The sequence below is a fragment of the Parambassis ranga genome, chromosome 21, assembly GCF_900634625.1.
Source record: "Parambassis ranga chromosome 21, fParRan2.1, whole genome shotgun sequence".
NCBI lineage: Eukaryota > Metazoa > Chordata > Actinopteri > Ambassidae > Parambassis > Parambassis ranga.
This window is the reverse complement of record NC_041041.1, coordinates 1981976-2097024: the sequence shown is the minus strand read 5'-3', so window position 1 is coordinate 2097024 and position 115049 is coordinate 1981976. Positions and strand designations below refer to the sequence as shown.

Genomic DNA, 115049 nt, shown 5'->3' with positions numbered 1-115049 from the left:
GTTTGCGTCCTCCGCCTCATGATGGCGCTTGGGTACCAGCGGAAAACGGAACCGTGAAGAGATTTTTTTTCACGGAGAACACACACACACACACACACACACACACACACACACTCTGCCTTTCTCTTGTCCTCATCCTCCTCCTCCGCTGCTGCTTCTGTGGGCTGCATCGGAAACAAAGCCGGAAAAAGCGGTGTGAGGGTGAGACAGGGAGACAGACAGGGGGAGAGGAGAGGGAGAGGAGAGGGAGGCAGGCAGGCAGCTACCGCGCTCCAACCATCCGACGGGGCTCGCTCCAGTCTCGTTACGCAAATTACCGGCAGAGTGGCGCGGCAGTGGGTCCGCTAATGGAGCGTGCGTGCCGCTGGCTTCCGCGCCCTGCCTCTCCCCCGCCTCCGCCTCCCGACTGCACATAATGGGTTATCGGCTAGAGGGAGGCATCCACCGGGGAAGCGCTATTACTCTCTCTCTCTCTCTCACACACACACACACACACACACACACACACACACACACACACACACACACACACAACGGAGTCCAGAGCGCACAGACACGTCCGTGCGCAGCCTATCTAATTATAAAAAGTCTACAGTGTCAGCCCGCGCTGTTTTTAATTAAAACACAAAGCGCTGTGTTTTTGTTGAAAGAAGGGAATTCAGGTTTAGCCCTCTTGTTGACTGTAATGTGACACGTTCCAGTGATGGCTCAGCAGGTTGAGTCCTTCCTGTCAGAGGATCACCTTTATGGGAAAGTCTCAACATCTATCTGAACATCTCCTAAAACCTGTTAGTGTCAGTGAGGGCGGTCTAGATACAGGAGGAGTGTGTAAGTCCAAATTAATTCCCGTTCAGCTTGGTTCCTTAATGAAAAGTCTCTCCACAGAAAATCACGTGTAGGCACAATGATGGATTCTATTATCCTGGGTCCTTGGAACCTTGAATGATCTTTCAGGTACAACATTAAATTGAAAAAAGTATTTTCCACCAACTAATTTTGCTTCATGTTTACTACGATTTCAGCAGTCTAGATCTGTTTATGAGATATAACTGAAGAAAGAGGACTGACGTGAAGTCTGCTTTAGGTTTTGAACAGTGCATCATGGGACATCTGCTCTTTTGAATTTCTAAGAAACGAAGGCTGATGTCTCAGCTGTGTCAATTAAGTTTAGGCTTAATAAATGAATAATAATAATGTTTTGTTTCAGTTGTCAGATCAGCGGCATTTCAAACCCTTTGAGATTCAGCGCTAACTTTGCGATCGATCGCGTCATGATGCGTTTTAAAGGAGATACTTGTGCCATTTTAGAGTCGTATCTGCCAGTGAGCTACATCTCATGTTGCTCATCACAAGAATAATTTGTTTTTGTGAAGATTACCAGCTTCAAACCATAACATTAAGTGGCACACGAGGCTCAGTATAAAAGAAATGTGTTTTCAAATGGCAGCGTAATCAGATTAAAAATCTTATTAAATCCCTGACAGGAATTACTTTGACTGCTTTAATGTGATCTTATTATGAATTTCATTTTCAAAACTTGCAGAGGGAGCACTTAGGCTTCACACACACACACACAGAGACCTCTCCCCCTGCTCTCCACAGTGATGCCTCATGTATAAAGTCATATAGCAGGCCTTTCCCCGCTCCACCTGACTGTTTGTGATGTGTGCGGTTGTTGCTCTTGCTGCCGTTGTTGTTCTAATTGCTGTTGTTGCTTCGCCTGCAGCTTCGCCGCTGAACTCACACGCCCCTGCCTCACACTTAGTTTTCAGCAACATGCAGTTGTGATGACAAGTACTAGAGTTCCCACTCAAGCTGCCTGTTCCTATACGCAGCTCAGCTCAGCTCAGCGCACCGCTCCTCACCTCCCCTCCACCTCCCCCACTTTCTCCTCCCTGCCTCACTCTTTGAAGCCTCCAGGATGATGATGACACCCGCCGTAATCGGTGGATGCTCGGCTTCTGACATGACACACAATCGAGAAACCCCTCCCGAACTGATCCGGGTTTCGCTGTTGCATTCAGGCGCAGTGCGTCCTCTGACAAGTGGAAAGGCCTTTCACGGGAGAATAGAGGAAACCGGCGAGGTGGGGCTCATGATTGACAGCCCTGTTGAGAAAGCAAAGCCAGCTCCTGTTTCTATCTGATCTCAGCTCAGCAGTGGTGCACATTTGCTCTGCTGACCTGCTTTTTTTTCTCTAACTGGATCTGGGATCAGATAATCTTCAGAGGGAGGGGAGGTTAAGATTAGTTCATTTGTGTGGAGCTTTGCTTCAATGGCAGGTTTGACGTGGGACCAAGCTTCAACAGCGAGAGAGAAGACACATTTATCCAGATACTTAAATACAAAACCAAGGCGCTTAATTTTGTGCTATTTTACAACTCATTCATTATTATTGGAAACAACTTTAGTCTGGCTTGAATTAAAAAACACAGACCATTTGCCAGTGACATTGCATTTGTAGTCCCATTTAACCCCTTGCTAGCAACCACCTTTTTAAAGCGTATTTAAAAAATCATCAGTGAGATACTTGGTAGTGTGTTTTATGTCAGAAAATTAAAATAAAGCATGAAAATCTCTTGAGCTTGTGTTACACACAGATCAAAAATATCATTGACTTCAGGGTGAATGAACACATGCACCCTGTAGATCCCCCACTCAACAGTAAAATGCTGCATTACAGTAACATAAACCAACATTTCCTAATGTTGAAGTACGTCTCCTTTTGATCTGATAATAATATTTGTTTACATAAAGCACATTTCAAGTACAAATGCACAATTAACTTGCTAAACCTTTCTCCACCTCCACTAATTATGAGATGAAACTGTAGCTTGGGACTCTTATCAGGTCATTTGTACGCTGTATTGTTACTAAAACCCTGATACTTCTTCCACTGCTTGCTTGAGAGGGGGAGGTGGTGGAGATGGGGGGGGGGTGTGGTACCAGCAGAGTTAGAGATAAATGAAAAGAGACGAGACCGACGTGCCAGGACGGCACCGGAAGTAGGTGGGGACACAGAGAGAAACCCACTCAGCAGGTTTTACCGTCCGTGTTCACATTCTCTTCATTCCTGCTAAGCAACGCTGATTCATCTGTTATGTATCTAGAACAAACCGGCTCACATACACATCTTCCTCTTTTTACATGCGGTATCATGTAGGCCACCTTTCTCCCTCACTTACATCATTTCTGAGAGGCTACATCCCATAATGCAGTGCTCTTGGTTTGGGACTCAGCACCAGAATCGTGCTCGTGTTGATGCTGCACAGTGGGAAAACATGTTTGTACAGTTTCACCTTGACCAGACATGTTTACCAATGCTCAGATTTCAGACTGAGTCCTCCCACAAACCACTGCACATAATAATAAATACTAATGCTGGGCTATTTCTGTAGCAGGGGCTGTGTGGGAGTCCCCCTGTTTACCGGCAGCTGAAGGGTAGAGAGGAAAATCAGCTCTCTGCCATCGCTGCTGGATACTGGCTGGTGCAACAGTTTGTGTTTTCAGTGTAATTTGAACAGCCTGTCAGCGCTGCCCACCAGTTTATATGCTAAACTTACACTGAGGGGAAAAGGATTAAAGTGTGGCTAGTGTGAAACGGCACGTTTTCAACACATGCTGCACTCCCATGAGGGTCCTATAAGCAAAAATGGATTTGTTGAAGATACTTCTTGATGCGTCCCTAACGTTAAATACACAGTTCCTCCTCCTTTTTTTTCATAATATCCAGAAAAATATTGACTAACTAGAGGAAAATATTGTACTTTCAAACACTAAAATATGAGAAAGCCATCAGGATTAATCACAAGGTCCTTTAATTCTGGTCTTCTTGTCACATTTTAGAGCTTAATGACCAGTTAGTGGTGTCAACAAAGGGAGAGTTCCCCTCTAAACTTAAAGTGGTTCCCTTCACATGTATTCCAATTCAGTTTAGTTGCATACTTGTGTAAAATTTCACAGCTGTCTAATGTCCCCAAAGCCATGAAAATGTCAGGAAGAGAAGCAGAGGAGGGATCCCTGTGTTAGGCTCATGCCACAGTGATGACAGTACTGTTAGAAGGAGAGAACCAGCTGTCAAGCAACTTGTTTCAGTCTGTGCATTAAATTAGTGTAACCTCAGTTCGAGCTGAAGCTTCACAGCTCCACCACGTGTTGCTATGTTTTCTCTCACTGAGAGACAACAACTGGGGGCTTTGTTCATTGGTGTGAGCGTCGACGTGTCCCGCCCCCCGAAACGCACTCAGCCATGTGATTGGCTTCCCTCTAAACCCGAGCAGTGGGCCGATGGCTTAGTGGATGAATATTCATGAGGCCAGCCAGCTCGGCCCGGCCGGCCTCACCCTGCCTGCCTGCCTGCCTGCCTCAGCTGTGTGGCTCATCGGAACAGAATGTGAGGTGATGTAATGTCAGTCGCTTCTTTCACCGGAAGAGAGCTCTGAGTAAAGATCCAGATACTGGACAGCACACTGCGCGCACGGTAAGTTTGGGGGTGTTTCTGTGCGTAAATACGCGCGCTGAGACTGTGCCAGTATCCAGAGTTAAAATGAGGTCTGAATAGTAGATTTTCCGGTTTTCATGAGCTCTGCAGAGATGCGGGCAGTCTGAGGTCTACCTGTCAACTTGAAGCCACTCCTGTTGCTGAATTTGCGCCAACTCCTCTCCTCTCTGTCGTGTGCTATTTCAGGTCACTTGGCTCCGCTTACACTTGAGGGAGAACTGGACAAACAGGTTGTGGCACCGCCTTGAAAGCACGGAGCTACCTATATAAAGAGACACCCGTCCTCACAATTTGGAAAGAAAGAGAAGGGCGCAGACACTTGAAGGGGGAAACAGAAGAACCTCGCCTGATTTACAGAACAGCCAATCCCCGCTGCAGCATTACAGACAGACAGAGCCGCTGGTTTAAGCCGATCAGCCCGGAATTAAAGCCGAGGAGCATCTCTCACAACAAGCAGGAACCAGGGACAAGGAGTTTTTATTCATCTTTTGCTGTTGAGGAGAGAGAAACTCGTCAAGATGATGATGCAGCTCCCAGAAACCACCCAGCAGAAGAACTCCCTCCTGAACGCCATGAACCGCTTCATCGGCGCTGTGAACAACATGGACCAGACCGTCATGGTTCCCAGTCTGCTGCGGGACGTCCCGCTGGACGAGGACAGGGAGCTGAGCTGCGTGAAGTCGGACTTGGAAGAGGGGGACATGTACAGCTACTACCAGCTGCTGAAATCGATCCGCAGGGACATCGAGTGGGGGGTCAGGTGCGCCACGGCCGACGAGAGGCGCATGGAGAGCATGAAGATCACCCGCACCAACTCGTCCGCATCCACGTCCTCCTCCGCATCTTCCACATCCTCCGATGACGACGATGAAGAGGACGAGGATCTGGAGAAGCAGTTCCAGTTTCACCTGACCGGGCTACACGGGGTGCTGTCCAAGCTCACACAGCAGGCCAACTGCCTCACCAAGCGCTACAAGCAGGAGGTCGGGATCGGAGGATGGGGCCAGTAAGCTGCACAGAAACCCTGAAAAGAACTTGTTTTTTGTTTTTTTACGACTCTCTGTCATTGGGCCTCGTTGCTGCTACTGCTGCTGCTGCTGATACCACTGATGAAATGAACAGACAGATGTTTGAATGGTGGAGAAGAAAGCAGCGTCCAGAGGCCGCCGTGGTGTTGGTTTACCCTGTGACTGTAAGATGTGTTGATCCTGAAGAGAGCATCTGTGTGCCCATCACTGAACTCCACTGTTTTGCACTCCGCAGTGTTGCACACATGATGCATTCATTTCACTTGATACACAGATGAAACATATTTAAACCTTTTATTTAACGTATATTTATTACTTTTTAAGAGCCGAGTATTATTTCAACCTTGGAGAAAGGAGTTTGAACCGCCCCTCTGAGGAGTGACGGATACTGACAAAGGACTTGGCAGACTTGTTGCTGCTGATGATGTCAGTGTGTTCAGATGGACCATTGCTCCTTTCACTTTAGAGTCCTTTTGAATATATTTTGCTGGGAAGGAGGCAGATGCTTCACTTGTAGCTGCCTATGATCTCCGGCTGTCCTACATGATCAATGAACTGGAATCAACTGATAATTCTTCTGCACAAGAATAATGAGGCTTTCCATGAGATCCATTGTTGTTATTGTCTTTCAGCTTTTCAGTTTGCCTTGTTGTCAAAATATGCAAAAGTCTGCACTGTTTTTGTACCAATAACGTTTGTTACTGAAATAAACTTTTGTATAAATGTACTGCACTTGTTTTGTCTTGTTTACGTGACCTAAATTATTTATTTTATGAAATTTATTTCATAGGTTTGTTTTTCTCATCCTCCTTCGTGCACTGTTAGCACAAGGAATATCCAACGTATAAGTGATCCTTTCCCTTTGATCACAGAGAGAAGCCTGTAGGTAATGATTAAATATTCATGTAATGGCTATATAGAGAAAAATTATGTGTTATAAATGTTTGAGAATCTCAATAAACTTGAGAATTATCAAGTTCTAAAGAGTGAAGAGAGGCTTAAGAGACGGAAAACACCCCAATATTTAAAAAAAATAATTTATGTTTCAATTGAAAGAGAACGGCAGGCTGGGTCACTGTGGTATTATGTTTCTAAAAAAACAGTGTCTGGGAGGAGGAGGGGCCTAAGAAGACAAAAACAATGACAGATCATCTGTTGATGTTCTTGGGTACATGTATGTGCCATCAACACGGTGACATATATTCATGAGCCTTGCCGGTGATTATGAAGTGGGCAGTGTGCAGTGATAATAAAAGAAACGCCGGCAGATTCCACCGGTGTTTGAAAGGGAGAGGTGCCAGCAGTGACAACAAGTCAGAGTCTAAAGATAAGATGGTGGGAAAAGGTTTGTTATTATTACACACAAGACTTTTTCTTTCATTTCTCCACCTGCATCATACTTAAAAACATGCAATCCCTCTAGTTTGCTGTTAAATCTTTGTGCTATTAATGTGCATGTATTAGCTGTTTTATGTAATAATGTACCAGGTAACAAAAAAAGAAACAACAGAATTCCTTCATTGTTGTTTGACTATAACTCACAGTGACAGCCTCAAAGGCCACCAGGTTCAGCCCGAGTTTCGGTGTCACAATAGGTCACAATAGGTGAACAGACGGCACACACACCCACTGTCTCTCATGCACAACACACATGTGTGCACACTTTGTGCACAGTATGTGCAAAAATCTGTTTAAAAAAAACAATAACTGGGGTATAAATCAATCACTTTGATATATTTATCTCATTTCTCATTTCATTTCAAGGTCTTATAATAGTGTTTTCAGAGTGGTAGCCTAATATTTATTTACATATGGGAGTACAAAGTCTTAAAATTATACGTAGATGTGTTAAGAAAAATCTTCTTTGATATTGTGTGCACCTTAAATTGTTAATTTATATGTTTAACATGCCAGAAAGGACAGAGACGCTGAGAGCCGGCCTGCGCGCAGTGGTCCTTTTTGTCCCTTTGTGCACACGGTAGAAACCGGAAGTGCAAGGAAAGCTACAGCAAAACAAAAACATAACTGAAGAGAAATTATCTGAATAACGGTCGTCACTTAAAAATGGATAATCAAAATGTAAAGACAGCGAACAACGACACACGCTGCGTGTTTTTTAATACAGACTCAGAAGACTACCGATGCGTAAGTAGCTAACGTCATCAGTTTGTCGGCTAATTAGCTAGTTAGCTACATGACGTTTGACGGTTAGCTACACGAGGGTTTTGCTGGCAGTGGTAAATGATGTATTTTACCTGATTTTGTGCGTAATAATTGGGGAATTGATTAGAGTGATGATGAATGGAGCCCTGATACCTGCACGGTATGTGCTGCTGACATGTAACGATACAACCGAGCTGTCAGTCATTTTAACATGTTGGGTGCATAAATTAATTAGCTTGGATGAAATCTAACGTTATATTGATGCTTATTAACTTTCCACAGGCGGCCCTAACAGTTGTTTCAGTTGCTAACGGAGTGATAATTCTGCTCCATTGTGCCTGACGAGCCAAGTAAAGAAGCTAACTGACCTGAGCATCATCATCAGCCTTATGTCATTTCAGATCTGAGCCTAAGTTTAGAGGAAGAGTGATTATTATGGTCAGAATTTAAGAGATAAGCCAAGAAGTCAGAGTGCAGCAGATTGTTATGATGACAAAAACCAGTTCGGCAAGTGAAGATAATTATGAAAGAGAAACAAAAATAAAAATAAAAACAGCAGTAACTGAGTTTATTTAGTGTTTATCCTTTATTCTTTTATACTCTAATGTATTTAGTAGTTATAGTTATTTTGACTCAACTTTACATACTCTATCAGCAAAGTATAGTAAATTTACCATAAAATGCATGCATGCTGTCAATCTGTCGTCCAATTTGGCTAAATAACAACAAGGACAGTAATGTATTTAAGTTTCGAGGCCTTTGATTGTAACAGTGTGCAGCCTGGCTGTGACTGACTGGCATCAGCTGTGTTGTTTGACGAGGGTAACGTAGTAAACAGAAGTTGCCACTCCTATGAATTCCTCAGAAAGATTTGTCTCTGATCGACTGTGCTGCTGCACCTGTTGTTAAGTCTGCTCCAATTTTTCCTGCACCATTTTAATTTTTGTTTGTTTGTTGTTTTGCTGGCTTCCTGTCTTTGCTTGTGTCCAGATTAAGACCTAAGTCCACTGGCAAAGCCTTCACTTTCCTGTCACTCCTCGTCACTGCTTGCTCTTGTTGTTTCGTCCATTGCAACAGGAACCCTTTGCAACCAAGTGTAACACCACCCAGAGACAGAAAACTGCTACTAGTGGGTTGAATCAGCACCTCTGTAGAAAGTAAAGCACAAAAAGTCCCTGTGGATTTGTATAGAAAAATGATTGATGCACCCTTCAACACTTCCCTTATCTCCAGAGTAACCTAATCAAGAAGTACCCCAGTTGGATACTCTGTTGTATCTTGATGCTAAATCAAGGTTGACATATGCCGGGCAGATTAGAAACCAGAGACAGGATCAGCAGCACCGTCTCTGGTGCACTGAATGTGTTAATGTGTGTAGGTGTTGCCTTGCGTGCCGTGCCAGCAGCATCTTGCTCCGGGTTCTCTTCTGTTCTCTTGGCTCAGCTGTATTAAAGGAGGAATGCTGCAGTAATGCTGTCTCGCCTGGATGCAGAGTCTCCCTTCTGCTGACAAGTGATCGCTCATAACTGCACGCAGTTGATCACTGTGTCTCTTCTACTGTCCAATTAACCTAGATAGAGTTGGCCCACTTTGACCTAGCCAGATATCCAAGTTTGATGAGTTTTGTGACAAGTTGTTGAGTCAGAATATTCATATGTTCATTCATTTTCTATTTTTTCACATTAGTGGGAGGAAAACTAGTGCATGTGGTGTTTCAGTCACTCCTGTGTGACTCTGACATGACAGCAGCATCCTGGCTGTGTCAGATGACCAACATCAGTCACTTATTTAAGTGCTGATTCAAGATTATGAACAGATTTGGCAGATTAGTCAATAGTTAAAGATCGAGGGGCGATAGCATAAGGCGGTTTTTAACTGAAGTTAGTGATTCAACCTTTGCCTTTTTCTGAATAGCAATAAAAGTCAAAAATGATAATTTAGTAGAGATGATACAGATGTTTGCGTATCGTGAGGAGTAGAATCACTTCAAAAATGGCACAATAAACTTTTCAAACAGCAGGATGACTCATGCATTATTTATGAAGGGATTTGTAACAAAGTGTGTAGTCTGAGCCTTTTTAACATTCCTGCAGTGCCACGTTGGGAGCCATTATTTAAATGTAATTAAAACAGTAATAAACAGGTACAAGGCCTCGGAGAAAAAAAAGTCAGTATGCCTCTTAGTAAATTAATTCTTTTCTGTCTCTGCGCTCTGATACCTTACACCACTACCAAAACTATGCTTATATATATAATCTGAATCCTCATCCATGTGTTCGTGTCACTTTTTTTTGTCAATATGTGTCCTGCTTTCCGTTTACAGCAGTGTTTTTGCAGAGGTGACAATAGGTTGTTAGGCTGATCGGCTGTTGTCGCTGTGGCTGCTGTGAGGATGCATGTGCAGGATGTGTGCCGAAGGCCAGAACAGTAATGAAGCACCTCTCTGTTTTGCATGTATGGCTGCTGCTGGTCCTTTCATTTCCCCTGAAGCTTACAGGACTGGCTCACACATTTTCATTCTCATCATTCCGCTCCTTTTAAGTACCTCTCTGAGTTCTCTGAGATTGGTTTCAGGTTGCAAGCAGCTCCTAACGAAATATGTGGAGTTTCAGGTTCTGACCTTGTTAAGACATCACCTCTGTGTTTATAACATGTTAGAATGATGGGTAAAATACATTCAGCACCACCTGAGCTAAACCTTTTACATCATTTCTTTGCCTTGTGTGCTGACCAGACTAACGTGTTGATGAGCGTTGACAGGAGTCGTGCTGTAATGTGGCTCTTTGTGTCTTACAGGTGGTGATTTTAACAGTAAAACGAGCCACAGGAACCTTTTCCTTAGTAGGATGGTAAATATCGCTTTGAATTAAATGCTTTTCCTTTTTACAGTTAAAATCATATTGATCATTGTGCCTGTTTTTATTTGTTACCTGAAGTTCCTGAATCAGTGTTTTGTTTGTTTACTGTCCACCTCAGGTGCACTCATGCAGGTTTTCGTGGTACTAACATGGCAGCATTTTTCAGAACGTACTGCAGCTGTTCTGTGGATTTTATCTCTTCATCGGCTGTTTTGTCGCTTCTTGGAATCCAACGCTGATTCCAAATGATCTGGCCTGGTTCGAAGAACCTCGTAAAAATTAAGGATCATGTCAGATGGGCCTCCTGCAGAGGCTGAGACTAAATTTAGGAAATTTATTTGTCCAACATTGGCTAAAGTCTGACTAATAATCAATCATTTGAATTGCACTGATTGTGTTTTTTTGTCCATGATTCAGTCCTTTAATATTGTGTTTGTAGTTCTTTAAGTGGCAAACTTGCATGTTTTCCTGGTCAAAGGTCTAACTGAAATAATATCAGCCATTATAGAACAATTTGTGTGTGTCTTTGTGTGTGTGTGTGTGCCTGTGTGTCTGTGTGTGTGTGCGCCTGTGTGTCTGTCTGTGTGTGTGTGTGTGCGCCTGTGTGTGTGTCTGTGTGTGTGTGCGCCTGTGTGTCTGTGTCTGTGTGTGCCAGTGTGCGTGTGTGTGTGCCTGTGTGTGTCTGTGTGTGTGTCTGTGTGTGTTTGTGTGTGCGTGTGTCTGTGTGTGCGCCTGTGTCTGTGTGTGTGTTTGTGTGTGCGTGTGTGCGCCTGTGTCTGTGTGTGTGCCTGTGTGTGTGTTTGTGCCTGTGTGTGTGTGCCTGTGTCTGTGTGTGTCTGTGTGTGTGCCTGTGTGTGTGTCTGTCTGTGTGCCTGTGTGTGTGTCTGTGTGTGTGCCTGTGTGTGTGTGTCTGTCTGTGTGTCTTTGTGTGTGTCTGTGTGTGTGCCTGTGTGTGTGTCTGTCTGTGTGTCTGTGTGTGTGTGTGTGTGTGTGTGTCTGTGTGTGTGCCTGTGTGTGTGTCTGTGTGTGTGTCTGTGTGTGTGCCTGTGTGTGTCTGTGTGTGTGCCTGTGTGTGTCTGTGTGTGTGTCTGTGCCTGTGCCTGTGTGTGTGTCTGTGTGTGTCTGTGTGTGTGCCTGTGTGTGTGTGTGTGGGGGCTGTGATGATGTATGCTGCAGTAATTGGCCTGTAATGCTCGAACTGTTATCATTAAAATGACACCTCCTCTTCTTTCTCGCTCTCCTCAGCGTCTTCATGCTGTTTGTGATCTGGCTGCTTCGGAGGTATCACTCCTTGGCTCAGGTAGGTTCGTGCTAATGTGCAGTCGGTGCGTTTTGATGCTTCTTCTTCTTCACGTTGCTGTTTGCTTCATTGCCACCGGAAATTTGTTCAATTAGCCATGTCAAATCTTGGCATAATTGAACCCAATTAAAATTCACAGATTAATGAATTGTGGAGTTAATTGATGTACGGTCATTTTGTGATACAGCTGCCATCTTGTTCTTCCTCCCTTCTTTTTCTCTACTCGTATCCCAATAGGATTTTTTTTTTTTTTGCTAGCGTGTGTTTCCTTCTGGAATTTTCTGAGCCGGCTCTTTGTTTTTGTGTGCTGGAGGCCGGTCCTGCCGGTCTGTCAGGTTCAGCAGCACCTTATTCTCCTAATCTGAAGTAAATGACAGCTTAATGTTGGGCTCTGATGGATCCTATTACCTCAAGTCCGGGTCGCAGCGGAGTGACCCCCCGTCCTCCTGCTCTACCTCCCCCATCTTCCTCCTCCTCCTCCTCCTCCTCCTCCTCCTCCTCCTCTTATACCACATAAAACCCTCTCCATGCGTTCATCCACTCACAAAGGTTATCTGTCAGTCAATAGTCTTTAGTGCTCTCAAGGCCCTCCTTTGCTCTTTTTCTGTCTCCTGCTCCCCCTCTTCTTCTTCTTCTTCTTCTTCCTCCTCACCCCCGCCTCCTCCTCCTCTTCTTCAGCCTTGGCAGGGTCATTGCTGGATGCACATTGATAAAGGCTGTTTGTATGCAGCCGCCTCTATAGGCAAAGCCTGACTTACGCCTATTGTGCATCGCAGCTCCCCCTCTCAAAATTCTGCAGTGCTCGGATTATTGATTCATTTAATATACAATGAGTTGAGTGGAAATAAGGGGCTATCTTCGTCTGTGATATTTTCACAGAGTTGCCACCAGGGATTGCGTGTGCCAAGCTGTCAGCCACAGCAGTGATCACTGGAGCTATAATTTGCCCTTCTCTCTTAGTGAATATAAATGCTCTGGCATTTTTAGTAGGGCTGTTTTGTTAACGCATCCTTCTTCACGTCTTTTTATTTTTTTTTTTAATCTTCACTGTACAGAAGATGATTCTCAGCCTGACTGTAGCCGCCTTCTTCGACAGTTTAGCGTACGTCATGGTGAGTTACCGTCCTTTGTTTCACTAAACACACACAGTGTTGTTTTTTGGGGGTCATAAAAACGTTCTCGTGTGCTGCTTCTCCTTCCCTCCCCAGGGTGAGTCCCATCCAGAAGGATCTCTCTGTGACTTCCAAGCCTGGTGGCTAACTTACTTTGGTAAGACAACACTTAATGAATGGCTCCCTGGCACAATTACACACAACAATAGGATCCAACAAAAGACCTCGGAGACACAGCTCATACATCACCCTGGTTGATATCATAGCTTTGCCATTCCTGGTTTTGGCTTGAGAACAAAATGTGCCCAGACACATGAGATCCAGAAGAGGCGTAGGCTAAGAAAGGGAACCCCCAAGGAGACTACAGTGTGTAATTGTTACAGGGAGTGATTGATTATTATGTGGCTCAAGGTAGTAAACAGTTCAATATGCTACATTTCATCTACATTTCTGCATAAATATGACCCAAAACATCCACTGGTATGATCCAGAATCCATCGTTCCAAACAACAAACAGGCCCAAACCATGATACCACCACCACCACCACCACACTCTCCCTAAATTTCTCATTTAAACCAAACTATTCTGTGTTGGTCTCATTCGTCTACAAAATAAGGGCGGACTGTGATAGATCACTGGAACACAGGGCAACACCAACACCTGATTCTCATCCTATTGATTAAAAACACCTCTGGACCAAGCGGCAACCTTCGGGGCTCAAAGTGGAAGCCCATGCGGAAGTGTCAAAACTTGTAGTTCACGCCGCAACCACTGGGGGCTGGCTCCAAAAGTGAGTCATTTCCCATTGACTCATGTTAAAATGGCCGACTTCACAGCAGAAATGTTTACAGCCTGGAACAAAAACCACTCTGGTCTCAGATGATAGGTTCTCTTCTAGTGTCAGTTGTACGGGGGTGAATTTTTTTACAACTCACTTCAATTGTATTCGGACTTAAAATTACGCATAATTATGGGCGTTGCCGCTTGAGTGACAGACGGTTGACGTATCACAGTGCGAGTTTCCTTCTTCCACGATCGCCCGCCACCCTAAAGTCCCCCTCTTTCTCCATATTTGAGAGTTTTGCCGGGACGTGATGCTGCCAACATGGCGGCGGTCATCACGTCCCGTAGCCTCCCACCGAGCCTCAAAACGGGTGACGTCACGGAAGCTCTGTCCATAGTTTTTACTGTCAATGCTCTGGACACATTAACAGCAGTGTGGCCTTCACGTTAGCTGCTAATCCTCGAGGTTCACATACTTTTACCACTCACAGATGGATCATTTTCCTGAATACATTATGAACCAGGGCTGATAGCTCTGACTCCTTGTCTACTTTCAGGATTTGTGTGAAACTCTGTGGAAGTTGTGAGTCATGTTTTTGCAGAAATTTAGAGGACTAAAGGCGTCACAGACGTTCAAACACCTCTGAGTTAGCTGATGTTCATTTCCTTTCCCAGTGCTGTGTTGCAATTACAAAAATTTAGAACACACACAGCACAGTTTGTGGTGATTCTCTGTCACTCATCTCCACCTGTGCTGATTTTCTAAAAAAAAAAAAAAAAGGGAGGTTATTTGTTGATTGTTCTGAGGTTAAGCTTGTTCATGTTTTAGGAGATTTCACACGCCCATACCAGGAACACCACGCCCGTAACGATGGTGTAACATATGCAAGGGAAGCACTGTGCTGTGCAGGCAGAGGGCTCGGTGCAGCCAGGATGCCGCCCTCAAACCAGTATTTCATCACCGTGCCCTGTATGAGGAGATGATTTTCCTCCAATGACAGCACAGGCACTTGTACGGGTTCTTAATTCAAGGGAAGTGGAGCGGTTTTTTTTTTTTTTTAGAGGACAGATCCAGAATTGTCGGTTGTCTGTGCATTACTGACATGTGTTGCAATTACATCTACTTTAGCCTTGATTAGCATAAGGATTCTTAGTTAGGACTGGCTGCTAATACGACACTTCAGCAGGCTCGTTTTATTGGTCTCGCTGGCAGACACACACACACACACACACACACACACACACTTGAATGGATACAGGCTAATGGGCAGTGAGTTAGTGCTGCAGTGTTGGTGCATGTCACCTCAGTTTATCATGAGGATCCTCACGCCGAGGACAAACGGCAGCACATAAACACCGGCTGAGCGGGCACTTTGTTCCGTTGCACAGCGTCAAGTCTGGTGGGAGCCAGCACAGCACAGCTCTGCTTTTAACACCCACCAATAAAATTTTATGAAATGTGTTTGAAATGGAGGAAGATGGTCGCAGGGGCAGCACCAGGACAGGTGGTGGTGTCGAACTCGAGCGAAGCTTCCTGCTTATGTAAGACGCATCTGCAGCCACAGTGGTGGTGGTAGCACTGATTTACCGGCGTGGTGACAGACAGGCGGCCGTCTTCTTTCTTAGCCGCTGCACGTTATTGCCAAATGTTTCTGAAAAACTAGAGAAGTACGTGCTGTGCGTGGAGTATGTGGAAATGCATGAGTGAGCTGATCGGCCTTGCCAACAATAACACACACACACACACAATGGCTGAATATGCGGGCAAAAGAGGGAAGTTGGCTTTCCAGGCTCTGTAATATTCTTTCTTCATTTCTCCTGTTCAGTCTTTTTACACCCGCTCCCGCCTTCTCCGCCACTCCACCCTCCCTCGCGCCTCGCCTTCCTCCTCTCCCCCTCCCTCCAGCTCCCACTCTTGTGTTATCTCCCTCTGCTTTTCCACAGTTCATCATTATCTCTCTTTGAGCTCCCACCTCTCATCCATCACCCTAAGCTACAGGTTTCCCTCATATTACTGCAGAATGGGCCTTCATTTATCAAAAAGTGGAACACGTGCACACACACACACACACACACTCTCATGCATACGTGTATGTTTGGACATGCACCTGCAGGTGCCTGCTGCGTGGCGACGAGCTGTGTTGTAATTTGACCTTGGTGGTTTTTTCCCTCTGTGTGTGTCTGCAGATTGGAGTGCCTTGGCCTGGGTTTGCCTCATCACTCTGAATCTATACTTCAATCTGGTCAGAGAAATAAGCACCAACAGATATGAGATGTGAGTACACACGATTAATACAGTACGTTGTGGTTTTTTTCTTATTGTAATGTTGTTTTAATATTGTCTCACATCAGGAATTCAACACCAGATATTGATAGATTTTTATTTTTAAATGTGTCATCATTTACCCACTAATTGGTTCATTGATCAGCTGTTTCATCTCTGATCATTGTGCTGAAGCAGGTTCTTATTTTCTTACATGTCTTCCTTTAAATGTATATTTACATCTTATTTTGTTGTGGTTGCTTCCTCCTTCGTGTGTGTGTGTGGTGTGTGTGTGTGGTGTGTGGTGTGTGTGTGTGTGTGTGTGTGTGGTGTGTGTGTGTGTTTGGTCTGCCAGAGGATGCGTCTCCCCACAGAGCGCTGACAGAGCCCCTCCTCCTCCTCCTTCTCCTTTTCTGTTCCAGCCAGCCGACACTCTAATTGAAAAGGGAGTGAGTGTCAGCCGTTAAGTGTGTGTGTGTGTGTCTCTGTGTGTGTGTCTCTGTGAGTGTGTGTGTGTGTGTGCCTGCGCACCCATCTTCACGCTTTGTGGCTCCATGTTTCTGTCGCTCAAACTCCCATGAGCGCTTTCCGCAGCGCAAGTGTGAATTTGTGTATATATGTGTGTGTGTGTGTGTGTGTGTGTATTTTCGACGCAAAGCTTTGTGACAGAAACACACAATCATAAAAAAAAAAAAAATCTATCCACGCTGTGGGTGGGAAAAAAAAGAGGTAACGCTGGTTGTTACGTCAAGCTGATTGTTCACGGTTGTTTTCCTGTAGATGTGTTTAGGCAGGCACAAACCATCCTACCCCTCTGTGTGTAAGAGCCATTAAAGAGAGGTGCGTCACCCCTCCAGACCCACCACCACCACCACCACCCCCCATGGGAGTTTTCCTGCATTGATTAGCAATAAGCCAGACAATATAATGGTGGTATAACTCATAAGGAGACAGTTTTATATGTGTGCAGAAGAGGGGCAGGCTAGGAGGCCAAAATCCACTCACTTCCCCATCAGCTGCACACCTCTGTGTTTTTGTGGATGGTCACAGATGATGTGATGAAGAGCAGCACGTTTAATAGGTTAGAGCGAAGCAAAGACAAGGTGTCAGCAGGCCTGTCATGTATTGACTCTGCATAGATAAGCTGTATGTGTTTAGGCAGGCGGGCATGTGGCTTTGCATGCATGCGCAATTACCCCTCAACCCACCCCCCTCCTTACCCAGCCAGCCTCCCACCATCTTCCTCACACACACACACACACACACACACACTGACAGCACAGCGTGATGGTTTATGAATGAACAAATCGCCAGAGGAGATGGCGAACGCAGGCTGGATGATCTAAGAATGATTGAAGTGGATGCAAGAGAGGATGGGAAGCGTGTTTGTGTGTGTGTTCATATATGTTTATGAGTGTTTGAAGTAAGATTTCAGGCAAAGTGAATGTGTTGTGCGCTGAGGGAGGAGAGAGGTAGCCACGAAGCTGAAGATGAAGTGGGTGGGTGGATGGGGGGATAAAGAAGTGGTGTGAGGCAGTGAGAAATGAGATTGAGCCTCGGGAGAGATTTCTATATGAGCTTGTATATGTGTGTGTGTGTGTGTCTGCACGTGTGCAGGTGTGTGAAATGCAGAGCGCGTAGCAGTCCTGCTGTGCCTCATTAAGCCCATGTTGCGCGCGGCTCCGGACCTCGTCATCTCCCTCTTGAAGCACCGCGAGTGTGCGGCGTAGGAGTGTGTGTGTGTGTGTGTGTGTGTGCTTGCAGTGTGTGTTGCAGTGTCTGTGTGTGTGTGTGTGTGTGTGAGCTCCCGACATTGATTTCCTGACAACCCCCCGTGCACCAATCGTCAAGCCATGGACTGGCAGCACTGATTTCACCATTTGTATCTCTCCTCCTTCCACCGCTGCATGCTTTCCTCTCTTCCTCTTCCTCTCTGTCGCTCTCCCTCATTTTTTATTTCTTTCTCTTTTCTAGCCCTCCTCTTGTTTTCCTTCTCTCTCACTCTGCCTCTCATGTTCGATCTTAACTCAAACTCTCTCTGGATCCATATATTTACCGTGTCTCTCTCCCTCCTGCTACTCTGCTCTATTTAAACCAGCAGCCCCCCCCCCCCCCAGTCACCTCCTACACGCTCTCACTGCTGTCCATCACAGGGTGGTTGAGAGAACAGAGTGTACAGTGTCCCCACAGTGAAAAAGAGTGTGTGTGTGTGTGTGTGTGTGTGTGTGTGTGTGTGTGTGTGTGTGTGTGTGTGTGTGGCACAACTCGAGTGGGATTGAGTGTGTGTCAACCGTGTCACCGCTGCTCGATTGACCGTACTTGGAACAAGTCAGGGCAGGACTTCCACTCTATTGACCAGGCGACGCTGTACGCTCTATAAAGTATCGACTCCCACACAGACGCCCAAGACACTGGAGCACACACCTCATCTGTCTGACCCACACACACACACACACACACACACACACACCTTACAGTGCTGTCGCTGATGCGATCGTTTTTCAGTGATAGCCGGTGTGAGCCTCCTTAACCTTTCAGCCAGTTCTGTCCTCACATTTCTGTGAGACTTAAGAATTACTTTATTAATCCCCGTAGGGAAATTGGGTTGTAGTACCACCATCAAAGAACAATAAATACAATATATACCGAAAAAAACTGGAGGGATTGTCCATGATTGTCAGCAGTTTTGACGGCATTCTGTCTCTCACCACCTCCTCCAGGTTGGCGAGTTTAAACCCAACAACAGACCCCGGCCTTTTTAATAAGTTTTAAGTCTGCTGGCGTCCTTTGCGTCCTTTGCTTTAATGCCAGCTCCCCAGGAGCTGGAATCAAACTTGTTAAAAAAAAACTGGTTCAACTCATTAGCTCGGTCCACGTTCCCTTCAGCTGCACGTCTTCCTTTCCTCAGAATGTGCGTCCTGTGTGTGGTTTTTGATGCAGATGTCTGAAAATCATCTTTTCCCCCACAGTTGGGGTAATTATGGTTTATATTACCATGAGTAATTGGCTGCCCGGCTGTATAGACATTTGTCTGCACCTGAAAAATGACCCCTGATGTGACTGCCAACAAAGAGATGGAGTGAAGAAGAGAAGAATTGATTTATTTATAGGGGCCTTTTTTTTTCCTCAGGGGCAGAGCTGCCCACTCTCTGTGCTCATAATGAAATAAATGTGTGCCTTTTATCAGGTTGTACCATCTGATGGCATGGGGGGTCCCTCTGGTCATGGCCTCTTTGCCGCTGCTGAAGGGTTACTACGGTCCCGCAGGAGCCTGGTGGTGAGTACAGCCAAACCCATCCCGCCCCGGTGTCATTTGTTTTGTTTTGTCAGCTGGTGACAGTGTATTTTCTGCTAAATGTCTTTCCACTGGCCTCATTCCAGCTCTGGAGAGGCCTCCTTTACCTTCATTTATGTGATAAAAATTGGCAATTATCAGCACATCTGATCACAGTAGAACGCCTCCTCTTATTGTGCAGTTGTTGTGGTGAATAGGAAAGGCATTTATTTGTTTGGAGGGCTGAGGAAAAGGGGGAAGAGGCTGAGGAGAGGAGGCGGCAGAGTGAGAATTGGGACAGAGCCTTAATCTCCGGGCTCGGCTCTCTCTTTCCACTCTCGGCTTATTAATAGCTACAGCTGCACAGCTTTTCCCCTCCACAGTCACACAAGTCTCTCTTCCGCTCACGCTCTCCCTTTCCTTTGTAACCCCCTCATCGCTCTCTCTCTCTCTCTCTCTCTCTCTCTCTCTTCCCCCAGCTGGATCACAGACGATCACGTAGCCTGGAGATTTGGGATGTAAGTAGACCCTTTCAGCGCCGCCATCAAAGCTTCCCCCACTGGGGGAGAGGGGGAGGAAGGGCAGGAGGAGGGCTGTCTCTGCGGGGAAATGTGAAGGGTTACATGTCAGGGGAGCCTGCGGGGTTTTTTCCCTCTTGGTTCAAGGCCAAGAAATGTGTGTGTGTGTGTCTGTGTGAGAGTGTGTGTGTGTGTGTGTGGGGTGCGTGGACGCGTCTGCTGCTGCCTTGTCAGATTTAGAGGAGTTGCTACACTGTGTATTTAAGTGTTTAGGGCGGCTATGAAGGATTATGCCTGTCTATTTCTTTCTGCAACTGGCCCTAAGTCTGCAAGGGCTCTGCCAATCCCCCCAGTGCACACACTTGCACACACACACAGCAGCACATCGCTGTGAGCTAAGGTAATCGTGGTGCCACTCGCAGCATCAGCAGGGAATCAATCTTTTTAAACAAATAAGCACACACACACACATCTGTGGAGATACACAGCTATCAGCTGTGCTAAACGAGCCCGTGTCTCTTTTATCAGTGCTCTCCTCTGCTCCCCAGCTCTTTCTGGCTTTCCACACTGTCATGGCCCAGGGGGACGAGGCGCTCAGAGGATCAGGGAATCTTCATTAGCTCTAATTACATCAAACCAGACGAGAGATTACGGGCCAAGGCAGCATCCGTCACAGAAAGAAAACACGACACACACACACAGCCGGCTGACAGCTTGGAGGAGGGCAGAGGTTGTAGTGTTAAAGGTGAGAAAAGGTGGTGGGAGGGAAGACAGACGGGGTACAGTTATAGAGAGACTGGGAATTACTCGGCAGGAGGAGGAAAGAGGAACAGAATGGCAGGATGGGAAGGAGAGGAGCGTCAGAGAAATAGATTGTCCTCATCTCTGCCCACGCCCCGTAGTGTGTCTTCATCAGAGTTCAGCGAAGCGCGCAGACAGAGCAGAGCCGAGCAGGCAGGCAGGGGAGGTGGAGGAGGTGGAGGAGGAGGAGGAGGGTGTGAATGGGGATGAAAGAGGAAGGAGAATGAAAAGCAGAGGACAGCGCTGCGTGATGGAGGTGCAGAGTTTCAGGGGGTTGAGTCAGCAGTTGGAAGCACTCAAGCTTAGCTGAGTCACCGCTCTTGGAGGTCCCCACTGGTGTATATCATGGGCCCAGTCAGACATTCCACAGAGAAAATGCCATTCACAAATAGAGCTTAGAATTACCAGGACATTTCAGCAGCATTACTTTGAGAGGTAGTCGTGTTGTGTCGAGTTGATCCATCTACAGTACCATCTGACTATGTGCATGGGAAACACATGCACATGGTCTGTAGGCGTTCATGGTTCCCAGAGGATCTGGAGGCTGACATTATGGTTATCTGGCCTGGAAAGTTTTACTGCGTGCCCTTCAGGACGAACGGCATCACCTAATATCAATAGTAATAGATAATAAGTCAAAGCATGAGTAGTCTCACAGAGCCGCCACAAACCGGTCTTCAGATTCCTCCGTTTGACTTTTTCTTTAGTGCGTTTAGTCTGATATAAGCATCGTCCTACACAAACCCTTTTTCCTTTCCAAGTCTCCACCTCTCTTCATGTCTCAGGCTGTCCTGTCTTGTGTAAGTTGTTCAGCAGGTAGATCACGATCTCTCACTCTGCAGCAGGACCTTGTAGGTCAGAGTTGACTGAACACTAGCCTGCATACCACGGTGCTTCAAGGGTGTGAACCTGTTAGAACGAGCAGAATGCCATCTGTCATTTCTTCAGAATCTGCTATAACTTCGCAAACTTTCAACACAAACACGTCCTTTAAGACTTTTTCATCAATTCTTCACCTCACAGTGTGGCTGAAGGGAAGGCCACAGCCGAGTGATTGAGTTTGTGCACGTCTCTGATGATCTTTATTTCTGCCACTCGCAGGCCTCTTGCTCATTGTTGTCCTCTGTGGTTATCTGTATTTCTATCCATCCTTCCTTCCTTCGTCGATCTATCGGGTGCGGCGTCAGTCGGCGGCTCCTTTCATTCCGGCTCTGACCTTACCCCTCTGCCTGTCTTTTAATCTCCGAGACCTTATTTCTGGTTGTGTGCCACAGTCGGCCGTCATCCATCCACCTTAGCATCCTCACCTCTATTCATCTCCTCACTTTTATCATCCTCTGCCCACTCTGAATCTTCTCCCTCTCTGCCTGACTCTCTCTCTCTCTCTCTCTCTCTCTCTCTCTCTCTCTGTCTCTGGGTAGTGCTCAGCTGTAGAGCACAGCGGACTCTAATGGCAGATCATTATCATGCTAATTAGAGCACTTTGTAGCTGCCGCCCGTCATTCTCTCCTCCTCACAGCCCCCCACACTATCGTTAAAAAGGCCACCCCCCCCCCCTCCTTCCCCTCTCCGCCAACCCTCCCACCCCCCAGCTCGTCTTTCCATCATTAACGGGACGTGCGCTGGCGTAATTGGACGCTGTTTATTCCGGGGAGAGGGTTATTAAATCACACCGAGGTGACGCTCGCGCAGGTCTCCCTCTGAAACGCCTTTCATCATCGTCCCATGCCATTATTGAACCTGCTTGGACGCACGCGTACAATCACACACGTGTTCAAAGAGAGAGAGAGCGAGAGAGGGAGAGAGAGAGAATCCTTTGTATGTTGATGTTCTCTACACCAAATAAAGGCCCATGATGTATAAAGCAGCCTTTCCTCTTTCCTGCACTGAAATGAACGCCTACCCCCACACAGTCCCCTGCTAATAAAAAGTTTAATTTGATAATGCTCACTGAGTTTCTCTCGATCCTTGGGCAGGAACACAAGCATGGGCACGCTTAAATTAGGCCAAGGACCTAGTGTTTGCCGTTTGAGAAACTTCTAACAGATGCAGATTCTAGCACACATGCCAAGGACTTCCTAGGCACCATGCTGGGCATTTCTTCCCCATCCATGTTGTCCCCATATTTATGACAAAAATGTCAGCTAAACCTCCAGGTTAGGATTTGTGCTATTATTACAGGCCCTTTTTCCAGTCTGTTCATCACTTATAGGCAGCTTTGGCCAGGTGCTCAGTGGGACTTGGGTGTCGCACGGCACGGTCATGACTGACTGCTCCGGCAGCGGTGGCCAGGAACCTGTCGATCAGAGCGAGACAAAGACCTGTTTCGTGATTACAGGGAGAGGTTGAAACTCCTCCGAGCTTACATCACCTCCTGAGAGGTTGCATAACACAAGGCTGCCATGCCAACAAAACCATCAACCCCATTTTCCCTCGCCTGACTCGCTGTCTTTCATCCCCTCTGAAATACCTGACATATTATTCTCCCACGTCATCCTTGATTGGCAGCCCCTTCATCCCATAGGAATGCTATATGTTTCCGGTAGCACGACTTTGCTGGCATTATCTTTTGTTTAGTCTACTTCTAAACTCACTGAAACTGTGTGCGGTGAGGTCCAGAGCTGCTTAGACAGGTCTTTCTGTGTGCATACTGTGTGTCCTCCGTTTAGAACAAGGCTGTCCACTGTCAGCCTCTGCAGCGAGTTCCATGCACAATACAGGCGTCTTTTAAGTCAATATGGCCAAATACACAGTTTATTTTAGTCATCTTTCTTTCTTTAATCTCTGTTAGCTCTGTTTTCCAGCTCCTGGAACAAATATATGCATATAAAGCTCAACATTTTGCAGAAAACAACAACCTATTGAGCCTGAAAGTGAAGCAATGAGAGTAAAAAAAAAGGAGCACAGACAGGTGTTATCACTGCATCTGACCCCCCGTCCCCTGGTCGTATTGTTTTCGGAGTCGTGCCTCAATACTAGTATGTTAATATTAATTACAGCTAGCTTTAAATATGCAGTTTATTCTCATATATACTGCTGATTAATCTCAGAATGAGGGGTGTAAAATTTCCGGTTGTTTTCATGGACGATCATCTCGGATCTAAACGATTTGAATTAAAACATCATCTGCTTTACACAGGTCTACGTACCAAATCACATTCAAGAACAATGGCCTGCTCACATTACAGTCCTGCAGAGAGAATCTGATTAAATAAGTCTGAGTGGTCTAATGTGTAATGTGTTTGGACATTCCTAATATCAACATATTAGCCGCCCAGAAAGCCATTATGTCCTGTCACTGTATTAATTCCTTTAGGCTGTATGACGCCGTACACGTGCATTAGAAATGAGATGAAATTTACATTTTTGTAATAATATTCTTGTCAGAGCTTTTAGGTCAAGAACCGCCGCCGCAGACACAAACAGAAGCAGACCGGATTTTAAGATTCCGCTCTGATGATGTGTGTCTGTGTCTTCGCAGATGGTACGTGCCTCTTTTCAGCCTCATCTTCCTGATGATCTGCTGCTACGCCAGGATCATCTGTGTGGCCAATGCCAGAGTGAGTGCTCACCATTACCACTATCACTCCAGGACAACGTCACACCAAGAGCTCAGATAGGACTACTTTCTTGTCCGTGCTCACTGGACTAGAAATTTAGAGATGAAATCCATGAACTGATGATGCAAACGATGCGTTTCTGCTGAGCAGGTGCAGCTTACCTTTGGCCTGTATTTTTTTTTTTTTTATCAGTGATGATATTATTGTTCTTCCTCTTGTGCCCTGGAGTTGCATAAAAGAAACAACAAGGCCGTCTGACGCAGTTTGTAAACAAGCCAGGTTGACTGAGGTGGAGGTAAAACTGAACAAGCAGGTCAGAACAGAACCAGGAATTCAGATTGTAACATGTTTACGCCGCGGTGCAGGTGATAGTCGTATAATATGATCTGTCTGACCTTTAATAGTGAAGAAGTGAAGCATTGTGCACTATTCACTTCTTTTCAAATGTGCTTTCTGATTTTAAAGTTGTTATTGACCTGCTTGTGGGCAAACAGCTGATTTGAAGGCGTCACGTCTGCATGCATGAATTTCAAATGTTTAAAATTGCTGCTGTAATCAATCAAGTTTGATTGCTAATATTGAACAGTTTTAGTACTTGTGCTGTGCATTGTAGCACGTAGCCTTGCATGGCTTCTCATTGTTAGCGTGCAGTAGGAGCCTGGAGGTGGAATTCCACCAGGTTCACATAGCTGCCATTCTCCTGAGCTGACAACACCGCACACAGTGACTGTAGGGGCCACTGGAACGTGTGTGTTTGTGCCTTTTTTTAATGCAACACATCAAATACAAAACAAGAGTGAGAGGCAATCAGGCCAAAGCTTCATCAGACTTACAATGAAGTGCCATCGTGAATGTTTGCATTCTTTGTTTGGGCGGCAGAGTGCCCGATGAAGAGGCAGAGATTTTGCAGATAGCCAGGCTGCAGAGAGGCGACGGGCGAGACCGACGGCAGGTAGCTGAGGGGCAGGGAGAGGAAGACAGGCTACACAGCTCTTTATCATGATGCTGATAAAGAGAATGAATGAATGTAGCTGGTATTCAACATGCATCTCATAACTCATTCAGCTCACAGCATTCAGCTGTCTCTCGCTCTTCCTCTCGTCTCTGTATCTCTGTTTTCCAGCTTTTCCATCTCTTCCCCTCTTTTCCTTTTTTTTTTTTTTTTGCAGCCGTCCGTGTCGCTCTGTCTCTATTCCCACTCATTTTCTGTTACCCCCTCTCTTCCCGTCTCCCCCTTTCACTCTGCCGTTTTGCTTTCTCTATCATATTTATGAAGAGCTCAAGCCTTATCTCTTTTCAGCTGCAGGCTGTCTCACTTGAAAGAATTTCAAAAGCTTTGAAAGCAGGGTAGGTGGCGACGCAACGGAGAAAGGGATAAAGAAGAGGGGGCTGAGTGAAGAGAGGTGGGATGTTAGCTGGACGGAGAAGTTTTTCCACTTTCTCCAGAGACGGATGAGAGAGAAAGAAAGAGAGAGAGAGAGGCAGGGGTGAAGTGATTTTATAGATCATCGGTTTGCTGCGTCCGAGTCCTTTACGGCAGGATTATTTAGAAAAACATGGACACATTCTGAGTGACTGTGTGAGCTCATACTAACTAGAGGGATTTGAAAGCTAATGAGTCATTTCAGAAGGCCACACAGAGAGGTGTGTTTGTTTTATGGATGTGATTTGTGCATGCCCACTCCCTTCCTTCTAAGCCCCACGCCTCAACACGTAACTAGCCGAACTGCTCCTTTCAGTGCCGTGGCTTAAGAGAGCCGGGTGCGTGCGCCGGAGACCTGGCCGAAGCCTAATGATATTGCCACTTATTATCAGTGTTTGTTGATTTTGATGGAAAGCAGTGCGCTGCTGGACAGCAGAGGGCTGATGTGGAACAAGTTCAATGTAATGACCAAATTGCTGTCCATTTTTTTTCCCCCCTGCGCAGCACAAACACACCACGGTCACACACACACACACACACTGATTTATAATGATGATCACGTCAGCGCAGCGAAACCATGGCAACATTGAGTTAATAAATAGCAGAACAGAAGAGCTGTTAGTGCATATTGTTCGTGCTGCCTTTTCGTGCATGCGTATGAAGCTCACACAAGGCCTCCAGAGAGTTGTCTCTGATCTCTTGGGTTACATAAACCTTCTGGCTTTCTAAGCCCCCACCCCCCACCCACACCCACACTCCTATCCCACCATCAGACATCCAAGTCTGTGTGCGTGCATGTGTGTTCCTACGTGTGCCTGTTGACATTTTCCCTGCAATCCCCGGAGAGGGGACACAGAGGAAGAGCGAAAAGTATTCCCACGTTCATTCCAGGGATCTCGGATCTGCCATGTTTGCTCCATTTTTTTTTTGTCTGTCACTTTTTTTTTTTCCCCTTCTTAAATTTCCTCCCCGGTCTCTAAGCCCCTCGCCTTGTTTTTCTTATTCCTCCTCATATTGTGTGCACTGGAGCTGATCAGTTTTTGTGAGATGCTGGGAGCTGTTTAAGTGCTCCCTTCTGCCTCTAAGCTCTGGTGTGAATTGGGTAATTTTGCAGGGGTGGATGAGGAGGTGGAGGGGGTTTTGCATTGGTGGTGATTGCCAATGTGATGATTTTCCAGCTTGTCACTGCAGGCGCTGATCTCGACACACAATGCTGCTCCTCCCTTGGAAAAATCCATCTGATTAAAATGATGAAATCACTTCAGATTTTTTCCCCAAAGTGATTTCCTTGACTTACTCCCATTTTTTTGTGTGTGTTTTTTTTTCTTGCTAGATGCAGTCATGGTTGGGAACCTTCAACCCAGAGAGGGAGAGACGTAAGGTAAAGGTCTGACCATCGCATTTCTTAACACACACACACACACACACACACACACGGTGTGTGAGGATTAGTGTGTCTGCAGGATTAGCTCTTGCCGTCACGCTGGGTAGGTGTCAAACACAGCAGGGAGCAATTTGACCTCCTGACTCCTGTGCGTGCGCTTGTGCGTGTTTACATAATTGTGTGTATGCATGTAGCTTTAAACCTTAATAAATTATCCGGAAACAAAAGAGCAAACACGAGGATCTAGATGAAGAAGTGGAGTAATGGAGACATACAACATTCCCAGGGCTAGAGGGGCCCTCCTCTAATTAAAGTTGGGTTCTGGTTGAGTAAACCTTGTTCCAGTTATCTTGTGTGGTGCAATCATAGACTTGATGCCACCCAAAAGTTTCTGAAGAGCGTTTTGAGTCCATGTGGGAGACGGCATCATATAAAGTCCCAGTTAATAGAAATACAGGCAAAGAGGTGGAGCTGAGGTGGAGGCAGGAAGCTTGTGGTGTGAGCTAACACCCGCTGTCACTCAAAGCAGACATGCCCTTTATTAATTCAATGAAGATGAGGGAGTTATATTCAAATTCTGCCCCCTAGAGCTGTGGGATTGGCTCGGGTTTGGAGCCCAGAGAGGCTGCATGGGATGCTCCAGGTTTTGACACTTTTTAGACATTGGCCTCATTTCAGGTTTCTGTGGTCGCTGCTGGGGTGCGGTCTGTCCTGCTGGTCCAGGGATGCCTCTCAATTTCCCCTCCGCACACACAGAGCAGCGTGATGCGATGATAGTCCTGAACAGGTTGTGTAAGAGGAGAAATTGTCGTCTATTTGGGCAGAAGGGTTGTAACAGAGACACATAGTAGGATCCAGTGTATTTGGTGCTTGACCCACAAATAGTCCGTGCTGAGTCCTAAACTATATGTCAGTGCAGCTGAAGTGCCGCTTCTTCTATCACACCATGTACAGAAAGTGTACTTATTGTGCACCGTCCCTTCCTCTGCGTCCACCATTCAGTCCATCAGGGTCCAGCAGAGACCCCCAGACCTCCTTGCTTCTGACAGCTTCCTCCAGCACCTTCTGGGGGGATCCCAGTAGCTACCAGGCCAGCTGGGAGGTGTAATCCCTCCAGCAGGTCCTGGGTTAGTCATGGGGTCTCCACCCAGATGGATGTTACCTAGTGGTGTTGCGAACAGAGCAAGCCTGTTGTGCACAGTATGTTAAGCAGTCCAATAGCAGTCCTGTGTTGCCTCACACCACTGCCTCCTCCTCCGCAGCTGCTCCGCTCCTCCACCCTGCAGGGTGAGGTGTGAAGGGCAGGTTAGGGTTAAGGTTATGTAGATGCTGCCCCTAAGTGGCAGACATAATTACTGCACGCTGAACTGGCGTAACCCTCATCGCTGTGTGTGCATGAATGTGTGGTGCACACACACACACACACACACACACACACACACACACACACTATTCATGTGGGCTAATTGCTGTGTGTAGCACAGAGTGTAAATAAGTCAGCAGTGGTTTTTATCACACTCCTTTTCCTCATATTTCCTCATTTCCATCTGTTTTTCTCTCTTCCTTTCTCTTCACACTCTCTCTCTCTCTCTCTCTTTCCTCCCCCTGTCCCTGTCTTTCTCTCTCTCCTTCTCACCCCTCCCTGCATTTCCTCTCTCACTCTTGTACTCATACCCAGCATGAATAAAGCAGCAAGCCAGGTTCATGGACATGAATATTTATGAGAGTTTATGCACGCGCTGCGATGCTTTAAAACAACAACAACAGCCTCCCAGATTGTGCTTGCCAAGCCAGTGAGCTCTGCTTCATGTGCGTATGAGAGTGTGTGTGTGTGTTTGTGTGTGTGTGTGTAGCAGCAGGTGTAAACTGGAGAAAGCGATTCCTGCTGGGTGTCTGAAGACCGCTGGCTCTGGTGATTTCCATTCACTTCGCCACATCTCCCTCCTTCTTCGCCTCACATGTTGTCTGTTACTGTGTCATTCATACAGACACACACACACACTCCTGGTTTTTTTGGCGCTCACACACGTAGTTTCCAGAATCTGCCGGTCTTGATCTTTTTTTCCCCTCTCCCTGACTCAGCCCGGCTCTCCCCTCCTCCCTCTCTATGTGTGTGTGTGCGTGTCTGGCTGGAGCGATGACGTACATAACCAGTGTTGGCAGAAATCAGGGCCGTAAGTCACATGATTGTGACCCATCTGTGTGTCTCTTGAGCAATTTTGTTTGTGGTTATGCATGGGTACACACACACACACACACACAAGAGGACCACAAGGTCTTGCAGCAGCAGCATAGGTCAAGGAGAGGATATTTAGAAGAGGGGCTTTTTTTGAGTCACACACACCTTTGAGCACATTTACACAACTGCACACACAGCAGCTCAGTCCCATCAGGCAGCAACAAAACGGACTGAGCAAACAGCAAGCTGCTTGTTCGTTATCTTCCCTGTTTACCTATCCACACAAGGTTTGCCTTAAGTAACAGTATGTCCACGTCTTGTGTGTCTCTCTGCACGTGTGTGCTCCAGCCTCAGCAATGCCTCCGCACATTTATCCACCTACTTTTTGATTTTTATATGTCGGCAACAGAAGAAGTTGCTAAGCTCCGAGGAGAGTTGAGTTTTTCCTCTCAAGTGCTCTTAAGCAGAGCGAGTGGCTTTGACAAACTCTTCTTTTGTCAGGATTCTTCAGCTGCAGACGATCAGCAGAACTCCGCAGTGCTTATGGATGATTGAAAACTTCTTTGTGTGCTTCTGCTGGAAACATTTTGTTTGTGGGTTTTAGAATTATACAAACACCTGGAAAATATATGAATTTTTTAATTGTTAGTTTATTCAAGCTCCTTTCACTTTTGATCAGACCTTATCCTGCCAGTGCACACTCACCTTAATGACTGATTGACCCTGCAGGAATCATAAGACCTGACAAAAACGTTAGCATTTCAGCACTTCCTGTGCTTTTTTAAATATGTATTAGTATAAGGTCTTTGTTGTTCAAGCAGCAACTAGCCTGGTCAGCCATGCTAATTCTTTCTTTATTCTATCAGTTTCCTCTGGACACATTTTGATAGACGTACAACCGATAAGAGAAACGAAGCATGTGAGATGGATAGAGTGACACCCAGACTAGTATCCACAAAAGACATCCAAACCAACGTGCAGTAGAGAAGGTACACTGATGGTGAATGACATTTTCACACCCATTTTTTATTCAAGTGTAAGTGAACAGGCTAAACAACAACCTGCAGACAGAGCTGAATAATGGAGGTGTCAAAAACAACTGCAGTTCCCTCCGTGGCCTCTTGGTGGCTGGCTCCTAAAGTGAGTGAACCTGCAGTGATCAAGTGTACTGCAGGATTAAACAGCCACCTGCAAACACTTTTTTTATCTATCCATAAGTTCTGTGGAGAATTTTTATATAATCTTGATAGTGAGACTTCGCTTTGATTGACAGATACAGGCAGCTTCTCCTGCTTCTAACTCTTTATATTTGGATTAACTGGGACTTTAGAAACCACCAACATGGCTTCCAACTGAGATTCAAAGGGCTTTAAAGAGACTGATGGGTGACATCATAGACACTTCATTCATAGCCTGTGGTCATATCAATGAGATCAAGCCCTGTGATTGATCTTTGTTGTAATGCAGAAATGTCTTGTGTGTCTTCTTTTGCTGATGAAATGTTCAATCCCTCCAACAAACTCCACGGAAAGTCCTTGAACGTGCTTTAGTGAAAACCTGCTGTTGTTATTTTTAGAGCTTTTTTCTGAGACGAGTGAGGGTGAGTGCTGTGGGTGGCGGAGGGGATGGGTTGCTCCCGATAACTGTCTGTAATCTAGCGTGTGTCATTAACGTTGGGACCGCTGCGCCCGCTCCACATAATTACGGTTTCATTCCCCTCTGCTTCCCGAGCAGCGCAGGGGCCTCTGACACCGGAGGACTGTGATTAAAAACACGAGGCACTCTACCCGCACTCTTCCTCCTCCTCCACCATCCTACATCCTGTCGTTCTCGCACTGAAATTCCTCAAATGCCTGTCTCTACAACTCACCTAAATTTGATCTGAGATTACTTGGCTCCACGTGGTCTCACACAGCCACATATATCCTATAAAGCATCCTTCATCCTCCTCTTTCTTGCCCCCTTTTTCCTCTTTCACAACAAGACATTCCTCCTCGTACACACACAGACACACACAGACACACACGTGCTTGAAATGACAATAGGCAGATTTTGACAGCACCGGTGATGTCAGAGCTTCCCGCAATAATAGACACTAATCGGGCTGAGCTTAATGTTTGCCTTTAGGTTATGTTGTTATCGACGGTGATGTGGAAATACGACCAGTCTCTGCTCAGTGGATCACATACAGCAAGCATTTGTTACACGGCTTGTATACAGTAACCCCCCCCACACACACACACACACACAAGATAAAATAGCACCATATTTTCATTTGAATTGTTTAAAATGCCTGCGTTAGAGCGTGCACGCCTTAGGGTCTTTCTGGTGAGTAATTAATTTTCAGCATGTGGGGGTAGAGACCAGAGCTCGTGGGCCTTCCTCCTGGCTCTGTCTGTGTGAGTGTGAGGAGAGAGAGAGAAAGGGAGGGAGGCTTAGTTTGCGCTGGCTCGGCTACAGCGTCCTAGCCTGGAGGAGGAAGAGGAGGAGGAAGAGGAGGAGGAGGAGGGAGGGGAGAAAAAAAAACAGCACAGCGCAGAAAATCGATCCAGGGGCCGCGCTTCTCAGCCTCTTCCGGACGCAAGAGTCCTCCTCTCCCGGGAATTAGATAACGGCTTGTAAAAGCTCTCCACCACCAGGCTCTCCCCCTCCTCGACTTTTAGCTGCTGCTGCTGCTGCTGCTGCTGCTGCAGCTCTCTGTCTTCCTGCCTCCCTGCCTGCCTGACTGCTCGTCCAAGAGATATTGAATTCATCCCCTTCACATTACTGCAAGCCTCTAGTTTAATTGGAATCCCTGTTTCTTCTCATAACTGTGTGGATATTGCGTATTATCAGCAGGTTAATATTTTATTAGCTTTTAATTGGCCTTTGTTGTTTGCCTCTGTGCTCTGATCTTCCAGTTAAGACACTGACTGCAGCGTGTGTGTGTGTGTGTGAGATGATATAACCAGTGTTAATGTGAGCATTCAGCTTCACTCTTTATCCTCCAGGTTTCACTGGCTGAGGAGATCAAACCGCTGAAGTGGTATCCCTCCGTTTACCTGCTGGTTTCCATCTTTCCCCTCATCAACAGGTAACACACACACACACACACACACACACCTGTATGACACATGAACTTTGTGCCCTGTTGCTTTATTTGCATGTGGGCTTCACATATTATCTCCTCTCAACCCTCCCACACACCCCACTCACCCATCCTCCTCTCTTGCTCTCTCTTATCTGAACTTTCAGGAAGCTTTTTTTCTCTCTGTGCACACTGAAGGTGTGTGTGTGTGTGTGTGTGAGACAGAGAGTGTATGCGTGAAAGAGCGAGAGTGATGGAGGTATGGAGCATTTTATTGGCTTTTATAAAACCCAGGCTTCATCGGCTGAGGGTTGGTGGGAGGAGGCGGGTGGTCCAGTAAATGATAACCCCGGCGCTGTTATTACTCCTTCTCTGCCTTCCCTTCCTCCCCCTCTCCCCCTCTCTCTCCCTCTCCCCTTCCCTCTTTTTCATTTGCTACTGCTCCCTCACCCCCTTCTCTCCCTCCACACGGAAACTGGTGTGATTGACAGGTCAGGGTTACTAAGTGATTAGCTGCAGCGGCTCTGCTTGTCGCCACGGCGATGTAGGCGGAGACACAGGTCAATTACAGGGTCAACGTCTTTCAAAGGCTCCGCTCACACACACTGCCCATCCCCCCACCACCCTTATACCCTTCCCTTCTCCTGATTCACCTCTCCATCCACTCCAGGCCTCCTCCTCCTCCTCCTCCTCCTCCTCCCTCCCGTGCCCCGGCTGTCGGCTGATGAAGATGACAAACTGCATCCTGTGCTAACCCCAAACCTCCCCTCACTCCCTCCCCTCCATTTCATCCCATTTGTCCCTCCATGCCACACTCTCTTCCTCTCTCTCCTCCTTCCTTTACGCTCAAAAATCGTTGTTATTGCTGCCTTAATTTCACTCACATATCCTCTCCATCTTTCTGCTTCCATGTTTTTATGTCACCCTCTTTCCTCCCCCACCCTCCCTCATTTTCCTCCTCCACTTCCCCCCCCCCCCAGCCACACAAAGACCTCTCTCTCTTCCTCTCTTGAGCAAACACGGTCTCGCTCAGCTCCGCGCTGCCTTTCTCCAGAGAATGAACGTGGAGAAAACGGGAATGAATTGCTCTCCCGTCGTCGTCGTCCTCCTCCTCCTCCTCCCCCGTTAGGCAGCGCTGGCTGTATATATCTCCGGCTCCTATTAATTTGTTAGCCTCCCCTCCCTCCCTCTCTCCTCCCCCCTACCCCCCTCTTCCCCTGCTTACTCACCTCCCTCCCCCTGGCTCATATCCTCCTCCGCCTCCTCCTCCATCCCTCCCTCTTTCCTTTCCTCCCCTCTGCTGAGTGCTGGAGTGTGTAAAGTGTTTGTCACGGTGCCGTGCCGATGTCGCTGTGCTCTGCTTCCGCACGGCAGACAGCCCTGGTGTGTGTTTTGCTGTGTGTGTGTGTGTGTGTAGGTGGGTGGTTGGTTTCGTGTCAAGGCGAATGTGCTGTCTGTGCTTGTTGCTGCCTGTGTGTGTGTGTGTGTGTGTGCGCACTTGTTTGTCCGCTTTAGCTGGAGTGTGTGCTTCTTTGTGTCTGCCTGCCTATGAGCACTGCCGTTTGTTTGTGTGTGTGTGTGTGTGCGCATTTTTATTTTGTGTGCGCCTGCCTCGTATGTGTGTGTGTGTCTGAGTGGGGGATTATTTCTATCTGAGCTCCAAAGCCTCCTAAACAGGGCTTAGAGAGACGGCCCAGGGCAGCAGCTAAAGCCGTCGGGTAGAGCTCTCTCATTCTCGCTCCCTCGCTCGCTCTGCACCCCTCTCTGCTGCTCTCTCTGCCATTTCTCCTGCCCTGATCCATTGCGTTAATACACAGACACTCCCACACACACACACACACAAACACACTCTTGTTTTGGCCCTCATCTGCTGCCACGCACACACACACACAGTCACACGCCACACGCAATTTTAATCTGTTCCAAATGCACACTGGTAAATGTGTTAATTCGACACCAGCTGTTGCGAATTGAAATGGGAAAACGCTCCTACTTTTTCTCGCCCGCGCTTGCACACACACACACTTACACACACGCACACATGCATGGACAAGTCATTATACATCATTTTACCATACACACCTCTCTCTCGCACTCACTCATTCACTTGCCCTCATTTGGCAACACAAAAGTAGCACCAGACACTCGCACCTTCTCCTTTCTCTCTCCTACTTTAGTCTCTCTCTGCTCTTTGTGTGTGTGTGTGTGAGCGAGCGAGCGTTGCCCGGGCACGACTAGAGTTTTCACAGTCTGCTTCTCACATCGCCTCCCCTGTGTGCTTTATAGTGTGGGTGTGTGTTTGTTTACAAGGCTTGTCTAGATTCCTACTGTGCGCGCTTGTACGCTTGTTTGCATAAATAAGCCCTCTCTTCGGAACCTAGCTGCCGATTTCTGTGGCTCGTCGTGGTTTGATGTGCAAGTGCTCCTCCTGGACAGCCTGCTCGTCTTTTACGAGGACTTTTTTGCTCTCCAAAAACACAACGCCCCTTTTCCCCTTTTGACACCAACTGGGGAAAAACACAGCGTTCCAGTTCAAGGCCTTTTCCTTCTTCTTCTTCTTCTTTTTTTTTTTAAGGCTTTGTCTAGAAGCCCTGAGTCCGGTCTTCAGAGCGGCTTGCCTTTGAGCAGTCAGGGTTATGCGCCTTGAGGAGAGGTGCTTCAGCACGGATAGATTGGCCCTGGCGGCAGGGCTTGAACCGGTGATGTGTCTGTAACCTTGAGTTCACCCTGTCGCTCCAGGAGGTAGCCTGCATCCCTCTAGTTATTCTTGGTTTCCCTCGATGCTGTGTGTGGGTTTCCTTGTGTGTATGGGCCTATATGTGCTTGCAGGGGATTTTTTAGTATGGGCTCCCTACAGCGTCTAAAACCCCTCCCTCATTCAGCCCCTTTCTCTGGAGGAGATCTGATTTCCCTGCTCCAGGCGAGCAGCGAGAACAAGACAGTGTGTGTGCGTGTCTCTGTGTGTGCGTCAGTGTGTAGCTGTGTGCTTTTGTGTGCGTGTGCACACGCGCAGCCCGGGCCAGGCAGACCTTCCCCATCTCCGCTCTGCGCTTTGAAAAACGAGGGAGGAAATCTCAGAGCAGCAGTTATTATTCATCCCTCAAAGAGAACGGGGAGAAGGCGGAGGAGGAGGAGGAGGAGGAGGGATGGATGGAGGGAGGAAGAAAGAGAGAGCCAAACGGGAGGGATGAAGGCGGGGTGGGGGGGATACATTAACTCTTATCTCACTGTATTCGGCATTCTGCATCCCAGGATGCGCTCTGTCTCTCTCCTGCTTTCTCTTTCCTTTCTGCGCTGCCTTCCTTCCGTTCCTACGCCTCTCGGAATATCTCACATTCAGCAAGCATGGATGTGTGTTTGTGTGTGTGTGTGTGTGTACGTAGGCTGCTGTGTGGTTCGTACTTTTTACACCCTACTGTCTTTTGCGGCGTATTTTGTTTGCTTGAACAAGTGCGCTGATGCTGAAAAGGCAGCATGCAAGGTTCGAACTCGAACTTGTCTTGATTTGTCTGCGATCCGTCTTTATTTATCTACCTCTTCACTTTCAATTTACAGCGTGAGAGTGGCAGCATTGGCCTGTTTGCTAAAATAAGTTTCAAACTTTATTTAGCTTGCAGACATTTCCAGATTTGCTCCTTTTTGCATCACTTTGATCTGCAGTTTTTTGCAAGAGTGACATGACAGGCTCTGCAGGGATTGCCACCAACATCAGGATTAGCTCTGTGTGAATGTAAAGTTTGCACATTTAAAAAAAAAAAAAAAATGCTGATCTTCAGATGTGACGTTCATATTATTTTGTCATTTTGCCTTTGATTTATTGACACACAGATAACATAACTCTTCTGACTGCTGCGCTGTCTGTGGTTTCAGATGTCATGCTCTTTGAACACCCTGATTGCCTGTGTGATAGCATAGCCACATGTGGCTGTGTGGCCCAGATAATATTGGGTGGATATGTGACCATGGCTACACTCTGTGTGTGTGTGTGTGTGTGTGTGTGTGTGTGTGTGAGGCAGTGATCAGTGTGTAACTGGGGACACAGACCCACGTAGCCATTCGTCTCCCATTGAGCAGCAGTGATGCGCCGCTATTCATCCCCATTTAGCGAGACAGAGAGCTGGCCTACAAGGCTGTGTGAAGCGCACACACACAAACACACACACAGGGCAGGCACCAAGGATGGACACACACACACATGCACAGGACAGGCACCAAGGATGGACACACACATACACACACACACACTCTAAGGCAGCAGTGGGGATATAATTACAAACACACTGACATAAATAGATTTTTGTGCGTATAAATAGATCATATAGACACAATATACAGGTGTATGTTCACCCCTCTTTGCCTAAAACAGTTTCACTATATACTGACCTGTAAGTCTATATATCGACAAACCCTTATATAGACACATACAGGCACATATAGGCGTATATTCAGATACATGTATGCATACGCAAATGCTAAAGGAGATACTAGATAACCACCCGATGCGCACACACACACACTCACTGGTGCATGCACACACATACACCCACACACACACACACACACACCATGTTCCCCCTCCCTCTGCTCTTTCAGGCACGTCTTTAAATATTCATCACTCTGGCTGCTCTGAGAGTGCCGTAAACGCTGCCTCACACTCCAGGGAATCGCTAAAGCCTACTCTATCATCTGCTCTCCCTCCCTCCTCTCTCTCTCTCTCTCTCTCTCGCTCACACAAACACACACACACACACACACTCATGCACACAGACTTCTCGCCACAACCACTCACAAGGATAAACTCACGTGCACTAACACTCGAAGGCACAGCCTGTGGCATCAGCGGACACACAGCCGCATGCAGGTACATGAATCAGGCACAGGGGAACACATACGCCGCGCTGTACGATAAACAGATTTTGTGCGTGTGTGTGTGTGTCTGCAGGCTCCCAGCACACAGGGCTGAGCAGTGTTGTGTTCCAGGAAACAGGATGTCTCTTTGTTTGGGTTTTATTCTGCTGGTGAACGTTAGCCGCTTTAGTCCCCTGGGTCTTTGTCTGTTACCGTGTGTGTCTGTGTGCATCCCATGCAGGTGCTTGGTGTGTGTGTGTGTGTGTGTGTTTCGCCATGATTCCAGACATATTCACTGAAATCTTCACACAGAAGGTTGACAAAAAGATGCACATGTGTGCGTGCACGATGCATGTGTGTATAATGGGAGTCATCCCTGTAGGAGTCACCCCATGTTGAACTCATGATCACACACATGCTCCGTGCAGACTGGGGCTCATTTAGGTGTTGGCACGCTCACATCCAGTCCTGCAGATTCTTCACAAACATGCAAGTTCTCCACACACTTCAGAGGCTCGTCACATGTCGTCGTCCTACAATGAGAAGCCTGTCCTGTGTGTGTGTGTGTGTGTGTGTGTGTGTTTTCTGGCCGGAAGGCTTCCACACATGTGCAGCAGACAGCAGGGCAGCTTGAACCGCCACTGAACAGACAAGACGAGTTTCATTCAAGCCCATCACTGACTTGATGACTTCTTAAAAACTCAATGATGAGTGAATGGTCCTAATTAATGATTATATTGTAATTATTTATAACTTTGATGCCTAGAACTGTCGAGAGTTAATGAGATCTGATTATGTTTGAAGGATTTGGATTCAATAAGTGGATTCTACTTAATACAAATTCAATAAAAGTCCGTCATGCCCCAAAGCGTCGTAAAGCATAATTAGACTTAAATAAACTCTGGCAGTTCCTGGTTCATTTTCTGAATGACTGTTTGTGTCTGGTCGTCACTTTTCATTTTGGCCTGAATTTAAAGCTGCAGTGTGGAACTTTTGTCTCCCCCTTCTGGCAGTACGACTAATCACACAAACGACAATGGAGCTATAACATTTACTCCACCTAAATAATGGATTACTGCCTGGCAACTGTGGATTTCTTGGTGTGTTTGGTCTGAACACGAGACTGGGACTTTCCAGAGATGCTAGTGGTGTGTAGTGTTTGTCCTCTTTTGTTTTTTTATAAGGCTGTAATCTTTCATCTTTTTATGGAGCATCATAAAGTCTTCTTGGACACTTCCTTGAGTTTTCCTCCTCGGCCCGTAGTTGTTGTACCGACTCCGTCTCCGTGGTTGTTTGGCTCTTTAGTTGTGCTGCTGCCTGACAGGAAGCGAAGGTCACCACGGACACCAGATTTAAAGGGACAAAAATCCACAAATTATATATTTATATTGGTGGAAGATGCAGAGTTTTCAGTTATCCTTCTCTCCGCTGTAATGTAACTAAATGGCACTCGGCTTGTGGTGTCCGACTTTCCAGGAAATCACAGTTGACTGGAAATCAAAACCTGACTGTAAACACGGCATGCAGTTTGACGTAGGAACTTATTTTTCTACTAAACTCAGGCCGTGTGCACCTCCCCCTGACAAATGGACATTTGTCTGTCACAGACATGATGCATGGACTCCACAGACCTCTTCAGGAGTCCTGTGGTATCTGCACCAAGTCATTAGCAGCAGATCCTGTAAGCCTGTAAGCTGTGAGGTGGGACCTCTATGGATCGGATTTGTTTGTCCTGCACATCCCACAGATGCTGGGGCAGATTTTGGAGGCCACTTTGAACTGGTTGTTGTGTCCTCAAATCATTGCTGAACCACTGTGGCTTTGGTACTGGGAGTGTTATCCTGCTGGAGGAGGCCATCAGGGCACACTTGGTCTGCAGCAATGCTAAGCTAGATGCTACATGGCAAAGTAACATCATTCTGATGGCTCTGAAATGCAGCCAGCCGTCCACTGGATCAGATGTCAAAAAAAATATCTTCAGACCAGGCCGCCTTCTTCTGTCGCTCTGTGCTCCAGTCCTGATGTGTCCTTTGTTTGAGCTTTCAGCAGTGGACAGAGGTCAGCGTGGACGCCCTGACTGTTCTGCAGCTACAGACTGTGCTGCTCTGTGTGTCCTGACACCTTTCTGTCAGAACCAGCAGGAACATTTTCAGCAGTTTGAGCTGCAGCAGCTTGTCTGTTGGATCAGACCACTCTTCACATCAGGGGTGGGTGATTATTTTTTGTGAAGGCTACATAGGCTTCCATAAGAAAAGCAAAGGGCCATGTTTTTTTCCCATAAATAATGGTATAAATTGGAGACCACTGGCACAGTGTCTATTTTTTTTTATCATTGTCAGAGTCATTTGCTGTCATTTACTGGTCCTCTCCACTGTGTGTGTCCATCCAGCATTTTTAAAAGTGTGGACAATGGGATGACCGTAGTACTGCAGCGGGGAAGAGACAAGCAGGGGTGGGAAGATGTTCCCGGTGATGCTGTGCTCAACAGCTGACTTTTGCCGCTTTTGTTTATGTTTGGGTGGAGTTACAAATGAAGGGGCCGTAGTTTGCCCAGGTCCATGAGCCTGGGTGGCCCCTGACCCTGCCTCTGCCTGGTTCGACTGTTTTTCTTTTGATAGGCAGGGACCACTCTGCAGGCTGGGGACACCCCTCAGAGCTGCAGACTGGGGACGTTCTGACCCAGTCGCTCTTGTCAGAGTCCCTCTGCTGTCCGTTTTTTCCTAACATCAGTTTTGAGGATAAAATGCTCGCTTGCTGTCTGATAAACCCCACCCACTGACAGCTGCCATGATAACCAGGTAATCAGTGTTATTACCTTCACCTGTCAGTGCTCAGAATGTTGTGGCTGATCGGTGCACCTTTGTCCCACCTACGATTTCTTAGGAATCCAGCTCCATTTGGCAGAATTATTCCTTTTAGTGAGAGAAAAGTTCAGATTTGCTGTCAGCAGCTGCACTGCAGGCAGCGTCAGGACCTTGTTTGGGCACTGTGAAGCATGTGATTTGTCTGGAGGGTGGAGAAAAAAAAAAGAATAAGTAAGGCTGTCACAGAGAGGAGGAAGTGCAATCGAGTTCAGGATGACTTCTCTGTCTGGCTGACCTCCACTCCTGGGAAGGAGTTCTCGTCTGAGCCGCCGTTAAAGTGTGTTTCACCACACAGCTCCGAGGATTGTTCGGCACAACAATTAGAGGCAGACGAAAAGGTGAAGTCTGGAGAGGAGGGAGGAGGTGAACTGATGGGTGGAAAGGGGTATATAGACTGGCAGGGTGGAATATGGGAGGAGATAGGGAGAGGCGGCGAATCTGGAGGGTGAGAGAGAGAGACGGGTTCAAAGAGTGACTGACAGCATAATAGATGGAAGGTCTGAATAAGTGAGCGCGGCGCGCAGACGCTGCGTGAGTGCTAATGATTGACTGCATGCTTACAGGTGGTGGCAGACTGAGGACTGAAGCCACATATGTGTGTGTGTGTGTGAGAGAGAGAGAGAGAGCGTGTGTGTGTGTGTGTGTTTATTGTTGTTGACCATTTGCTCCTGATATTGTATACACAATATCATCCCTGTTGTGAGATTCGCTCGACTACGCCACACACACCAACCCTGACAGACACACACACAGCAGCTCAGCCAGGCATCGCCTGCAGCCACACTCTCCTTCCCACCACTGCCTCCCTCATTCATCTTTCATTAGCCTGGCTCACACAGGAGAAACAGCCAACCACCACCACCCCCCCTGCTTCTCCGCACGCCTCCACCCGTCTCTCCATCTCTCTCTTCTCTCTATCTAACCTCCTCGCCTTTTTTCCCCTCCTGTCTTATCTTGGTTTCTCTCGCACGTAATCTCTTTTGTTTGTCTCGCTCATGTCTTGCAATCTGTCTTTTTGGATATCTCTCCTCCTCTTCCTCCTCCTCCTCCTCCTCTTCTTCTTCTTCCTCCACTTTCTCTTCCTGGCTCGTTGCCGTCACTGCTTTTTAGTCTTTTTCATTCAGCCTCACTCCTTCACCCCTTTGCCCTCATCTCTCTTCCTCCTCCTCCTCCTCCTCCTCCATCGCTCTCGGCCCTCGTTCCCCTTCACAGCCTCACTCTTCCACATTTTCACCTCTTTATCGTGCTCTCCTTCCCTCTTCCACTCTCCCCCTCTCCTTCCTGTGCAGCGCTGTTTCTCTGACACTCGCCCCCCCCACCTTCCTGTCTCTCTTTCTCTCCATCTCGCCTGCTCTCTTTCTTCCTTTCATTTTGCTCTCCGTCTCTCCCTCGATGGAGGGGAAAGGCTCTTCGCCTCTAATTGCGGCTGTTCCGTTGCCATGGCGCGTGTTGCTCGGCGCTGCGAGGTGCTGTCTGTGTGTGTCTGTGTGTGTGTATGTGTGTGTGGCAGGCAGATGATTGCTTGCTGCCAGCTCTCGTTTCCCGGACGCCGATCGCGTTTCTTTGCGGCAGCAGGGAAAAAAAATGAGACGCCAGAAATAGCCCCCCTTCACACAGACCCACTCACTCTCACCGCTGCGCTGTCAGAAAAATACACACACACACACACACACACACACAGACACACACACAAACACACATCCACTGCATTGCCTCTCCTTCTGACATCCTCAGTGCATATGACCTAGGTTACACTGTATGTAGACGCCTTTTCACACACGTGCAGGCCTGTGATGTGTGTTTATCTTTATCTGCATGTGTCCGACTTCCTCTGTATGTGTGTGTGTGTGTGTGTTTCCTGTGCCTCTAAGGAGGTTGTGTGGGGACTCCTGATTTATTTCACCTTTAATGGGAAGTGAAATGAATGTGAGCAGCAGCTGGTCTGGTCCTCTGAGATACCGTGGAAGGCTAACCCAGAAAACAGGCAGCGTTGCTCTGAAACGGTCCTTACTCTGACGAGCGCCAGGACATGCCGCTCCACGCTCCACTAGCTGCACTGTTGGTTTTATTTTAAGCTGCGTTTAGACATCGAGTTGACAGCAGGTAGGCTCTCGTTGCAGGTTTATCTTCTAACATCTGGCCAACCTGACTTGCGGTTTTCTCCCTGTCACAACTTTTCAGAGGGTTGTTGGAAGGTAAATGGAGACAGATTAATAGCAAATAAACCTTGCAACCTCACGCTGCAAAAGAGGATAAGAGGGGATTATAACCAGATTTGTGGACGAATCTCCATAATCATCTTCTGTGCTGCTCTCCCGTGGTTCTCACTGGGGTTTTTTAAGGGAAGAAAACAGCTTATTTCTGTACTTGCTCTGTCTGACAAAGTTGTCGTGCCACTAACCTGTAAGTTAAAGAAGATTTATGGGAGATAAATCAAGACATTGATCAAATTCAAAATGAGCTTGTTACCTTTGATCATGTTACTCTTTCAGGCTTCGTGCCAGTTGTAGCTTGCTATCATAATTGGCGTAATTGTTAGAGCTGAGCGTAATCCAGAGTAGAATATGCACCTGTGAATCAGTGAATCTAAGAAGGCAATACATACAGCTGTGTGGCCCCATGGAGGGCTGTGAACACTGACTGTCCTCAAGTTACAGTCAAGGGTTGGTGAGGTTGGCACGTCGTAACAGCATTAGGTTATTAGAGATTATGGTCGGTGTGGTGACGACACATGAGATGGAAAAATAAATAAACTGCAAACGGCTGGCTTCAAAAGCAGGTCAGTGTCTACAGGTGGTTTTTGGTGCCATGACAACAGTATGTGTCGTTCAGTTGTTTAAATTTATGCGTAAATATGTGTGTGATTGCAGCCTTTTCGGCTTGTGCTACTCTGCATGGTCAGAGTCATATACCCCGTTCACACTGGGGAAATGAATCCAGCTAGAGCGGGAGTTGGGCCGTATCTGGATATATCCTGATAGTCAGAGTCTAATACCCCGTTCAGTGTGAACACCTCGAATCCAGCTACATCCAGTTTGATTTCATTTGAGCCAATCCGGCTAGATCCACCTCTCGTAGGTGGATCTAGCCGGATCCACCTGAACGGACTCTGTATATTACGAGGCGCCACCTAGTGGTTTGGAGGACAGCAAACGCGCTGGATGAAGCCGGATTGAGTGCAGACACAAGTGTGTGCTAGCCAGATTTGAAAATAGGTCTGAACGCATCCAGCTTAAAGGCTGTCTGGGCTCAATCCTACTCTAGCTGGAATGACTTTCTCCAGTGTGAACGGGACCTTAGAGCAGATTATATGAAGCAGAGGAGGCAGGAAGCATCAACCTGCTGCTCAATGAGTAGGGTGAGTCCCAGAGACTTCATGAGCCAGGTATCAGATCGCTCTGCTCCTTTTCAGACAGCAAATCATGTCACAGGAGGGGCGGGAGCTGTAACTGTGGGAGCTGAGAGCCAAACCAATCATCTTCAATCCCTGAACCGAACCAAATACACAGTCAATGTCATTTTTAAACGACCAGGGCAAAGAGAGTCGATTCGGGCCTCCCAAACTCCTCAGCAGCCCTCAGCCTGTTGTCTTGATAAGATCTGACTTTCCACCTTTAAGCTTACATACATGCACATAGTCATTTAGGCATTGTAATAAAATGTGTTTTGTGGAAAATGAAACCTGTAGTTTATCGTGCTTCCCATGACAAATACTAGAGCTGCTAATTGCTTCTTTTTGGCACCGAGGTTTTCTTACATTGCGCTTAAATGTGTTGAAATTGATTTATCTGCTGGCTTTCCAGTGCTTTAACCATCTGCTACTGAAGGAAACTGTCTTAAAGGACAAACCTGCTGCTATAGTTGATGTTTCTCTGCATGCCATCAAATCCCATTACAAGATCTGAACCTGCTATGGATTGCATTCTGCAGCGGCCCCTGCCAAAGCGTGGTTTTCTTCCTGTTCTTTGTCCATCGGCTCGTGCGTGTTCCCTAAAGCTGATGCTGCTGCCACCCAGACTTGTCTGCTCATGTTTGTGTGCGAGCTGCTGAGTGCAGTGATGTCAGAGTATTGACGGCGCTGCTGTGAAGTGATTAATGTGGGGAACAGTTCAGCATTGGTGCCGCTGCCAAAAATTTCAACTGAAAACACTTCTCATCCTCCGACTGTCACGTCAAGGCTGGCGAGCCTCACCTAGCTCCTCGTAACCACAACACAGCAGCAGCGCTTTGGTTTGGGTTTATCTTCCTCCCCTGTGGGACTCAAACAGCGAGGGGGCCGGGGGTGACTTTCCCGACCCGGAGGTCAACCACGGTGGTCACTTAGTTCATGCTGCATGGCCAACCCCCGAAGAACACAACACATGCAGGAAATGCCATGAGCTGTGCACGATTTGATTCTCTGGCTAATAGATCAATAAAAGACATTAGCGGCGGGCTAACCCAGCGAGCAGCGCTAATACAGGGTTAATCCAGGGTTAATGGCTGAGCAGCATCATTCTCAGAGGCAGCCATTAGTTCTCAGCCACACTATACAATATCAGGTTCCTCTTCCAGTCCTGCCCCAGGTTTCCAGGCACAGGGAGGGAAATTGAAAAGAAAGGAATGGAGGATCGCCCTCCTGAGTCAAGATGAAAATGAGATATCCAGATAGATGAAACTGAATGCGAATAAATGGAAGCGATATCTGGGGGAGGCCAGGCGGCGCGCAGGAAACGTGCACGGAATGAAAAAGAAGACGGGACGGTCAAATTGTGGCGAGGAAGAGCAGGGAGCTCAGAGGAGAGAGGAGAGGGTGAGAAGGAGAGGAAGGGAGTTGAGCGCTACACATCTCCCTGTCCTTGTAAAGTGCTGCGTGCTGTCGGAGCGGCAGCCAAGAATGTGTCAGCCCAGCCGTCTCACGCTGCCTAATGGGCTCTTAAACGCTGATATAAAGCTCACTCGCTCTTTCACCCTCCCCTTTTCCTCCCTCTCTCTCTCTCTCTCTCTCTCTCTCTCTCTCTGCCTCTGCCGCTCACTCTCATTACCTCTCGTTCTCACCCTGTCCCTCACTCTGTCACTCACTTGTCCTCTGCCTCTCTTTCACTCTCCTTCTGTCGCTCCGTCAACCTCTCGCTCTCTGTCGTTCCTCTCCGACTTCTCCCTCACTTACTCCATCCTCACCACCTGAAGCTCTGTTGCAGGTTGTCTCTTTATTTACAACTTTTTTTTTATGGATGAACTCAACACGTCTCTGTCTCTCCTCCACCAGACTCCACAATGCCTTCTACCCTCTGGGTCCGTCCTTCGTCCTCACCCTGTTGCACGTCTTGTCTGCACCACTTCACGGCTTGGCCAATGCCTTTGTCTTCGGCCTGGATAGGGATTGGTGGAGCCTACTGAGCCCAACTGGCATGCAGGTAAAAAAGCTGCACACACACACACACCTCGTTATGGAAACGTGCAGGCTATTTTTACCTGATGGTCACACGCCTCAAAATCATGTTTCCATAAAAGTCATGACCCCCATGATGTTGGTAGCATTCCCATTATGGTTCTCTTCACATCCCGAGGACCAACATTACAAACATGTAAATAAAAGGTGAAGGTTTGTGTTGTGAATTCACACCACACAAAAAAGACACACTAAAACTTAGGGCTGTAATCGACCAAAGAAACTCTCGGTCAACTGAAGCCCTCAAATGTACAGAAACAGAATGACGTTCGGATTATAGCGTGGTCCGGGTATATCTGAAGGATGCTGCCGTTGCTCCGAGCGGGTGCTCCTACAGTTATAAAACAATTCTTAGACTAAAACAGTTCATATACTCAAAACAGACGGGGCAACCTAACGCAGACGTTAGCTTTCGTTTGTAGTCGAACTGTGATAGATCGATACTTTATTGATCGAGGGGAAATCCAGGAAACTTTGCATGCGACTTTTTTCCGTTATCTATTTTCATGAAATGCTGCCACACTGCAGATGTCTCTGACCTGATAGAGGGCTGACTTTAAATGAACCTCTATAAAATTAAATAAATATTCAGCAAACCACCGGTTCTCGGCCTTCTGGTACTCGTCAGTCTGTCGGTCTGTCTCTGGGGGGTTGGGCTAATCCAAAGTAGTGAAACGGTGAAAACACCCCCATTAGCACTTGGTAATTTCCTCCTGATCAAATTAATGCTGCAAAAAAATCGACCAATCAGGATTTTGGTCGAGCCAGAACTTATCGACTAACAAATCGACCAGTGGACGGGGAGGTTACAGCCCTACTAAAACTCCATTTAAGCATCATTCCTTTGGCTTTGGGCTGGTCCAAAATGTGAGCATGTTTCCTGCTCCTGATTTCAGCAAAACACTCACATGTATGTACATATATATTTGACACGTTTTGTCTGGCTGCTCTTTCAGTCAGTAAACAGACTGACCCACATCATCACCCGCAGAGCTCACAGTAAAAAGCTGTTGCTCCAACAGATGCATGCAGTCAGCAATGTCACAGATTCCTGCTCTGAAAGGGTCTTTTTAAACCTCTGAATGCCATCTGTCCTGTGCTGCGTACCTTTGTTTACTTCTTTTAGGGTCACAGGTGACTGAAGCCCGTCCCAGCATGCTTTGGGTGAAAGGCATGTGACTGAATGGCTGAATTATTTCTCTCCAAGCCTGTACGCTTCAAGTGCTGTAGAATGTTTGAAGTTTTGTGGCCATGAAGGAGGATGTGTGTCGTCAGCTGGGCTGTGTGCGTCGCATTTTAAATAACTCTCACATAACAACTCTGCTAATATTGATCATCCCTTGATTTAGGATCCATACAGTTCTGTAAATGTAGTCGGTGTAATCGGGGGTTTTATTAAGTGTTTAAAAGAAATGCATGTATTCAGGGAAACTGGCTCAGTGGGAGGCGAAGCGTTCGATATTTACAACCAGACAGATTCACAGAAATCACAGCGCGCCCTCGTTGGATCATTTCTTGTCACTGACTTGCGTACGATCCATTGAATCTGATTGGGTTGTTCATATGATTATCAGTGAATTGCTACATCAACAGGTCTTGGACCAGACGTGCAGGGACAGAAAGTGTTCAGCCAAAGTTTCCGAGTTGTTGTTGTTGTTGTGTTTTTAGGTATCAAGGTGCTCACAGCGCTTGTGAGCAGCTTAAGGCTGTTACATACTCCGTGAGAACAGAGAAGCTGGTTCTGGCTCCTGGTTTGAGAGGTCTCACAGCACCTCGTCTGAGCAGAATGTTTTCTTAGTGGTGTCCGAGAACTGTGTGATTGGTCTGAATTTTGGAGTGAATGCAGAAGTGGAAAAGCTTGTCCACAGTGCAGAATCCACACTTCCCAACAACACTGTCTGACAGACCTATGGCCATGAAATCACAAATACTACCAACTAACTGACTTGCAACAAGGTCGGCATGCAGCCAGGGTCGGGCATCGAACCAGGATGGACAGCCGCTCTCACCACCGCAGCTGATACCGATGTTTAATATTCAAGTGAAAAGAATAGAACGCTTTAAATCTCTCTGCCTGGTGAAGTCATCGTTGAGTCACTGACAGATATTAACAAGCTTGTGGAGACTCAGGATTATGAAGTCGGCCGCTGTTTTTTTCCGCAGAGGCTCATATTGACGATGTATGACAGATGTGAACTGTCTTTTTTTAAATCTGATCTGAGTCCATCTTCACCGGAGCCATCAACCACTTCAGAAAAACATCGGATTTAACAAATGTTTTCTACAGTTTTGTGCTGATTTAGCAGCTTTTCCTTTTAGAAAAGTGGAACGTCTCAGGTGCTTCAAATTTCTTTTTAAATTCTTTAATATGTTTAAATTAATTTCTTGGATATCTACAAATGTCGGGGTATAGTGGGAGAGTACACAGCAGGACGATGGTTTTAGGCCGTGATAAAGGAATGATGCAGGATTTGTACCTACAAAGCGGCTGCAGCAGCATCACCATCAATGTTTAAACTGTCATCACTGCTGCAAGTCTGGAAGCTCTGTACATAGGGAACTTGTCCGGCCCGGCTGCTGTGGAGGTGATCAAATCCTCCGCTGATTTCTTTGTCATATATTTAATCTTCTTCATCGATTTATTGCTTGAATAAATGACTGATTATTGCTAATTTCCTTAGTCATCAGTCTTTTGTTGATGCAGTGATTCTAATAAGTGAAAAGTCATTAATCAATAATCAGTAGTTGCAGCTCTGAAAATGAAATCTTGTCATCATAAAGCTCTTGATTTTTTTTTTGCTACGTGTTTTTAACCCTTTCCCTGGTGGGATAATTGCTCCAGAATTTGTAATTAAGACTGTTTAAGTTTGCACATTTAGCAGAGCCATCTGTCACAGGTGTTCACACATTACCTGCACATGAAATAATAGCTGGATATGACACAGGAAAACGCTCCTAACATTACAAATCAGACTCTTTATTTTCTCAGATTTAGCATTTATGGAAATGTAATGAAGCCAAGGTGATATTTTTACTATTTGGACCACAAACCCCCCCATCGGCTGCATTTCAGTAAACAACACGATCAATATAGTTCTCCACAGATTTGTCTCAATCGGCAAACATTGACGGTGTCTGCAGAGCCGATATTGAACCACGAGCAAAAAAAAACTGTGGCCTGTAGTTCCCGTCACACACACACATGCATATTGTCACCTGCTCAGTATCACCAGCCACGCTGATACCGGGTCATGAGCACGATGTGGAAGAGTGGAATGTGCGGTATGACCTTCAACCCAAATGTCAGTGTTGCACTGTGGTGAGTGGAGAGAGAGAGAGGAAGACAAGAGGAGGGAAATGGAATCTCAATGTGTTCGTAAATCACAGAGAAAATGCTGTTTGTGTGTGTCAGGGAGAGAAGAAGAAGAAGGTGAGGAAGAAGACGACAGAGAGAGAGAGAGGGAGGGAGACAGGCGGCGTGTGCGTTCGTGCGCTATCGTGACTAACAGCCGGTTGTTATTCATCTTGGCATGCGGCTCTCAGCAGCCCCCACACATCAGGTGTGAGATTGGCGGGGGAGAGGAGGGGTGAGGCAGAGAAGGAGGTGGGGAGGGTGGGTTGTAACAGCGTCAAAACATTCCTCTCTCAGAGCGACGAGTCTGTGCTTTCACACACACACAGTAACCCCGGCGGCTCGCGCTCGCTCGCTGATTCTCTCCCTCTGTGCTTGCCTGTGGTGCATTTGCATGATTTCAGAGATAGGCTCTGATTTTTTAAGCTGACTTACATTATGTACGTATCATTTCTCCTCTCACCTCTCTGTCCTTGTTTCTACACATGGGGGAAAAAAATCAGTTAGAGATCAGTGTGTCTGCTCCCGACAGAGGCAGACTGCGGTTTCACATCACGGGCGAGCCTGTCGTGAGGATTTGGGTTTGGTCTGTTTGATCTTTTGCACCTGTAGCCTGGTTCCTGACTTCTTAATAACCGCCCTCAGCTCTGGTTGGCATGTTAGCCTGGAGTTTCTCTCTGACTTCTCAGCCAGCTCCACATTGGCTTCTACATTTTTGTTGTAAACAGAAAATATTCAGTCGACCGCTTCACTTTTCGTTGACTAATGATCACCTGTGGCACCATATCCAGATCAGAACAGTGCTCGAGAGTCTGTGAAACCTTCAAAACCTTCTATATTTCTGCATAAATATGACCCAAAACATCAGACATCAGATGTGGAGCTTAAACTAAACTGTTTTTTGTTTGTTTTAATGGAGCAATGATCTTTTAGCCCGTTCACACTGGGGGGGAAAAATGTGGATTCGGCCGCATCCTGATCAATCCAGATGTGTTTTTTCTGAGTGTGAACACCTCAAATCCGGCTGTATCCAGTTTGATTTCAGTCCGGCTAGATCCACCCAAGAGAGGTGGATCTAGCCGGATTGGCTCAAATGTGGCTCAGGTGTGAACGCAAATGTGGCGAGCGAATCCGGCTAGCGACATGCTACTTCCGGTTCACGGGGTGCGACACGGGACAAAAAAACCGCATGATGCGTGCGCACACGCGGTCCTACCGCATATTACGAGGCGCCACCTACTGGTTTGGAGGACAGCAAACATGCTGGATGAAGCCGGATTGAGTGCGGACACAAGTGTGTGCTAGCCAGATTAGAAAATAGGTCTGAACTCATCCAGCTTAAAGGCTGTCTGGGCTCAATCCTACTCTAGCTGGAATGACTTTCTCCAGTGTGAACGGGGCCTTTGAATGATACCAGTGAATTCTCAGTTGGCTGCTGAATTCAACCATGCAGGAGACCATTGATAAGATCAGTAACATGATAACAGATTGACAGATGCCAGTGTGTGGTACATTGTCACAGAAGGTGTTTGTTCAAGCAGCTCCAGTGATTCAGGCGTCAGATCGCTGATGTTAAACTTCGTCAGATTCGTGTCATTCTTAAGTGTTTGAGGTGAATCCTGAATCCTTTCGTCAGCGGTCTGTAGCCAGGAAGGAGACCTGGGTCCTCTACTCTCTACTCTCTACTCTCTAAAGCCAAATCTGTAAGGTCTGCCTGTGTTTTCTGAGTGCTGCTTGGTGGATGACCTGGAGAAGGGTCGTGCTGTTACACGGCCGCCTGCCTGAACTCATCCCCCCCCCTCAGACTGCTCGCTGCCTCTTCCTCGGGATGAAGAGTGAGATCTGCAGCTGACATTTTGACGGTGACGTCGTTGCTTCTGTGGACCACTTTCTTAAAGACCAGTGGGCTTAACTGTGTGTTATGCTTCGTTCTGCGGGCAGAATACGGGCCTGAAAGCAGAACCCTTTATCCACTGATCGAATGGAGAATCAGATTAAAGCAGAAGTCTAAATCAAAGCCAGCCGTGAGATTCCTGAAGGCTCCCACCACTCCTCCATTCTCCCTGGAATGAATACAAGGCCTCAGCTTCTGTATTCTGTGTGTATTCGAGTAACCAGATTATTAAATTGTACATAAGCACATCATTTAATTTCCTCTGTAGCCCGTTTTCTTTGATTAACCTGCTGCTTTGTTGCATGTGAACATACTTGTGTCTCTCTGCCTCACATGTCTGTCTTTATCGAGTTGGCTGCTCTCTCTCTCTCTCCACAGCAGCCGTCTTTGACTCGTGTCTCCCTCCCTCTCTCCCCCTCCGTCTCTCTCTCTCTCTCTCTCTCTCTCTCTCTCTCTGTCTCTCCCCTGTCTCCTTTGTTCCCACTACCCTGTTACAGCATCTCTGGCATTTATCTCCCTTGCATTATTTTTTTCTTCTTCTCCTTTGTGTAGCATCTCTCTCCCACCTGTGTACTCTCCGTCTGATTCCCTCTCCCCGTCTTCCTCTCGCTGTTTCCCTGATATTGATCTGCATTCTAGCCATACAGCTGAACCGCCTGTGGCTCTGCAATGAGCTCACATCTCACTTCTTCTTCTCCTTCTTCTCCTTCTCCTTCTTCTTCTTCTTCTTCTGTATGTATGTGAGGGTGCAGCGGGGAAAACAGCTGCTCCCAGTCCTCTTATGTCTCTATATCACTGCAGACAGCGGTTAATTTGATATAAACGGTGTGTGTGGCAGTGCTGAGGGTCTGTGGAAGCATAGTCGAATATTTTGGTCAGTTAAAAATGTGCATCACAGCCGTCGTGAACGTCTTTGTGCACTCCCACTTCTTGTTGTGCTGTATCCACTCCTGCAAGCAGCTCAGGTGGACGGATCACATCGCTCCAAACTCTTTCATGATGGACAAAAAGAATGCTGTTTGGCTTGTGTGGGAAAGGGCACGATTAGTGTTTACTCCAAGGTTAAATGGCTTTACAGTAGTTGCAGGAGTTTATTGGCTTCAGGTAAACACACACACTCACGTGGGGTTGATCAGTGATCAGCTGAGTCCATCGTGTTTCTTTTGCCGTCCCTCTTAAAACATTTAGATTTAAACTGGCACTTAGAGGCCATGATGTGCCTGTTTTTTGTGCAGTGGTTTCTTTCAGCTGTTAAACACAGTGAAGCTGAAACTGCAGTGAAACACTGATGTTGTGCAGCTTTGTCATTTATATTTGCCCAACTTTTGATCATCTGGAGGCTGCATGGAGAAGGCGTCGTCCGTTTGATCGAAGTCGTTTCATAAAACCATTCACTACGTTTAACTCACACACACACACACAGCTGCTTCCGTCCAGCTACGTTTGAGTCAGATCACGAACGATTGCTGACGTGAAGCGTGGTTTAAAAACAGTCCAGTCGCCCTGAGAATGTCCGGCCTCTTTGGGGAGCTGCTCTGGAGGTGGCAGCCTGGTCGGTTCACACTGGGGAAAAAATGTGGCTTAAGCATCCAGATCAATCCAGATGTGTTTTTTTCAGGAGTGTGAACACCTCTGATCCGGCAGTATCCAGTTTGATTTCAATCCTAGGCTAGATCCACCTCTCGTGGGTGGATCTAGCCGGATTGGCTCAAATGTGGCTCAGGTGTGAACGCAAATGTGGCGAGCGAATCCGGCTAGCGACATGCTACTTCCGGTTAGTGATGTGCTACTTCCGGTTCACGGGGCGCGACACGGGACAAAAAACCGCATGAGGCATGCGCACACGCGGTCCTACCGTGGCGTGAACGGACTCTGTATATTACGAGGCGCCACCTAGTGGTTTGGAGGACAGCAAACATGCTGGATGAAGCTAGATTGAGTGCGGACACAAGTGTAGCCAATCATCAGCCACATTTGAGCCGGATTGGCACATCTGGATAGGCCCGAATCCCGCTTTAGCCAGATTTTTTTCCCCCAGTGTGAACGGGGTAATACAGACTCAGCTCAGACAGCTTAGTCATTTTCTTTTGTTTGTGATATACAGACGCACAATAAAGTAGCTCATGTTCAAATTATGTAGCGCCTCACATTTTCCCAGTTATTATCACCTTTAATTATCAACTTAAGTGGAAAATGAAAACAACTGTGCCTCATTTTCCACAGACAATAATGACACATGCTGATGACAGGTTGCATCCAGGCTTTTTCCCCAATGTCACAGAAGACGTCGGGGTTCGGTAACACAATGCACAGCATCCTCGCTTTGTATGTGGGACTGTGGGGTGAAGCACACAGCCGGTCATCAGCCTGGGGCGGTGTGTAAATCACCACCTCAGTATATGAATGCATGGCCTGAAACGTTGTGGTTGTGTGCACTAATTCCACAGTCTGTGTGTGTTTTGCTTTCTAGCTGGCTCTGCAGTCACGGTTCTGTGACAGGACTCGGATCGGAGAGTACTACCCCGGGGCGGTGCGCTACACACAGGCTGACCTGGTGGACCTCAGCGATGACGACGACGATGACACCAACGTGCTCTTCTACTCTCCTGACATGACCCTGAAAGACAGAGGGCCCTGAGAGAGAGGTGGTGGGGGGGTGGTGGTGGTGAGGGAGGAGGAGGAGGAGGAGGAGGAGGGTCACAGCAACGGATTAGAAACCGAGAGGGAGGAAAAAGGTAGAGGGAGGGAATGGAAGGGAAGATTGGGGGGACAGTCAGGCAGATAGAAGCCGGAGATGAGCTGTCAGGTTCCATTATTAATCCCCATCCTTTACTATTTAATATCCTAAAGACACACACACCACACATACTGAGCAGCGCTCCGGCTCCCTGCAACGCTGCCATCAGAGAGAGAGAGAGAGAGAGTGAGAGAGCAGGGCTGCAGCGCTCCACAGATCCTCCCAATGTTAAAGGCATCTGCTGCATCCCAGAAGTCTCTGAACGATTCCCCTCTGCGCTCCTTCAGATTGACTCTGTGCATTCTGCAGCGTGTTGGCATGCCTGAAAAACGAAAGGAGAAAAAAAGACATAAAGGACTGCTGAAAGGCAATCATAACAAGGTGTTCCTTTAGTATTCACAGCAATTACCTTTTCACTTCTCTGCAGGAGATGAGTTGAAAAGCAGGTCTTTAAAAAAAGCACCCCGTGTGTCAGATGTGAAGGCATCTACAGCAGGTCTACCCGGAGACTGATCCCTGTATTCTTGCCAACAGGGGGGGGGGGGTGTACAGAAGGGCAAATAAGCCCCGGAGCACCAGCGCCTCCTTCCTCAGACAGTATTTCTCTCTTTGCAGATGACACCATATTCTTTGTTTTTTGTATTTATGACAGATCAATGCACTGTATGTATTTAAGTGTGCTCTATTTTTGTACGTGCCTTGGACCGGAACATGAAGTTCCCATCCTGCTGCTCTCAGCCCGATTCTGCAGCCTTATGAACAAAACACACACACACACACATGCTGTAGTAACAGCATTTGATGACTCATAATCCTATGGCCTCTGTCAGTCGCAGTGTTGAGGGAAAGCTGACATGAGCCTTTTGGTTTTCCGGTTTCTTCACCCTGGGTGTCGGCTGTCAGCTGAACTAATGAACCGACACTTGACCCTTTTTACCTGTTGAGTTTCTGAACTTTCCTGCCAGGCGTCAGTCAGTGACACCACAGTGCAACTTTAGTTTGCAGTTCACTACACTGAATCTCACACACACACACACACCTGCACTGCGCCCCTGTTTTTTTGGCACTGTTGCAGCTCTTACTTGACTGTGCACTCCATCAAATAAATGAGCAGCAGAGACATTTCATAACAAAGCTGAGACTGGGCGTGTTTATTTCATTTTCACATTGACGCCATCCCTCATCCCCTCTTCTCACAGCGCTGCTTCCTGTGATGTGTTCGGCCATGTGTGTGTGTGTGTGTGGATGTACATCTTTTAGACCTGGGCTGCTTAAATAATGGATATTAATTATTGGTCGGACCCTTCTGGCCCCTGCCTGTCTCCAAATATGGTTAACTGGATGTTGATGAATGGAATTGCGCGCGCCATGTCCTCCAGAAAACCAGACTTCTCCCTCTCCGCGCAGCCCCGCACCCCCTTCATATAAAGATCCCGTGAAGTAAGCGAATCTCCCTGTCACGCAAGAAGAATTATTATTCTCCCCTCATATCGTCGCATGCGCCGTAATTGGATACAATTTAACACCCGCGGCCCACGGGCATGTCGGCAGGCGCGCTGCCTACTATTAGCTCGCCTCGCCTCGCCACCCTATCATTTGTCAGATCGCTGTGTTTGTGTGTGAGAGAGAGAGAGAGGGAGAGCCTGTGGACTAGTGTGTGTTTGTGCGTGTGCGTGTAGCTCGAGAAACCGGAGCCATTGTTGGAGTCCGGCCATGACCTAGCTGTGACGCACAGAGCGAGCAGAGAGGGAGCGGCGGCAGCGCAGCAGCAGCAGCAGCCCGGACTCTGGAAAACAAGCCGGAGCTCTGTCACCTCAGAGCGGGCGGCGCAGGCAGGCGGGCGGGCCTGGTGGCTGTCTGTGGCTCCTCTGCGCTGCTGCTGCTGTTTATTAGAGCCCAGGCAGTATTTACAGGCTGAGACGTGGGGGGAGGGTGCAGCCCTTCCTAACCCAAAGCACACCCGCTGCTTACAGTAAAAATAAGGCTGGGGAAGGTTAATGGGCAGATCACAGCCTGCACGGCTGCTGTCCGGGATGTAGAAAGAACTGATTTGGCTGCTATGGAGCAATCAGGAGTGATCCATGAGTTTGGATTAGCATTAGTAAACAGATGCTTTCATAAGAATTTCTAGACAGCAGAGATTATTTGTCGATCACATGTTTGTTTTGGTAGATGATCAACTGAACACACGAGGAGGGACCACGACCCAAAGACCTGGAACCAGACTCACAGCGTGGCTGCTGACGGTCACTGTGGGCTGGGCAGGGTTTGGGTTTTTTTTTGTTTTTTTTGCCTCTGGGCCACATAAAGAGTGATCCTCAGATCCACCCGGCAGCTGACAGTCTACAATGCAAACTATGCAAACAATTTAAAGACACAATACCAGAGCAGCAGCCAAGTACACACACACACACACACACACACACACACACACACACACACACACACACACACGGCAACACTACCTTCTCTTGTTGTTGACACATACATGTTAAATCCCTGCAATAAAACGAGGTGCTAAAGGGTTAAATACAAAACAAAAAGCAGAGTGTGTGTGTGTGTGTGTGTGTGTGTGCAGTCCTCACTCTTGACACTGACCTTGAGCAGCAGTCTGAGCCTGTCAGCTGATCTGATGGGGCCTTTTATTTCACAACAGTTGGTTCAAATAATCAAAAGTCAGTCTGCTGTATTTGGAGCCAACATGTTCCGTGTGTGTCCACCGCCCTGTGAGGAGGCTCGCAGCAGAGCCCTCCTTTATTTTGAGCTGGAAAGGTCATTTCACCACCAAACAGCAGCTCTCTCAGTCACACATTGACAGAAAGGGACGCTCACATTTACGCAGGGACTAATATTTGACCGTCGTGTCCTCCTGTAGCTGGGTCCAGAAATACTTTGGATGGATTGTTTACAGTGAGTGCTCCTTTTAGTTCGGACTGTTTTCTGATATTTAGTCCAAAGATATAAGCGGACTGAACCTGTGCGTAATGGTGGAATAACCCACTAAACATGGAGAAACACCAGAGTCCTGCCTGTGTATTTATAGCTGTGTTTAATGTGTCTGTGCTTCCCGGCGCCGCTGCTGCTGCTGCTGCTGAGCACAGAGCCGGAGAGATCTGCGCTTCCAGCGCTGCGATCCGGCCCTGCAAGGGTTAAATTAATCTCTCTCTCTCTCTCTCTCTCTCTCTCTCTCTCTCTCTCTCTCGCTCTCTCAGCACACACACACAGGCTGCCACCGCCCCAGATAACAGAGGGGCGCCTCTCCCCAGCCAGCCAGCCTCCGCTAATCGCAGTGGCAGGAGGGGGGAGTGGAGTGCCGGCGGCCTCTCACTGCGCTGGGCTTTTTATTGACGCTGCCTGCCTGTGTGTGTGTCATCTGTGTGTCTGTGTGTGTGTCATCTGTGTGTCTGTGTGTGTGCGCGCAAGGCTGTGCATGCTTGTGTGTGCGTGTCAGAGCGAGAGAGCTATAAAGGAGTGTGTGTGTGTGTGTGTGTGTGTGCGCTCCCCGCCAGCAGCGGAAAGCAGGGAGAGGCGGGGAACTGGGAGGGTGGGTGGCGAGGTTATGAGCGGAACTCGACAGAGGCCGACAGACGAGAGAGAAGGAGGGGGGAGGATGAGGGAGGGAGGGAGGAGGAGGGGGGAGATCTTTCTTGTGCTGCGCTGAGAGCCGCCACCGCTCCTCTCTGCTCTCAGATAAGGCTCGTTTGAAGGTTTTCATCTTTATTCTGTAAAAAAAACCGACGCGGCTGCTCAGTGTTTCTGCGCGTGTTTTCGCCATTTCTGATCCCCAAGGTCGGAATAAGACAAGTGTGACTGATCGCTCTGGGCCCACACTCATTGATCACATCGATGAATTTAGCAGCGTATTGATCGGGGCTTAATCTATAGGTTCATGTCTCTCAGTGCTCCAATAATTAGACTCTCTCTCTCCCTCTCCCTCTCTCTCTCCCTCTCTCTCTCTCTTCCTCTCCCTCTCTCTCCCTCTCTTCCTCTCTCTCTCTCTCTCTCTCTCTCCCTCTCTCTCCCTCTCTTCCTCCCCCCCTCTCTCTCTCTCTCTCTCTCGAACAGCAGCGGCAGCAGCAGCGCTGTTTGGCTCGGAGCCACGCTCGCCCTGCCGCGCCAGGCTGTAATTATCCCCGGTGAGGCCGCGCTAACACAGCGTGGCGCGCCTGTGGGGAACCGGTTAGCCCTACAACACTGGTGGGGGTGCGTGCCAGAGTGTGTGTGTGTGTGTGCGTGTGTGTGATTACGTGTGACACGGAGGAAGTGAGTGATGCCGCTGTGTCGTATCAGAGCCATCTCAGGTCCTTACACGAACCGTGCAGATGTGAATTATTGATTAGAAGGCGGATTTAAAGGAATTGACACAAAAATAAGAAGTCATTGATTATCACGAAAACACACCAACAATAATAATCAGACACACATTTTTTCATGCTCGTGTGTTGCACGCATAGATCTATTGATTGCACACGTGCACATGCCTGAGCTTGTGTGTGTGTGTGTGTGTGAGAGTTGCAGTAAGCGATCCATAACGATCTGCAGGTGGATTGTGCTGATTAGTACCGGCTGCTGTGGACTGAGCTGCGTGCAAAGAGCTTCCTGCAATCTGAGCCCGTGGACTGTGTGTGTGTGTGTGTGTCACTTGTGTGTTGACTGTCAGCCTCTTCAGAATGTGTGTCAGAGATTGTGTGTGTGTGTGTTTATACCTGTTTTTTAAGCATATATGTGCACATTCACAGTGTGTGTGTCTGTGTGTGTGTGTGTGTTTGTTTGCCAGGCCGCTGCTTCAGTGTCTGATTGCAACAGCAGATGGCTGGATCACTGTGACCTCCCAGGGTGCGGCACTTTCTACCCTATGATGCATCTGTGTGTGTGTGTGCGTGCTGTGGTTGTCACAACACACACACACACACACACACACCTATGTAGGAGGACGGAATCACAGGTTTTGTGTGCACTTTTTTTCGTCACCATTATCCACTATGAGTGTTTTCAAAGGCACACGCTGTTCTCTGGCTGCCTTTTTCAAACCACAAAGTTCACACACGGCCATAAAAGTGCAGCCATAAAAAGGAGGGCTGCACACACACACACACACACACACACTCCAGACCTGTTTTTGTGTCTCCCTCTCAGCGAAGGTGTTTTTTTTCTGTGTGTTTTTGTCTCAAGTGCCAGAAATTTGGTCGCCCTGCGGTTTCTCTGAGCAATCTTCATCCTGATCCGGTTTTGTAGTGAGTGATGGAGAGAGCTGTGCGCCTTCAACACCCTCAGAGTCAGAGCAGGAGGGAAGGACTGAGGAAAACCCAAATGTGTGTGTGAGGTTTGTGCGTCTGTGCAACACCCTTGTGACCTTTCAGTGTGATTATAGGTTGTGTGTGACATTAGCATGATTCCTAGGCATTATATGTGGCTGCTGTTATCCTTATCTGTCTGTCTGTCTCTGTGTGTGTGTGTGTGTCTGTGTGTGTGAGAGGAGCTGGCTGACAGTCCTGATAACGCAGCACATCGAATCTCTCTTACAGGCCAAACAGCCTCTGCTTTGGTAAAGGGGCAGTAGCAGGGTTGCCAGTTTGGATCCTACCTGCTAAAATCTGGGCAGCAGAAGTGACTGGGACATATGGTGCAACGTGGCCGAATGTGTCAAGCATGACACTCACATTGCCAAGGCTAAAGATGGAGGCATACGTCCCGGGGAAATGAGTGTTGGCATGTTTCTGCTGACGATAACAAACATGTTAGTGGAACCCAGTGAGGGAGCTCAGGTATGCTGGAGGATGAACACATCACATGTATGTCTCCTCTTATGGTGAATGTCATCTAAATGGTATCACTGTTTTGTTTCCTCTGCTCCAGACAAATCCATTATTCACAGAACACCATCGTATCACAGTGAGTGAATATGAAATTGAATGTTCTTCAGTGTATTTTCCAGTCGGGCTGTTCGTCTCAGGGACGACTGGCTCATGTCAAAAAACCCACATTCATCCGCCGTCACACGTGTTACATGTTAACGCGTCTGTCAGCAAGGCGTCCTGACTCAACGGCATGGAGACAGTGGGTGGGAGACAGGGGGATTATATAGAGGGAAGTCACACTGTGTGAACTTCCTGTCCCATAGGGGGCGCTCTGCAGGCCAGAGCGTCCAGCAAGACACACCGAGCAGCCGCAGCAGAGCCCCTATAGATACACAGTATATATATATCTGAGGACTCCATCAAAGGAGGATCTTCTATCACCATGAGTCCTAATTAGCAGAATGCTAACGTAGTATGGTAAACCCCCAGATACTCACACTCCTCCATCTGGGACAGATTCTCCTCCTTCACCTGGAGGGAGCTTTTTTTCCAGGAAAGACCCACCGTCTCAGATCTGGAGCTTCTGATCCTCATTCCAGCCACAGACTGCTGCGGTGAGCGCCGTGGGTCCAACATGACCTGCAAAACAACAAGCAGACCTGTGACCTCGTGAAAATCCCACACAGGTCTGACATGCTGCTGAGGCAGCTCACACTCTGAGCTCACAGGGACCTTATAGCCCTGCATACTCTGAAAGCACCACAGGACCCCTCCAGGGATCTGGCTCTGAGCCTTCTCCAGGTTTGTAAAAAAAGCTCCAAACTCCACATTTACCAGGAAGGCTGAGGAGTGTAGTCCCCTCACACAGCCTCAGGTCCCAGAGAGTAAGGTCTGTGGTTACTTTCTGCTGAGGCCGGTCCCTTTGTGGTGGGTTCCTGTCCAGCTCATGGGCCTGGATGACGTCAGTTTGGCACATCTGCAGCTTTAGGGCCTTGTCGGCACCTTTTCTTTTGAGTATTTGTACATATTTGTTGTGGATTATTCTTCTTTGTTTGTTTATTTCATCATTTTCAGACCTGTGACATTTCCTTCCAGGTGGTCTTGTCATCATTTGATTGTGTTCAGATTCTTCTTTTCTTCTTCTTCCACAGCAGCTCCCCCTGCGCCGATGGACAGGCCTCATCCAGATGAACTGTCTTCATGCAGAGCTGATTTCATTCTGCAGCTTCACGGTCACAGCGTGGACTCACCTCTGAAAACACACAGGCACATATGCAAACGACCCAAGTGTCTGGTTGTATTTTGTGTGCTCATAAAAAGAAGTTTAACTGGAAGGCTGCCCCACTTCTCACCAGATGTTGGCTGAGATGCATAATGTGATAGTTTGTTGACCTGAAGAGGAGGAAGAAGAAGAAGAAGAAGTGATTAAACATTTCCGTCTGAGTGGAATCTGAGAAATGTTCTTTCAGAGTGACGCTGCTGTCGGTGTGATGGTACAGGCCGGGCTGTGGTTGTAGTGGGCAGCAGGGGTGGAGGGTGGAGGGTGGAGCTGATGATCAAACAGGCTCCTCACTTCAACCTGGATTTATTTAAGAAAGCATGATGGAGGTTTGACTCTGAAGCTGCTGCCTTCACAGAGGAAAGAAGCCTCTGACTCCAAACCTTTATGGACAGTTTGGCCTCCAAGATGAGTTTAAATGCATCCATGTGTGTGTGTGTGTGTGCGCGCTTTGTGTTTATTTGTGTATGACCGTCTGGTTTAACTCCCACTTTCAGCAGCTGCGGCAAAAGCAGCCAGACCTTCCACTGCCAAGTCCCCCTCTCTTCCTACTCCTACTCTGCTTCTGTCTGTCTGACTGTGTGTGTGTCTGTCTGTGTGTGTGTCTGTGTGTGTCTGTCTGTGTGTGTGTCTGTCTGCGCCTTTCTTTCCCTCATCTCTCTCCTACACACACACACACACACACACGCAGGCACGTGATGCACACACCTCAGGCTTCATATTCATAGCCTCCTCCTCCTCCTCCTCTACTTGACATGGGAGCCTTAACAGATGTGGCCCAGCCTTGAGCTTCCTCTCCCCCTCTCTCTCTCTCTCTCCCCCATCTCTCCCCCATCTCTCTCTCTCTCTCTCTCTCTCTCAGATTTACCTTATCTTTAGGATTGGAACAAAAAGCTAAACTGACATTTAATCATTTACATATATCCACACAAACTGTGGAGACGGTCGATATGAAACCTCTGGCTGGATTCAGGCAGCTGTGGGGAGACGGCGGGCTGCTGTTAATGAGATGAAACTTCAAAACCTTCATTTAAATAATACAAATAAAAAAGATGCATTTATTATTCACAAAGAAACTGGAGTCAAATCAACAACTTGGCCATTAAAGCAGATTTTAATCTGCTGTTTGTGGAAAAATAAAACTCTTTGGTTCCGTTTTTTTCACACTCTGATCTTTCTGTAGACAAATATCTGCTTTCCTTTTTGTTCTTACTTCATTTTCCGCTGAATATCTGCGCTCAAATCTGCGCCGATCCTTGTTTTGGAGTTTCAGCGGAGCTTCAGTGTGTGTGTGTGTGTGTGTCTGTGTGTGTGTCTCCGTTTGAGCGTGCGCGCGCAGCCAGTGCCGTGCGCTGGAGGCTTATGGTAATTGCGGTCTCCCGACTGGCCTTCTGGGTAGAGTCTGCGCGAGTGGGAGTGGAGCGAGTCGCTCGGTCTCGGCAGCGTTCATCCATTCTGTGCGGCACTCCCCGTACAGCTCCGTGCGTCCTCGGTGCGAACCGCGGAGGGCTCCGACCGGGCTGTTCCTCTGCGAGATTCTACGAAGAAAACGTGGGACTGAGAAGCTTCGCGGAGTAACCTTCAGCAAACCTTCCGACCGAGAGACGCGGACTGCGCTGCTGGAGAGGACGCGGAGTGACGGAGAGCGGGAGAGAAAGGGGCTTTTTCCGAGGACGGCGTGCTCCGCTGAAACCCAACATGGCGCTGCTGCGAGGTACGGCCGAGCTGAATTAATTTCTCCGCGAATCCGCCGACCTCGCCACCTGTATCCTTCGGGGCCGTGCGGCGCAGTGCTCTCCGGCTGAACGGACCTTAGCGGATTCTCTTTTTTGTGGATTTGTGGCTTTTGTTTCTTCTGCGCCGCAGGATCTTTTTTTTGTTGCTTTATTGCAACAGAAGTGACATTTCAGCAGCAAAAAGTCCGTTTGAATCAGAAGGGAATGGATGAGAGTCGCCTGTAGACAATAGAATAAAGACCCGAGCTTCATACCTGAGACTTGTGTTGTTTTGTGACAAGTGGATAACCTGTTAGACACTTTTAGTTGTTTTTTTTTCTTTGGCCGGGATCGCCTGTCTCCAGCAGACGGGACCGTGACCGGGCTGGTCTACGTGCGCACGGATCGCTGCCCTCCGAGTTAACTTGGCAAAACAGGAAAAAGGCGTGAGTTGGGGCGCAGCAGGATTCGGCTGGAATTTGCACCAATTAACCAGGTGAGAAAATCAATGACGAATCGAAATGTGTTTTCCTGAGCGTGTGTCGCTGTGAAATCCCCCCTGTGCGCGGGGGGAACGCGTGCTGCGCTCTGGTTCTAAATGTTCTCTGAAGGGGCCGGGGTGGCTGGAGTGATGCTGGGGCTTTCATGTGTGTTTAATCAGCAGCTGTCTGGTGGTTCTGGGGCTGGATGTGGACGCGGTAGTCCGGTGCTGTGCGCAGAGACTGGGAGAGAGACCACTTCTAAGAATAGCGCATAGGGTGGTCTTTGTGCGTTTCGGCGGGGCAGTGGCATGTGGCTGATAAATAACACGCACGCACACACACACATAATGACCCCACCGTGAGTTTGGCCTTTTGAACAACTGTCCTGTCAGCCGGGCGGAGGTGGGAAGGACGTCCCAGAGATTAGCGAACTTGAAAGTGGCGCCGTCCTCGACGGTGAATATTCAGGCTTTTCGCACCCTGTTGTGTGACGGAGGAGTGTGAGCGCCTGTGGGGCGAAGAGGGGTGGGAGTGTGTATGTACGCGTGTGCGTGCGCGCACACGGAGCTTCTGCGCTAAACAAGGTTACGGAATCCAGCAGCCTCGCCCTGCCAAAGGCGAAGCGGAGCGGTGCTGCTGCTCCGCTTCGTACACGGTTCAGTTCAGTTGGAGGGCATCCCCGCGGCGTGTGCGCGTTGTTGTGACAGCTGAGTGTGGACGTGGGGGAGATGTGATGGGAGGGGGGTGGGGGGGTGACTTTGTTTGGGCCACAGTGGACGTTGATCAGTTGTCTCATCAGTCCAAAAGATGGTGGGGGTGGGGGGTGAGGACGGGACGCGGGAATGCACCGCTCACCTTCCTGTCTAGTTGATGGAAACCGCTTTGGCACGGTGCCCTCTCTCTCTCTCTCTCTCTCTCTCTCTCACACACACACACACACACACACACAGAGTCTTGCAGGTGTTCTCGGATATGACTTTGCTTTAATAGCTGGATGTCTTCCACGCAGCCTTTGCAGTGCGGTGGAATATCCTGTGCGCACGAAGGATCGGGGGACGCAGCGCCAGTTTGGAGCCCGGAGCTCTGCTGCGCTCTGGTCTCAGCTCAGGCTCTTTATAATAAACAAACACTGAACTGAGTATGATCACTGCCACAATCATTTATTCGTACAAGTTTACCAACTTTAAATATTTGAACCCTTCCCTCCCTGCGTGGATCACAGCAGCCATTGAACTGCTTCTAATGAAGTTGCTGTGATTGAATCTGAATGTCCTATAGCTGCTCTTTAAAGCCTCCCTCTGTGGGCTACTTGGACCGAGGCATCGTAAAATGGCTTCAGTCTCTGCGCCCCAGTCTCTGCGCCCCCCCCCCCTGTCCGGGGACCCGCACAGGCACTAATTAGGGGACGCTCTCTTAGGGCGATCGATGAGCTTCATATTGGCTGGCTCCAGCTCATTGACGAGCTTATTGAGGAGGAGCAGCTACTGAAGGAGCACTTCAGCCCGGGCGGATAAAAAGAATCGCTCATAACGCGACGTTCTGCACCAGCAGGTTGTGTGGGGGTGGGTGGGTGACAGGAACCTCGGGTTGGGACCTTTAGAAGGAACACAGAAGGGGATTAGCTGGTGGGGGTGCGGGCTACTTCGGCGTACTTTGAAGGACACGTGAAGAGACTCTGATGGACGTAGCTGGGTTTTTCGGGACAGGTTTGGTCAGTCTGGTCTTTGGGTTCCATGCTGACGGTCCTGCCTTCAGACATCAACCCGTGTGTTCTCAGCCTTCCTCAAACTTCGGTGACTGCGCAGCCTCTCAGTCCGCGGTGCTTGTTGTTGAAGCCTAAAAACCAATACTTCAACATTTTGTGTGGGCCGAGTTTATTTATAGTTCGCCCCGTCGGCCTGTTTTGCGCATCATTTTCCGCTGCGCGCTGTGAAGTCAGTGTGGGACTGATCTGTTTTCCAGGTGCTGGAACACAGGCGGGGAGGGCTGCTTACCATTAGCCTGCTGATTCCCCTCACACACACACACACACACTCCCTGTTCACACGAGAGGACTTCACACTTCTTCCACAAACAGTGTTTTATTGCTCAGGCCCATTAGCCTAGCTGTCAAAATGCGGTTCAACTGAACCCCCACCCCTCCCCCCGAGCAGAGTAGGCTTTCATTCGGAGCTGATTTTATTCATTAAAAACATGGAAACATTTTTTTTTATTTATGACTCGTGTCCAGATAAACATCGGAGGGTCTGACTCTGAGGAGGTTTTATCCAGAGGAAGCGGCGTTCAGGGTGCGCGTCGGTGCGCAAAGTTCACCTGAAGGCAGCGGCCCCCCGGACCTGCTGGGGGGGTTTCATTGTCATGCTGAGTGACGTGTCAGCGTGGGGCTCTGCGTTTGAAAGAATTGAAAACAAGCACAACGCCTCCATTTTAAACCCATTAACGTCCCGTTTGTCCCTTTCTCTCTAATCTACAATCAATAGGGTCCACGCGGGGAATATTACGCACAGAGAGGGAGGACGTCAATACGATCACGGGGCCACTTTTTCTTATCAGTCGTGATGTGTGTGTGTGTGTGTGTGTGTGTGTGGGTCGTCATAAGAAACCTCCGGGTTCTGTTTTCTATCCAGACAGGAGCACGAGGGCTGTCTTTGTGTTGTCGCGCTCGTGTTTTTTGTCTCTCACGCCGCCTCTCGTCGCTGCCGGCGCTGCGCTCGCTGCCGAGCTGGAGCTGCGTGTGAACAAAAGCGGAGGCGCGGCGCAGAGCCGAGCAGGGATCGGTTTTCCAGGCGCTGCGCAGCTCCCGGAGGAGACGTCACGGTTTGATTGAAGCTATGCTCCGTGCTGGCCTCCCGGGACCTCGCGATGAAACGGGAGAGCCCCCACCACCTCCCTCCCTCCCCTCTCCCCTCTCCACCCGCCTCTCTCTCTCTTTTCTCTCAGCGCTTCACAAAGCTTTTTGTTTCGACGAGGTCTGGAGCGCACGGGTCACTTCCCCGCAGAGATGTGTCGGCCCCCAGCGCTGTTTCACCCGCGCAGAGCGGTCAGGACGGAGCCACATGGCGCTGGTCTGCAGCACACACACTGCACACACACCGTAAAACTCATATTACTGATGTCCTTTTATTATATGTGGTTTTTAATAATAGTGGATCACGATCAAAACTCCACATTTGGACGGGTTTTGCTATTAAACCACACACATACACACACACACTGATATGAAAAGATGAGTAAAACCTGTGAGTGTGTGTGTGTAGCTGTCTGACCTCACACTGGCCTATCGGAAGATTGATTCAGCAGCAGAGTAATGATGACACACCTCGGCTCCCTCCTCTCCGCGGCTCTGCAGGCACAGTCTTGATCAAGCCTCCTCGTTTGTTTTTAGACATCGGTGCCTCGGGCATCTCTGACGAAATCCCACAGACTCTTGGCAGCGCGGCGAGTAATGGCGATACACCAATAGCCTTCAAAGCAGGAATGTGTTATCTGCTGTCTGCATGGAACATCGCTGAGTCCTCGCTGGCTACAAAGCTTTTTGACCTCGTGTTGGGAATCCTCGCAGGCTCCAAGCAGCCGAGTGGAGTTGGTTTTTAGTGGGTTGTCTTTGTACAGGGGTCAGCGTCATTTCTGCGCGTAACACGATGATTTATTCAGGTGTGAACTGACTTTGATTTGGTTTCGTTTGTGCGTCTTTACGCACCAGAAAAACAATCATCCTCCTCTGGTTATTCATCCTCCTGTCCTGCTTGTGTGAAGCACTTTCTAATTATTATTATTATTATTATTATTATGTGGGCTGTTCATCAGACACGTCAACACATGAAAGCAGCGAGTACACGTTAAGAGCTCCGGTAAACGGGCTGACTCGTGCATGCGCATCTCTATTACAATCGGGTCCTTTGGTGGCATAAAGGGCCATTTAGTCCTCATTTGGCCCGGGATGAATAGAGCTGGTTCAGCAGCAGCAGCCGCCGCCCGGGCCCTAGTGACAGCACGGGGGGGGGGCACACAATGTCGCCGTTGTTGACGGCCGTGTTGCCGAAGGGGGAACTGAACCGTGCACCGACTTGCATGCGGCTGTGCAGCGGCCCGGGAGGACGCAGGGGCCCCTTGTTTACAACTCGGTCGCTAATAATGTGACAGCTGAAGAGACGCCGCCATCTCCTTCCAGCTCTGCGCTCCACCAGCACCACACACACACACACTGATCTGCTCCACTTCGCCTTGGAGCCTCTGTTCCCCCCGCGTGTTTTACAGATCTGTTACGGCTGAGAAGCTGCGTGTCAACTTTCCGTGGACTGCGCTGAGTCTCCGTTAAGATGATCAATTGGACCATTTGGCACGCGTCGGCCTGATAATCAATAACAATTAAAATTGGGCTGGCGTCCTCTCCCCAGCTCTCCTCATTGTGATGCTGGGTGTTGTGCGGCCTGAGGCGGTGTGTGGTTAGTACCCAGGCTGTGCAGTTTTTTTGGGGTCTCCGTGTGTTTTCTCAGATTTGTTCCCGCTGACTTCTGTTTTGTTCATCGGCAGTATGCGCAAAATTCCTTTCGTTTTGGACGCAAACACACACACACACACACACACACACACACACACACACACACACACTCGACAGCGTCACGGTGTGTGTGTGTGTGTGTGCGCGCGCCCGTATTTAATCCGTGTTTATCCCCACCCCACCCCCGTTGCTGCGGAGATTATCCTGCGTCACACTGCATTTTTTTAGAGCTGATCGGAGCTCTGCGCTTCAGAGAGCCTGGCAAAGCTCCAGGGACAAAGCCGAGAGGGCGCCTATACACTCCCGCTCCACAGCCAGACCCACATTCCCGGTGCCTCCGTTACTCTTGTAAACGTGAAACAGTGACCAGATCATAAACACGGGACAGTGTCTGTTCAACCTGAGCTCCTTTATGTGCCTCTCTAGTGGAGCAGTTATGAACCTTCAAAGCGGGATGAAGCCGCCGCACACATGCACACAGACACTCACACATATCTGTATGCAGGCGGCCGCTGCGCTGCGCGGGGAATACAGGCCTCAGCTCTGCAGGAAATGATGAGCGGTGCCGGGGTTTGTTCTGGTGCGCACACCGCGGGTCACTGAGAGTTCAAGTCTCTGTCATCAGAAACGGGAAACAAAGAGAAAGAGGGAGTTTGTTTCTCTCCATTCTTCTTCATCATCAGCCGGTGCTGTTTACGGCTCTTCCTCCCTGATGTGCAGGACTAAAACCAGGTTCAGCTGAAAAACACCCGGTGGTTTTCTGTTTAATGGTGCGCGTCAGGGCTGCGCTCCAGCGGTCTGGTTTATAAACGCAGCGCCGACCGCTGCACCGATCCCCCTTCCCCCTGCCTGCTGCTGCTGCTGCTGCTGCTGCTGCTGCCGACCACTGTGATGGATTGGACGGCCGTCGGGAGTTGTTTGTTGCGCAAACTATTCTTAGCAGCGGGGTTGGGCGTCAACACACACACGCACACAGCCTTCTCCTTCTTTCCTGTCTCCTGCCTCCTCTTCCTCTCCGTCCTTCCACTCTTGACAGAATTTCTTCCCACAAAAAAAAAACATCAGACACCATTTGGATTCCAGCAAAGCCGCTTGATAGTCTCTTGGCCTAAATTTAATCTGCTCCCACACGTTATTGATGAGCACTATTTCCTCCAAAGTGGGCATATAAAAGCTTTATTGTGCACCCTTCTCCCATTTTAGCACGTTGGCAGTAATAATAATCATAATTTGGTGCAAAGACAGATGAACCCTGTCATGTATCCAGTTCTAATCCAGGTGCTTCCTGCTCCTTTTCGCTGGTTTTTTTGGAGAGGACAGGTGCCGCTGTGAAAATGAGACGTAATAATGTCACCAGAGTTTTGTGTTACTGCGCCGATCAAGGACAGATCATTTCCCTCATAAGTTCTTCCCCAGCTGTCTCTGTAATAATAATAATGTGGTCAAATATTTCAGAGTTGGCGCTGAGATCGTGTTTAGGTTGGATGTCTGCGTCTGAATGAGGTTGAATCCGTCCTTATCGTGTGCGTTCTCACTGTTTGTGGGCTCCAGGAAACGCAGGAAGCGGGAGTGATGAGAAGCCTCTGCGCAAAAAGTTGGTAAAAACGCGCACACGTGTCCGCACACACGTTCGTTGCACTCTTACCCACGCACACGCACACCGTTTCAGTTCCGTCAGCTGCGGATGTTGTTGAAGTGTGTCTGCTTGGTTGCAGAGTGGGACTGTGTGTGTGTGTGTGTGTAGTGGGGGGGATGGGACTGGGAGAAGCCGTGTCAGAGGGGCCCACGGCGGGCTGATTAATGTGCCCCGGGTCACGGCAATAAAAGTGGCGTGCCAGCGGCGCAGCAGCTCGGCGCAGAGGCGTTTCTCTGCAATGATCGAGGAGTTTCTCTGCTGCTCTCAGCAGCACCGCGAAGCTTCACGTTTTCTATTTAAAACCAACACACACACACACACACACACACACACACACACACACACACACACACACACACACACACACGCGGGCTCCCACCTCATTCCTGTAGCTGCTGCTTTGCATGCTCACAAACAGCAATCAGTCATCACCGGAGCTCAAAATGTTTTCTGTTAATTAAACTCTGAGAGAAGCTGCATTCTCACCTTTTGGTTTTTGGTCTGTTTTTAAAAAAGCCTGTTGAAATGTTTCATGTTCCTTCAACAAGCATCATACATGTTGTTCAGTCTCTCTTTTCCTATTCAGGGCCACGTGTGTGTGGGATTTTTCATGATCAGCCAAACTTAGCTCTGATAACAAATCTTATTTTCATATTTCCCTGATGTAAACCAAGCCCGTCGTGCTTTAAAAAAATGGAACATTTAGACATTAAAAGACAGTTGACACACAAAGGGGTGTTTGTGTGCTTAAAAACATATTTAAATTATACAGTTGTCACTTCTGTTGTCTTTTTATTTGTAGTGTTGTGTGTGTTGATCTGTGGCTCCGTGTCGGAGGGTGGTAAATGGCCTCCCACCGAAGTGGTCTGCGATGCATAATCTTCCCTCGCTCTGCTGGCGGAGGCAGCTGAGAGAGCAGGTCAAAGAGGGCGCAGGGAAAAAAAACTGCGAGGAACGTGACGTGGTGGCGGCAGTGAGGAGGGGGATCGGGGGGATCGGAGGGAGGGAGGGAGGGAGGATGGAAGCCCACACAGTGCTTTCATCTCTGCTGTGGACGGTGCCATTAGGCTTCTCTTTGTGTTTTCACTCTGCTCCTCCTCTCATTTCACTTGCACATCTCTGAACTCTGTTTCTACACAGCAGTGACACCTTCCTGTGTGTGTGTGTGTTGATGTGGCAGAGCCAAGACACTGACTGCTAACTGTTTGCTCGTCTCCACAGGGCAACATCTGTTCGTGATGTCGATGCTGAGGCACAAACCAACCTGGAACTAAGACAAGGGAACCACATCACACAAAACATGGCAAGTCCTCGTGCTCACACCTGCTGTAATCTGCCACATTATCTACAAAACAGTAATCTGGAGTAAATGATTGATTTCTTTTTTTCTGCAGGTGGATGCTCGGTTGACGCCCCTGGCTGCCATGGGGTTGGACCGAGGCGCTCTGATACATGATGGTCTTCGTCTCCACAGTGGAGTCGTGTACCCAGGGATCAGACCACTGCCAGCAGAGAAGAGCCGAGAGACCCCGGCCCTTCCGCTCACTTATAACAGGGATGGCCTCCCGGAACTCCTCTACAAGCCTGATGGGCCTCTGGACAGTCGTAAACCCACAAATGGATACTTGAGCCTCTACAAGGGCGCCCATCCAAGCCTCCACAAGCCTGTGCTGGTTCCTGGAGCCGACGGCCTGGGCTTGGAGCGAAGAGTGGGACCTGGAGAAAAGGCATCTGAACTGGGCTTGGCAAGCGCCGGTGGCAGCTACCTCCGCATGCCGTGGCTCAGCCCTTACCCCGAAGCAAGCATGTATCCCTTCATGGACACGTCCAAGTACGCAGCTCTGAACATGTACAAAGCCTCTCTGCTCAGCCAGCCCAGCCCTTATCTTCCCCAGCACCTGGCCTATCCTCTGTGTGCAGCCCAGGGGGGCAGTGTTACCCCTGCTGCAGCTGCCTCTGCTGCTGAGAGACTGTATTATATGCCTCCCTATCCACCGCCTCCCATCTCTTCTCCCCTGGTGGCACCCCCTATGAGGATTCCTACAGTCACTGTGGCCCCTACATCACTGGTGCACTGTCAAGACAAGGGGCTTGGTGTGGCATCTCCTTTTGCACAGCAGCTTCACCAACATTCTCCTCATCATCAGCACCACCCGGCTGTTTTAGAGAGGGACCGGTCCCCGAGCCGGAGCAGCAGGCCGAGCAGACCTCCCTCTAGGAAGGCCTCTAACAACAACAATAACACTAGTAGTACGAGCACTAGTGGCACCAGTGGTGGGAATAATAACAGTCTGCCTGCTGACTCCGCTCATGTGTCCTCTCGCCTCCCCCAGCCTCCCCCTCCTTCTGCTCTGCATGATAATTCACTGGATTTACAAAGGCCAGTGGCCAGGATAGGACAACCGTCCACCTCCTCCACTTCTTCAATATCTGCCTCGTCCTCCTCCTCGTCCACCATTCCTCATCCCTTCTCTGTCAGCAGCATGGCGTCAGAGCAGCCCTCCCCTGCCCGACCCAGCCCCCACAAACCCAGGCTTGAGCACAGAGGTGTAGGGGTTGAGAGAAAACCCAGCAGGTCTCCTTCCAAAGGCAACTTTGAGAGGCCCGCTCACCAACACCAAGTAACCAAAGACTCGGCAGAGAAACCCTTGGATTTGTCTGGGAGAATGCTGGAGTTTGGACTGCCTCCCAATGGGTTCCCAGTTAAGATGGACACTATGGGATCAGGTGCACGTTATGGACTCCCCCCGAGCCGAGAGCTCCTAAAGGAAAACCTGTCCCTCTCTCCTTCCTCCCACCCTCACTCTGTGGTCAGTAGCACTTCTTCAAAGGTCTCAGAGAGGCCGGAGATGATCAGCACTTTACACTCCTCCTGGGTCGTACCCAGCCCGTCTCCTTCCCACGCACAGCACACACCCGGACTGCCCCCCTCTCCGAGGCCAAACGCAGACCTGGGCCTTTCACAAGCCAAAGGCTCCTCCCCCTCGGTCATAAAAAACAAGAGCTTGGAGCGTGTTCTCCCTCAGCAGCGCAGCTCTTCCTGTCCGCGGATAGGAGAGCCCAACCATAATGTTCCCTCCTCCCAACACTCTGGCTCCTCTCTGGTCAGCTCCAGGGCTTTTTCTCCCAAACCTAGTGGTGAGTGGGTTAAACACAGCCCCAGCCAATCAGAGCATCCGGCCCACCACAGAGAGGGACCAGAAAAATCCTCCCAGCCCACTAAGAGAGGAGAAACAACTCCAGATGTCTCCTCATACAAGAAGCCCTGTTTGGAGAACGGTCACCCTGCTGGCCCCCTTTATCTCCCTCAGAGTGACACTTATCTGAACCACAGCTTGGCTTACGCCAACAGATATCTGCACTACCCCATCCCTGACGGCATGGCGCTACACCCCGTGCCAATCGCAGGGAAAGGTCCAGTCTACCCTCACCCACTCATGCTGGGCAACAACAGCCTTTATCCAACCCACTTGGCAAAGCACCCTTTACCCTACCACAACCTCCCAGCTGGTCCAGGAGGAGAATACCTCGCTTATAACTCACAGGAGATGGCCCATCCTTTGATGCAGACGCACTCTGACAACAAGCTGCCAGAAAGGGCAGATGCAACATTGAAGCCCCGGGGACAGGAGAAATCCCGGGGAGCTGTCGAAGAATGCGGGAGCCACAGAGATCACGGCAGCGGCAAAGAAATAAGTGAAGGAAACCAAATTAAGCCTGATAGGGAAACAGGAGCCCAAGGACAGAGTGGCAGTCAAAGCAAAACCCCCTGTGCAGCATCCAGAGAAAAGATTGTCTGCATTGACCTTGTACACTCAGACACAGATATTGAGTCTGCCCCAACAGTGCACAAACAGCCCTCAGCTGAGGCCAGCACCAAGGTTAACCAAAATGAATGTTGTCATAGTAACCAAAATCTGACAAAGACTGACTATGAGCCAAAACACCACCTTTCCCATCCCTATCCAATCCTCTCTGGACAGAACCCCGGCCTGAAGCCCAGCCACGCTGACAGGCAGCCGGAGACTCCCTTTGGGAAAGCAAAGGTTCTCCAGGACACAGGCTGTCCCAGGGTGACATCCGGCACGTCCCCTGACTCTCCCGGGCATGTTTCCGAAGAAGAGGAGAGCTCAGAGGAGCGGAGCCCGAGCCCGGACCCTGGAGACCAGGACCAGAGCACACTGCGCTGTGCCCGGACATCGGGTGAGCGCAGCTCTGGTAAGGACAAAGGGGACAGGGACGGCCGAGCTCCCCAGCTGACACAGCACAGCACAGAGGCGGGAATTATTTTCGACAATGTGAGCATGAAGGACAGTGAGAAGGAGGACAGTGTTGTCGATCTTGGGGAGTCACAAGGAGAGGGAGATGAGGAGGAGGAGGAAGAGGGGAGCCACGCGTCATCTAAAAGCTGTCGTAGGTCCAGTCTGGCCAAAAGGATCGCCAACTCCTCAGGCTACGTTGGCGACCGCTTTAAATGCGTCACCACTGAGCTGTATGCTGACTCCAGCAAGCTGAGCCGCGAACAGAGAGCTCTGCAGGTAAGACATCAACATTTTCTGTGTTAATGTACAGAACATGAGTACATGTGAGCTGGAGAGAGGTCACTTCAAACATCCACACAGGGTAAAAACCCACAGGGCCCCACTGTCTGTACTCCCTGCATGAATTTGGCACACTTGCATTTACAACACAGGAGAGCGATGCAGTGTAAGTGCTGTCATGCTACTGTCCTGGCCATAGGTCCCATCTCCCCTTCAGTTTATCATTGTCTGAGTGTATTGGTGCAAGGCCAGCCGAGGCCCTCTTCCAGGGACGGGCAGTTCAAAGGTTAACCGGGGCTGCAGTCTCTGTATGTTGATTAGCAAGCAGCCATTGTAAAGGTTATTTCTGTGTGTGTGTGTGTGTGTCCTTGTGTGTGCTGAAGCATGCGTTAGTGCTGACTGTGCTGTAGAGAGATACACGGTAGTTTCAGAGCATGACTGTGGCACCCTCACAGTTCACACCGCCTTTGGCTATGCTTAACCCCGAGGTTAGAGGCAGCGGAGGCCTCGCACTCTGCTTAAACACCAACAGCTGTCCTGTTTGGGGTTCCTCTGACGCTGTCTGCATGCACCCATCCGCCAGTCACTGTGCCCCCCACCCACCCAAACCCAGCTCCCACTGACGGCCTGTGCTGCCTGCCCGGTTACTGTCCGAGGTCGTAATTCTCTTCACCCCATTGGCTCAGAGACCTTCTCTCCTAACACACGTCACATGACACGTATCAACACATATCCACACACACACACACACACACATTGACCTGCTATCGCTGGGCTTCTTTATACACTCAGTGTTCAGCATAGACACACAAAGAAACCCTCTGCTGCACTGTGCACTGGCTCAGAGGCAGATATGTTAAATGGTTGCACATGTCTGTCTGTGTTGTGAATGCACCCTAGAAAATGTGGTTTTGTCTGTGTCATGCTTGTCAATGTGCAGCTGCAGCACAAAGCTATCAAACACTGAGTAAAAAAAAAATTATCATTTGGGAAAAAAAAAACTAAAATGATCAATCATGAGTCATAAAATCACATTTTCATAGAGGATTTGATGGTTTTGGTGCAGTGCTGATTGACCTGTTGAGTCACTTTTAATTTGTGTTATTTTGTGAGATTGTGGCTGCCTTTTGTGTGTGTTTTTTTAAAAAAAAACATGTGGACCAACAACATTTAAAGGAAAAAAAGATGAAATGTTGGACAGATAAATTGAGCCCCCCCATTCTAATTGCTTAGATGGAAGTCTTATCACGAGAGGGGAGTAATATAAGTCAACCTGCAGCTAACTGGGAGGTCAGTTCTTTACATTTCTTATCACATCTGCCTCTGATGGGCTCTGTCTCCTTTTGTACTCTGTATCGCTGCACCCCCCTTCTTCTTCTTCTTCTTCTTCTTCTCCCCCCCCCCCCCCCACTCCCTCCTCTTCCTCCTTTTCATCTCCTCTCTGCCTCAGGGCTTAGATGTATATGTTTCCAAGCCATGTTTATGTTTCAGGAAGGGAGATGCCAGGACTTAAGCCCCAGAGCGCATGGACTCACAATGGCTGCAGTAGTCTAACCTGTGTCTTGATGCCATGCTTGTGATCTATCTGTCTTCCTTTTTGTTGTTGTTGTTGTTGTTGTTGTTGTTGTTGTGTGTGTGGGTTTAATTTCTTTGGCATTTTCTTTTTTTTATTTTAAGACAAATGTGATTTCTGATGCAATTTTTGCTTCTGTAGCTGTTGAGGCCAGATTGAGGCTTAGAGAGGTGTGTGTGTCTGTGTGTGTGTCGGCGTGGGCAGACGATGAGTGGTTTTCATGGGTTTTCTCTGCATTTTTGTGTGTGTGTGTGTCTGTATGTGCGTGTGTGTGTGTGTGTGCGCACAGCGGGCAATGATGCGGTTCTCCGAGCTGGAGCTGAAGGAGAAGGAGGGCGGCGGTGTGTGTGTGTCTGCCTCGGCAGCGGCAGCAGGACGGGAGCTGGCAGACGGCCAGCGCAGAGAACGAGCGCTGGAGCACTGCCAACACACCACCAGGCAGGGCGAGAGGGAGGGTGAGTAACCCAGCACCACACACACTTGTCAGACACACACACACACACACGTTTGCAGACACTCTGCAAATGAAGGGGACGCACACAAACAATGGGTTTGCGCGTACACACTGGACTCACATGCACTTGCAGCAAATGCTGAGGCAAGACCGGGTCACTCTAAAAAAAGACACACAAACTCAGCGCGCACACTCTTACACAAGCTCGGCACCGCAAGCCAATGAGAGACGGAGAGGGGGGAGTTTTATTTTCAAGAAGCCTTTTGTGCTTATCTGCGCAGAGAGACGATGGAGAGGGAGGGCGGGAGGAGAGGGAGGGGCAGAGATTGCGTGAGTGAGAGAGAGAGAGAGAGAGTGAAAGCAGAGGGGGGAGAGTTAGTGGGTGAGAGCGGATGGGAGAGCGCAACGGAAAGAGGGGGGGAGGAAGGAGCGGGGTAGTTACATTGGCCGGGAGCCCAGCTGTGTGTTGGAGCGAGGCCGCGGCTGACGTGTGAGCCTAATTATGGCACGGAGAGAGACAGGGAGAGGGAGTCGAGGGGAAGGAGAGGGGGGAGTCGGAGTCACGCTCCGTGTGAGAAGGGCGTGGTGCGGTCATGCCGTGGGGGATGAGAGAGAGAGGGGGGAGAGAGACGTGGGAGGTGGAGGGACTGGGAGTCGCCGTGCGCGGCGGGTGCACAGGATGTTTTCCTGCCTCTCGCTCGCTGGAAGTGCGAGCGGCTGCACTGAACCGCCAGGCCGCTGGCTCGCCTCACATCAGATTAAAAAGTCTTTACCCCATCAAAGTTTTACAGCCCGTCTTTAAAGCAGAATAAAAGCTGGCTGGTGTTTAACTGGCGTTCTCCCTCTGTCAGCCTGGTCTCACACCCGCCACTCTTTCCCCGGCGCTGTCTGTCTGCGTCCTCTTTTTATCTTCCGCTGCTTATTTTCCGCCCCGTCTGTCTCCCGTCTGTGCTCAGGTGTCCGGCCGGCGTACACCAACAACAGAGTTCCAGTTCTCCAGAGGTGCGGGGTCCAGAGGGAGCCTTTGTCCCCCGGTCACAGGGCCCAAGATGGGGCCAGAGGTGTCTGTCAAGGAGGGCTAAAGGACGTGGCCAGGAAGGCGGTGCGGGAGTCTGAAGAAGGCCACTGTATGCCACCCACTTTGACACCATCACAAGGGTTCCCTGAGGAGAAGGCCGCCCCCGGATTTGGAGTCACCAGGAAACGCCCACTGATCCTCAAAGCTGAGCCAGAGGACACGGAGAAGGAGAACGAAGACAGGCTGTCCCACCCAGAGAAGAGAGCCAAGCTCTGTCCGGGTGAGACTTCCATAAAACACACTGCTTTAAATCATCACCTCTAAAATTCGGCCCACTTCCTCCCCTTTCCTTCTGTGTGACGCTGAGCCCTCCATCATCCCCTCATTTCTTTCCGTTTCTTTTGTCGCTTCCTCCTTCCCAATCAATTCCACCTTAAAACGCCGCTCCATCACAGCCTCTTCCTCCCCCTTTCCTGCTCTCTGTCCCATGTTTCGCTCTGTGTGGCAGCCAGCTCTGAGAAGTGTTTAATCCTGCCTTTGAGCGTGAGCGCGAGAGGGAAGTGAGAAAGAGGGACAGCCGTTCTCTCTCTCTTCTTTCAGCTCTGCCGTTCCTCCGCTGTGCTCACCCACCCTCTTCAAAGCTGCTCTTTTCATCTCCTTTTCTTTTTTCCCCTCATCTGTTTGGGTTTCCTTTTTCTCTGGCATGTGGTATCGTGCTTGCTCTCCTCTAGCACTGGCAGACGAGTCAAATACCCGTCCCCTGTGAATATCGGGGGGCGGGGGGAGATCCTTCCCTCTGTCTTTAGTGCTTTGTTTCCCCTGCTGATTTTTGACTTCTCTCCTCAGTCCGCCTGTTTTACATCCCGCTCGCCGCCTCTCCTGCCCGGCTGTTTAATGTAATGCTCAGATGAGGTTTTACCAGCCTTGAAAATGCAGCGATTGGCCTTTGTCCTTTGTGTGCACAGTATTTTTTTTGTGCCCTTTGGTAAAAAAAATCTCAGCTGTTAAGTTTTATGTGAAGGAATTTTTTTGAAGTGAAGAATTTTCTCATCTAATCTTTTAACTGAAAACTATAAAAACAAATGTTGCATTTCAAGGACCTGACGGCGCTCTAAGCAAAAAAAAAAAAAAAGCTGTAAACACAAAAAGCAAACCTCGGTGTCTTCTGTCTGCAGACGAGTGTGAGCAGACCAGTGCGGACGAGGACGAGGATGAAGAGGTGCGCAAGCTCAAGGTCTGCATCGAGCTGAAGGGCCTGCGGCTCAGCAAGCCTGCCGCCGCCGCCGCCGGTGCCGTTTCGCCCGACGTCCCGCAGATCAAACAGGAGAGGGCGTGGCCCCAGCCCCGACTGGTGACCCCGGCGCAGTGCCCCCGTGAACGCAAGTTTAGGCCCGGCGAGCCCGAGGACAGAGCTGCGGCGCAGAGGACCGAGATCAACAGGAAGTGGGGGTGCGAGAAGCTTCCCAATGGTAAGAATGAATGGCAGGTCGTGCACGCCGCCACCGCCGCCTCTTTTCTGAGTTCAGCTGGGGTAACGGAAATCTATCTTTGGCTCACGTTTCACTTTCTTGTTGAGCAGACCGTCTTTAGGGGATTTCCCGAGAGCTGTCGGGGAGGGGGGGAGGGGTGTGCAGAGGAAATGAGGTAGGGGATTCTTCCTCCTGCTTAGGAAAGGCTGGGGAATCCAAAAAAAAAAGGAACTGAGGACCAAAACTTAAAATACAAAGCCCCGCTCCACCACCACCACCACCACCACCACCCCTCCCTCCTGTGGTGTTTTTTGTTCAGCTGGTCTGCGGCGGCTCTGTGAGGCCGATGAAAGAGCAAATGCGGGGAAGTGGCTTGTGGAGATATGCGTAGGCAGGTGTAGTGTGACTAATGTGTGATCAATGTTTTTTTTTTTCTCATTTTCCCCTCTCAAGACCAGTCACACAGAAAAGGGGGGAGGCGGGAGGCGGGGTCCTTATTAAAACCAGGACTTTCCCTTATTCATGTGCCCAAACAGAGGAAGAGGAGGGAATGAAAGGAGGAGAGAGATTAAAGGAAGTGAATAACACAGGAGAAATTTAGAGTTTGTTTGGTGGTTGGACCCCGATCATTTTCTGTATTTCTGCATGAATATGACCCAAATAGACAAAGAGAACCATAAAAAAATATCAAAATGTGATTTATTCATTTATGAAAATGATCCGATATCACATGTCTGTGTGTGAACCTCCGGCTAATATGAAGAACATCCATTCAGAGGGCTGCTGGGAAAATGAACAGTGCAGCATGGTGGTGGTAGTATGATGGTTTTGGGGCCTGTTCTGCTGCATCTGGACCAGGACAGCTTGTCCTCATTGATGGATCAATGAATCCTGAATGACAGCAGTGAATTCTAAAGGAACATGTCAGGACATCTGTCTGTGAGCTGGATCTGAAGAGAAAGAGCAGCAAGACAACGAGCCCAAACACACAAGTGGTTCTACAAAAGAACGGTTCCAGAAGAACAGAGTTCATGTTCTGAAGTCAAAGTCCTGACCTTCATCCACCTGAGATGTTGTGGAAGGACCTGAAACAAGCAGCTGATGTGAGGAAACCCAGCAACATGTCAGAACTGAAGCTGCTCTGTACTGAGGAATGGACTCAGACTCCCTGAAAGCAAAGGTGAAACATGTTTTTCTGGAAGTCTGCTGACGGTTGGACTCATATTTATGCAGAAAATGTAGAAGTCACCACAGTGTTTTCTACAGAAAACATTTTTTTCCCCCTTTTTGCATCATCTTAACGTCACCCTGGCAACAGTGGTGTTTAACAACAGGTCGTCCCTCGGGGTGTCTGTCAGGGCTGCCGTGTCTTTTTTTTTTTTTTTTTCCCAGAATTCCTCTGATCATATAAGCAACATTCATCAAGGCGTTTTCTGCAGGAATCACATAGGAAGCACAGCTGTAGAATTTTACTTTGCCTCTCTTCGCACATTATCAACATTTATTCTAGATTGTAACACCAATCGGACTCGGGCTACATTTAAAGAAAAAAAAATTATATTTTTGCACCAATCCTCTGGAAAACTGTGTTTTCAATAAGCTATTAAAACGGTGTTTTGTCAGGTTTTTATTTTATGTGTCAATGTGTGATATAGGAGACTGAAAGCAGACATTTGTTTAAGGAGATTACTCCTCGCCGTGTCCTTGCTGCAGTGAATAAGTGCGCACAAGTCACTATAGGGGTGTTTATGTGAGCCTGCACCGTGTGTGTGTGTGTGTGTGTGTTTTATTTTTTTTCCGGCGTGCTGTGCTTCCAGACAGCTCTGTGTGCTCATTAATAAACCAACAGAGGGTGAGAGATGGCCTTGCAATACCTTCCTATCCTCCCCTTCCACTGAGCGCGCTCACACTCTGCCTCCCTCTTTCTTTTTTTTCCCCTCTCTAGGAGTAGCTGCTGCTTCCCTTCCCCCCAGCCAGCTGAAGGACAGAGCGCACCCGCCGAACCTCTTCTCAGGTGACCGAGGCCTCAAGGAGCCCAGGAGGGGCCCCCCCTCTCCGGCCCCTGAGCCGTCCGTGGGAGGCACCCCTCCCCTCAAGCCCCGTCGCCATAGTGACACGGACAAACCCAAGGGCAAGCGGCCGTGCAAGACCAAACACACCAGCCAGAGGGAGCGAGAGCGGGAGAGGAGGAAAGAGGCCACACCTAACAGCCCGGGCCAGCGCTGCGCCGCCGCTGATCTGGGAGCAGCCGAACATGACAAGGTGAGTGCTGATAGGGCGTCTGGCCGCGGTGCAGGCGTCTGGATGTTTGCAGCAGCGGAGTCTGTTTCAGTATGCCTGTCGGCGCCTCTGATTATGCAGCTGGGAGAGGGAGGGAGGGACAGAGGAAGGAAGTATGTTTACAATGTTTAGAGGGCTGCTGGAGCTTTGACCTCCCCGTGCCCTTAGCGACTCCCTGCGGAGCCTCCGCCTGCGTGTGTGTTTGTCTCTGGCCTTAATTGTCGAATGTGTGCGTGTCATCTGCGCTGTTTTTTTGTTGTGTTGTTGTGTGTGTGTGTGTGTGTAGGTGTCTGTGTGTTTGTGAGCATTCCTGACAACAAAAACCCCTGAGCAATTACACATCAGCACAGGGCTACACACACACACACACACACACACACACACACACTTCTTGTTCACAGTGAGGAATGTGGCAGCAAAAGAGTTCAAAAGAGGAGGGTGAAAAAAAAAATGAGCGTGGGGGGAAAAATGGAGGGGAAAAAAAGGCGGCTAGTCGTTTTCCGCCCGTGCTGCTCTCCTCCCCTGCTCCTCCTCAGCCTGACAGCTGCTCCGACATGGAATTCCACTGAGAGGGCACGCACTCCTCGCACGCACACACACACACACACACACACACACTGTGTGTCGTTGCACTCTGTTGGTTTAGCAGTTAGGAAAAGTGGCGTGCCAACCTGCAGTGTCGGCCTGGTGTGAAAGCTGTGTGTGTTTTTCAGCGGTGCATGGTCGCCATACAAAAACAATCAATGACAACAACAGGACGAGTCTTGTGAGGATAAGATGGATGATGAGTAGATGTGCGTCTCGTCCATGTGCCCTTGAGTGTGTGCATGTGCGTCCCGTCTGCTATGTGGCAGCGGCTCTAACACTCTCTCACTCTCTCTCCTCAGCCGAGTGAGCAGCAGCAGCAGCAGCAGCGCGTCGCTCCGAGGAAGAGAGCCGCCTCTCCTAATCATTATCCCTGCTCGCCAGTCAAGCCCTGCTCCCCCGCCGCGCCCTGTCCGCCCCCCCTGCTGCAGCCTCAGGCGAACGGCAGAGCGGGCGGTGTTCCTCCAGAGGCGGCGGCGGCGGGGATGCACCGGACCCCCCCTGCCGAGCCCACCGCCGTGCGTCCGATCCCGCCGGAGGCTCGCCGGCTGATTGTGAACAAGAACGCCGGGGAGACTTTGCTCCAGAGAGCGGCGCGGCTGGGCTATGAGGTAATAGGCTTCACTCAAAGTCATCCTCCCTCCTTATCGCCTCTCTCGCTCTCTTCAGACTTCTTCACTCTAAAATTGAGCTCATTTTCTCCTGCGACTTTGTTCCTGTCTGTGACGACTTTGTGTCAGAATTCTTCAGATTCCTCCCTGTCCTGCTCTTCCTCTTTGTATCATCTCACCCTCACTCTACTCTTCTTCTTCACATACTCCCATCTTTTTTTTTTGCACTCCTTCCTGTCTCTCTCTCATTCTCTCTCTCTCTCTTTCTCTCTCTCAGGTTTCTACTCACTCCCTCCCCCCTCTTTCCTCTCAGCGCTCTTTCTCTTCCTCTCTTTGTGACTCAGATTGTCGTTGGCACCCCTCCTCCTCTTCCTCCTCCTCCTCCTCCTCCCCACACACACACACACATGCTGCTGCCTCCCCTCCTTTCGCCTCGCTCCGCTCTCACATCTCATTAATTTTCCGTGAGGCGTGTGAAGTGTGACACACACACACACACAGACACACACACAGACGTGCGTGCGCAGGCAGGCAGCAGCATGAGGGATCGGTGGGATCATTATACGCAGACTGATGCTCGCGATGCCTCTCTCTAGCATCGGGAGTTTTTTTTCCCCCCCTCTTTTTTTTGTGTGTAGCTGCCGTTCGCGTCTTAAACCAGATCCTCTCACATACAAGGAAGGTTGTGTGTTTTCCTCTGAATCTCTCAGCTGCCTTTGCTCTGAACGCTTTTAATTAAAGTTGGAAGGCCGTTGTCTCATTCCACTCGTCTCTTGTGTTTCTGCTCGTGCTCCTAAACGTTTCCCCCTCCCCCCTTCTTTCTGTCAGATTTCACAAATTGATTTATTGATCTAAATGGTGTGGATTGTGTGTGTGTGTGTGTGTGTCCAGTCTGTCAATCTGCTGTCTACGTGTGTGTGTGTGGTTTCTTCATAGAGCTAATATAGGTGTCTTTTGTTGCTCGTTCACAAGTTGCTTTATAATTGTGTGTGTGTGTGTGCGCGCCTGCCGAACACGTTTATAATGATGAGGTGTGTGTGTGTCAGTCAGTGATTATGTGTGTGAGTCTGAATGGGAGAGTGTGAATGAGAGGTAAGCACTGGGAGTATAATCGCGTTCTAATGGCCCTCTAATGTGCCGTGGTGACTGTGGTTAGCAGTGGCGGCGGCTGTTTTTCTCCCTGCCTCACACACACACACACACACACACACACAGAGACACACACTCTCACACACACGCGCGGTGCAGCGCAGCAGCAGGGTTCAGTCAGCCGTGCTGGAGAGAAGCTGGCTCGTCTCTCTGATTTATGCGTCTCTCTCTCGAACGTTTTTTTTTTTTTTTTTTTTTTTTTTTTTTTTTAATTCCCCCTTCGCATTTTTCCCTTCCTGCGCTCCGCGTGTGGAGAGGAGAGAGGGAGGAGGGAGGAGAAAACCTGAGACTACACAAACAAGGCGCTGACCGCTGCGCAAACAACACCCCCCCCCCCCACCTCCTCGCCATCCCTCCCACCCTTTCTTTCTCCCCCTCTCTCTCTCCCTCTCTCCCTCTCTCAGGAAGCTCGTCTCTCACTGCCTGTGTGTGATAAGCCTGGGGCAGGCCTCTGGGGCTCCCACACACACTCACACACACACACACACACAAGGACGTGTGCAGAGAGACACACCAATTTATGCATACTCCTCAAACGCACACACACACACACACACTCTTGCATACAAGCCTGTAGATGCACAGAGCGCTTGTCTCACGCTGGTGTTTTTAGCGCCGCAAGCTCTGGGCTTATCACACACAGGCAGAAAGATGTGAGGGCCTGTGAGACAGAGGCACACACACACACACACACACAAACACACACGGCTGCTGATTATGAGCACGCACAGACACACACACACACGCGTTCTGACCCAATAAGCACAAGCACAGGCATCCTGACGTGTTCCTCTCCATATGCTGCACAGAGAGACGAGTCTCCGCTCTCGCTGCTGTCGCACCCCCACGCAGACCTGCACATGCAAATTCACAATCACCTCGTGCGTGCACGCACGCACACATCCTACGTGCTGACTACAAACAACGGCTGTAAGCGCACACTCATAGGTATAAGCCTGTGCATGCAGAATCACCTCATGCACACATGCATGTAATTTAGCACACATGCACTGTTCCCGGTGCCCGGCCGACACCGCGCATATTTCATGTTCATTTAGTTTTGCAATCCGTGCCTCTGCACATGAAAGCCCTCTCTCTCTCTCTCTCTCTCTCTCTCTCTCTCTCTCGCTCGCTCTCACTCTCTCTCTCTTCCTCTTTATTCTCTCGCTCTCCCTCGTCTGCCTCGCTCTCTCTGAACATTTGAAATGGTAATGAGGAGAGATTCTGCGGATGTCTTCATCCCTCTCTCTCTCTCTCTCTCTCTCTCTCTCTCATGCTGGGGCTCGGGGCCCCTTCAGCTCTGCCCATTGAAAGCTCAGATAAAGGTGCAATCTGTCATTTATTCTCCTCCCATGAATCACTTCTCTCGGTTTCCTCCTCAAATCCACGTATGATCCGAGAGCAGAGAGAGGAACTGGAGGGCATTTTAAGAGCGCGGCATCGATGAAAGCACAACTTCAAACCAAAAGCGCTGTGATCAGTCAACTTGTTTGGGGAGGTTTGGGGGTAAATTATGTTTTCAAGCTTTTCACCTTTGACCTGACAGTGCAGCCAGTCAAATTTCATACATGATGCTGTGCTTGGATGGAGGCCTGATGAGCACCTAGCTGTGTGCATCAGGTCGATAGTCAGTCTTTGAAACGATTATTAGTTTGTTGTTTTAGGCATGAGCTTAGTGCACCGCTTGACTGCAGAGACTAAACTAGAGTTCAGAAGTATGGGCTTGGTGTCTGTGAAGGTTTTGAAACGTTGTTTTAACGGTCGCCATGTTAGCACCGTCACAGTCTGCCTAAACTCCACATACAGGCAAAGAGGGAGGAGCTGTGGCAGTCACAGAGGCAGGAAGTGATTTGGCACCTGTTACTCACGTTAAGGATCATTTAAGTCCAGATATACATGTTAACATGGTCACACGGGTGTGTTTACCGCTTGCTTTTACTGAGGCAGGACCGACCCGCACATATTTACCTAATAATCCACAATAATATTTATCATCACTAATTTTATGACCATGTTGTTGTCCTCCTAGTGGCCACACACTTCACATCCTCTGTGGAGTTCTAATTGTTTATTAGCCTTTTATTATTTATTAGCTCCAATTTGACACGATTAGCTCATATACAAAATGAACAAAAAGACATTTTAACACAACAGCATAACTTTAGCAGTGTAATTACAGAGCGGCACGTACACCAGTGCACAAACTGGCTTAAGGCTTTTTTTTTTTTTTTTAACAGTGGGGACGCTGTGCGTGGGGTGAATGCTCTCTAATTGGCTCTTCGAGTTTCCATTACAGCCACGAATTCAAGCAGGCCAATTAGATTAAACAGTTAGTGTTGAGCTGTTTTCCAAGACTTGGTGTTTGTTTTATCTTCTGAAATGAGGTCCTACAGGGGTGGTTCCTGTGCCCTAAACAGCCTGGCAGTGCTGCAGTGGAAAAGGGGCATATAGCATGCTAACTAGGAAATGTAAAGGTTGTTCATTGCTGACAGTTCTAACAGAGACCTGCTGCATGCAGCTGGTGGAGGCGAACATACACACTGATATAAAAACAGGTCAATATTCTCTTTTCGGTCTTTGTGCCTTTTTTGTTGTTGGTTAATTGGATGTGTGTGCCTCAGTGTGAGATTAATTAACTCTATCTGAGATCATCAGAGGCTTCATACTGAGGATTCCTCTGTTACCACAGCACAGCCGTTCAACAAGAGGCAGGCTCACACACACACACACACACACACACACCTTCAAACACACTCAATCATTCACGCGATTCACTTGTCTGAGCACGCACCAACTTTTACTGCTTAGACTGTGGACTTCATCACGCAGGGGAAGCCACTCATGCATCATCTGCACATGTGATACACACACACACACATCTGCTGTGTGCGAGGAAGGCGCTGCTGCAAGGGGTTAAATGTCTGAGTGATGCATTGATTGCAGGCAAGCGCAGGGAAGCATTCTAGAGAGGGAGATTAGAGGAGGGAGAGAGAGAGGGAGGGAGAGAGGGAGGGAGGGGGGGGGTGTCTCATTTTACTGCGGAGGAGTGTGTGTGTGTGTGTGTGTGTGTGTGTGTGTGTGTCTGTATGTGTGTGTCTGGCGGGAAGCCGGGGCTCTCGTGCTAAGCTCCTCGCTCTCTCCCAGCGATATTAAACACGGCTCCGGAGGTTTAGCGCTGCGCCTCCTCCACACAGCCACACATAAACTCACACACACACACACACACACACACACACACACACACACACTCACACACTTAGGCAAGCTGCATATCAACACTCTCTACCCGTCAGTCTCCCTAACACTTGCTCTCATTCACTCACATGCACACACACACACTCGGAGCGAGTGGAATCCCCCAGAGGGGAGCTTCAGCACAGCGCTCCTGAATCTCTCTCCAGCAGACAAACAGAGTGTTGGCAGTGAGAGAAAACCAGTTGGAGCATCTCCTCCACCCTCCTCCACCCACACCCTTCATTTTTCTTCTTCTTTTGCACTTTTCCTCGCATTCGCTCCATTTTTTCTCTTCCCCTTGTTTTTTTCCTTCTCCTCCGATCAGTCTCTGTATCACCCTCCCTGGTTTCGCACTACAACCCCTCCACCCACCACCCTCCACCCCACTCCACCCTTTCATCTCTCGTTATTATCAGCTGCAGCCCAGAGGACGGCCCCAGCAGATTTCATCCACAGATTCATTTATCTGTCATCTGTCGGGGTGTTGCCTCTCGTCCCTCCGTCCTCTCTAACCCCTCCGTCAGTTTGTTTTCTCTCCTTCCTGCCTCCATCCATCCGTCCTCTGCTGAAAGGGAGAGCGAGATAAACACTTGGACTCGATGGCAGCCTAGAATTAGCATAGAAATGGAAGTTTGGAGTCATTTCCCAGGTTCAGATGAGCAGCTCTCCTTGGCACAGGACAGAGTGTGAGAGTGTCTGGATATATGAATCACACACACACACACACACGCATATATAAAAGATAAAAATGTCCGTATTTTCTGTTTGTTTTTCTGCTGCATATCCACAAACTCACCCGCGCCTCGCCTGACTCGGACAGGCCTTGTATCAACACACACCAGGCTGCTTTCTGTCTCCGTCTCCTCGCTGTTTAATAGCAGCAGACGCTGCTCCAGTCCAATAAAACCCAGTCTGACTACTTAGTGCTGGACGCCCAACTGTCACAGCCCCTCGACCAGAGGAAGCGCTTCCAGCTCTTGAGCGCTTCTATCAAATCTCTTTGTTCCGCTTCCATTATGCTGTGTTCAGAGCCCAGCCATTGTAACCGGCTGCCACAGTGGCGTCCAGGCACAAGCATGGCACACACACACACACACACACACACACTGCACATGCACGAGCAGAATCTGGCAGGCTAAATACAGTTGAGTCACACTTAGTCTCCTCGATGTGTTTGGCGCCAGCTCTGGTATTATGGATCATTTGTGTGTGTGTGTGTGTGTGTGTGTGTGTGTGTGTGTGTGTCCGGTGCAGGAACACACTCAGTTCTTCCTTCCCCTAATGTCTCCCCCACAGGAACTGTAAAGTCAAGGACTGTTTGCGTATGTGTCTGCTCTGTCTGACCTGTGTGTTTTGCTCTGGTTTGTCACCACGCACACACACTCGCTCTAAACCCTGCTCTCTCTCTCCCTCTCTGTGTGTGTTTTTAGGAGGTGGTACTTTACTGTCTGGAGAACAGAGTGTGTGAGGTGAATCACAGAGACTACGCCGGTTACTGTGCTCTCCATGAGGCCTGTGCCCGCGGCTGGCTCAGCATTGTCCAACACCTGCTGGATTATGGAGCTGACATCAACTGCAGCGCGCAGGACGGCACCAGGTGAGCACGCACAAACGCTCACAATGCAAGCAGCGCTTTGTTTCTGCACGTCCCAGCCGAGGCTCAGCCATCAATTAACTGACCTCATCTTCCTCATAAGTACATTTAATCTGCACTCTTATGATATAAGAGCAGTGATTTAGGAGATTAGGGGCAGGTTTTCACTGCTGTTATTAAACTTTACAGTAGGGGGTCTGTTCCTGGAAACTGTGCGCAGGTCTTAAAGGAAGGTTGTGAAGCTTTGATTTAAACATTAGCAGCTTTGCAGCATATGTAATATTACTATTAATATGCAGGTGAGAACTAGGTCAGAGTTCAGGGGAAATTCTCACAAGTAGAAAATCTTTCATGTCTCACTGAGCTGCAAACACTGCCGTGAAAACACATCATCACCCAGGTAACACTCCTCTCTCTCTCTGTGTGTGTGTGCACGTAGACCCATTCACGACGCCGTGGAGAACGACCGCCTGGACGTCGTGCGAGTCCTGCTGTCTTACGGCGCCGACCCGACCTTGGCCACCTATTCTGGCCGCGGCCTCCTCAAGATGACGCACAGCGACAGCATGGAGCGCTTCCTCACCGGTAAAGACGACCTCTGTTTTATAAATAAGACAACACAACAGTTTGTTTACATGCAGCTGTGCATCCTTCAGCCAAAAATGTGTGCCCGTCCAGCAAAGCTGGTGGTTTGTTTACAGCACAAATCTGCCCATAAACGGACAAACTGTACGATCATAATGGAGACAAGCTCGTCCTCTGCACTGTGTACATGTGCAAAGATGTACAAGAACGCTCCTAAAACCTGACTAAATCCAGCAGAGCCCACGTCCTCAATCCCAGGCCTGCACTGAAAATTCCAGACATGTGTTGTGTGTGTGTGTGTGTGTGTGTGTGTGTGTGTGACCCGTTCCAGTTCAGTGTGGACATTTGTGATTATTGTGAAGTTTAAAAATTGGCAAAGATACACATCAGTGCAGGGTCTCGCTGGTTTGAAATGGTTAAATGTTTGGAATGCAAAAGCCAGTAAATTTGAATATTAATGAGCCTTTGTCCTCAAATCATAAACTGACACATGCTCAGAAAGGCTTTGGAGCTGAAGGTATTTTTTCGACACACCAGAGAGCGCACATGAAAGCGGGCTGAGGGTAAACTGTTGAAAAGATCGGTCACCAACCTGACTCCCAGAAGCCCCCCGTCTTGGCTCATTCGCTGTTTGCTGTTCTCTCACTGCTCTGACCTCTGAGCAACCTGCTGCTGTCAGCCCCCCTCTCTGTAAATCCTCCTCCTCCGCCTCCCAGCGACAGCTCGATGTGTCCGTCTCTGTCATCCCATTTCCCCTCCAGCGCCCTCCCTCCCTCCCTTCTCTCCCACCCGTCCTCTCCCTCGACCACCTGTTAGACAGGGAGTCTCAGCCGCCGGGGTGCGTGCTGCTGCCTCTGAGCTCCTCTATCTGGTTACTTAGCAACGGCGACTGTGTTTGCTCAGCGTACGTGCGGAAATGGGCTTCGCTCTGGCGAGAGACTCTGCTTTTGTGTGTGCGTGCGTGCGAGTCCTTTTTCACAAGGCTGCGGCGGCGTAGTCTGACGTGGGCTGTGTTTGGGGCGTGCATGTTGTGAGAGCCCGTCTGAATGTTTGTAGTTAAGTTGAGTCAACATGAGCCTGTGTACAAGAGGAGGAGGAGGAAATGAAAGCATGCACAGGCGCACACTTCCTCTGTAGCCAGCTGCTTAATATTACCTGAGCACAACTAGTTAAAACCGAGAGACACAGCAGGCAAGGGAGAACAGAGGTGAGGACAGGAGAATGATCCACAGCCGGCTGAATCTTGAAAGGAGCGCAGATAGATGGATCGATGACGGCGAGAGAGAGAGAGATGGAGCGCCGGAGAGAATGAGCGAGAGCGAGCGATTGCTGCCCTCCCTCCACCTGGTCCCACTCATCTGGAGGCCGTTAATCCCTCCAAACACACGCCAGACGCCCCACGCCTCAGCACTGGCACAAAGCCCAGCTCTCACTCTGTGTGTGTGTGTGTGTGTGCTGAATACACACTTTGCTCTCGCTGTGTGTGCTTATCCAGCTCCCTCTGCTTGTTTGTTTCCAGCTCTGTGTATATATGTGTGTGTGTGTGTGTGTGAGCGCTCGGTGGCTGTGTGTGGTTCTTGTTTGATTCCTGGCAGCCGCCTGCTCTGAACGGAGCCAGCTCTGACCCAGCGGAGACAGTCGCTCTCCTCCCCCGTGGTACAGCCGCTGGCCCCTGACCATCGGCCCCCGGCCCCCTCCCCCTCCTCCCCCAAAACATTTGCTCTGTTTGTTTCTCTTTTCTCTCTTGACACCCCCCTCCTCACCCCTCCTCACCCATCCTCCTCCTCCTCTTCTATTTTACTGTGCTCTTTATCCATTTTTCTGCTCTGGTCTCCAAGGGCAATTGTATTTGCCTCGTTGTCTGTCCCTGGGGCTCCGGCTCTTGAATAACAGCCTTCGCTCCTCTCCTCTCTCCATAGATTATTTTGCTGACCTTCAGGGCCGCTCGGATGACGACCCGGGGCTTTATTGGGAGTTCTATGGCAGCGCTGTGTGTGGTGAGTACTCATCAGCACTCTGTGTGTGTCCTTTTAGTGCTTACAAAGTCTTTGTTTTTCTAAACCTCATCAGAGTCTAAAAATGTTCCACGTGTGCTCTTTTTGTGCATTTCAGAGGCCAGCGAGGAGGGCGGCGTCTACGACATCCTGGCAGACCCCCCGGGCCCGGAGGATGAAGACGAGGATGATAAAAGAGAGGTGTTTGAGTTCGAGTTCTCTGACCGACCTCTGCTGCCTTGCTACAACATCCAGGTGTCCCTCTCCCAGGGGTAAGCTTTGATCTCCAGAGCAGACGTACGGCTGTAAATATTTCTCCGTTGGGCCTTTCTTCTGATTGATTCTCTTCTTTTCAGGCCAAGAAACTGGCTTCTACTGTCTGATGTGCTCCGTCGGCTGCGGATGTCTGCTCGCGGTTTCCGACAGGCCTTCCCCCACATGGAGGTGGTTACAGTGGCGGAGGCAGAGTTTTACAGGCAAGCGTCCCTGTCGCAGCTCTTCTCTTGCCCGGAGGAGCTTGAGGGCTTCCACCCTGACAGCAAGGAGCTGCTGGACTTGGTGGAGGACAGCGCAGAGCTGGCCGCCCTGCTCGGTTCCACACTGGAGTGTCTGGACGACCGCTGGGACCACCCGGGCGAGAAACTTAAGGACAAAATCAAGGCTGTTGGCAAGCTGGGCTCATCCTGACCCCCCCTTGGACCCACTGAACCTTGATCCGTACCGACTGCAGTGGCTTTAGAACCAAGCAGGGGTCGTGATGATATGCCTTAGTTCCTGCGATTCGGCCCGACTCTGGACCAGCACTGGTGCACTGTACAGACTGACTGACCTACTGGCTGAAACCGTTTCCCTCCGTTCACTCTGGATCAATACATTTGTGACCCAACAGACTTAATAATGGTCTTATTTTTATAAATTAATATATGTACAAATAAATAGATCTATATAAATACATATATATGAAATATCATGAGATTTTTTTCTCGGATGTTGCTCACGACTCCTCTGGATGATTTTGTATGGCGTCAGAGTGGAGTTGTGTCGTGGACAGTTGGACGGCGTGTGAGCACGCGGCACATCGTGCATGTGTGTAGCTGTACAGAATAGTACTGAGGCTGTGCTATTGAATGTGGTATTTGTGTTTATAGGAAGCACATGACGTTTTTTTTTTTCCCTCTCCTCAGACTTTAGTGCTCGCTTGAGCCTCAGGGGCTATTTTGTTGTATTTTTTTATGTTTATGTCAGTTTTCTGCTTCCTGTCTAGCTTGTAATTTAACATGCAAACTACAGAATTGTTTGTATAATAATAAAGTTTTAAGATGATGTTGATATTCACCCTTCGGCACAGAGGTTGTACATAACAGGGAGGCTACTGCAGTAAAGTAAATTTTTGGTGTGTCCATTTTTGTTTTAACTTTGTAATTAAAATATCTCATAATTTGTATTTATATTTTACAAAGAAGTTGCTTTAAAATAAATATACAAACTGCAAGATGAACCACGTCTCTGGCTATTGTTCTTAAATTAATTCTTCCTGTCTAATTACCCCTCCTGTCTGTGTGTGTGTGTGTGTGTGTGTGTGTGTGTGTGTGTGTGTGTGTGTGTGTGTGTGTGTGTGTGTGTGTGTGTGTGTGTGACACACACACAGTCCTATATTGCCATCTCTTGGAAAATGTCAGCATTGTAGGTGTCACATTTATGGTTCTAGCCTTGAGAGAAAATAACTGCCAGCTCCTTTATGCTGCTGTGTGTAGAAAACCTGGTGGCCTGCAGCGCCCTCTAGTGGACCCAACTGCAATCAACACTTTTGTGATACATAGAGGAAAAACTCATCTCTCATCTGCTCTGCGTCTGCAGTGAACACAAAGATATGCAAGTCCTGCTCCACTGGAGACTTCCCTATTATTTATTATTATATAATTTTGTATTATATATATTTATATTATTTCTGCTGTGGACCACTGCCTCAGGTGTCAAAATCTGTGACATAAACACACCATGTGTAAGTATTTTTATATACTAAGAGGTATAATGTGCCCAAGATGGTGCAGTGGTTACATGTTGATGAAGATTCTCAGTCATCCAGGTCATCATACGTAGAGAAGGTTGAAGCAAGGCGTCTGGACTTGTAGAGTTTTCTAGAAGACGTTTCGCTGCTCATCCAAGCAGCTTCATCAGTTCTAACTGTTTGGTGGGGAAACATGGTTTATATGTGGTTACAGACCTCAGTGGGTGGGTCTGGGTAAAACTTTAAAAAACTTACAAACAATAGCACTAAATGTTTCCATACTTACCTGTGATGTTCTGGCTGACTGGGCCAGGTGTGTCTAACGACTGGCTAACGACTATGAAACTGCCGGAGGGGGACTGGTTGACAGCCCTTTGTTCTTACTGTGAGTATGTGCAAACTTCCTGGGAATGGATGGAATCACTGCATTGTATGTGGTGGAAAGATGATGTCTGAGGCCACCACCTCTGTTAAGGGAAGGTTTTTCCAGCTTAACATAGATGGCTTCCTTGACTCCTCTTTCATACCACCTTTCCTCTCTGTCTAAAATGTGAACGTTGTTGTCCTCAAAGGAGTGTCCTTTGTCTTTGAGGTGGAGGTGAACAGCTGAGTCTTGTCCTGAGGAGGTGGCTCTCCTGTGCTGAGCCATTCTTCTGTGGAGTGGTTGTTTAGTTTCTCCAATGTACAGATCAGAGCATTCCTCACTGCACTGGACTGCATATATCACATTGCTGTGTTTCTCCCTGGGAATCTTTGTGTTTCTCCCTGAAACACAGCAATGTGATATATGCAGTCCAGTGCAGTGTGTTTAAAGTTTTACCCAGACCCACCCACATAGGTCTGTAACCACATATAAACCATGTTTCCCCACCAAACAGTTAGAACTGATGAAGCTGCTTGGATGAGCAGCGAAACGTCTTCTAGAAAACTCTACAAGTCCAGCTGCCTTGCTTCAATCTTCTCGTGCAGTGGTTAGCACTGCTGCTTCACAGCATGAAGGTTCCTGGTCTGAATCTGAACCAGGGCCTTTCTGTGGAGACGTGCATGACATTAATGGGGCCCATAGATATAAGTGTGCCTGGTTGTTGGTCTCTCTGTGCTACCCCCCACCCCACCCCCTCCCTTCTCGCCCATTGACCCTGTGACCCTGCAGAACAGGACACGGCAGGATCTGTAAAATGTATGGATGGACCCAGACTGCATCCTGCATGTTAAACAGTATCGGAGTATGGACGCTGGAGTGCAGCCTAACATCACCATCAGACTCTTTCGGTGTTTAAAGGTGACAGAAGTAGCAGGATTACAGTAGTTGTTTTGTTCAGCAGCAAAGTTTTATGTGAGTGAAGTGTCTGCAGGCGGAGCGAAGACGGTCCATGCCCATTTCACAGGGAGGTAAAGGTGTCCGGTGTCAAAAAGTAGCATCTATATCTCAGATGTGAGTTTCTCAGCCCAGACACTGAAGTCAGGGAGTCATATCCTGAGGCCGAGGGTGGGAAGAGCTCCAATCAGACTCACCTGAACAGCAGCGTGTAGCTGCACTCACCTCTGTGAGTCTCTGAGCATGGTACGCTCGCTTTCCTTCTCATTTCCAGTAACAGCTCTGGAAATGGTGGCAAGGAGACCTGAAACATTCTTGTGTGTGCAGCTTGGTGTGTTTTATTGTATTTATTACATTATAAATGTGTCTCGTTGATAATTCTGCTGTACATTGAGTGTTGTGGTAAAGAAATTAAATTCAATCTGAACTGGGCTGTAAATGAGTTTTTTTGTTGCTTTTTGTTTCTCTGTAACAACCAACAAGAGGAAAAACGCAGAACAAATATTGAAAACAAAGCTTACAGTTATTGCATTGTTTCTCTGCTTTTTAGTATTGATTCCAAATTTGTTTGATTTAATATGCAAACTGTTGACAATTAATTGAATAAACATGGAAAAAACGATGTTTCTTTTAGAACATAATGTAAGCTAATAACTCATTAACTTAAATTTCCTAAAATTCTAGAATATTAACTGGATGACACGTGTGCGCATCCAGCCCTTTATTATTATTATAAATATCTGGAATAAATCCTAATCAACACTCGGCTAACGCTAGCTGCTAGCAGCGTTAGCAGTGTCGCAAACTATCCCATCCTGCTTTGCGGCACCGTGACGTACCGTCAGCTGATCGCTGCTGTAGCAAGGAGAAAGATGTCGCTGACGAACTGGCGAAGGATGGAGGCTGCTTTTGCCGTCGCGCTTGTCCTCTGCTCGCTTGTCACGACAGGTAAGAAACGTGCATCAACAGACGGCGGTTTTCCAACATTGTGCAGGCTTCGTTATTTATTTCATTATTACAGGAAAGCCTTGTGTTCGCGCTGCGCTTGCTAATAGCAGGCTGCTAACCAAGCCAGGAACACCGTTAGCATCGCCGTTTAACTTCCTATACTCCTGTTTCAGATGTTACTGATGTAGAATGAATACGAATGAGGATGAGTGTTATAATCTGTAAATAAAACCAGTGTTTTTTACTGTAACTGAGCGGTTTGGCTCTCGGCAACCTGCCTGAAGAGCGTAATGTTAGCTTTATGCTAACACGGTTTTAGCGCATTAGCTCAACAAAAGTTACCATCTGTAAAGATAATGTGATTTGTTTTCAGCACCTGGACCATAAATAAAGTAGTTAATATGACGTATAATCAAATAGAATTGTGTATTATCTGCTTCCTAGTAGCCGGTAAACTGAAGCCCGTGCTGTCATGTGACTCTGGTAGTTCCTCTTCACCGCTCATCGTCACGAGTGTCTCCATCCACCCTCTGTCCGGTGGTGCAGAAATGGTTAAATGTGCTGCTAGTTAAAATGCAGTTAGCACGTCACTGAGGAGTCATTGTAGCATTAAAATGCCTCTGTGTAGTGATGATTTCAAGGTCAGCATGTAATAATTACTGAATAACTTTTGTGGTGTATTGAAGGAGAGCATTTTGAGAAAATGTTTTTCATTTAATGTTTTCATACTGTACATTTAAATGAACATTGACACTCTTCTCGATTTCCCCAAAGGCGTCCATGGGGACAGCTTGACAATCCTGCAAGCTCCAGAATTCGTGTCCTTTCAGAAAGGGGACTGGCCTGTCTCTGGAGAAAAGATCCCTGACCTGGTGGCTCTGACCATGGGCTTCTCTGTCCAAGAGGTGCTTTGTTACCCAATAATTGTGGATTACATTTATATATAAGATTCTTATGCTAGTCTGATATTTACATTGTGTGTCCGTTTGCACAGGATCTGTCCTGGCCAGGCCTCCAGGCTGGTCCATTATTTCAGCGCCCCCGGGCAAACGTGCTGGTGGTGGTGAGAGGAGTTGATAACCTGGCACTGCCTCAGAGTGTGGCGTCCTACCCCTTGGAGAACGTGAGTCAGACCACTGTTGTCCTTTAAAAATGATGATTATTATTGTGAGTAAGTCGGGGTTAATGTCTTTTTTTTCTGCAGCCGGTGCCCTTCACCCTGGACAATGTTGCTGAGACTGTGCACTCTTTGTTTGCTGAGGACACCCCTGTTGTACTACAGCTGGCCCCCAGCGAGGAGGTAATAAAACACACTAAGGGTGAATTAGGAAGACTTCATGTCTTATTTGAATAACCCATGTGTTGTCTCTCTCAGAGGCTCTATATGCTTGGCAAGGCCAATGCTGTGTTTGAGGACCTACCAGTCACCCTTCAGCAGATCCGTGCCCGTCTGTCCCAGGACGGCTCTGTGCTGGCTTCTCTGCCTCTGAACTCTCTCAGCAGGAATGCAGAGGTCAGTTTCCAGCTGGCCTTTAACATGTGATTCTAATAAAAGTCTATAATTACCAGACATCCTCTGTATATTAAAAGAAAAGATCATATTCTACATTCATTTTTTGCCCCTTAGGCTGATTTGCTCTTCCTGTCTGAAGTCCAAGTTCTGCATGATATCACAGCTCTGGTAAGACATGTGGGAACCATTAGTTTCCTTTATAAAGAGCGTACTCTGCCTGCTTTGACTCTGTGATGTGTGTGTGTGTGTGTTTTCCTTACATTCTCTTAGCTGCAGAGACACAGGCATTTGGCGAAGGACCACTCCCCTGACCTCTACTCACTGGAGCTGTCAGGCCTGGAGGAGCTGAGCCGGCTTTATGGCCAAGACTCCCCTCAGTACCGTGATGCCACGGCCATACTGGCTTCTGTCCTTCAGAAGGTAAGTAGCAGATCTGAAGAAGTGATCAATAAGTACATGAACTTATCCTGGTTTTAACCATGTGTACACTTTCTTTATAGTTTGGAGCAGATGTGTATGGTCTCTATGGCAACAGTGCTGTGGTGGAGGTTGTCACAGTGAAGACATTTGAAGCTCCTCTGACCAGGAAGTCCCGTTCAATACTGGAGTCCAAACAGATCGTAAGTCTGAGTAAACCTACGGGCTCAGTTTGATTACTGATCACTGCCATCAGAGCGATACTGTCCGTCTTAATCACAAAAAGAATCCATACAAATCTTCTAAAATGATTGCACCAACATTTTATTCTGTCATTTTAAATTGGTGTACCTAACTGTGACACCTGGGTGTCAGTGTTTGCTTTGTTTGATGAAGCTGGAAGCTTTGTTTGGTATTGAAAGTTAAGCTACTGTTTGTCTTTGCTGTTCAGTTTTATTATTGATTAATGTGAATGCAGCATTTATTGCCCTTATGGGCTGAGCTCCACCACATGGAGATGAGATGTTGTTAATAATTTGGTGAAGGTTATTAATGAGGTCAGTTGCAGCACGGACAGCAGAATGGGGTTACTGTGTCGTCAGCTGCAGATGTTATGGCAGCTTTCAGGTCACTGAGACTGAAGACCAGATAAACAAGCAGAATCATTTAAAGACCATTGAATAATCGCAAAAATAATCAGCAAGTATCCGAGTACCAGAATACTTGTTGCAGCCCTAATCCATAACATTCACATTAAAACAAAGCATAGGTCTGGCTTTGGTAACAGAAACAAAAAAACCCTGAATGCTTCATTAAGGAAGGATTTATTATTGTACATGAGGGATTAGATTTAAATGCATAGCAAACTGACAATTCAGTGCTTAACTTCAACTTGTTGAGTAAATTTATGTAATGAATACAATAGAAAATACTTTATTCATTCAATTTCACAAGTGGTACACTGCTGTTTTTCAGAGTAACCCTGGTAGCCCTTACAACCTGGCCTACAAGTACAACTTCCAATACGCTGTCATCTTCAACATTGTGCTGTGGCTGATGATCGCTCTGGCCCTCGCTGTCATCGTCATCGCTTACAACTTGTGGAACATGGACCCGGGATATGACAGCATCATCTACAGGATGACCAATCAGAAGATCAGGATGGACTAAGCCCACCCCCACACTCCCGTCCTCGTTTACTATCCCCTCTAGTGAATGTTTGTGTTTTGTGTGAGGTCTTGTTTAGTGAAAAGTCTGTGGCAGGAGGAAGAACACAATACTGAATCCCCTTTATTTACAACACTGGCATGACAGCAGGTTAGAAAATGGCTCTGAAGCTGTCCACAGCGATCTCATTCTGCACTGCTGTACACAGACTCTCCCTTCGTCCAGGCTCACAGCTCACACCATTCCTCTAACTCCTCACTATGTTTCAGTTGTTTCTCCTGGTGATTGCAATTGGTTTTTTTATTGTGAAGAAATATTGTAATGTTATGAAAGAATGGGTTTTTTTTGTCGTGTTTGTCTTGCTGTGAAAAGTTAAATTCAATTTATGTGTATATATTGAATAATATACAAATGCAACTGTACAAGAAACTGCTGTGCTCTTATTGTGAAAAGATGTGTCCATGCTTCTGTTCCAGATGACGGAGATACTTGATCATAATGTCGGTTGTTAGGATAAGGATAAATGAAGCTCTGTAAAATCGTGATGATTATCTGACAATAAATTATTATATGGATCACCTTGTTTTTGTTTACTTTAGCATAATGTTCACACACACACAGTTCATATTCATCAGAAGTTGCCAGGTTTTTTCTGGAGAAACAATTTTGCATAAATCTTATTATCTGGGATAAAAAAGGATTTTTGAAAATTTATTTAAACATATCTTTGTATTGTATTAGTGTATATTTCTGTCCTGAGATTTAAACTTTACTTACAAAGTCATCGTAACAAGTTTTGCAACATTTTGTCACATGTTTTTGTTTTATAACAGCTCAGCCAATCAGGATGTAGATCGTCCCATCTAAGCCCCGCTTCCCGGAAGTACGTGCGGTATATAACCCAGTTGTTTTTAAAAACTTCGAGGCTTTTTTTTTTACAGGAAGCAGCAGAGTTGGAAAGTCTCAACTGCAGCGGACAGTGTTTACTCAACCATCAACCATCAGGGCAGAAGAAAAATGGTCTGACTGCTGATAAAAGGTAGGATTTGTGTTTAATCGATGGATGGGATAAGATAAGAGCGATGTTTACATTACTTCCGCCTTAACCCACCTATTGTTAATTTATTTTTAAGCTTATCTATCTATTTATCTGTCTGTTTGTCTTGTGGACGCAGGTTATAGAAGCTTATGCATCAATTAAGTACATTACATAAACAGTTAAATTGATATCTACATTAGTACTATATTGTAACAGCATAGAGTCCATCATCCTGATGTTTTGTAAGTGAGCAGTTCAGTAAGAGTCTTTTTAGTTGTGGGTACTTTTGTGTGTGTGTGTTGTCTTTGTGTACTGATTCTATAATTCTGCTTACACAATGTAATCTGGCCACAGCATGTGAGGATGGTTCGTTTCACACAACAAGACATCGAGTCATGGGAGGATGACTGTGCTGATATTTTCCTTCATGACATTCCAGCAGACTGTTCTGTGCTCTGACCACAGATAAACCTCTGGGAGGACTTCTTGTCAGTGGACTTACTAGACAGGATTAGACTAATGTAAATATGAAGCCAGCCTGCTGATGGGGCATTACATGTTGTGTTTCATGCTGTTTCATTCACATTCCAGCTGGAGCCTACGTGGTCAGGAAGATCCGGGCTGCCAGCGCTGATGGCGAGAAGCAGGAAGAGCCCATCGTTACACCATGCAGTGCTGCCGGTAAGAAACAAGGAACAGAGCGGAAGCACGTGGTCTTTGTCTTTATGGCATGAAATGCCTGTTTTTACTGTAAATTACTGACTCACACTTGTTTCTCTTTTTTTGCTTAGCTGCACGAAAATCAGGGCTGCTGTCGAAAGGAAGCGCCTCCGCTGCTGCACTGAGCCCAGAGCCTGATGAAGGCCTCATTGGAGCAGCGGCATCTGGGGCGTCCTCGGAGACAGCTGTGCAAAACTGTGGCTCCTGACGCTAAAGATGGACACTGGGAACGGCGGCGGTTTACTGTTGTCATTAAAATGATACTCAAAGCCAAAAATGAAATTTCCGGTACGTTCCAGTGTCCAGTGTCCCCCTCAGGATGTCACATGTGGGCCTTTTTCACAGCAGACAGTTTGACTTATTTTTTTTTTTACATGTAGATCTACTCAGCACTGCCATATGTTCATGTAGTAGAGACATTTGTGAGTGCAGTAAGTCAACATGATCTCTGTGAGAGGGGCCTAAAATAGATGTACTGCAGTGTTTGAAGGTCAATTCACCAACCTCTCTTCAGGGGCTGAGCGGGCCTGATGTTTTCTGCTGTTACATCCATAAATAAATAAACACATACAAATAAATGATGTTGGTGTGACGTTAATGTATCCACATATAGTTAGAGACAGAATATTTCTTAATAGAGCAAAGACACACATTCTTACCATAATATTTCCCTCGCCCCAAAACTACCCGGGTTAATATTGTTAGGAACTGTCCTCTTTCACTGTTATCAGTGATACTATGTGGTCTGTGCTTTAACTGAGTGACCACCTGGAGACAGAGCACACAGACTGAGGTCTGCTAGAGACCACCTGGAGACAGAGCACACAGACTGAAGCCTGCTAGAGACCACCTGGAGACAGAGCACACAGACTGAAGTCCTTTGGTCAGATGAAGCTGAACTAGAGCTCTGTGCTCACAGAGATGTTGTCTTCATGTGGAGACAGAAAGGAGAGGCTAGAACCCAAAGAACAGGCTTCATACAGTCAGACATGGTGGTGGCAGTATGATGCAGTGAGTCTGGTGGAAGAATCATGAAAAAAGAACAGTTTGAATATCTGAAAGAAACCCTGAAGCGGTCTGCAGTCAGACTGGGTCCTGGTCGTGGTTTCCTCTCTAACATACTTGGTATATTCATTAAGTTAACAGCATACTGCTTCAATAACTCCTGTTCAGTGGCTGAGGAGCACCTGCCTGCCCGGAAGTACACTCTTGCTTTGTTCCTCTTCCGGTGTTGACCGGATGTTGCTAAGGTACACAGAAGCAGCTGAAGCGCCTGTGTAGAACAGAACGGACCCGGGAAGAATGCGTGCCTTCTGTGTTTGCGGGGTGCTGGAGGAGGCTTTGGGTGGAAAATAACGGTCTCTGTTTCCCCTCCCCAATCAAACTGCTTGTAACTACAACCGGAAGCCCCGGCTTAGGGTAAGCTTTAGCTTTCTACGTGTGGCTAGCATCACGGACAAGATATAGCATGACGGCTAGCTGTGTCGGCTAGCGGCAGCTAATTAGATTTTTGACTTTTACTGTCGTGTTCAGACAAAAAAAACAACAACTTTAGACTTCAGCGACGAGGTCGTTGCGGGGTTGTGTGCGTGACTATAATGATAGTTTTAAAAAGCAGCAGCTGTTCGTGTGTTTAAAGCAAACACCAGCTTCAGTGACAAAAGAAACACACTCACCGGTGTCAGTGAAGCGGCAGAACGGGTCACTTCTGGTCCGCTGCAAGTCTTGCATGCATCCAGCGGAGTAGTTGGCTTTATGTGGAATATTTCAGTATTAAAATAGTATTAAATATGAAGTTGTTTTACGTGGTTGGACCTCTTAATGGTGGCCGATGAGGGGGAAAAACATTTTGCCCACAACAACCAGGAACCAGTACTACAGCCCTTAAAAAGTCACGTTCCTCTGATCTAACTGTGTTTTTTGTTTTGTAAACTTGCTCAGTAGCACTCTCCTTTTGTCCTTTTTGTTATATTGGGGAATAAACTAGGATGCTAGAAGAAGGAAAGAAGAAGAAGGAAGAAATACAAATAGAATGCTTCTAATATTAAGATTATACAACACAATATTTACAAATCTTATAAACACGTACACACATCTAGTAGCAGGATATATACATATACACACAAAATGAAGATAAAAACACAGTTAATGTGACTGAGGAGTTTGAAATCCACCTGTGATGATGCTTTAGTCCGAGTTAGTGAGCACAGATGAGTTACAGCATCTGATGGCGGACGGCAGGAAGGACTTACTGTCCCGGTCCTTAGAGCAGCGGGGCAGCAGGAGTCTGTTGCTGAAGCTGCTTCTCAGTCATACTAACTTAATCTGTCACTGCCCACACTGCATCGTGTCCACAGTCAACACACTCAGCGTGGCACAGCTAAAGCTGTTGTTTGATTGGTTCTTGTAAGCTGTGGTGGAAGATAACAGGGATTTAGCTGAATAAATATCTGTTGGTTGAAATTATTTGACTGCTGTGACATTGTCATAAACACCTCTATTAAAATGTGTATTCTCTGTTTCTGTTTCTTTCAGTGTTCTTGCTGTGCCTTACCAAATCGTGGACCATGATGGAGCGAAGAAGCGCCTTAACTCTTCCTTTTACTGTCGATAAAGATAAACTGGTACATGCTAATGATGTTTCTTTTGGGAGCCTTTGGTGTGAATTGCATGTCATGCTGGCACGACAATGTAGCAACTGCTTGCTTTTATGGCTGCCATCAACACCCGTGCTGTTCACCAGCTTAAGTAGAATTGCTGCACGGGTTCTAATCTGTGCCTGCTGCTGCACAGACCTGCTCTTGTCATCACTGCTTTGATAACTTGTGATGATAAATGTAGTAACTGCACCGAAGACGGCGATGAAGCTTGAAGTGTAAGGGGCTGCAAATTCAAACATCAGAGCTGTAATAAACACTGTAAGAGTAGAGCACATGACAACAGACACACCCCAAAGCAAGTGTGTGTTTGTCAGTTTATTTGAATTGGTAGGAAAATGACCAGGATGTTAAAGTAATGCAACTATTTACATTCGGCTACAGCCTCATCTCTTAGTGTCCCTGGAAACACTTACTAACAGCGTGTTACTTGTTTGTGTTGCAAGTTATTCCTCCACGGTGTGTGTGCGCCTACTTGCAGCGCCTTTACTGTCAAATTGTTTTTAATAATTCATTTGCATGCATTTTCTTTGGTTTCAGTGTGTGGCGCTCTGTTAGCATCTGCAAATCTGTTTAACTAAATTCACAAGTAACTATAAGAGTATTCTTTTCAGTCAGACCAGTGTTTTTTGTGTTTTTTACCTTGACTCAACATGTTTCGACTGCTTCCTGCAGTCTTCCTTTAGAAGTCACATGATGTTACCGGTGACGTGTCTGCCAGCTGATTTTATGCAGGTAATCGGTAGAGTAATCGGCAATGAGGACAACAAGGAGTTCAAACGGTGGATTAAGGAAGCCATCGAAATCAGGAAGCGGGCCAATGGGACAGTGAACCGGGACGAGGGGACTTTCACACTGTCCTGAGGAGACCAGACTGCTGTCCCACACCTGGGACACAGCGCTGAAGAAGCCGGACTACAGGTGGCGCTGTTCCCCTACTACCTGGAGTAGTGGGAGAATGGCGCCACAACCTGCATAAAATCAGCTGGCAGACACGTCACCGGTAACATCATGTGACTTCTAAAGGAAGACTGCAGGAAGCAGTCGAAACATGTAGAGTCAAGGTCAAAAACACAAAAAAAACACCGGTCTGTTGAAATTTTTACCTGAAAAGTAGAAATTAAAATGTCAGATTTCTGGTTGAAGTGCTGCAGTTAGGTGCTGCTGCCAATAAACACACAATCAACATGATAAATTCCAGGTCAGAGTCACAGGCCTTTCCCATCTGCACTTGCTGTAGTTGTGTCTGTGAGGATTTCTGAGCTTGTGGTTGGTGCATGGTGGTTAAAAAATTTTTTTCACCCTACAAATTTTAGATGGAAAACCCATTCAAAATCCCCACGGCCTGTCTTTCATCAGAGTGTAGGAATTTAGAGAGACAGGTACAAAAAATATCTTTGCTCTCTGCATGATGGTAACATGGCTGCCCAAGGTTCGTTTTAAATACTAACGCTGCTTCCTTCTCCTGTTGTTGTTGTTTTTTTTAAAGGTTTCCTGGACGACATTAACAGGAGGCAAATTCAAACATTGTAAACAGCAACATAAAAATGGATCCATGCTGTTTGGTCACAACTTGAACACAACGTTGGAGATGGCGAGGTAGGCAGTGCAGTGCAGCTGTGAAGACTTGAACTCTTCTTAACTTCTTTTCCTTCATTTTGTATAAAAACCTGGCTTTTTCATTGGAGATGATATAATGTTTTACTGTTTTTACAAGTCCAGCATTCCTACAGAGATTATCCTAATATTCCTTCAAGTAAACATCGCTTCTTAGTCCAGCGACTCAAGGCTGAGCTTATCATGACAACACATGTGGCTTATCTATGTCCACCAATCCCCCCTCCCTGTCCATCGGCTGGTGTATATATATATATATATATATATGTATATATATATAAAGTCTCCCGTGCAGCAGTAGATGAGTAATGATTAGCTCAGTGAACCATGGTCAAGCAGAGAAGGTGCCGCTCTAAGACAGATGTGAGTAAACATTTCTCTGTTTCCACCTTTAGGAGGAAACCGCTTCTGGTCTTAACAGACGTCCTCAAGACAGAACTGGGCAAGGCTTATATAGAAAGGATAAAAAAGAGTCCAACCAAGAGGGAAAACGGACAGTGCAGAGAGGAACCTCTGACCTGCAGAGACAAGAGGACCATTCAGAGTGACGCCACGAATAATCACACGAAGTGTAAAACCCCGAAACACACACAGAGGACGACCTCTTCATCCCCTCCAAGGTAAGAAAACATGTTATCGTCTACAGCCAGCTGCCTGAGCACTAGCAGGGGTCAATAGATGTTTAAGCTGTGTTCTCCTGTTCTCCTGTATCCTCCTCTTTTTGAGTTTGGGTTTAATAACTAAAACTATCAAGTGAACTGTCAGTCCTGATCAGTCCCCTGTTTCTCTGTCTGGTTGAATTGAACCCCTTCGTGTTTACAGCTAGATGTCCATGTGCTCTCTGGGAAATAAAATCTATCCCTGGTGTACACTAAGTCAAAGGGATGGTCCGGCTTGTGTAGGATCCACCTGCTGTATCCATTAAAAAGGGACACAGTTCTCAGCTCCATGTTTTCTTCCCCTCGGATCCTTCGACATGGGACAGACTTGCCCAGATGTTGTGACACTGTCAGTCTATAAAAATGGTTTCCTGTAAAGAGCTACACCCTAAACCAGTTTTTTTTAAGGTTTAAACTGATGTGTATTGTTGATCCGGGTCCTTGCAGCTTTAGTACGAAGTGTTTGTAGCCCTCTTGTCGGCTGAAGTCAGGCCACAGCAAACCAAATTTTCCTGTTGGCGGCCTTGTGGCACATTTTTAGCATTTCTCAAATTCAGCTGTGGTTGTGTTGTGGCTTCTGTTCAGATCAAAACAGGTGGTGTTTAAGTTTAACTTTAAAGCATGCAGCCCTGAAATGGACAGATCACTTTGTTTAGAGAAACACTGAAAGACTGTCAACACTTTGAGCAGATTGTTGTCAAGGGCCTGTCGACGTCTTTCATGAATTATTTAAATAATGTCGAAGTTAAATGTATCTGAAGAAATTAGTATTGTTTAAGCCATGACGTCATTTTAATGAATTATGAATTATAACTATTTCTGTCTCCTAAGTCTTTTGGCTGAATGTATTTTTATTTTTTGATTAAGATTAGGATTAACTTTATTAATCCCCATGGGGAAATTAAGTTGTGTTGATTTTTATCTGCAGTTCTCCCTCACAGTTAACTCATTGTTTGCATTTGTTTGGCTGAGCTCAGATGAGAATAAATAAATCAGCAAGATGAGAACATGTCCAAGAGTTTGAATCGAGGAAACTTATGGACTGATGGATGTTTTCCTCTTGGGGGAGTTGGACATAAACATGACCCGGATGAATGAGAGCATCCACAGACAAGATGAGATCATGGGTTTGCCTTTTTCATGTCTTCAGGTCAAGACTCAGGCGAAGACAACAAAATGTTGATGAGGAAGAGGAGGACGAAGAAAACAAAGATGTCCAGAAACTGATAACAGGCATGGAGAGCAGAGAGGACAACAAGTTTTCAGAGGTAGTAGGTGGGTAAACATGATGAATTCAGACAGGTATTGATCCTGTCTTGATTGTTGTTGATATGTTGTATTGTAGACTTAGCATTGTTGATTTGCAGTGCAGTTCATGTATACAGAATAAAAGGACTGGACGTTTGTAGGGTCAGTGATTCTTATACCTTCATGGGTTTATCAGCTTCTGTCTGCCTCATACAGATTGTGGATTGTCGGTGAGCTGGGAGCCCACGGAAGATACAGCAAACTCTGATTTTTCCCCTAGCATTAAGGAGAGGTGGTCTGATACAGACATACAGCACAGTTTGGTGGGTACTGATTGAACTCCAAATGTCATAAAAGATACTGAGTTAGCTGGTTAGCTCTGTTGCAGTGAGACAGTCAGTTAAATCAGCTGCTGGAAAGTCAGATGCTTAAGATGTCCTCTCGCCCCTTGTATCTTTGAAAGCGGTGAACACACACTAAAAACTGTGCGTTGTATTCTTCTCGTCTGAACAGAAGAGGAAAAGGCAGAGTTCGGGCTCCCGCTGCAATGGAACGGGCAGTCCCAAACTCCTCCGTCAGAGTGTGCTCCGCCTCACTGGAGAAGATGGAAGAGATGGCGCACCGGCCTTTGTGCACATCAGCCAGGAAGAATGTGAAGAAGACGAAGATGAGGAAAGCCTCGACCGCTGCATTGTACAGTTCACGGTGGGAGGAGATGAAGGAAGAGAAGTTCTGGTCCCGGTCATCACCCCCATTTCAGACTTCATGATTAGACGGAGGTTATCGTCCGGCCAAGACGGCACAACTCCGAAAAGCCCCTCCTCCGAACCCAGTGAGTACAGTAGCTGCAAATGAGTCCGATAATTCTGTGAGCAGCATGTCGCAGTAGTTCAATTACCGAATTCAATTAATTTCGTGTCCTCCTAATAAGATTTTGTGAAGAATTGTGCACAGCTGAGGATAAGCAGGAAGCCACGTGATTAACATCCAGAGCTTCCAACCCATCACGCCTCCTTCCTGCAGTGTGACGTGGAGAGGAGGAATGTAGCATATTTGACGATGTTTTTGTTCTCGTGTTTCAGTTGTGCTTTCCAGTGATGACGAGGAGAGCGGTGATGCTTCTCATCGCCGCAGCCAAGCGGTCCACACGCTGGCCGCTGTAGAAGATGCTGCGACGCAGGGAAAGACCTCTGAGGAGGCTGTGAGCAAACAGGAAGTAGCGACTGACATGCAGGACATGCAGGTTTGTTGATCCGCTCAGCCTCGCTGTGGCAGAATGCATGTTATAAAAATGCTCACACAGTTTCCTAAATGGAGTTAATGCCCAGATTAACATGAGAAGCATCATGCTTAGAGGGGGGGGGTGAGGTTTTACTTCTCTCCAGGGTGTCCTGATCACCACCTGCCAAATGAGAATACTTCGCCTGTGTAACAGCCACTAATAAGTCTGGAGTCTGGCCCAATGAAGGCAGCGCAAAGACACATGATGTGATGAGAGCTGGGATCAAATATAGTTCATATTAAGATACTATTTTTAATCAGTGCTTCAGTTTACATTCTTCAAAGGATGCATTTGTAGACTGAATGTGTCACAGCTTCACAGCTTTTTTGCTGGATCCTATGCAGCCCAACATATCCCAGGAGTCATAGTGCACCAGTAGTGACTGACAGTGGACCAGCATGGTATCACCAAAATCCAGTCGTTTCACATGATGTCATTGTTCACTTTTAGGGATTTACCTGCTGTTTTACTCTACTTCAGTTCCCTCTCATTTGCAGTGACCCAACATTGTGCCGTCAAAAGGGAACAGTGTTAAGAATGCACGTGTTTGAAGGCAACACATGCTGTTTATCTAATCATATACAGTGGGTTTGAAAGCCTAACCACACCCAGGAGTGAAAACAAAACAGATAATGGTGTAAACAGTGTTAAGGGAGACGTGAATCCAGGGTGAAGGTCTACAGTGGTACTAATGTGTCACAATTAAGGTTTAAGGTAGACGGAGAGAGATATAGTTTGATACTTTATTAATCCTGATAATGAGTCATGATTTCTAGACAAAAAGATTTATTTAGGACAGAATTCAAATGGTCTACGTAGATGATCCACAGGATAAATACAAATGTTCGATTTTTTGGGAGAACTGTTTATCAGTGTTATCCTTGTTCCCACCACTAGATGGTGCTCAAGTAGGGACGTTTGTTCAAACCTACACACTTTGGCTTCAAAGTACTCTAACTGCAGTGGAGAAGCTTTCATATACTGTGTCTGCCTCTGTGTGCCGTGATGCCGACCTCTGTGCATCGTGTTTGTGTGTTGCAGGTTTTGCAAGTCGTTGTCGATGAGGTTCCTTGTATGTTGGCACCTTCTGGAATCCCCAGTGTGGACTTCTCCTGTATGCATGTGACCTTCTCCACCCTGCACTGTGGAGGTTACCAAGCAAAAGAAAACGGAGTCATCATGGTAACCAGAAAGTCACAAAGTGATGAATTTTGCATTTGGTATCTGTGTCAGACGTGTATTTCTGCCCCTTTTTTACAGATAGCAGACCAAAAACTCATCATCCCATTGAAAGGTAACTCTCCATTCATACTACTTTATGTCTGGTGAATCTTTGCTTTTTAGTCCTGAAGAGAATATTTCTTGTCTCTATGTGTAGTGATGTAAGCGCAGTGGGCTCATTGTGACCTTTGCTCTGCTTTGTGTAAACTCTTATTTTAGTCATGCTGTCTGCACACCGTCTTCTCCCAGCTTAGTGGTCTATTTCAGTTGGTTAAGTTTGTTTGTGTTCTTGGATTAGAACCTCAGGACCCCCGTGCTTTTTCACCTGTGAGCCCCTGAAGTTAACCTTTACCAGGCTAAAGACACCTTGTTGTCAGCTGGATAATAATGTTTAAACAGTGACGAACATATCTGCTGGACTTTAAATTGAACAGCACAGGTTGCTAAAGAACTGGGAAATGGGATTAGTGGGTGAAGCCTGATCCTGCAGGGCGAGTAAAGCATGATGATATTATAATTCTGTGTGAGGCTTTATTATTATAATACTGTGAGATATTACGCTAAACCAATTCCTCTCATCCTCAGACACCACTGAGCAGGTTGAGACCATTTTGAGCTTTGAGTGTAAAGAACTGAGGAGGTACAGTGTTTGGGAGCCGCACGAACTGGAGGCACAGGAGCTCCGCTTCCAGGATGATGAGGAGGAGGTTCCTCCCGCCGCCGCCCTGCTGTTTTTCGTGTCAGAAACTGCTGCAGCTGCCGTACAGCGGGACCTCCATCGGCTGTGTGTCAGACAAGATGGAGCCTCAAACACTGGTGAGTCTACAGGAATACTCTCAATGCAGATTCAGGATCACAAACTCACTGTCTGTTTTTTTTATGTTGTTATCTTACTAGTGAAAGCCAGCCCCTTCATCCTGCTGACTCTGAGAGATCCTCTGGAGGGAATGGAGGGAGCTCTGTTGCGTTCTGTGCTGGACATCATCTGTCTCAACAGTCTGGAAAGTGAACAAGCAGAGGAAGTTAGTGGTTTGGAAGACCTGCACTCTCCTGTTCTTACCCTTGAACATAGCTTAGAACTGATTAAAAGAACCGGTGTGGACTCTCACCTGCTGTGCATGCTGGGGTTGAAGAGCACAGACGCTGGACTGAACATAGACCAGGACAGTTCACATTCTGATGAAGACCCACCCCCACACATCGAGCTCGAGGCTGATCCAGTGACAGAGTCGGTTCTGAAGCCGGAGACGGCACCAGAGCAAGACACAGGGACACAACTCAAACCAAAGGAGGATCAGACAGAAGAAGAGCTCACACCTCCCACTGATGTAAGTCCCACCCATGAGAAACTATGCTGCTCTCTGTCTTGGTTTTTATCTTGCAGCAAGGGGGCCCTGACCCCCGATGTGAGAACCTCTGATCTGTGATTATCATTTCCTCCTGCAGCAGAAAAAGGATGAACCCACTCCCATGTACACTCTGTGCCATCGTAGAACCAAAGGATCCTATTCTGTGTCACTGTGTAAACCAGACTCCAGATGGACTAAATACAAACATCAGGGTCTCACCCACAGGTACGCAACTTTGGAAAATCTTGCACATCATCTACATTTATCTGATCCCTTCTTTGTAGAAGTTGGCATCGTGGTCCACAGCAGCAGTAATGTCATTATCACTGTCAAAATGGCCTCCACTGTAGCTCAGCTCATGGAGGTCGCACCCATAAACCGAGGCCTCACTGCCGTGGTGCACTGTCTGCTATAGAAAAAGGCAAAAATGGCTCCAACCGACTTAAAATAGGGCATTCCTTCATGGCCACCATGGACACGGATGTTCCATCCATCCATCCATCTTCAACCGCTTATCCGGGGGCCGGGGTCGCGGGGGCAGCAGTCTAAGCAGGGACACCCAGACTTCCCTCTCACCAGACACTTCCTCCAGCTCCTCTGGGGGAATCCCGAGGCGTTCCCCGGTGGGACATGCCCCCGGAACACCTCCCCAGGGAGGCGTCCAGGAGGCATCCGAACCAGATGCCCGAGCCACCTCAGCTGGCTCCTCTCGACTCGGATGTTGCTGACCTGCAATTTTAAATCACATAAATCAGAAATACAACCTTAGGCCACAGACTTTTCAGTCACCCCTTTTGTGTGTTTTTCTCTGAACACAGCTGCTTGTGCTGCTACATGAGCTCATCTGTTTTCTACTAAAAGCTCGATCTGCTCTGCTTAGGTTGATCCAGTTTCCCCCGCCTCCACTGAAAGGAGGAATAACCGTCACAATGGAGGACCTGCAATGCCTTGACAGTGGGCAGTACCTCAATGATGTCATCATTGATTTTTATCTCAAGTAAGAAACAAAAACTGAAAGACATCATTCTCACTGGTTGCCTGTGGGGTTGTGGAGTGTTTGAATTGATTGATTGTGTCGATGTGAATCAGATACCTCCTCCAGAAAGTGCCGCCTTCCGTGGCCAAGCGCACACACATCTTCAGCAGCTTCTTCTACAAGCAGCTGACACGCAGGGACAACGCCAGCGAAGGAGGCAGCAGCGACTCGTAAGTGGTGGTCACAGAGAGTCGTACGTATATCTCTGCTGACATGCGCTGACAAAAAGTTCTTCTTGCTTTTGCAGCTGTCAGAGGCAGAGACGGCACCAGCGGGTGAAGACATGGACACGCCACGTGGACATCTTCAAAAAGGATTTCCTGTTTGTGCCTGTCAATCAGGAGTAAGTTATACACATGCAGAGGTGTGTTTTGTAACAGGCCTGTTTTTGGGTGTGTTGGTAAACGGATCCTTGTTTCCTGTTTTTAGAGCTCACTGGTATCTCGTCGTTATTTGCTTTCCTGGCCTGGATGACCCCGAAAACGAGGACTGGACATCTCCAAACTCTGAAAAGAGCCGCGGTGGGACGGGCGAGACGCAGGTTCATGATGAGCCCCAGGGAAAATCAAACGGTAACGCAGGGACTCCACCAACGTTAAACCGTAGTGACTCTGTGGACACAAAGACGGGTATGCAGGGCTGAACGATACATACACACTTGTGATTTGTTGAATCAGTGAGAAAGCTAATTTAAATTCTTCTTGTGTTTTAGAAAAGGCTGAGGAAGAATCCACCAAAGACTCCCTTCCTGGGCCCGTTGTAAGCAATAATTCTGTCATGAATAGCAGTATTTTATCTTCTTCTGTCAAACCTGCTGACTCTAATGGTGTCTTTGTTTGTAGAATTGCACAGAGCTGACATGCCAGAGAAAGACGGTGTGTAAGAGGTGAGTCTCACTGTGGCCTCATGTGGTTCAGGTGCCTGAGGCCTGAGAATGAGAACTACTTCTAGTTTCAGCTGTTCCCATCTGGGGTCACCACAGAGAACTGTCTGTTCCCACCTAACTCTATCCTCTACGTCCTCCGATTGTGTCCCCAGCTGTCCCTCTGATGTGCTCTTGTCCTTCCTCATCACTCCTGAAGAGAACCTCATCCTCTTCATCTCTGCTCCCTCCAGCTCTGCCTCTTGTCTTTTCCTCTAAGCCAGCCAGCTTTGCTGCGCTCACTACTCTCCTTTTCACCTTTCCTTTAATTCTTGCTGACACTCTTCTGTCACACTATTCTCCACCCACTCTGACCCATCTGCACTTGCCTCTTCACCTCTTGTCCATATGTTGATGAGGATTCTCAGTCATCCAGGTCATCATACGTAGAGCAGATTGAAGCAAGGCGTCTGGACTCGTAGAGTTTTCTAGAAGACGTTTCGCTGCTCATCCAAGCAGCTTCATCAGTTCTAACTGTTTGGTGGGGAAACATGGTTTATATGTGGTTACAGACCTCAGTGGGTGGGTCTGGGTAAAACTTTAAAAAACTTAAAAACAATAGCACTAAATGTTTCCATACTTACCTGTGATGTTCTGGCTGACTGGGCCAGGTGTGTCTAACGACTGGCTAACGACTATGAAACTGCCGGAGGGGGACTGGTTGACAGCCCTTTGTTCTTACTGTGAGTATGTGCAAACTTCCTGGGAATGGATGGAATCACTGCATTGTATGTGGTAGAAAGATGATGTCTGAGGCCACCACCTCTGTTAAGGGAAGGTTTTTCCAGCTTAACATAGATGGCTTCCTTGACTCCTCTTTCAAACCACCTTTCCTCTCTGTCTAAAATGAAGCTGCTTGGATGAGCAGCGAAACGTCTTCAAGAAAACTCAACAAGTCCAGATGCCTTGCTTCAATCCTCTTGTCCATACTTCCATGGAAAATGATATGTCCATAGACTTCATGTGGCTGATTTATACATACTCAAATGGATTGTTTGGTTTGAGACTGATGTCTGTGTTAAGTGGACGGTGTCTCTCGTTGTCAGACATTACTACACCATAGAAGTCTGCAGGATGGTCTGTTGATCAAGTTGCATCATTTTCTGCCTCCTTAAATGTAACGTTTTGTGTTGGTACTGAGAGAAGAAGCCAACACAAAGTGCACTGGTCTCCTGTAGTGGACTAAAAGCGAGTCAGTGTCTGTCAACTTGTAAGACAAAATGTGGAGTAAAACCCTGACGTGTTTTTTTTCTCTCCTCTCTGTAGGCCCTGTATTCTCATCATGGATTCCCTCAAACTTTCTCTTCATGAGCGAGTCTGTAAACTCTTAAGGGAGTAAGTATGATGCTCTGAATCCATGTAATGATTTGCCTGTAGATCTGTGGTTAATGGAGGTTTTTTAATGAACTCTCAGGTACCTGCAGTCTGAATGGGAGGCTCGTCAGGGCTCATCAAGGGAGTTTGGCCCCGATCAGATGAAAACCTCTCATTGCAAAGTTCCCCTTCAGGACAACAGCAGTGACTGCGGCCTCTACCTGCTCCAGTACGTGGAGTGTTTCCTGAAGGTAAAGGTCTTGCCGTCTATCACTAGCAACTTTACATTCCAGGTGTTTTAAAAGAGTGCATCATTGATTGTGCTCCTCCTCTCAGGACCCTGTGGTGCACTTTGACCTCCCACTATATCTACAACGATGGTTTCCACGGCAGCAGGTGCGGCGGAAACGAGACGAAATCAGAGATCTGATAATTAACCTGTACCGGCATCAGAGCCTGAACGACAGCTGCACCAAGCAGCTCTGCTCCTGAGTGCATTACATTCCTGTAGCCGTTATACATCACCACTCATACTGAGTGACGGACTTTTCAGTGTGAACTGAAAATACTTCCCCAGACTGTGTCCGTGGGTCCTGTGAGCGACTGAGGTTTGTGTCCATCTGGTCAGAAAGTCTATCAAGACACGCAGTTGTTTGTGACTTTTTACGTTTTTTTTTGTTTTGTTTTTTACGCTGATCTTAAAAAAGTTTATTTTTATTTAATTTTCTGCATAGGATCACAAAGCGAACGGGAAACCAGCAACATTGCTGTCATTTGTTTGACATTTCATGCTACATGTGGTGATTAGTTCAGTTAATTAAAGTTTAAAATAATGCTAATCTTGCCTTCTTTTGTACGAGTCCACAGTCTGCAGGCACAGCAGCTGTCAGTGTGTTATGATGTTGAGCATTATTGCAACATGTTTGTCCTGATTTGACAGCTAGGAAATCTCAAAAGGGTGTTAGGATGTATATTTTTTTACTTTTTGCAGTTCTAAATTGGAAAAGATTTTTTAATAAACAGAAAAATGTCTTGCATAAACTTACAGGATGCACACACACACACTGTATGCTCTCAGAATAGGACCCACCATGGCACTCCTCCTCCTCCTCCTCTACTACTGTTGATGAAATTCTCCCCAGCAGAGGGGATCTTGTTCTTTTTCTGTCCATGTGTCTCAATGCAATGTTTGTTTTTTAGACATTGTTTTGGATGAATGTATAGAAGCTGCTGCCAAAGTTCACTTGGTTTCAGTATTAAAAGTTGTAGAAGCTATTAGACGTGTTATTCTGTTATTTATTCTGTTATTTATCCTATTTTGCCCCAGTTTAGAATGAGATTGGTTGCAGTGAATGAAGACGGTGTGTGCTCTTTGTTTTATTGATAAATGAGTATTTAGCGGCAGGTAAACTCACTGAATGTTTTCACAAAGCCACTTTTTGCTGCCTTGCGAATTTAAAATGCATGTACATTGAAACACATGTTAGGAAAATTGGTGCAAAAGGGTTACAGGGTCAGCTTAGATGTATTTACTGCCTCAGTTAGTCACATCTCCTCAAAGTCTGACTCTAATCCTCCTAAAGTTCTCTGCAGCAGTGTGTGAAGACATTTGGCTAATGCAGCACACACTATAGGTTCATGCACTCACCCAGCAGTGCACAGTAACGTGCAGTAGGACTCATAAAGGTAGTGACCTGAGAGTAAACTAGCCTACTTCATGATTTCAGGAGATAATAACATACCTGCATTAGAATAGAATAGAACAGAAAATACTTTATTTATCCCAAGATGGGAAATTTTGCTATTGCAACAGCAAAATACAGGCACTAAAAAATATACCTCTAGTGGTAAAAATTAAATTAATTTTTAATTAATTATTATAACTATTATAAAATAATTTTGCTGCTTTAAAATACTATGAGTATATCCTATATGAGCTGTATTAAAAAAAACTGGATTTCATAGTTCAAGGCGCCATGTTGTGACGTAAGTAATTTGGATTGCAGCGAAGGTAAACATTAGCACATTAGCATTGTCAGCTTTATAGTACCTGTGGAGCACCGCCATATGAATATTGGGTGTGTAATGTTTGAAATTGTGTATTTTACCAACCTTATACTTAAATGTTGACACGCTAACATGACAAACATGGTAAACATCCGCATTCAGTGAGCTTGTTAGCTTAGTAATGTTAGCTTAAAGATGGCGCCTTCCCGAGAGAGGCGTCCACCATCCAGTCCTCCAGCGGCAAGACCGGCCTTCTGGAACGTATACTATGTTAATACTGATGTTAGTTACACTGGTGTTAGTTATTTTACCTACATGTTTATGACATAAGATTGTTGCTAGCTAAACTGCAGTATTGATAAACATTGTGCTAAATATCAGCTAGCATCCGATTTTTTTAGCAGAGATTTCGGCTATTAACACGTATTTTAATGGCCATACTCTTAAAATGTTAGAACAACAACGCGATAAACTACAGTGTTGAACTTTTGACAAACAGTGTACAGCTGAACATCGCCGTTTTAGCATGTCACTGAGATGTTAGCGTGAAGCTTAATGATGACGTCAGTTACAGGCATTTTTAACGGTGGGTCATTTAAAAGTGTTAGCATGCTAACGTGCTAACACTACTATGGCGAACGTGGTTAAACGGCGACCGCTGTGAGCGTGTTAGCATGCTAATGTTATGCTAATGTTATGCTAACATCCCGTGACTGTATAGTGTAACCAGTCTATTTATTTACAGTCTGTTAGCTCCTGCACGTAACA

General features: G+C 47.7%; 5 protein-coding genes and 2 long non-coding RNA genes across 13 annotated transcripts; all 7 read left to right on the top strand.

Moving 5' to 3' along the window:
• The first annotated feature begins 4357 nt into the window (after positions 1–4357).
• On the top strand, positions 4358–5841 carry LOC114426124 (mid1-interacting protein 1-B-like). Its single transcript, XM_028393304.1, has 2 exons — positions 4358–4480; positions 4688–5841. Exon 2 carries the CDS (start codon positions 5020–5022, stop codon positions 5509–5511), a length of 492 nt encoding a protein of 163 aa, XP_028249105.1. The 5' UTR covers positions 4358–4480; positions 4688–5019; the 3' UTR covers positions 5512–5841.
• Positions 5842–7513: 1672 nt separating this feature from the next.
• On the top strand, positions 7514–53242 carry LOC114426123 (cyclic AMP receptor-like protein A). The gene is made up of 13 exons (XM_028393303.1): positions 7514–7674; positions 10489–10541; positions 11796–11850; positions 12906–12962; positions 13059–13119; positions 15934–16021; positions 19197–19286; positions 19763–19801; positions 24084–24162; positions 26919–26966; positions 32139–32221; positions 45176–45323; positions 53075–53242. The coding sequence occupies exons 1-13, from the start codon at positions 7594–7596 to the stop codon at positions 53240–53242; spliced, it is 1050 nt and encodes a 349-aa protein (XP_028249104.1). The 5' UTR covers positions 7514–7593.
• A 2870-nt stretch (positions 53243–56112) lies between these two features.
• Positions 56113–61514, top strand: LOC114426367 (uncharacterized). Of its 4 annotated transcripts, none has more exons than XR_003669353.1 (4): positions 56113–56251; positions 58514–58653; positions 58867–59106; positions 59198–60279. It is a non-coding gene; the product is annotated as an uncharacterized LOC114426367 (long non-coding RNA). The 4 variants fall into 4 exon arrangements; XR_003669351.1 differs by lacking the exon at positions 56113–56251 and adding an exon at positions 60291–61514 and having other exon boundaries at positions 58003–58653; positions 59198–59233; XR_003669350.1 differs by lacking the exon at positions 56113–56251 and having other exon boundaries at positions 58003–58653.
• A 310-nt stretch (positions 61515–61824) lies between these two features.
• bcor (BCL6 corepressor) lies at positions 61825–91212 on the top strand. Of its 2 annotated transcripts, XM_028393198.1 has the most exons (14): positions 61825–62629; positions 69974–70055; positions 70147–73290; positions 74527–74583; positions 75156–75321; positions 76277–76618; positions 77514–77807; positions 79753–80069; positions 80975–81283; positions 87097–87263; positions 87700–87845; positions 89765–89842; positions 89958–90111; positions 90196–91212. In XM_028393198.1, exons 2-14 carry the CDS (start codon positions 70053–70055, stop codon positions 90524–90526), a joined length of 5508 nt encoding a protein of 1835 aa, XP_028248999.1. In that variant the 5' UTR covers positions 61825–62629; positions 69974–70052; the 3' UTR covers positions 90527–91212. The 2 variants fall into 2 exon arrangements, with proteins under 2 accessions (XP_028248999.1, XP_028249001.1); XM_028393200.1 differs by lacking the exon at positions 74527–74583.
• A 2787-nt stretch (positions 91213–93999) lies between these two features.
• On the top strand, positions 94000–97788 carry atp6ap2 (ATPase H+ transporting accessory protein 2). Its single transcript, XM_028393507.1, has 9 exons — positions 94000–94113; positions 94888–95018; positions 95108–95236; positions 95318–95413; positions 95489–95626; positions 95741–95794; positions 95897–96046; positions 96127–96246; positions 97019–97788. Exons 1-9 carry the CDS (start codon positions 94038–94040, stop codon positions 97211–97213), a joined length of 1089 nt encoding a protein of 362 aa, XP_028249308.1. The 5' UTR covers positions 94000–94037; the 3' UTR covers positions 97214–97788.
• Positions 97789–98091: 303 nt separating this feature from the next.
• Positions 98092–99550, top strand: LOC114426410 (uncharacterized). The gene is made up of 3 exons (XR_003669356.1): positions 98092–98249; positions 98841–98930; positions 99041–99550. It is a non-coding gene; the product is annotated as an uncharacterized LOC114426410 (long non-coding RNA).
• A 660-nt stretch (positions 99551–100210) lies between these two features.
• On the top strand, positions 100211–113549 carry LOC114426756 (sentrin-specific protease 7). Of its 3 annotated transcripts, none has more exons than XM_028394362.1 (23): positions 100211–100388; positions 101505–101593; positions 102943–103008; positions 103116–103225; positions 103639–103863; positions 105053–105177; positions 105367–105473; positions 105664–105982; positions 106233–106393; positions 107474–107614; positions 107693–107726; positions 108239–108469; positions 108551–108981; positions 109103–109227; positions 109883–109999; positions 110092–110208; positions 110286–110381; positions 110468–110667; positions 110751–110797; positions 110881–110924; positions 112227–112295; positions 112375–112525; positions 112611–113549. In XM_028394362.1, exons 2-23 carry the CDS (start codon positions 101537–101539, stop codon positions 112764–112766), a joined length of 3129 nt encoding a protein of 1042 aa, XP_028250163.1. In that variant the 5' UTR covers positions 100211–100388; positions 101505–101536; the 3' UTR covers positions 112767–113549. The 3 variants fall into 3 exon arrangements, with proteins under 3 accessions (XP_028250163.1, XP_028250162.1, XP_028250164.1); XM_028394361.1 differs by having other exon boundaries at positions 109100–109227; XM_028394363.1 differs by lacking the exon at positions 102943–103008 and having other exon boundaries at positions 109100–109227.
• Positions 113550–115049: the final 1500 nt, after the last annotated feature.

Bases quoted from the DNA above. Each gene is read 5' to 3' on its own strand.
- LOC114426123 (XM_028393303.1), top strand. From the start codon at position 7,594: ATGGATAATCAAAATGTAAAGACAGCGAACAACGACACACGCTGCGTG. The intron at 16,022-19,196 runs GTGAGTACACAC...GCCTTTTATCAG, and splicing joins AGCACCAACAGATATGAGAT to GTTGTACCATCTGATGGCAT. The intron at 24,163-26,918 runs GTGAGTGCTCAC...TTTTCTTGCTAG, and splicing joins TCTGTGTGGCCAATGCCAGA to ATGCAGTCATGGTTGGGAAC.
- atp6ap2 (XM_028393507.1), top strand. From the start codon at position 94,038: ATGTCGCTGACGAACTGGCGAAGGATGGAGGCTGCTTTTGCCGTCGCG. The intron at 95,414-95,488 runs GTAATAAAACAC...TGTCTCTCTCAG, and splicing joins AGCTGGCCCCCAGCGAGGAG to AGGCTCTATATGCTTGGCAA. The intron at 96,047-96,126 runs GTAAGTAGCAGA...CTTTCTTTATAG, and splicing joins TGGCTTCTGTCCTTCAGAAG to TTTGGAGCAGATGTGTATGG.
- LOC114426756 (XM_028394361.1), top strand. From the start codon at position 101,537: ATGATGGAGCGAAGAAGCGCCTTAACTCTTCCTTTTACTGTCGATAAA. The intron at 107,727-108,238 runs GTAACTCTCCAT...TCTCATCCTCAG, and splicing joins ACTCATCATCCCATTGAAAG to ACACCACTGAGCAGGTTGAG. The intron at 112,296-112,374 runs GTAAGTATGATG...ATGAACTCTCAG, and splicing joins GTCTGTAAACTCTTAAGGGA to GTACCTGCAGTCTGAATGGG.
- bcor (XM_028393198.1), top strand. The intron at 76,619-77,513 runs GTGAGACTTCCA...TTCTGTCTGCAG, and splicing joins GAGAGCCAAGCTCTGTCCGG to ACGAGTGTGAGCAGACCAGT. The intron at 87,846-89,764 runs GTAAAGACGACC...CTCTCTCCATAG, and splicing joins CATGGAGCGCTTCCTCACCG to ATTATTTTGCTGACCTTCAG.
- LOC114426124 (XM_028393304.1), top strand. From the start codon at position 5,020: ATGATGATGCAGCTCCCAGAAACCACCCAGCAGAAGAACTCCCTCCTG.